The 137,482-nt window shown below is 48.4% G+C and overlaps 7 protein-coding genes and 1 long non-coding RNA gene across 22 annotated transcripts; 5 read left to right on the top strand and 3 right to left on the bottom strand.

Moving 5' to 3' along the window:
- The first annotated feature begins 9,208 nt into the window (after window positions 1-9,208).
- Window positions 9,209-54,160, top strand: SLF2 (SMC5-SMC6 complex localization factor 2). Of its 4 annotated transcripts, none has more exons than XM_027595843.2 (20): window positions 9,212-9,573; window positions 12,146-12,189; window positions 12,684-13,417; window positions 14,949-15,006; window positions 20,604-21,589; window positions 22,570-22,640; window positions 25,822-25,944; window positions 26,333-26,500; window positions 27,499-27,601; window positions 31,834-31,909; window positions 32,711-32,852; window positions 37,938-38,040; window positions 38,653-38,829; window positions 40,293-40,390; window positions 40,947-41,034; window positions 42,256-42,387; window positions 42,851-42,928; window positions 45,894-45,980; window positions 48,466-48,534; window positions 50,679-54,156. In XM_027595843.2, the coding sequence occupies exons 1-20, from the start codon at window positions 9,434-9,436 to the stop codon at window positions 50,712-50,714; spliced, it is 3,513 nt and encodes a 1,170-aa protein (XP_027451644.1). In that variant the 5' UTR covers window positions 9,212-9,433; the 3' UTR covers window positions 50,715-54,156. The 4 variants fall into 4 exon arrangements, with proteins under 4 accessions (XP_027451645.1, XP_027451644.1, XP_027451643.1 ...); XM_027595842.2 differs by having other exon boundaries at window positions 9,434-9,573; window positions 20,601-21,589; window positions 50,679-54,160; XM_027595844.2 differs by lacking the exon at window positions 25,822-25,944 and having other exon boundaries at window positions 9,209-9,573; window positions 20,601-21,589; window positions 50,679-54,157.
- LOC113923243 lies at window positions 32,715-54,556 on the bottom strand. Of its 2 annotated transcripts, XR_003520248.1 has the most exons (5): window positions 54,313-54,556; window positions 47,619-47,695; window positions 35,824-35,934; window positions 35,407-35,465; window positions 32,715-32,831 (listed from the first exon to the last, which is right to left on the bottom strand). It is a non-coding gene; the product is annotated as an uncharacterized LOC113923243 (long non-coding RNA). The 2 variants fall into 2 exon arrangements; XR_003520252.1 differs by lacking the exon at window positions 47,619-47,695.
- Window positions 54,557-54,683: 127 nt separating this feature from the next.
- SEMA4G (semaphorin 4G) lies at window positions 54,684-72,885 on the top strand. Of its 5 annotated transcripts, none has more exons than XM_027595969.1 (17): window positions 54,684-54,708; window positions 55,488-55,867; window positions 61,615-62,094; window positions 62,193-62,341; window positions 62,574-62,636; window positions 65,366-65,464; window positions 65,612-65,705; window positions 65,857-65,970; window positions 66,166-66,335; window positions 66,412-66,581; window positions 66,881-67,025; window positions 67,161-67,383; window positions 67,765-67,880; window positions 68,016-68,179; window positions 68,350-68,411; window positions 69,828-70,887; window positions 71,022-72,885. In XM_027595969.1, exons 3-16 carry the CDS (start codon window positions 61,971-61,973, stop codon window positions 70,655-70,657), a joined length of 2,523 nt encoding a protein of 840 aa, XP_027451770.1. In that variant the 5' UTR covers window positions 54,684-54,708; window positions 55,488-55,867; window positions 61,615-61,970; the 3' UTR covers window positions 70,658-70,887; window positions 71,022-72,885. The 5 variants fall into 5 exon arrangements, with proteins under 5 accessions (XP_027451770.1, XP_027451772.1, XP_027451773.1 ...); XM_027595971.1 differs by having other exon boundaries at window positions 71,026-72,885; XM_027595972.1 differs by having other exon boundaries at window positions 66,253-66,335.
- MRPL43 (mitochondrial ribosomal protein L43) lies at window positions 72,881-74,206 on the bottom strand. The gene is made up of 3 exons (XM_027595975.2): window positions 73,999-74,206; window positions 73,803-73,909; window positions 72,881-73,689 (listed from the first exon to the last, which is right to left on the bottom strand). The coding sequence occupies exons 1-3, from the start codon at window positions 74,127-74,129 to the stop codon at window positions 73,448-73,450; spliced, it is 480 nt and encodes a 159-aa protein (XP_027451776.1). The 5' UTR covers window positions 74,130-74,206; the 3' UTR covers window positions 72,881-73,447.
- A 49-nt stretch (window positions 74,207-74,255) lies between these two features.
- On the top strand, window positions 74,256-79,397 carry TWNK (twinkle mtDNA helicase). Its single transcript, XM_027595974.2, has 5 exons — window positions 74,256-76,135; window positions 76,323-76,563; window positions 76,715-76,822; window positions 77,132-77,273; window positions 78,139-79,397. The coding sequence occupies exons 1-5, from the start codon at window positions 74,893-74,895 to the stop codon at window positions 78,457-78,459; spliced, it is 2,055 nt and encodes a 684-aa protein (XP_027451775.1). The 5' UTR covers window positions 74,256-74,892; the 3' UTR covers window positions 78,460-79,397.
- A 2,234-nt stretch (window positions 79,398-81,631) lies between these two features.
- LZTS2 (leucine zipper tumor suppressor 2) lies at window positions 81,632-91,767 on the top strand. Of its 5 annotated transcripts, XM_027596695.1 has the most exons (6): window positions 81,637-81,781; window positions 82,226-82,532; window positions 87,200-87,649; window positions 88,271-88,933; window positions 89,450-89,707; window positions 90,420-91,767. In XM_027596695.1, exons 3-6 carry the CDS (start codon window positions 87,242-87,244, stop codon window positions 91,101-91,103), a joined length of 2,013 nt encoding a protein of 670 aa, XP_027452496.1. In that variant the 5' UTR covers window positions 81,637-81,781; window positions 82,226-82,532; window positions 87,200-87,241; the 3' UTR covers window positions 91,104-91,767. The 5 variants fall into 5 exon arrangements, with proteins under 5 accessions (XP_027452494.1, XP_027452496.1, XP_027452495.1 ...); XM_027596693.1 differs by lacking the exon at window positions 82,226-82,532 and having other exon boundaries at window positions 81,632-81,781; XM_027596694.1 differs by lacking the exons at window positions 81,637-81,781; window positions 82,226-82,532 and adding an exon at window positions 82,598-82,620.
- An 8,931-nt stretch (window positions 91,768-100,698) lies between these two features.
- PDZD7 (PDZ domain containing 7) lies at window positions 100,699-111,357 on the bottom strand. Its single transcript, XM_027596506.1, has 9 exons — window positions 111,338-111,357; window positions 110,306-110,692; window positions 105,326-105,466; window positions 104,819-104,993; window positions 104,089-104,265; window positions 103,709-103,856; window positions 102,464-102,524; window positions 101,650-102,051; window positions 100,699-101,143 (listed from the first exon to the last, which is right to left on the bottom strand). The coding sequence occupies exons 2-9, from the start codon at window positions 110,526-110,528 to the stop codon at window positions 100,806-100,808; spliced, it is 1,665 nt and encodes a 554-aa protein (XP_027452307.1). The 5' UTR covers window positions 110,529-110,692; window positions 111,338-111,357; the 3' UTR covers window positions 100,699-100,805.
- Window positions 111,358-111,557: 200 nt separating this feature from the next.
- Window positions 111,558-119,847, top strand: SFXN3 (sideroflexin 3). Of its 3 annotated transcripts, none has more exons than XM_027597089.1 (11): window positions 111,558-111,838; window positions 114,091-114,254; window positions 114,923-115,093; window positions 115,445-115,543; window positions 115,855-115,930; window positions 116,077-116,162; window positions 116,379-116,506; window positions 116,698-116,747; window positions 117,591-117,640; window positions 118,099-118,146; window positions 118,872-119,847. In XM_027597089.1, exons 2-11 carry the CDS (start codon window positions 114,094-114,096, stop codon window positions 119,080-119,082), a joined length of 1,080 nt encoding a protein of 359 aa, XP_027452890.1. In that variant the 5' UTR covers window positions 111,558-111,838; window positions 114,091-114,093; the 3' UTR covers window positions 119,083-119,847. The 3 variants fall into 3 exon arrangements, with proteins under 3 accessions (XP_027452890.1, XP_027452889.1, XP_027452891.1); XM_027597088.1 differs by lacking the exon at window positions 111,558-111,838 and adding an exon at window positions 112,759-112,866; XM_027597090.1 differs by lacking the exon at window positions 111,558-111,838 and adding an exon at window positions 112,759-112,866 and having other exon boundaries at window positions 118,419-119,014.
- Window positions 119,848-137,482: the final 17,635 nt, after the last annotated feature.

Raw genomic sequence — 137,482 nt, forward strand, 5'->3', positions numbered from 1 at the left:
AAATAATGGTTATTAATAATAGGTAAACAAACACAGATCATCAGAAGTAACCTTTATTGGGCACCTATTATATGCTACATACTATTATAAGCACTTTACGTATATTAAATGATTCAATACAAGCCAATTAGAGATAGGTACTATTATCATTATCCCTGCTTTACAAAGGAGGAATCTGAGTCACAGAGAAGTTAAGCAACTTCCCAAATAATAACAGAGCTGAGGTTCAAACCCAGGCCATCTGGGGCTTCAGAGCTCATACTCCTAGCCACTATACTATTCTACCTCTTGTGACAAACAGACAGAACCCTGGCCAAATGAAGCTTTCAACCCATAGGGAAGACAGATACAATAAATCATTTCAATGCAAGGTCATAAATATTATAGTGGGGTCATAGCGTATGTGGGTTGAGAAAGGAGCAGCCAGGTCTCTTTAGGGATGTCAGGTAAAATTTTACTAGGACGAAAAGATAGCAGTAGAAATGAGGTACTCAAAAGCCCAGAAGTATGAGTGAGGCCGATGTGTTCAAAGAACGGCCAATACCACTGTTCAGAATGGCTAGAAGTAAGATGCTCAGTGGGGGAGCAATGTGATGGCCTCACACAGGTAGAAAGGGATCAAATCGTGGAGTACCTGGTATGGCCTGCCAAAGAATTCAGTTGTTGATTCAGTGCCTTGAAATTTGTTTGCTGAGGATTTGGTTGTTGTTGATGATGATGATTTTGTTTCTCTGTCAATAATGAATTTGGGAGTGGCATACTCAGATTTGCTTGCTAGAAAGATAGCTCAGGCTGCAGTGGGGAGATGAAGAAGGACAAAGGGACCAGTTTGAAAGCTGTTGCAAAAGACTTTGCAGGGGGTAATTAGGACTCGTATTGGGGTACAGCAGGAGGGATAGAAAAGATTTTTGAGTATACAAAATATGTAGTTTTAAATTCTACAAGCCAATAAGAAAAACACAAACAGCTTAGGAATAAGTGAAATATGGAAATGGACAATTAACACAAGAAGAATCCAAATAGGCACCCCCCAAAATGTATGAAGAGATAGTCGACCTAATAATTAAGGTAATGCAAAAGAAAACAATGAGAAGCCATTTTCACCCTCCAAATAGGCAAAAATAAAAAAGGAGCACAGTATCAAAGATTAGAGCAGACATGAGGAAAACAGAACATTGCTAGTAGGGCCATAAATTAATTTGGCCGTTTATGGAAAGCAATTTGGCAGCATACAATAAACTTGATAATGCAAATACCCTATGACCCAGCAATTTCCCTTCTGATTATATAACCCACAGAAATTCTTACACATGGGCACAAAGAAGCATGTACAGAAATATTTGTGACAGCGTTGTTTGTAATGGATAAAATGTGGCATATGAACTGCATACATAAATAAGATGTGTAAGTACGCAAATCTTTTCAAAAACATATACAAAATGATCCTATATATTCCTTATGACTACATATAGGTGTATGTAAAAAATAAGGAACCTGAGGCACAGAGAACTTATGTACTTGAAAACCACAATACTGGGGGGAGGGGAATTAAACTGGGGTGTTGGTTAAAAAGGACAGCTACTTCTGTGATGTTTTGTTATAAAAACAAAAAGACCAGAGGGGTTCCTGGGTGGCTCAGTTAGTTAAGCTTAAGCGTCTCATTTCAGCTTAGGTCATGATCTCAGGGTCCTAGGATTGAGCCCCCCCTCCGTGAACCCCCCATCAGGATCCCTGCTCAGCAGGGAGTCTGCTTGTCCCTCTCCTTCTCTCTCTGCCCCTCCCCCTACTCATGCTCTCTCTGTCTCTCTCTCAAATAAATAAATGAAATCTTAAAAAAAAAAAAAAAGACCAGAAAAGAGGAGAGGAGAGTAACTGGGCAAACTGTTAACAGTCTGTGAGTCTGGAGTGGTGAATATGTGTTTGTAATATTCTTCTTTGTATTTGTATCTTTCACATTTCTAAAAACAACCAAATATATGTTTGTGTGTGCATGTATTTTTAAGAGAAAGAAAGGATACAAATGATGACTGATGACAGATGGGGGCTGAGGGTGATAGAGAGCAGGGGTTAGTAGGATTCCCAGGCTTCTGGGTGACAGGGGAGGAGAGATGATGTCCCGATTCACTAAGATAAGAAATACAGGAGGCGAGAACATTACATTGGGAGGTTAGGGAGCGGAGATAATGAGTTACGTTTAAGACACGCAGAGTTTGAGAACTCAGCATCAAATGTTTGTCCTACCAAATCCCTCCTCAGGCAACATAAGCAGACGGCCTCCACATTGGCCACAACAAGCAGATAGGCGCAGGGGTGTCAGTATCAAGGTCCCAGGGAGAGATGAGGGAGAAATGGGCAGAGGCTAACAGAAATAGTGGCAGATGTCTGGCAAGTCTTCACTGAAACCAGTTAATATAACAGCATAACTTTTAATCTGAAACTATTGGTCCTTTTATTTTCTTATGTGTAGGTGAGAGAGAGATCTGTTCTTTGGAAATGTAATATATATAACTGGTAAAATACAAATTTCACAAGTAGGGGAAAAACTCTCTCTAGAGGCAGCCATTGTTAGGAGCTTCTTTACCTGTGATCAAGGTGGCCACTTAAAAGGACCAGTGGCCTCCCATGCGGGGAGGTCAAGGCAGGCTGCAGGCAGGGAGAGCAGCAGGGCCTGGAGTACACGCCTTTATTCGGATCCATGGTAGCATCCTTTGTGGTTCCCAGGTTGAGGCCCCATTGGTCAATTCAAATTAAAAAGAGCTGGATTTTGGTAAGCTCCCCGGGGGGTCTCATTAAGGGGCACACAAGGAGGAGGCGGGGGAGACTGTTGTTCACAGGGACTGTTGGGGGGGGTCTTATCAGGAACTTACGTTTACTTGTTACTCTGCAGGCTGTTATCTAGGCACGTGCGTGGGAGGGCAGATGTCAGTTCAAGGCCCCTGCAGGCTGCTTGGCCGTGCAAACTAGATGCCAAGGTTGGCAGTATTACAGAGTAGTTTGGCAGAACTCTCTACACTTGTGAACAGTATAAACTGGTATGGAATAGTTTCGAAGATATATTAAGAAAAAATTAAGTTGCAGAACAGTGTAATGCTACCGTGTATACATAGACTATGTTATTGCTTGTATAAATAAAAGGGATGATTTGCATGTATATGCCAAGACTCTCTGGAAGGATGCTGCGCTTTCCAAGTGACTTCCTAAGTGAGGCACGGCGTTCTACTGTATGGATGTGCCATGATTTGTTTTGTCCCCGACTTCTGGGCTGGTTAGTTCCTTTGCAGTCTTATACTACGGCTAATGCTACAACAAATAACTTTATAGATCCATCTTTGGTAACGGAGAGGTATATTTCTAAGAGACGTTAGAAGGGGAATTGCTGAATCAAAGGACATGTGCATTTTATATCGTTGATAGATATCGGCCATTGGTTCTTTGAAATGCCCACAGGTATTGATTATAAGTAAAGTGTGGCAATTTCTTTAAGTAAGAACCCCTGAGTGAGAACCCTGCTAACTCCCTGTAACACTCCTCTGGGTACCGAAAGCACTATTTCTTCCTCTCTTGGTTCCAAGAGGAAATGCTTTAAGAGAGCATTCTCTCCTAGAACTTCAGAAACAAATATTAGGGCATATATTAAGACATCCAGGGCAGCTCAAAAAGGAGTTGCTGTGCAATGTCATGCCTCACCTCCCCACTGCCGGGTGCTTCTCTCTTTGCTGCTGAGAGAAGAGGAGGAAACACGGGACTTACGTTCCCACGTGGAAACTGCAGCCTAGAGAGGTTGTCTCCATTTAGCGGGGAATATGCCCCCCAGTTCCCCCAGAGCCTCGCCTCTCTACTCACTGAGGCTGAGTTCCACGTGCCATTTACCACCATGCTTGTGCAAACACTGAGCCAGTGCCACCATGTCCTAACTTGTAGGGACGTGGCAAAGATTAAAAGGGTCAGCAATCATAAAGTGCTTGAACAGTGCCTGACCAATAGTGAGGCCCAATAGGAGTTTGCCGCCATCGCCGTACTGACCTGCGAAGTATTTCTCTGATCCCAGCTCTCTATAAAAGTCAGGAAAATGAACCTGATTCACATATTTATTTACCCAGCCCCTGTAGGCGTAAGTATGAGACCCTTCGTTTGTACCTGTTAAAGCCAGAAATCTAGAGTTTTGTGTGAAATCTCTTGATTTTTAAATGTTGTCCTACGTCTTTAAGAATCACTTTGAGAGGGCGCCTGGGTGGCTCAGTCGGTTAAGCGACTGCCTTCGGCTCAGGTCATGATCCTGGAGTCTGGGGATCGAGTCCCGCATCCGGCTCCCCGCTCAGCGAGGAGCCTGCTTCTCCCTCTAACCCTCCCCCCTCTCATGTACTATCTCTCTCTCTCTCATTCTCACTCTCTCAAAATAAATAAATAAATCTTAAGAAAAAAAAGAATCACTTTGAGAGCTCAGGGAAGCACATTTTCAGGAAGGCTGGCACAGAAGGTTCAGTATTTTGGTGGTGTGGAAGCTTCCAGCTTCAGGATAGTGTTGGTAGGGAATGACTGTAGAGGCAAGTCAGAGCCTGATAAAGTAAGGGTCATGATGTGAGGAATTCTGGGAAGAGCACTGCAGAGGTGAGAGATCAAATGTATTCTCCCTCCCAGACCCTCTCCAGTTCCAGGTGGTGGGTTTTTATGTCAGGGGCAGGTGGAACAGGGGATCTCTGCCTCGTTTGCAACATTCTCCCTTCCCCCATTTCTCACCCACAGTCCCTAGATTACTGAGGACAAGGCTGGACCTAAGAGGGCCATCTTGGCCCTCCTCTCCATCTTGAAGCTATTACAGCGCAGGATGGGGAAAGGCCAGCTCCTCTGGAGAGACGGTCAGCCTCCCTCTACAAGGCTCCCCACTCCTGGAGGGAATGGCTTTAAAGGAACATAAGGGGAGCCTGAGCTGTGTCTCCCGACCCTCCTCACCAGCAGGAGTGACCAAAGGAAGCCCACCTTTTCTCCTCCAAGCAGCCTCTGCTGTTCAGAGCCCCCAGTACACAGAAGGGTGAAGTATGAATACAGATTACAGCAATGACTTTCAAACTTTTCCACCACTGCCCACAGTAGGAGCCACAGACCTACCTTTTATATCACTGCCTCTAAAAGAAAATACATACAACTGAAGTTTTGCAAAATAACACATAACTATAAACTATGTGCAATGCACTGATATTCCCTATTCCATTCCCTCACTCTTTTTTCAGTTATGGTCTGGGACCCCCTTACATCAATTTTAAAACCCTCTAATGGGTTGCTAACCATGTGTGAAAAACACCTGATTATAGACCGGAGTCCCTAAAACTAGTATTTTCCAAAGACTCTCTTGTATTTCACGTATATGAATAATATCTATGCCTACCACCACTAGTAAACAAAATGACCGTAGGAGAAATGTGGGGAGATATTTTTCTAGTTCTTATTGAGTTCTTTATTAGTTTTTACAGTTTGCTTCCATTTGGAAAGTTATCACTTTCCAAGTGATACTGATTTTTAATTTAGGGAAATGATTTTAAGTTTTCTTCCAAAATAAATGGGTTTAAGAGTGATTTAAGTGAAAATATTGAGTAAATAATAGTACAGGAAATATTCAGGTATGTCAAAAATCACAAATATGTTACTTTTGTAGGAAATATTATCTTGCAACATTCCATAGTGAAATAACCAGAAACGTACTTTCCCTAACATAGGATCTGCTTTCTCAGAGTGTTACTAATTATTCCCAGGGAATTTAGATTATATGACATTACATTATATTACATTTGGCGTGTCCCTAGCAGCCCCTTAAAACCAAGCCAGTGCTTCTTCCAAATGCTTGTTGGGCAGTTTTGAGTTTGGCATCCATTTGCAAAGTGAATCATGTGGCTCTCGAGAAGCAGGAGCTGGCCTGTCCTTCATCAGATCATCACGTGGTCTTTCTTTCTCTGTCAGGCGTTCAAGTTAATTATTTCCTGTTTCTCTGGGTCTGTTCCTTATCCCCCCCACCCCTTCCCAGGTCCCTCTACCTTCCCCTCCACACATACGGGCTTGGCCATTGGCAGGCAGCTCTACAGTAAACCCACCTTGGTCTCTCCACCGGCCCTGGAGGAATCTCCAACAAGAGCCTTGGAATTTACCAGAAGGTAGCAATCTCAGAGCAAAAGTGTGTCATTACTGTGGAACCAGAAGTTACTTTTACTTTAGTTCTCTTCTTTTTAGTATCATTTTTTGTAACTTACTGACCTTTTGTTCTTTTAGTCTCTGCCTGCTAAGGTACTGCGTGAGCCAGTCTGCCCACTGTTGTTTCCTTTGTGCCCGCTTGGAATCTCTGGCACCAGTTATCCTGTCACTCCTCTCAGAATTCCCACATTGGGCTTGACACTCCCAGCAAACTTGATCTGTTGTTCATGTAACACTGTTGCTGCTGCTGCCCCATCCCTTCCCATCAAGGCCAGAGTGTGCCCTCCTCCTAACGGCCTTTAACAGTTCAGGGTGCCAGACTGAGCTGAGCTGCACCCCATAGAAGCTTCATGCATAGAAGCCACTCCACTCCTATGGTCTTTGCTTCCTCATCCCCACCCGCATTCCCAGAAATCTTTTCAAACTAGCCTTTTATGATCATCTGGCCTTAATTTCTCCATATTCTTTATCCAATCCCGGCTGAAGTTTTGTCTTAAGTCTCTGAGTCTTGTCTACTTTATTCATCATCCTCTCCTCCCAGCCCCACCCCAGTTCTACTCTCCTCTTGTCTCCTCACATGCAAACACCTGAGTTCTTTACCATCTCTCACCCGGTGGACAGCTTCTGGCTATCTATTTCTGGCCCACTACATGAACCCTACATGAACCATGTGTACATGTGGCATATGTACACATTCAATGTGGGGAGAAGGGGTATAAACACAAAATAGACTGCCCAACGCTATGGGGGGCGGGGGGAGCCTGAGAGGCTCCCAGCAGTTCCGGTTAGTATGTTGAGCATATTTCACCCTGTGACCAAATCTGTATCATTTTCAAACACAGCTTAAACAAAGAAGAGCCTTGATGCTCATTGAGGATTTAGATAACTACTTCCCTGTTAAGAAGAGATTTTTAAAATTGTGTTTTCATTATGACTCCATCTCCATTTATTGATCAAGGGATTTCTTGCCTCACTTAACTCTATAATCTGTTGCTCAGATTAAGAAAATGTGAAAACTATTGTTTGGTAGCATGAGTACAGACTTTAAAGTGATACCTTGGAGGCCAGATGATTCAAATACTATAATCCAAGAAAAGCAACTGATTGATCATGCAGAATGTTGTTTTTTATGCATCGCTCTTTCTTATGGACCAAGCATGCAGTAAAATGAATCAGATTAAATGTTTTGTAGGTATGCCATTATAGAAGCAAGAATTTACTAGTACAAAAACACCCAAGAGAAAGCACTAATACAAGATAGGAAATAATACATGTAAAAAGCCCCAAATAAACAAATGTGTAAATCATTATTCATTCAACACATTTCAAGCATCTATTGTATTCTTTGTTAGAGAATGATGCTACGTACAACTTCTCACTTATTAGCAGAAAAAATGCCCCTGATTTTAGTGTTTCCTTTCTTGCATCACCGCTACCTAGTATATTAGCAGCATATATATGCTTTTTGGGTTGTATGACAGATCGTACATTCACTGTTTATCTTTTACCCTATGCTTTGGAACCTTGTGGGCCACTTTTATTCCTCATTAATTCTTCCTCCTAAGGGCTAACCAGGAGGGAAAAGAAGTGAACTTCAGGTCAGTCAGCCTTGCTTAGCTACAGAAGCAGTCAAATCTCAGTACAATAAACTTTTTTTTAAAAGATTTTATTTATTTGTTTGACAGAGAGAGCACAATCTGGGGGAGCAGCAGGCAGAGGGAGAGGGAGAAGCAGGCTCCCTGCTGAGCAAGGAGCCCTATGGGGGGGCTTGATCCTAGGACGCTGTGATCATGACCTGAGCAGAAGGCAGGCGCTTAACGACTGAGCCACCCAGGCGCCCCTCAGCACAATAGACTTTAAATACCTGTCTAAATTCTTTTGTGTTTTAAGATTTTGTTCCACCCAAATGATTGAACAGGCCTGACAATTAAAGCTTGGACATCCTGAAGATATCACATATAACGTATGTGTTAACTATTAATATATTATATACAATATATGTCTACATATATTAATTACATTAATATATTACATACATATATGTCAGACAGTATCTGAGGTATCTCTGGAAGATTTTGTAGTAAATTAGAGTGTAAGAGTATGTCTAAAGAGCAAAGGAAAGGGAACACTAATTTGCTCAGTACTTATTACACGAGAGACTCCGAACTGTTAAGTTTACACTGCTTATCACTTTTATAGTTTACAGTTTCCCAGAAAAATAGAATAGCATTTTATAGATGTGGAAACTGAGGCTCAGAGATATTCTGACCAGTCTGTGAGGAAAATCCTGGCTAACAGCCTCCAACCCACAAGCCCCTTACAAAGGACTGGAGAGTGCTGGCAGCTTTCACTAATCTATGCTGTCCACACTTAACATGGGTAATTGAAAGCTGACCCTGTGTTCCTTTCAAAAATCTCCAAGGAATCTGGCTGCAGAGACTTCATGGGTAACTCATTTCAACAGCTGAGAAACAAAATGCTTCTGTAGAATAAAAACAGCCTTTATTTCAGTGGGGTTTTTTTTTTTCTTTCTTAAAAAAAGAGAAAAGGCATCCACCACATACTTAAGAACTCTCACAGAACGGACAAGTCTTCAGATTGGGTTGTGCAGATTACCAAGGAAATGGTGACAGCATTAGGGCACTTTGGCCTAAGATGTTAAAGAGACGATGTAATGAACAGCTGGGGATTTCTGAGGCACAATTGTATGACACAGGAAGCCCAACCGTTGGCCATCCTCACCGAGGGCAGCTGCCGGGCTCGGGTTTGCTTCTGCAAACCTCGTCCCTCGCCCTCGAGCAGGCGGCTGCCGCCAGCTGCCGCAGCACCCGCAGCGGCCCGCGCCTCTCCGCCCCCGCGTGCCTGCCAAGGCCGACGCGGCCCGGATGCGACGGTGCGCTCCCCCCCAAACCGCGCACGTGACGGGGGGGGCAGTTTTCTTGTCCCCTCCCCCTTCTCGAAACCCCGCCTTCTCCTGAGAGGCTGCGGCTTTCTATTGCGCCACTACTGGAATGACCGCCGTGCCAGCCAGTCAGAGGGCGACCCTTCAAGTAAGATCCGCCCCCTGTTGGTCCTCAGGTTCCTTCCCGCTCATACAGGAGTCACTTCCGAAGAGAGAGAACCGCCATGAAGAGGGAAGGGGGTGCCGCCCAACTCTGCTCCGACAGCCTCCCCGAGTCCCAGCAGCAAGACGGCAACCACGCACCCAACTTCTCCAGCCACAGCTCATGCCGCCGTCGCCAGCGGCGCCGACATGACAAGGCGCTGCATGCCCGCTAGGCCAGGTTTCCCCTCATCCCCAGCCCCGGGGTCGTCGCCCCCGCGCTGCCATCTGAGACCCGGTAGTACCGCCCCTGCTGCAGCGGGAAAGAGAACAAAGAGTCCTGGGGACAGGTACCGTGGAGAGGGCTGGAGAAGGGGCCGGGTCGCGGGGGCAAGGGTATGAGGGAGGACTGCGGACGCCCGCTCTTTCAGTTCCCGCCATCCTCCGCGAGCTCAGGCCTCGGCGTTCCGGGGCCTGGCAAACCCCTGCCCCGCCTCCGCGCGGGGGCTTGTGGGACTTCGAGTTTCCTTTTCTGTAGTTGGGACGCAGGTCTCGGTCTAGTGACCACAGCTTGGGTGGCTACGGAGAACCCGCCTTAGGTAGACCGTGATTTTTGTCTTTTACGTTAGCTGGACCCGGGGCCCTACCTGCTTAGTGCATATTTAGGTGGCTTTTTGTACGTTGCAGTTCTACTGATCATAGTAGCTTAACAGTATAAATCTTTTCTAAATTGTGGGTGAAATTGTGTACGACGTGACGAGGAAAACCTTTCCACGAATTACTTTATAGTCCAGTATGCACGATAATTGATACTTGGCATGCAGATTTGGAATGTGATATGTTTTTTCCTTCAGTAACTTTCCGCCTCTCCAGGAGGCTAGGTTTTTTGTGAAGATTTTGTGGGAGCTATGTAATAAGATGGGGAGTTTTGACATCCTCTGACAATAAAACATGTTTAAATTCTCTACGCACTTGGTACTGTCTTTTTTATTTTAAGTTTTAAAAAGCTTGTAACAAGTTTAACTGTAAGTTCATCTTCTAGTGTGGTACAGGTCCACAATCCCTTATCTTAATTGTGAAAGCCAGAATGCTACGAAAATCAAAAGTTTTCAGTAAGTTTGGCACCACCTCTGACTTGGCAGCCAAACCTGACTAGAACTAATGGAAGCCTGTTTATGGGCTTTATGGCATTAAGTGTGAGTATTTGTAAGCTTTGCTGGAGAAATATTGGTGTGTTTGCTTCTGGGGTGCAGTGTCAGACCCTACTGGGGGGCTTTATGTAATGCATCCAAATTACCCCCTTTCTAAAGTCCAGTAAATTCAAAAGTCAAAAACACATTTGACCCCAAAAGTTTCAGATAAGGGGTTGTGAGCTGTTAATAATTTTTAAAAACTAGTTATAAATAACCAATGAACATTTCTATGCATATGAAATTAGAGAACTGTTCCTACTTGAAAGTTGCATTCATGGTTACTTTACAGATTTCTTGTATGTTTTACCCAAAACCATTTTTCCCTCTGGTGTATTACTCGAAAAGGAGCCTGGAATCTAATGTTTTAGGAAAGGTATAATGTTACTTTTAGTAACTAATGTAAAGGCATATTTAGTATTGTTTTGAATTAGCTGCTGCTTAATCCTTTCCCCTCTCTCCTCAACCAGTAACAGAGGGCATCATCCTTTCCCGATTTGCAGAACCTCTGACATTTTTTCGTTTATTCTCCTGTGGAATTAATTTTGTATGTTTTATGAAAACAAACGCATAAATGATTCCTTAGTCTGTCACTCATATTCATTTCATAACCAGTTAGCTTTTCTACCGACATTTTATAAACATTGTAGACTCTCAGTAAACCATTAAAGACGGGTGTTGCTCTTTGAACGTGACCTGTGAAGCGTACGAGGGACTTGGATTGTTCAAGTTTTCTCTGAGCATTCCAACCTCATAATGAATAAATGTTTAGGGAAACTGAGTGTACTGCTTCTCTTTCAGTAAAATGAATATGTCTTAGCAGAATTTTGCCAGGAAGTTAATTTTTTGCTCTACATATGATGACATTTCTCTTTATGCAGCTGACAGATAACTCTAAATACATCAATCCAAATACAAATTCTGGTAATATGGTTCACTTTGTGTTACTGTGCAGAAAGGTGCAGAAATCCTTAAAAATTAAAACAATTTGGTTTTTGTGATTGTTCACTTTCTTCCTTTTCTCTTGTTTCGTGTTTTCCCCAGGCAATGTGTTATTTTTGTAAATATCTTAAAGAGTTTTTAGGTAAAAATTAAGATTTTGAAACACTAGTTGTGAAGACTCATTCTAATTTCTGTTGTTACTTAGATTAACATCTTACTGTAGTATATAAAGAAGGTAGTATAAGCTTGGCACTTGATCCTTTCTGCCTTTTGGCCAGCGTGCCCTTCAACTCAGCTGCCTCCCCAGCTGGGCCCAATCACTGATATTGCCATTCTACCATCTACTCTTGTTATGAGTCTGTTAGGTTTTACTGAGTTTTCATAATCTCCATTATTCATTCAGCAAACATCTACTGAGCATTATTTTGTACCAGTCACTGGAGATACCAAGCAATAGGATCAGATCCCTTCATGTAGCAGTCAGCTTTTCCTAGGAAGCACACTGTCAATTCCCTGGATCTGTACTCCTGTCTTATCATTTTAGTACTGTAGATTATATAAACCTCAGTTGTGCTTTTATAAATTTGCTCGTACAGGAAATGGTAAATTATATTTTCAGTTTTTTATAATCAGCTTAGCAAAGCATTATTGCCATTGTCAGAACGTGATTAAACCAGGTAGTGAAATCCAATCTATATCCTATAAATCTAGTATTCTCCCCTTAATCTGAATTATTGAGGTTTTAACGTTTGCTTATGTGATACCATATTAGTTATGCTTTTATTTTCAGGAAGCAGTCAATTATAGATTTCTTCAAACCAGCTTCAAAACAAGGTATGTATACTATTAATGCATTTTTTTGCAGGATCTTTTGAAGAGCGAGATGGATTCAATAAATTTCTCTAAGCTCTTCCTTGATTAAGCATAATGTTCAAACTGAAAATATAATGAAAATGCAGTGTTTTTTACAAAGATAAGTTCTAAACATCATGAAACTTTTTGCTGTTATTCTTTCTTACATTTAAAATACTCAGTCAATAATGTTCATATTGCATACTATTTTGATTCTCTAATACAGTAACATTTTATAAATGGAGCCATATGAGCTTACAAGATGTAGCAAAAGGGAGCTTTATGGAAGTAAGGCTATTAAATAAATCATGTCTTAATTCCCCCCCATGAAATGTGTATCATCATCTAAATACTGATTTGAAAATTCTTGTGATAGCTTAGTATTTTAAGTATTATTAATTTAAGCAAATATACAAAATGTAATAGTTTGTGTTATTTTTAATAACATGCAATTTGTGTTTTAATTGGCTATTTAGACAGACATATGTTGGATTCTCCACGAAAATCAGACATCAAATATGGAGGAGGTGGATTGTCCATCACTGGGACAGAGCAGTTTGAAAGGAAACTATCCTCACCAAAAAAATCTAAACCCAAAAGGATGCCATCAGAAAAGAGCACTATTTTAGAGGCTTTCATGAAAGGTGTAAAGGAGCACCATAAAGATCGTGGTATGCATGAGTCATGTCGGCCTTGTGTGTCAATAGCCACCAAATATCCAAAGGCAGTTACAAAAGTCTATGTTCCTCCATATTGCTTGTCAAAGGAGATGAAGGCACTGAAGAAAAAACATCGATCTCCAGAGAGAAGGAAGTCACTGTTCATTCATGAAAATAGCAGGGAGAAGAATGATAGAGATCGAGACAAGACCAGTGCAGATTCCAAAAAGCAGGCCACAGTGACAGAAACTGACATCTTCAAGAACAGCTCTAGAAGTCTTAGCAGCAGGAGCAGCCTATCCAGGCACCACCCAGGAGAAAGTCCATTGGGGGCTAAATTCCAGTTGTCATTAGCTTCTTACTGCAGAGAAAGAGAACTAAAGAAGTTGAGAAGGGAGCAGATGGAGCAGAGAATCAACTCGGAAAATTCTTTCTCAGAAGCAAGCAATCTTTCCTTAAAATCCTCTAGTATAGAAAGAAAATGTAAACCAAGGCAGGAACAAAGTAAACAGAATGACGTCACACCTGGAAAGAGTAATCTTTCAAACCTGGTATGTGTAATAATTACTGGATTAGCCTGGCTACTGCTTTGTTTAGCATGCTAAATCTAAAAATATTTAATAACCATTAGCATAATATTGGTATCTTTTGTTAAGGAAATACTGATACACAGTTTGTTTAAAACCTAATTTCATTACGTTTCTTCTGACTGTCCGTAGGATTCAGTTAAGTAGTGTTTCTTGCCCTTAATTTTTTCAGACCACGAACAAAGACCTTTCTTAAGAAAGTAAGCATTCTTTTTTTAGGCAAGTATAGTCATTTTTAAATTAGGCTGTGCTGAAGGGAGATACTTAGGGAATGGAAAAATCTAAAACAGGAAGAAATGTTTTAGAACAGCGATTCTTAAAATGTGGTCCCTAGACTAACAACATCAGCATCACCTGGGAACTTAGAAATGCAAATTCTCAGGCCCCGCCCCAGACTCACTGAACCAGAAAGTAGAGGTAAGATCAGCAATCTGCAATTAACAAGCCTTCCAGATGATTCTGATATACTTTAAAGTTTTGAGACTCACTGGTTTAGATAGATTATATGAGTCCTAAATAATTTTGAGAATGGGTCTTACACAACTTAGATAATACTTAGAAAGCTATCCAGATACATATAACTTCACATTCTCCCTTGAGAATAGACCAAACCCAGATTAGCATAAAAACTTGTCTCCCCTAGAAAGACAAGTGCCTCTGTTTCAAAGAACTTCTCTACATCCAGAGCAAATAAAGGAAGATCAGATATCAAGAAAGGGCTATGTTGATAAGATGCTATGAGATTTTAAAACCAGATAGACCAAAAAAGTAAACCAAACTATGACATTTTAGGAGGGAATGGAGAGTGTTGCCTTGTATATTGCTAGAAAATGTATTTGTAAACTCCAGAGTTTGTTTGCAAGGAGTTTGGTGTCTTTACCAATGAGATTTGCTAACAGTCAATAGAAGTTAGTAACATTTGGTCCATTCTTACAAGATTTTAGAGTTTGGTTGTATATCATTACTTGAACTGAAGTATTGAAAAGTCTGTTATGTCCTTTTTTTTTTAGAGATTTTATTTATTTGAGAAAGAGCACAAGTGGTGGGGGGGCAGTGATAGGCAGACTCCCCACTGAGTGGGGAGCCCGACACAGGGCTCAATCCCAGGACCCTGAGATCATGACCTGAACCAAAGTCAGGCATTTAGAACTGACTGAGCCACCTGGGCACCCCTGAGTTACGTCCATTCAATTGGCAAATATTAGGCTTACTGTTTCTTTTTCAAAATAATGATACAGTGCTTAATCTTGAGTTAATATAAAGCTCTAAATTTGCATTATGAAAACTGGCTTTTATTTTTATGACATACAAATGCCCTTCATTTTTATAAAACTTCAAGAGTTTAAAATGTTTTATTATAGAAGTTTGAATTTATTTCCAAATATAAGTGCTTGCTTTAATTGGTCTAGAAATCTGTGTTTAAATGTTATAAAGAAAAGTTTACATTCTTTACTGGCCCCAATTCCTAATTAACTTTTTCTCATTTTGCTAATAGGAAAATGGACATTTCTCAAGGAAAAGATCCTCTTCTGATTCATGGGAACCTGCTTCAGGTAGAATCAAAATTAATTTATTAATTTTTAAATAAAATTGTACCTCAGTGGCACTTTTTTTTTTTAAGATTTTATTTATTTGACAGAGAGACACAGTGAGAGAGGGAACACACGCAGGGGGAGTGGGAGAGGGAGAAACAGGCTTCCCACTAAGCAGGGAGCCCAATGCAGGGCTCAATCCCAGGACCCTGGAATCATGACCTAAGCCAAAGGCAGATGCTTAACGACTGAGCCACCCAGGTGCCCCATCAGGTGGCACTTTTTTAAAACAAATTGGTTTAAATACTCAATTTCCTTCCTAGAGGGAAATTGAATGTCTCAGATCAGTTAAGAGTTTGGTTAAATTATATTTTAAAAGAATAGTACTTGAATTAGTATGCATAACCTGTCGTTTGTCTTGACTTTTTTGTCTCTTTCAAGAGTTCCTAGCAACACGTTTCTCATTTTGGTATTCAGTGTTCTACTGCTGAATCTTGGCTACAATAAGAAGCATAATCTTATATTACTGGAATTGTGGACTATGTGAGATCTTGGTATTATAGATGCTTTGTATAAGGTTGAAACTGTTATCATGATCCAAAACAGTGTTTCCTAATATTTCAAGTACAAAGATAACCTTTTTAATATCAAATTTCCAAGGACACCTACATGATATTAATTTGTATTTTTAGTATCTGTTGGTTGAGGAAATACATAATAACAAATAGCTACTGTTAATTCAGTAATTCCTAAAGTATCTTTATCTTTTCTTAACTAGAAAATAGAACAGTGTAAAAGTCAAACATTGCAGAAATTCATAACACAGAAAATGAAAGGCTCCCAGAAATAACAACTGTTAATAGTCTGGTGTATCAGATTTTTTTCTGCCATGATTGCAAACTTTGAAAAATGGATTTTACAGATTTCCACACTCAGTAAGATACAGTGGACACAACAGTAATAGCCAACATTTATTGAACAGTGACTGTGTGCCATGCCCTGTTCTTTGTGCTTTTAATTCATTTGATCTTCACATCCTCATAAGATGATTTTAAAGATGAAAAAACAGTGGTACAGAGAGACAGATGTGACTCCTTGTTCTTCAGGTTTCATGTAAGACTTTATTTTTTATATATTCTAGAGGTACAGTACATTTTGACCAGGTGATCTCAAAAATCAATGTTTGGCCAAGGCTGAAACCATAATCACCATCATAGAGGGAGCTTCTAGATACAGGAATAAATTTGAAGTTTTATGTGGTTTTTAAAATTTTTATTTAATTTCTGCAATGTTGTTGATTTTAACGATCTAATTTCATTGAATTTTGACATTACGAAATACAACGACAATAATTTCTCAGCCACCAAGTTGTTCCTGTACTCAACTGTATTACACATTTGTAGTAATAAGTGATTTGCAGTGAGGTGAATGGAGGAACAAAGTATTTTTAGTATAAAATATTTTGCTCTGCCAGTATAAAGGGCTGCTAATGGTGGTGTTGCCACCAAGCTCTTCAGCTTTTTTTTTTTCCTCTAGTAATGACTAATATAAAAATTCTCTTCAGCTCATAGATTGGCAGATTTCATCAGTGGTGACTTGTAATGTAGTTTCATTTATATAGTTCCACATATTGCAGTTTTTGAACAGTGTTTGAAAAAGATGCTTTCTGGGTGCCTGGGTGGCTCAGTCAGTTAAGCATCTACCTTTGGCTCAGGTCATGATCTGGAGTCCCAGGATTGAATCCGAATCGGGCTCCCTGCTTAGCGGGGAGTCTGCTTCTCCCCCTGACCCTCCCCTCTCTCGTGCTTTTTCTCTCTCTCAAATAAATAAACAAAATCTTTAAAAGAAAAACGCTTCCTGTCCCGGGAGCTCTTAGGTATCAAAGTGTTGTCCTTTCCCCCTGCCTTTCTGGTTGAGATCATGTCATTGATGAACTCCCAAAATCAAGGGAAGAGGGCAGACACCTCGTGTTTACATCAGAGTTTCTACACGTTTTAGACCAGAGACTCTTTAAGGCCTGCGCTCTTATTTCACTAAAGACAAACTAATGGCAGCACACGTTGCTAATGACAGTGGATTTTTTTTTAATAAAAAGTTTACAGATCAAATGTGAAATAAATATGAAAAAAATAAAAAAGATGCTTTCTGCATATTTTCATAAGCAGATTTAAGATTCACTTATATTTTTATTTCTAATATTTTAGCATGTTTCATAATCATTTTTAGTTATGGTATTGTACTTTTTAATAAATGCACATTTGTGCTGCATTTCACTGTCAACAGGATATAAAGGACATAAGGGACTTTTTCACTAGATAACCTGAAGAATGCTTATCTTTATCAGATAGTGAATAGATCTTAATAATCCAAATATACTGTCTTGTTCATATTATTGCTATTATACTTCTCAGTTGTGATCATGATGTACATAATCACACACAAGTTAGAGGATTTCAGAAATGTTGATAAAGTCATTTAGCTCTTTAGTCTTCCAGAATCCTGTCCTTGGGCTGCATTCTGAGGTCCAAATTAATCCATCCCTTGTTTATTCTATAATTAGTAAACAATCTCCTATTTTTTTTCTTTTTTTTAAGATTTTATTTATTTATTTGATATGGGGGAGAGGGAGAGGGCAAGCACAAGCACAAGCACAAGCAGGGGGAGCAGCAGGCAGGGGAGAAGCAGGCTCCCCGAAGAGCAGGGAGCCCGATGCGGAACTCGATCCCAGGACTCTGGGATCATTAACTTAGCCGAAGGCAGCCACTTAACCAGCTGAGCCACCCAGACGCCCCTAACCAGTCTCCTATTAATGGACAGTTGGATTTTTACTTTTTTTCTATTTACAAATTCAGTCTCTTGTCTTACCTTTATATATATTAACAGCTGTTTGAAATGTTCTTAAACAGTCTACAGCTTGTACAAGCAGTGCAAAAAAGAATTCTGCAGTTAACCCACTGCTTTAGAGAGCTTGCAAAAGGGGAACTTCCCCACAGTACCATTTCAACCTCCTCTAATTCTAGATGTCAAAAGCTCTTAATAAGCTGATTTTTCCTAAACTTTGCCCATAAACAGGTTTTCTCTCCTGTTCCGAAATTGAAGACCTGAACAAATCAGAAATTTCTCCTCATGTCTAGCTGTATATAAATTAACTTCTCTAGGAAATGGAACAGAACTCAAACTGGCAGCTCTCTAGCTGTCTTTTTTGAAATCCTAAACTTAAAATAATCAGTGTAAGTCCGCCCCAAGTCTTTTTCTTAGTTACTTGATTTCTCATCTTATACTGTAAAGGACCCCTGTCCTTTTTTACAAGACATTTAACCCCAGCAAAGTGAGTGGGCATGGAATGATTTCTTCAGGTAATAGGAGCTGTCTGTAGAAAAATGGCGATAGAGGCATTTGTTTATTGATTTTACATGTTTATAAATGGAATTTTTCAGATTATGTTCTGATCAAGCTATCCAAAAAGTTGCTTACCTCTTGAGTTATTTTGTTGTTGTTTTAATCAAATTGTTGAGGATTTGAGGACATCTGCCCATGTGCAGAGAAAAACTTGATTTTGGGGAATACTGATTATATAAATAGTAATATTTAATGATTAGTGGGTTTTAATTAATGATACGTCACATTTTTAAACACAATAGGAAATTTTTTAAACCTGGTTAACTCAAGTATATGTGGTTTATTAAAGTTCTCCTGGATGGAGCTCCTAAACTTAGGTGGCTTAAAACAATAGTAATTTATTTTCTCATGGTTCTAGAAGCTAGAAATCCAAAATTAAGGTTATCAGCAGAGGCATGCTCTCTCTCAACAATTCTTAAGATTTTATTTATTTATTTGAGAGAGAGCACACGCACACAAGCGGGGGGAGGGGCAAAGAGAGAGAGAGGGAGAAGCAGACTCCCCACTGAGCAGGGAGCCCAACTCGGGGCTCAGTTCCAGGACCCTGAGATCATGACCTGGGCCAAAGGCAGATGCTTAGCCAACTGAGCCACCCAGGCACCTCTTCCTTGTGTGTTTTCACGTCATCTTCCCTCTTCAAATCTGTCTCCATGTCCAAATTTCCCCTTTTGAAGGAAGCCAAAGAGAAGGGTATTTAGGTTCAACTAAAATGCCAGCCTGCTCCGCCCAGAAAAGTACATTTTGTGAGAACCAATGGAAAGGAGCCAGAGTTGCTGTAGTACATTCTCTGTGAATTCATGACATGATAGTGTAAGTGGCTCAGTCAGTTAAGCGGCTGCCTTCGGCTCGGGTCATGATCCCAGGGTCCTGGGATCGAGTCCCGCATGGGGCTCCCTGCTCAGCCGGGAGCCTGCTTCTCCCTCTGCCTGCCTCTCTGCCTACTAGTGTTTCTCTCTGTCAAATAAATAAATAATCTTAAAAATATATATATAAAAGAGCTCAAGACTGCAGATTGCCCCTTTTTCTGAGGACACCAGTCATAACTGGATTAGGACCCACCTTAATGACTTTATTTTAACTTGACTACCCCTGTAAAGACCCTATTTCTTATTAAAATCGCATTCTGAGATTCTGGGAGTTAGGACTTAAGTGTATCATTTTGGGAGCCACAATTCAACCACAACTCAACACAGCTAAAGACTAGAAGGATACACAGGAAGGAATAAACAATTAAACACTGGGGAGAAAGACTTGGGTGGATTTTCTTAATTGGGAAATTAAAATAATGTCTGCCTTCAACTAGTGATCGTATATGTATTTTAAGGTGCTATAAATTTAAATGTAGAAGTATTACATTTCCAGGGGCTCCTGGGTGGCTCAGTTGGTTAAGCATCTGCCTTTGGCTCGGGTCATGATCTCAGGGTCCTGGGATCGAGCCCCACATCGGGCTCCTTGCTCAGCAAGGAGTCTGCTTCTCCCTCTCATACTCCCTCTGTTTGTGTTCCCTCTCTCGCTGTGTCTCTCTCTGTCAAATAAATAAATAAAAATCTTTAAAAAAAATATTACATTTCTGGAATCAGATAGTCCTTGGTCTAAGAAAAAATATATGAACTTTGAGGGAATTGCCTTCCATGATAACAGATATGCAGCTTTTGTGTTTTGGGGAGCAATACCTTGAATTTTGTTTAGGTAGTAAACTTTTAACAGCTTTAGAATGAAAATGAGCATTGTCATTAGCTTTAAATTTGGACACCAATATTTTATTAGTTAATAAATAAATGGTAGTATTACCTCTTTTTCCTTATCCCACATATATTGAATGATCTCAGCCTAAACTTTTACAATTTTTTTCTTTTTTTAAATTTTATTTTATTATGTTAATCACCATACATTACATCATTAGTTTTTGATGTAGTGTTCCATGACTCATTGTTTGCATATAACACCCAGTGCTCCATTCAATACACGCCCTCTTTAATACCCATCACCAGGCTAACCCATTACCCCACCTCCCTCCCCTCTAGAACCCTCAGTTTGTTTCTCAGAGTCCATCGTCTCTCATGGTTCGTCTCCCCCTCCGAATCCCCCCCTTCATTTTTCCCTTTAAACTTTTACAATTTAAACATTTTGTCATAGTGTTCTAGACACTCACTGAATAAACTTTATTAAGATAGGAAAATATATTTTTCACTAATCTGGCAAAAATTAAATTTTAGCAGGGTCTAAGCAGAATAAGTTCCCTGACAAAAGAAAAAGGAACTCTGTGGACTCAGATCTGAAAAGCACAAGAGAATCTATAATGCCAAAAGTAAAAGAGTCCTTCCTTGAGAAGCGTCCTGACGGACCACATCAGAGAGAGAAATTTATAAAACATATTGCACTGAAGACACCTGGGGATGTATTGCGCTTGGAAGATATATCCAAGGAACCCAGTGAAGAAATTGATCGCTCCTCTGGAGGCTTGGCACCTTCAAATTCTGGCCACCATTCTTCCAGGAATAGTGACCAAATCCGTGTGGCAAGTACCAAAGAGACTAAGATGCAGAAACCCCACTTATCTTTACCTCAGGAAAAGTCTGCAGTTAAAAAAGCTAGCAACTTTCAGAAAAATAAAACTGCTAGCTCTGTGGCATCAAAGGAGACAAAACTTCTACCTTTACTTTCCCATGTTCCAAGTGCTGGTTCCTCCCGGGTACCATTAAATGCTAAAAATTGCACTCTTCCAGTTCCTAAAAAAGAAAAAGAGCGTTCCTCATCTAAAGAATGTTCTGGGCATTCTACAGAGTCCTCCAAACACAAGGAACACAAAGCAAAGACTGATAAAGCTGATTCTAATGTATCTTCAGGGAAAATTTCTGGGGGATGTTTGCATTCGGAATATGGCACTCCTACAAAGTCTCCCCCAGCTGCTTTGGAAGTTGTGCCATGTATCCCAAGCCCTACAGCACCTTCAGATAAAGCCCCTTCAGATAAAGAGAGTTCAGGAAATTCCAATGCAGGTAGCAATGCACTGAAAAGAAAACTAAGGGGTGATTTTGATAGTGATGAAGAAAGTTTAGGTTACAACCTAGACAGTGATGAGGAAGAGGAAACATTAAAATCACTGGAAGAAATAATGGCTTTGAACTTCAATCAGACTCCTGCAACTACAGGAAAGCCTCCTGCTCTTTCCAAGGGGCTTAGATCTCAGTCATCAGACTATACAGTAAGTAGTGCTGTGACATTTATTTTTACTTGAAGAGGGAAAGATGGATGGATTAGTGAAAGAGGGATGAATTGCTAGAACTTATTTGAAAACTTAGTATTTGTTATGATTCATAATTGGACTGAAACTGGTATAGTTCTTGTTTGGTTAATGGATTTCCCATATCTTTAGCTTTATTACTGTAAATCAGTGGTCTCCAAACTTTTTTGATCACACACACTTCTATTAGTAAAAAATTTTTAAGCATGTACTCCAATATATATGTATACTTATAGATTATATACATGTACCACTATACTACTGTGTACTTTCTAAAGCATATGCAAAAACAGAATTTAAAAGGAAGAAGAAAAAAGTATTTTCCTATAGAAGTTATATAGAAGTTACTATAGACTAAGTTCTACTGGAGTTTCTATAGAAGTTCCATATAAATAGAAGTTCTATTATTTTCTTCCTGCACCCCAATGGATCACCTTGCACACCCCCTGCTTTGGAGACCACTGCTGTAAATGAAGGTAGAGTGTAGAAATGTTGTTAATTGTGGTGTGCAATTTTATTTATAAAGTGCTTCATTCTATCTTGGGAATAAGCTGCATTAAATTCTAATATGTCTGTAAAATTTGGTGGGGAAGGTATTAATGTTCCATGGTAACACCGAAAAATTAGTTTGATTCCATTAAAATAGAATTTAAAAATAAAGACAGGGTAGCCATGGAGCCCTTGGGTGTTCGCAGTCAGTTCCTAAGGCTGGCAGGGTTTTATAAGTAGTGCCTTTCCTAATAAATGGTAAAATCAAATTGCCTGCAGTACAAAATACTAGATTTAAAGCATGATGGTAAAAATTCTCTAAGAAAGGTATCCTCCTGGCCTAGGTTATTGACATAGACAATATTCTTTAGTACTCTGAATAACTTATATAAGAAATCCCAATTCTTCTAAGATGTGTTATAAAGTATTCCTAAATTTTCTTCTTGTTTTAGGAACATGTTCATAGTGGAACATACACAAATACTTTAGAACGTCTAGTGAAGGAGATGGAAGACACTCAAAGGTTAGTTAGCATCATGACTACCTTGCTAACTTTAACATACTGCTTGTTTGTGTGGCTGGCTTTTAATTTTCCTTTAAAAGTTATGAGAAATTAGCATGCATTTTGTGCTAGTTTTATTGTCAACTTTGTTAGAAATAAAGTATTCTCGTTCACAGGTGGGGTCAGAACATCAGGTTTTTATGGTTTACTGCATTACCGTAATAATACAAATTCCTTTCTGCTTACCACAACCAGAATCTAACTGGTAGCTGAGATTCTTGATCAGAAAGTGTGGGCAGAGTTTTTTGTGTGTATTTTTTAATTGTGATAAAATATATAGAATTTAATTTACCATTCTAATCATTTTTAAGTTTGCAGTTCAGTGGCATTAAGTACGTTCACCTTGTTGTGCAACCACCACCACCATCCATCTTCAGAACTTCTTTTCAGCTTCCCTAACTGAAATTCCATACTCAATAAATAATAACTTCCCATCCTCCTCTTCCCCCAGCCCTTGGCAACTACCTTTCTACTTTCTGTCTCTATGAAATTAACTATTCTAGGTACCTCATATAAATGAAATAGTACAGTATTTTTCCATTTGTACTGGCTTATTTTAGTTAGCATAGTGTCTTCAAGGTTTGTCCGTGTTGTAGCATGTGTCAGAATTTCCTTCCCTTTTAAGGCTGAATAATACTCCATTGTATGTATATATAGCACATTTTATTTATCCATTCATCCTTTGATGGACACTTGTGTTGCTTCTATTTTTGGCTATTGGAAGTATTGCTGCTGTGAACAAGGGTGTACAAATATCTCTTCAAGTCCCCACTCAATTCTTTTGGGTTGGTATATTCCCAGAAGTGGAATCCTGGACCATACAGTGATTCTATACATAATATTTTGAGGAACTGCTGTACTGTTTTCCATAGTGGCTGCACCATTTTACATGCCCATCAGCAGTGCACAAGGATTCTAGTTTTTCCACATCCTCACCAACACTTGATATTTTCTGGTTTTTTTGATCATAGTCATCCTAATGAATATGAAGTGGAGTGGTACCTCATTATGGTTTTGATTTTCACTTTCCTAATAACAAATGATGTTGATCATCTTTTCATGTCCTTATTGGCCATTTGTATAGCTTCTTTGGAGAAATGTCTATTCAGATCTTTGCCCATGTTTTTTTTAAGATTTTATTGATTTATTTGAGAGAGAGCACAAGAGGGGGAAGGGGCAGAGGGAGAAGGAGAAGCAGACTCCCTGCTGAGCATGGAGCCCCATGTGAGGCTCAGTCCCAGGACCCCAGGATCATGACCTGAGCCAAAGACGGACACTTAAATCAACTGAGCCATCCAGGTGCCCCTTGCCCGTTTTTTAATTGAGTTGTGTGGGGGTTTTTTGTTTGCATAGAATTTTTTTTTTAACATTCTTATGTTCATGTAGTCCAAATTTTGAAACCAGCATAGCCACACACGGTATTTCTACATCAAGTTACTCTTGAAGAAGTTTAGAATTAATGTTTCTCTCTCTTTCTGTCTCTGGCTCCCTCCCTCTCTCTCTCTCTCTCTCTCTCTCTCTCTCTCTCTCTCACACACACACACACACACACACACACACACACACACACACAGAAATCAAAAAGTTTGAGGATCATAATGGACCTGATAAAATTTGTCACTAGTTGTAAACTACTTTTGCTAATGAGGGGGAAAATACCTTCCTTATTTAAGAAATATCCTCAAAACTAGTCCACAGAACTTCACTAAAAGCTCAACTGACTTGGGGCGCCTGGGTGGCTTAGTTGGTTAAGCTTCTGACTTTGGCTTAGGTCATGATCTCGGGGTCTTGGGATTGGATCAGGCCCCACTTGGGGCTCCCCGCTCAGCAGGGAGTCTCCTTGTCCCTCTCCCTCTGCTAGTCCCCCTGCTTGTGCTCTCTCTCTACCTCAAATAAATAATAAAATCTTAAAAAAAAAAAAAAAAGCTCCGGCACCTGGGTGGCTCAGTTGGTTAAGCGACTGCCTTCAGCTCAGGTCATGATCCTGGAGTCCCGGGATCAAGTCCCGCATTGGGCTCCCTGCTCAGCGTGGAGTCTGCTTCTCCCTCTGACCCTCCCCCCTCTCATGTGCTCTTTCTCTCTCTCTCTCATTCTCGCTCTCTCAAATAAATAAATAAATAATAAAATCTTTAAAAAAAAAGCTCAACTGACTTGAAGTTGGTATATATGTGTCTCAAACTTGATAGATCAGTTAGCTAACCATAGGAAATACAATTAGAAGTGTTCCCCTTTCTGAATTTAGAGAAATTGTCTCTACTGTAAAATTCTTTAAACATTTCATGAATTCATGTGATTTGTAATGTCAGATCTGAAGTTGTTTATTTAAAATGAACACTGCACAGACCAGAGGCAGAGATGCTAGTTTGATCTGATGATTGACTCTTTTCTGTATTGGTAGAGCAGTACATTTACCAGTCACGTAGTGGGGCTGGAGTTAGGAATAAAGACCTTGATTAAAATAACTTAATCTTGGCAAGCAGTATAAGCAAAGACTCCAGAGCTAGACTCTCTGGCTTTGAATCCCAGCTCCTTGCATTGTGAGCTTGAGCAAGTTAGCATTCCTAATGTTTGTTTCCTCATGTATGAAATCGGTAATAATAAACTACATGGGGTCCTTGTGAGGGTTGAAAGATTTAATACATAAAGTTCTCAGTACAGTGCCTGTCCCATGGTAAGGGCTCAGTGTTAGGTATTGTGATGATAATGATGATAACAATGATAATGACTACTGGTGCTAGAAAGACTAATTAACATCAGTTTGTTGGTCTACTAGAAGTCAAATGAGCATTAAAGATTCAAGGGGATAATCAAATTATTCTTTGCCATTTTTCCTTCCCCTTTCTCTAAATGATTTGGATATCATTCTTGAAGTCCTAGCTGTAAAGAAATATTCAAGTCTTCTATGTGAAGGAACACTATTCTAATACCATACCAGTAGCTGGGTAAAAGTCTGTTATACATCATGATGTTTGGGAAGACATAATTTGTCTGTAGTGCATCAAAGTTTGTCATATAACAAGGTACTTATTAATAAGAGGTTGGGTTTGGGGGGTTGTTTTGTTTTTTGGTGCTGCTTTTAGACATAAACTAAAGATTATTTTTAGAGTAAACCATTTTCTGTAACATTTCTTTCAATTCTCAGGCTAGATGAACTGCAGAAGCAGCTACAGGAAGACATAAGGCAGGGCCGAGGTATTAAATCCCCCATCAGAATTGGAGATCAAGACAGTACAGATGATGAGGATGGCCTCTTAGAAGAGCACAGGTCTAGCATTTTTCATAATGTATACCCTATTAAGTTTATATTTTTTTAATTTTGTTCTTGTGAAATAAATGAACCATTGATGGTTATATACTTTATGAGTAATCTGTGATGGTTTTCTAATCCATCTCTGATGGATTTGAAGGACAAATGTTAAGGCCAAGTTACATCTTTTTCCTCCTGGTTATTGTTTCTTTTCACACAGACCCATTTAATGGCTTTGGGCTAACTACTAGCAAAAAGTGGGAGGAACAACACACATGTTCTCATGCTGGTCTTCTTATCTGGGGTTAACATTGGTCCTAAGAAAAGTTTTCTTTGCACCCAACCTTTAAACACAAAACCATATGCAATATAACTATTTGATATTCAATAACTTTTTTTATTCCAGGGAATTTCTAAAGAAATTTTCAGTTACAATTGATGCTATTCCTGATCATCACCCAGGTGAAGAAATATTTAATTTCCTCAATTCCGGAAAAATTTTCAATCAGTATACCTTGGATTTAAGAGACTCTGGTTTTATAGGACAGAGCGCTGTAGAAAAGCTTATTCTTAAGTAAGTAGAAAAATAGAAAAACATTTTGCTTTTTCTTATATAAAAATTACCCTAAAAGATTTCTAACTGACATAATCTTCTAAAAGGTTAATTTCTATTATGACCTATCCAGTTTTCTAATCCTTCTTATTAACTATTGCTTTTTGTGTTTATTATTTAATTATAGGAAACAGTGTAAGATAGTTCCTTGGCGTATTACATGCCTTTATTAGGATTAAGATCAGCATATAATAACAGCAACTGTCAAAATAATAGGGGCTTAAAGTAAGAAGTATATTTCTTTCTTATGTGAAAGAAGTTCACAGGTAGGAAGTCCAGGGCTGGTGTTTCACCATATAATCTTTCTTCTCCACCATCTTAAGCACCTGGTTGCTTCAGGTGCTGCTGGTACTCCAGCCCTTTACCTTAAAATTCCCAGAAATCCCACACATTTCTACTTAATGGTTAGTTGGATAGAGCTTAGTCAACATGATCACGCCTAGTTACAAGGAAGGCTGGGAAATAGTTTTTATTTCAGGCAGAGCCAGCGTACCCAGCTAAAAGTCAGGGTTCAGTTGCCAAGAGGAAAGGCAAGAATAGATGTTGGGATGGGCAACTAGCAGTCTATACCACAGTGCCCAAATTGGTCTAATTTCTCTCAGGGCATGATTATCTCAGATGCAGAGAAATCCCATTAATTCTGGTGCTGAGTTTTATGGAAGTACAAACCCAAGCTGACAAAAGCAGACAATGCCCTGAGACTTAATAGGGGCTTTCTCAACACTGCCAGCTAATGTAAATTTATCCACCAGATATATCCGGAAACAGGCCAACAGACTGGATCAGCTTTAGGCCATCACTTGAATTTCCTTTATGAGTAACCGATCCATATTGGAGTAGAGTCTACCTCTAAGGACTGAGGATGGTGTGCTTGCTCATTTCCCTGATTATGTCACATGTGGTGGTAGCAGTTTCTTACTATGAAAGTAACAGTCATTGATTTCATTTTATTTTTTCAGATCAGGAAAAACAGATCAGATTTTTTTGACAACACAAGGCTTTCTTACCTCTGCTTATCACTATGTCCAGTGTCCTGTACCTGTGTTAAAGTGGCTGTTTCGGGTAAGAGAAATGTTTGGGGAATATAGTTGTCTCCTACTGCATTTCCTAGTCAAAAACAAAGTTAAAATATCATATTTGCACATTACTAGAGGAAAAAAAACAGCACATCAAACCTATGATTTCAGTGGGTTAAAATGAGGCAAAAAGAGTCCATGTGAAGAGATTATAAAGGAAATGCTAATGCAGATCGTGTGCGCGATAGTAATGTTAATTGTGCCTAAGACATTTCATCCCACTGGTAAATCATTATCATGGTTAGTTTTATTTTTTTTATTTTTTTTTTTAAAGATTTTATTTATTTATTTGAGAGAGAGAGAATGAGAGATAGAGAGCACAAGAGGGAAGAGGGTCAGAGGGAGAAGCAGACTTCCTGCTGAGCAGGGAGCCCGATGTGGGACTCGATCCCAGGACTCCAGGATCATGACCTGAGCTGAAGGCAGTCGCTTAACCAACTGAGCCACCCAGGCGCCCTATCATGGTTAGTTTTAGAAGAGTTCTTCTCATTCTTACGTTACCTGTTTTTTTTTGGGAGGGGAGGGGAGCGGGTTTAGTGGGGGGTTTTCTAAAATATTTTTTTGTCCCATTTTTATGGAGATTCTTGCATATGTATTTTTAGGATTTGACTTGTATACCAAAATTTTCCCATTTGTGTGTGCATGTGTGTGTGCAGATATATATATATCTGCAACCAAATGTTTCTTTTCCCCAATAATGTTTAATTCTTAAATCCACTTAATTATCTAAGTTTTTATATTATCTGCATGGTAGCTTTAGAAATATCAGTGGCATCAAAAAATATGACTATTAAAAAATATGAGTATTGTATGAAGTGAGAAGTGGGAAAAACATGAGTTTCTATTCTGGGCTTTAAGATAGCATTTCAAACAATCTCATATTTGGCAAGAACTAGATATTCCAGTTTAGCCATTTATTCATTTTTTTCATAAGAGTGCCACCTGTGGCCAGGTACTGAAGAGAACAGCAATGAAAAAATCTACATTTCTGATCTCATGAAAGCCACAGTCTAGTACTATAGAGATAGTAAATGGGTATGTGTGTAAATGCATATTTAGAGATCTATTATGTCAGATGGTAAGTGCTAGGAGGAAATAGTAGGCTATGGTAGACACAGAGAAGTATCAGGGTGGGGAAAAAAGCTTGCTTTTTTGAATATGTATATAAGATAATTAATGATGAGGGCCTTATTGGTAAGGTGAGGTCTGAGTAAAGAGAAGAGAAGAAAGTAATGGAGTGAGCCGTGCCACTGTGTGGTAAAAGACCATTCTAGGCAGAGAAAATAGCAGACTATTTTTTCTTTTTTAAGAAAGCATGTCAGGGGCGCCTGGGTGGCTCAGTTGGTTGAGTGACTGCCTTCGGCTCAGGTCATGATCCTGGAGTCCCGGGACCGAGTCCCACATCGGGCTCCCTGCTCAGCAGGGAGTCTGCGTCTCCCTCTGACCCTCCTCCCTCTCATGCTCTCTCTCTCTCATTCTCTCTCTCAAATAAATAAATAAAATCTTTAAAAAAAAAATAAAGTATGTCAGAATTTATTTTAATGCTGTGGTTCTAATTTTTTTTAACCCTTCTTACCCAAAGAATATAAAAACACTAATTCAGAAGGATATATACACACCCCAGTGTTAATTGCAGCATTATTTACAATAACCAGATTATGGAAGCAAGCAGCCCAAGTGTCCATCAATAGATGAGTGGATAAAAGAGATGTACATGTACACATGCGCACTTGTACAATGGAATATTATTCAACCATAAAAATGGAATGAAATCTATGGTCCTAAATTTTTGTAGGTTAATTGTTAAAATGTAATTAAAATGTTTGCATTTTTCTGATTTTTATGAGTGTAAAACTAGAAAGACACTTTACTACTTTTTAAAAACTTTTGCAAAGGCAATTTGCATTTGATTGTGAAAAGTTCAAGTAAAATGGAAAGATTTTTTAAAAAGGCTTAATGCCATCCCAGTTTCCAGGGGCTATCAAATTTTAGTGTTTTCTAGATTGTTCTCTGCATGTACATAGATTGCTGTATGACAATATAAACAGAATATGTGCTGTTTTATGTTTTGTTTATTTCAGATAACAAATTATTGAGTGTTTTCATGTCAGTATAGATACGTTGTCATCCTTTTTAATGGCTTTATATAATTCTTTTGTAGTGTTAGACTATGATTTATTTAACCCAGTCTCAGTTGATAGACATCAGATTGTTATATGCACCTCTTTACACATTTATTTAATTATCTCCCAAGTACTGGGTTACCCACCTTAGAATTATTATTACCCAAAAAAGATTGTTACCAAAACTTGTCCTGTTTCCAGCATGCCTTTGGATGGTGCTTCCCCCTAGTGGCAAAATACAATAACAGACTTTTTTGACACAGGTTGATTTTGAAAATGGCACAAACATACAAATGATGCAAATACAAACATACAATGACACAGATATGCCTGATTGAAACCAGAGTTTGGGTTAATCTCCCTTACATTTTAGATTTAAATTTACTGTAATCATAATCTACAGCTCCAAAGCAAAAAGGAAAGAGAAATGTTTTCCCCTACTAAACCACTTTAAAATTACCTTCGATACATCATATGATTCTTTTTTTTTAAAGATTTATTTATTAGAGTGTGCATGCAAATGCAAGCAGGGGGAGAGAGAATCTCCAGGAGACTCCCTGCTGAGCGGGAACCTGACACAGGGCTTGATCTCAGAGCCCTGAGATCATGACCTGAGCCAAAATCAAGAGTTGGATGCTTAACCAGCTGAGCCACCACCCAGGTGCCCATCATATGATTCTTTAAAATGTTTTTTTTAACTTGAGAATTTTTTCCCAAAAAATGGTTTTGTAAAATTACATTAATTGTATGCCTCTGCATATAAATTTCTGTATGTAAAAAGGCTAACTAGATGAAAATATAAGGACAATAACTTTGCATAAATATTACCAAATTACTTTTTAAATTTTACCAAATTATACTTAACACTGGGCATGCTGCCTCTTTCCTAGTACTCTTATGAACACTGGCGTTATGTTCTTGATCATTAACAATCTTAAAGTCAAGCTTCTCTTTTTTTTTTTCTTTTTTTAAGATTTATTTCAGAGAACAAGCACAAGTGGGGTGGTGGGGAGGAGAGGGAGAAGCAGGCTCCCAGCTGAGCAGGGAGCTCCATGCAGGGCTCCATCCCAGGACGGATCAGGGCCTGAGCCGAAGGCAGATGCTTAACCAACTGAGCCACCCAGCTGCCCAAAGTCAAGCTTCTTTTGAAAAGCTAATGACAGTTTATCACTTCTCTTTGCATTTCTTTGATTACTAGTGATATTAAACATCTTTTAAAAAGTATATTGATAGGGACACCTGGGTGCCTCAGTCCATTGGACCTTCTGCCTTTGGCTTAGGTCATGATCCCACAGTCCTGGGATCGAGTTCTGCATTGGGCTCCCTGCTCAGCTGGGAGCCTGCTTCTGTCTCTGCCTGCCACTCCCTGTGCTTGTGCTTGCTCTCTCTGGTGCCTGGGTGGCTCAGTTGTTAAGCGTCTGCCTTCAGCTCGGGTCATGATCCCAGGGTCCTGGGATCGAGTCCCACATCGGGCTCCCTGCTCAGCGGGAAGCCTGCTTCTCCCTCTCCCACTCCCCCTGCTTGTGTTCCTGCTTTCACTGTCTCTCTCTGTCAAATAAATAAATAAAATCTTTAAAAAATTAAAATAAAATAAAATCTTAAAAAATAAATAAAAAGTAAATAAATAGTATATTGATATATTATTTTGCTTATTTGTATCTTTTCAAATATTTTTATTAGTTTGTGGTTTGATTTTTGCCTGTCATCAACTAGTAGCCTTTTCCTTTATGGTTTTTGGATTTCATCGCACAAATGAACTAGAAAGGCATTTTTTGATAGTTTTCATGTTACATTTGTCTAATATAAACAAAAGTTGTAAAAACAGCATGTTAGAATGGAAAGGGCCCTGATTTTAGAATTAGACCTGAATTATAAGTTCCAACTCCTCATGTATTACATTAGGTATTTTAATCTCTCTGAGCCTGTCTGCTCATGTGTAATGTATGACCACTTCATAAGGTTATTGTAAGTATTAAAATGAAATGCATATAAAATACATTTTAAAGAAAATACACATAAAATACCTTTATATATGCCTGGCAAGTAGTAAATGCTCATTTTCTTTCTTTTTTAATACTCTTACCTACTTTGGCAGATGATGTCGGTTCATACAGACTGTATTGTGTCCGTGCAGATTTTAAGTACATTGATGGAAATAACAATTAGGAATGGTGAGTATATGAATTTACTCTGATTAGCTGTGTGAATTATTGGTTGCTATGTACACAGTCTCTTTCGTATTGCTAAACATTTAGGATATTCAGAAATACAGAATAAAAGATTATTTTTTGTGATCTAAAAATCTTTAATGACATGAAACTCCAATCAAAAATGAGTATCTGTATTTTTCTAGTTGCATAGAGAAAAAGGGTATAAGACCTTACAAGTGACAGCCCTAAACTAGTATTTACCAACTCATGGGTTACTGTTCTGGGTAAATGGAAATAATTGCAAGTTTGGTATTTATTTAGCCAATTAACTTTAACTGACTTATTGGTGAACAAGTATTGTACTGATTGTGCACTGAGGAGACTGAAAGTACTACAAAAATGTAACAGTTGTTTTCTCACCTTTGAGATCCCTTATAATGAAACAAGCATTGTGATTTACACCTTTCACTTGTTTTGGGGATTGAGACTATATGGGCCCTGAAGATGGTAAAGTCTTTCTGTGTTAGGAGTAGTTGGTATATTACCGTTGTTATTTTCAGTCTTTTCAAAGTGTGTTACTTCTTGAGTTATACTTTTATTCATCATCACTCTCAGATACTTTAATAAATGTCATTTCCTTCATTTACTTGAAAATCTAAAATTCCTATATGATCATTCTAAATAACTATATCGTTAACATATCATTACCAGATGTCGTTTCTCTAAAATCATCATAATCCATATTTCACATGCAGACTGTCACCCTGCAACTGTGTTTGTGAACCTGGGATTTGGGATAAAATATTTTCTTCTATTAACTAGATACCTTCAGTGATTCGCCAGTTTGGCCCTGGATCCCATCATTATCTGATATAGCAGCTGTGTTTTTCAATATGGGAATTGATTTCAGATCTTTATTTCCTCTGGAGAATCTTCAGCCAGACTTTAATGAAGATAATCTAGTGTAAGTTTTATTTTCATAATTAACTCCCAAAAACATTCTTTTAAATATTTTGTAATATGATAAGAGTTAATACTCGTTTGATAATTTCAGTACCCATTCTTGGTTTTTTTAAATCTCTCAAAGTTGAAATGGATCTTGAATTAGATACATTCCTAACATCTCTTTTAATCTGAAAGTCATCATCAAGTTTAACAGGGAGGATATAGGGGCACCTGGGTGGTCAGTCATTGGGCATCTGCCTTTGGCTCAGGTCATGATCCCAGAGTCCTGGGATCGAGCCCTGCATCGGGCTCCCTGCTCCAAGAGGGGCCTGCTTCTCCCTCTCCCACTCCCCCTGCTTGTGTTCCCTCTCTCGCTGTGTCTCAGTCTCTGTCAAATAAATAAATAAAGTCTTTAAAAAAGGGGGGGAATATAGAAACATTTAAAATTTTTAAATGTTTTTTAAATGAAACTGACATTATTTGACATTATTTGTTATTTGACATTATTTGTTGGTGATACTGGCCAAAGCAATTAGATAAGTATTTGACATTATTTGACATTATTCTGTTGGCAATACTGGCCAAAGCAATTAGATAAGAGAAAAAAATAAGAGATATAAAAACTGGAAATGAGTTGGTAAAAGTTTCATTATTTGCAGAAGTGTGTTAATGTATGCAAAGAAGCCTAAGAGTCCACTGAAAAGCTGTAACAAATAAAAGAAACAAGTAAGAGAAACTGGTATGGGGCACCTGGCTGTCTCATTGAGTAGAGCATGTGACTCTTGATCTCAGGGTTGTGAGTTCAAGCCCCACATTAGGCATGGAGCCTACTTAAAAGGGGGGGTGGGGCACCTGGGTGACTCAGTCGGTTGGGTGGCCAACTCTTGGTTTTGCCTCAGGCCATGATCTCAGGGTGCTGAGATCAAGTTCCGCATCAGGCTCTGCACTCAGCAGGGAGTCTGCTTAAGATTCTCTCTCTCTCTCCTCCCTCTGACCCTCCTCCCACTCACCTGCTTGCTCGCTGTCTCTCTCTCTCTCTCTCTCAAATAAATCAAATAAATTTTTAAAAAAAGAGAGAAGTTGGTATGGATTCCAGGGTACAAAGTTTAAAAAGAGAAATTAGTAACCTTTGGGTATATGAGCTGTAGCTAGTTTAAAAGATAAGCTGGTGGGTGCCTGGCTGGCTCAGTTGATAGAGCATGTGCTTCTTGATCTCAGAGTCTTGAATTCGAGCCCCACCTTGGGGGTAGAGATTACATTAAAAATTTTTTAAAAAGGGGCGCCTGGGTGGCTCAGTCATTAGGCGTCTGCCTTCGGCTCAGGTTGTGATCCCAGGGTCCTGGGTTCGAGCCCCGCGTCGGGCTCCCTGCTCAGCGGGAAGCCTGCTTCTCCCTCTCCCTCTCACCCTGCTTGTGTTCCCTTTCCACCTGTCTCTCTCTATCAATAAAATCTTTAAAAAAATTTTTTTAAATAAAATCTTAAAAAAAAGATAAACTGGAAGAAAAGACTTCATTTACAGCAGCAAGAAAATTATAGGAAATACCTAGGAATAAACTTGAAGAGAGAGAGAGAGAGAGAGAGAGAGAGTGTGTGTGTGTGTGTGTGTGTGTGTGTGTGTGTGTGTGTGTGTGTATAGAGACAAAATAGAAGACCCAAATAAATGGAAGAGCATACCATGCTTTCAGATGGGAAAATTCAACATTATAATATAAATAGATTAGAGCTCCTGAAATTAAACCATAAACATAATGACATTTGAATAAGAAATGCCAATGGGATATTTTGTGGGGAAAGGGAGAGTTGATACTATACAAGTGATTCTACAAAGTCATGTGGAAAAAAATAGTATCTAGAAAAGTTTTGAGAAAGAAGAGTTAGGAGGCAGGACTGGCCTTAGCAGATAATAGTATGGGACAAGTGCAACATGCAAAGTTCTGTCAGTGGAACAAAAGAAGTCCAAAATCGAACCAAATACATATAGATACTTCGTAAACGCTAAAGAAGCTATTTCCATAAATGAAAGAGTAGGCTATTAAGTATCTGGTATTACCCACTATCTGGAAAACTGGATAGCCATATGAAAAAAAATTTTGTATCCATACCTCAAACTGATAGAGCAAAGATTTAAATGTATACAATAAAACCATAAAATAGAAGAAACCAGCAGGTTTTTATAATCCTAGAAAAGGGGAAAATGGTTTTGTGTATGAACTAACACTCAAAAGCCATATAAAGGAAAATTAATTTATTTGACCACATTAAAAACACTTTGCCGTGGGACAGTAATCACTATACACAAAGTCAAAAAAGCTTCAAAAGGGAATGGGAGGGAGATATATATTTATATGAATTTTTCATATTCATGCATGTATGTATGAATGAAACAACTGTGGTTACAGGTAAAGATTTAGTTTCAAATTAATAAAAAGATAATAACCTATTAGAAAAATGGACAAAGGAATAAACTGATCACAGAAATAAAACTGGTTCTTAAATATGAGAATATACTCATCTTCACTTCTGAGAAAAAAGGTAAATTCTTGTTATTGCTATATCCAAAGCCAAACTCTTACCTCTCTAGTTCTCTTTCCACTCCATACAGGATCCCTTGTTGCTCAGATATAATCTGTATCTAAAAAATATGTTGGATAGCAAATTTTCAGATAAAGACTATGTTCTATCACTTTAAATAGGGAAAATAATGCTTTCCCAGCCCATCCAAAAAACCCAACCATTTCCCCCAAACATTGTTAAAATACTCAAACCACCTATATTTAAAACGTTAAAATACCAGTTATTTTATTATTTAACATTTCATGAATTCAGTAACATGTGGTCACGTATGTTGTATGCAACAGATTTGAATTTTTCTTCACTGTTGCAAGCCGGTACTGGTGGAAATAGTGAAATAAAGATATATAATGAATGCATTAAGGCATAATACATGCAGATAATATTCAGCAAAGTAGTTTTTTTTATTGGTTACTTACCAGTTGAAGAGTTGGCATCAGTTAGGCTTGGTGACTACAGCAGGGAGGTGGTGGCTGTAGTCACTGTTGCTGTGTAGTGGTAGGCATCGACGAGCACAGAGCAGGAAGGAGCTGGTGAAGGAATGAGTGAGCCATGATGAGATGCCTGTTTAAGCAACATGAGTACAAGACTGAATCCTATTGAGATATGACCACAACTCACTCTTCTCACTGAGACTCATGTGCAACTTAACCATTTTTGTTGGTGTGTATGAAATGTTTGAAGGCTCTTAAATATTCAGATAGGGAGAGTAGGATACTAAAGGGTAGTCGAACAGTTCTTTTCTTGACCATTGTTCTGTTAGATATACAGACTTAAAATCTGAATCACAACTAACCTCTTTTCTGCATTCCATCAATTCTCACATCCCTGTGTTCTAGTTCCTCTGCTCATGTCATAGCTGTTCTTTCCTTTTTTGTTACCAGTGTTCGTCTAATTCAGTTCCTCTTTTCATACCTACCCTGGCAAAAAAAAAAAAATCTCCTTTTCCCCAGGGGCTTTCTACCTCCAAGGTATTTATTCCTTTCACTGTTGGAGGATTCCTTTTATGAAACAGAGCCTTGAACTTCTTTCTCCTCTGTTCTCAAGCCTATTTACACCTTGTATTGAAGACTCTACAATTTGACCTATTTTCTGTTTTGCTGTCTCTTTTGTTTTAACCAAATTGATCTACTTGCTGTTCCTCCATATTAGTCATCATTGCATTGGCTCTTCCTCATACTGATCCCTCACCTCCATCCTCAGTGTCAGCTCACTAAAATATTACCTGTCTCTCTCGTTGAAGCGCTGTTTCTAAGAGCAAGACGGGGCTTGGGTGGCTCAGTCTGTTAAGCATCCACCTTCAGCTCAGGTCATGATCTTGGGGTCCTGGGATCGAACCCCACATGGGGCTCCCTGCTCAGCAGGGAATCTGCTTTTCCCTCTACCCCCCACCCCCACTTATGCTCTCTCTCACTCTTGCTCTCCCTAATGAATAAAATCTTTAAAAAAAAAAATAAGATCAAGACAGTCTTATCTGTATGGAACAGATTACTAAATCATGGTACGTTAATAATCATCATCACAACTACTAATAATTACATGCTGCTTACTATATGCTAGGCACAGTTCTAAGGGCTTAACATACAGCACTTCATTTAATGGTCACTACAACTATTAGATAGTATTCTCATTCCATTTTACAGGTGAGTCAGGCACAGAAAGGTTAAGTAGTTTGCCTGAGGTTTATAGCTAGGAAGGCACATAGGGCTACTAAGCAGAGACTTTAAAAGCTAAGAAAGCTTTTCATATATAGGTATGGAAGTATAAGATATATTAAGTGAAAAAGAGGTACATAACAGTATATAGTGTGCTGCCATTTACATTAAGGGGGGCAAATAAATAAATACATATGTATTTGTATATATATAAAATGCCTGTGGAAGGAAGGACTAAAACGAGTAGTGATTGGAGGGGAAATGGATGGCAAAAGGCCTAGACTGAGGACAGTTCTTCACAGCAGTACTGTGCCTTGATACCTTTTGGGTTTTTTAACCATATGAAGGTATTACTATTCAAAAAATTAAATAAGAAAGTACGTTTTGAAGGCCAAATTCATGTGTCTCCTCCTCTACGAACCTTCACTGATTACCTCAACCAAAACTGCGGTGCTTAGAATTGTTTATTTATATTGCTGTCTATTCATGAGACCTTTATTATGAGTTCTTTTGTAGTCAGAGCCACCTTCTACATAGTTCTCTGACACCAAGAACAATGAGGATAGTGCGTTATAAAAAGTAGCTATTCAATGGAAAACTAATGCATAGAGATAGGTATCAGATTAGTGTTCACCTGGAGTGGGAGATAGCAAAGTGACTTGGATCTGGCATGAAGGGACTTTTGTGGGTAATGGAAATGTTCTACTACTTCTTTATTCTGTTGGTGGCTACACTACTATATATATTTATCAAAACATAAAATGGGTATATTCCTTTTATTATATGTAAATTATGCCTCAACAAAACTTTTTTGTTGTTCAATCTTAAAATAATTATTTTGTGCCTAATTTCACATTGCTTTATTCACTTTTCAATAGTTCTGAAACACAGATGACATTGGGGGGGGAAAGAAGTGAAGATTCATCTTGTAAGCCAATTTTTTCAACTCTTCCTGAAACCAACATTTTAAATGTGGTTAAGGTAGGGAAAAACTCTTTTATGTCTTTAGCACAGTACTGAAACCATTTAGTTTTGTGGTTAGTGGTTTTAAAATAAAATCACTAGTGTTTTACCAGGTGATTTCCAATCTTTGAAATTTGTTAGCAGTATTCTTTGTATTAAACAGCGCTGTTTTTATTTTTTGTTTTAATATTAGGAGTAAAAGGGAACTTTAGATTTATAGAATTAATATAGTTCTAGGATACCTTTACCAAGAAGCTTTTAGAAACCAGTATTTTTAGAACCAATAATTTTTTTAGAATTAGGACGTATGAAGAGAAAAAAGTTATTACTTAGTGATTAAGAATTCATAACAGTGTTAAAACCTTTTAGTGGCTGAATCAAGTCAGTGATACTGAACCATTAAAAAAATCTCAAAAATGGAAATTGGAGAAGAAAATACTTACCGTGTCACCTAATTCAGCTATTACATTGCTATTAACATGAGTATTTCTTGCCTTTTTTCTAGACATCTGATGTTTTGTTTTCTATAAGTTCTCTTTTGCATTTTTTTGTCAGAAAGTTTTTATAATTTAAACTCTCCAAGTAAACTATATCTCCTTAAGTTGTTTTGTCTCTGTACTTCTGTCACAGTTTCTAGGCTTGTGTACATCTATACATCCAGAAGGTTACCAGGATCGTGAAATAATGTTGCTGATTTTAATGTTGTTTAAAATGAGTTTGGAGAAACAGCTGAAACAGATTCCTCTAGTGGACTTTCAAAGCCTCCTGATAAATCTGATGAAAAACATTAGAGATTGGAACACAAAGGTAACCATACTTAAAGCTTTTGTATTGGTTTTAGTATTGTTTTTTTGTATACCATCACAAATTGACTTTCATAGTGCATATGGAATTAATAGTTTCTAAGCTCAGTTAAGATCTCTGGCAGATGAAAAATAAACAGGAAGCGACTGTCTTTGTTGGAACTGTATTAAATTTATGATAACTGAATCTTCTCTAAAACTGCAGCTATTCATTCCAAAAAAAAAAAAATGTTTATTGGGGATTTATTGGGGGTCAAGCATTAATGGAAGTGCTGGAGATACAGCACTGGAAAAGATAAATCCATTGTCTTTATGGCAGTTTTATGCTAGTTAGAGGGTTAAATAATAAATGTATATTATATTATGTCAAGTTGTAATAAGGGCTACGAATTAAAATAAAGCAGGACATGGGTATAAAGAATAGCAAGACAGGAATCTTCTGCTGTTTCAGATAAAGCAGTCAGGGAATGCCCTTCTGAAGTGACCTTTGAGGAGAGACCTACATGAAATGATGAAGCAAAGTCACACATACAACAAAAATTAAGAGTTGAACGTTTATAGCCATATGAAGAGCAAACATGGATAATTTTTGTTAGGTTTTTAAGAATTACATTTTTTAACCTTTTTTGATGTAAAATTTCAAACACGTGCAAAAGTAGAAAGACAGGTACGATGAACCCATAAGTACTTAATCACCCAGCTTCAACAATTAACAAGAAATAATCAACCTTGTCTCATATGTTACCTCATCCCACTTTCTTCCCCTACTCAGAGATTATTTTGAAGCAATTGTGTTAGACCTTAAATACTGAAATAGTTGAGGATCCCTAAAATGCAAGAAATCCCAGGTCAGGAACATCTATGATCTTCTGCAGCTCTCATTATACACCTTTAGAAGCTGGTATTTGTATTTAGCTCATTTAGGGGTACCTGGGTGGCTCAGTCAGTTAAGCGTCCAACTCTTGATTTCGGCTCAGGTTATAATCTCAGGGTCCTGGGTTGGAGCCTCCAGTCGGGCTCCACACTCATCAGGGAGTCTGCTTGAGGATTCTCTCTCCCTCTGCCCCTCCCCCCTGCTTGCACACACACACACACACACACACACACACTCAAATTAAATTAGATCTCTTTAGATTTAGATTTGTATTCTTCTAGGGAGTACTGTTTAGAATATAGGTATAGGTATGACATAGAAAAAAACACTAAAGTGAAATTCTGATAAATATATTTGTTCAATACGTTCCAAAGTTTAAGATAAAACTGAATCTATGTACTTTGTATGTTTTAGCAGGTTCTAGGCTCCATGCTGTTTCTAAAAATGAGTGCTCTTTTTTTTTTTTTTTTTTTTTAAATGAGTGCTCTTTTTGTCATAATGCTCACATAGGGCAAGAAGGTGTGGATGAAGAAGATGTGGATGATTTGGTTTCACTGACCTATTGAAAAATCTTGCTCATTCTTTGTTTTCAGGTGCCTGAACTCTGTCTGGCCATAAATGAACTGTCTAATCATCCACACAACCTTCTGTGGTTGGTACAGCTGGTTCCTAACTGGACATCACGTGGAAGGTATTGAAAATTGAGAATTAAACATTAAGAAAAATTTATATTTACATTAATGAAATACTTTTGGGTCCTTTATTTCCTTTCATCATTCCTTGAATGTTAGATCAGTCTTTTATTTCATAGTCAGCTGTGGGAAAAAGCATTGAGAGCTTGATTCTAATACTTAACTCAGATCATTTTGTGATATTCTTGATTTTTTAATTTTAGCTTATCTTACAACTTAATACAGATGACACATATCATGAAAATGAATGAATTAGCTTTTTTTTACTTTAGTAAATATAAATATGAGCAATAAAATAAATTTTCTATCAGTATATCAGCAGGGCCAAAGATAAAGACTCTTAATGATTTGCAGGCAATTCTAACTTTATACACAAATACTTTACATGAAAATTTTACTGTTCTATTAAAGTTTATATGTTCTTATACTGTCTTCTCTTGAAATACTAGCTATGTTTCCACTGTTTCCAATTAGAAGAACTTTGGGCTTATTCATTTGCTTCTCAAACAATATTGATTAAAATGCATTCTAAATACTTCTAAATTCTAATTCCAGGCAACTAAGACAGTGCCTCAGCCTAGTGATTATTTCAAAGCTTTTGGATGAGAAACGTGAAGATATCCCTAATGCCAGTAATCTACAGGTATAAATAATATTTTTGTTTTCCTTTCATAAATGGGAAAGGTAGTGAAGTGTAAGGAAAATTGATGGTTCTTAAGTCAGAAGTTCTGGGGTTAGATCTCAACTCTCAAGCATAATACTATTCATATAATCTTTAGAATGGTACTTAACTAATGAGATCCATTACACTGACATGATATCATATTCAGTAACATATAGGTTGGTTGTGGATAATTAGATGAATTAATGTATAAATACTGGGAAAATCAAAATGTGCTATATAAATATGACTATATGATTATCAAGGTTAGCAATTTTATCACAAGATTAGAACTTGCAGAACTATTGTACATTAATTGCATCTTGTACCTGTTTTAATATTATATTGTCCTTAAATTGTAGAGCTCAAACATGGGTTGTCCTCTAGTAATTGTTTAGTAGTAAATATATCATGTATAGATGAGTGGGTTTAAATATGTCCAGCGGAAGCTCCACTGAAAGGTACTGAAAGCTTTCTACAAACATTAATAACACTAAGGGAGCTACATGGGCTACACATAGTTGGAATTTTAAAACTCAACATCTAACCTGGTCTAGATATGTTCTTCTGTGAACTGCAATTCAATACAAGATGATTTATTCTCTACTAGGTCCTAGGGATAAAAAAATGAATTAGAGACTCTGCTCTTGAAAACATAATCTAGGTTGAAACAAAATAAACCCTTGTAGTACAGTGTAGTAAGAACAATGATAGAGGTATGCACATGGTGCTGTGAGACAGAGATTGAAAGGGACAGCTGATTTCTTCATTAGTAGAGCTCAGGTAGATTTGATTCCGGATATGGGGACTGTCAGTCCTTTCAGTGATAACTTACTTTCATCAAAAGAGAATTCTTTTTAGAATTCAGTGACTTCTACTCATAGGGAGATTCAGCTTTGCTGACTTTCAAATAATTTCACAGAGAAAGCGTTCTGTTTGGCCTCAAATGGCTATTGTAATGCCATTTGGTCTCCTCCTCAAGCTTTTATCCTCAATTATAAGTATTGAACCTTTTAATTTAAAGTCTGTTTTAAGCAAATGAGGACTTTTAAATAAAGGAGAATTGGATATCACTGGACTATAAAGAAAGCTAAAGGGGCAAAATTAGAGAAGGCAAAATGAACAGAGGACCACTGAAAAAAAGTAGACTAAGAACAACTGTATTGCTTAATATTGTTCAGTTTCTCCTCTTTCTGTTGATAGATATCAGTCCTACATCGCTATCTTGTGCAAATGAAGCCTTCTGATTTGTTGAAGAAAATGGTCTTGAAGAAAAGGGCTGAACAGCCAAATGGCACTATTGATGATAGTCTTCATTTGGAACTCGAAAAGCAGGTATCCGGGGTAGATCATCTCAGAAGAGTACATATGAGTATAACTGATGCCAGTTTCCTAACAGCAGGCTGATAGCATAGGCATTTCTGGATTTAGAGACTTAGATACATTCTAGCAAACACAATTACAAAGTGAATGATATTTTTTACTTACTGCTGTCGTGAAATTTTTAAGTAACCTTGAGAGTTGAGAACCGAGGTAAAAGGATGGTTGTTGGTAATTTAATACTGGGAGTATTTTTTATACTCCTTTACTAGGGCACTTGTGAGATAGTAAAAGGAATGCACTTGAGTTAGAAGTCAGGAAGCCTAGATTAAATGCTTGGATTTTCCTACTTACCAGCTCAGTTAACTTTATTAGCAAATTCTTTAGTCCTTCCTGGGCAACTCTCCTAATAATGTAAGCTGGAATGATACTATGCTAGCTAATTCATGGGTGTTTGTTTTATTTATTTCTCTAACAGGCATATTACCTGACCTACATTCTTCTTCATTTAGTTGGTGAAGTTAGTTGTTCTCATTCTTTTTCTTCTGGACAACGGGTAGGTAGATTTAGTGTTTTTTGTTTTTAATAAGTGTCACTATTGATGGAATGAATGAATGTTCTTTATTTAGAAGAAAACTTCATAAAAGTTAACTTTGGGTTTGCTGTAGAAATCCCAGTGTACACTGGAAAGAGGAAAGTAATAGTAACTTTGCAACCATATCATTGGCAAGAATTACTTGTTTGCACATGTTAGTTCTGTTTATTGGAGTGTAATTTAACCATCATAACTTGACAACAATATAATACATTAATAAGATACCAAGGTCACCACATGGGCCAGCTATTAGCTGGTTTTTTCCTGTCTTTTCTCCCACTCACTTTTTTTCCCTTTAGAACTAATATTTGCCTTCAAAATTAAATTGATGGTAAGTCAGGCTACTTTACATATGCATTTCTTAACTATCTCCCCATGTTAAGATACTCATTTTGAATTATTCTGTCCTTTCCATACTATCATAATCCATACTTCTGGGGAAAGTTCTTGTTTAAAGTCATCATGTTTCACACTGTAGGTATTCCAACCTGTTTTAAAACTTAGTATTATTTCCTTAGTCATTGTGAAAAGGACACAACACTGGGGGTTCATGTGGGGTTTTCTTGGTTCTGTTGTTTGTTTTGGGTTTGTTTTTTGGTTTTTGTTTGTTTTTTAGACACATAATGTTACATTAATGTCAGGTGTACAACATAGTAATTCAACAGGTTTATATGTTATGCTGTGCTCACCACAAATGTAGCTACCGTCTGTCACCATACAATGCTATTACAACACCATTGACTATATTCCCTATGCTGTACCCTTTATACCCATGACTTACTCATTCCATATCTGGAAATTTGTATCTTCTACTCCCCTTCAGCCATTTTGCCCATCCCCTACCACCCCCTACCTTCTGGCAACCATCAGTTTGTTCTCTGTATTTATAGGTCTGTTTCTGCTTTTTGTTTGTTTATTCATTTGTTTTTTAGGTTTCACATATCAGTGAAATCATGTAGTATTTATCTTCTGTCTGACTTATTTCACTTAGCATCATACTCTGTAGGTTCATCCATTTTCTCACATGGCAAGATCTCATTCTTTTTATGCCTGGGTAGTATTCTAGTGTGTGTGTGTGTAGCACATTACACACACACACACACACACACACACACACACACACCACATCCTCTTAATCCATTCATCTGTCACTGGACACTTGGGTTGTTTCCATTCTTGGCTTGTAAATACTGCTGCAGTAAACATAGGGATGCATATATTTTCTCAAATTAATGTTTTTGTTTTCTTTGGGTAAATACCCAGTAATGGAATGACTTAAGTCATTTGGTATTTCTATTTAACTTTTTGAAGAACCTCCATATCGCTTTCCACAGTGACCACACCAATTCACATTCCCACCAACAGTACATGAGGGTTCCTTTTTCTCCACATCCTCGCCAACACTTGTTATTTCTTGTCTTTTGATTCTAGCCATTCTGATACGTGTAAGGTGATAGCTCATTGTGATTTTGATTTGTATTTCCTTGATGATTAATGATATTGAGCATCTTTTCATATATCTATTTGCCATCTGTAGGTCTTCTGTAGAAAACTGTCTAAGTCTTCTGCCCATTTTTTAATTGGATGTGTGTGTGTGTGTGGTGTTGAGTTCTTTATATATTTTGGATATTAACCAAATCGGATATCAACGTTAATTGGATATATCATTTGCAAATATCTTCTCCCATTCAGTAGGTTGCCTTTTCATTTTGTTGATGCTTTCCTTCTCTGTGTGGTGGTTCATGTATTTTTATAAACACTCTTGTACATAGCACTATATTTGCTCTCTTTTTTTTTTTAAGTTTATTTAACTAATCTCTATACCCCCAAAATGGGGCTCGAGATCAAGAGTCACATGCTCCCCTGACTGAGCCGGCCACCTGCCTGCCCCTAAAACTGTTTGCTCTCCTGATTGGAATCTAATGTAGTCATCTATCTGTATTGTTCTTATATGGTCCTCACATTTTTTTAAATAATTTTTTCTGATTAAAAGCAATGAGTATTGTTTAACAATTCAATTATTATAAAACTATATAAGGTAGAAAGTGAAAGACTCCTATTATCCAGTGCCCTCCTATAAATTTCTCCATAATCTGTGCATATACTAACTTAATTACTTTAACAAAAATGGAGTCATACTATTCATATTATTTGCAACTCATCTTTTTTTTGCCTTAAGATATTAGCACTTATATCTAATAACTATAGTATTTCAAAATCTTTGTTGATGAGCATTGTATTATGCTCCTTGTGATTACCCACAGTACTAACATGAACATGCTTATTTGTGTATGTCTACCAACCTATACAAGCATTTCTTTAGGATAAATTACTAGAATTAGAATTGCTAAATCAAAGCTTGTAAATTTTTCAAATTTTAATTATTGTAAAATAATGGTTATCACATTTCCCTTCCAAAGAGTGTCCATTTACATTCTCACCTTATATATTCAACCTTACCTGTATGTATACCAGTGACTGTTTTGGACTATACACTTCTAAAACTTAAGACACTTAATTTGTCAAGACACTACTTTTAAACCTTCTTTTGTTCATAGAGAAAAAGTAAGTTGGCTGTTTATTTGAATATTCCATTAGAGAATATGTTAAAAAAGAGGGACTCTTTAAATTTCTGAGCATTACATCACAGAACTCTAGCATTAATTTTCATTAATGTAGCTTAATATACAGCAAAACAACTTTCATTTTTGTGTATATTTTTATGTTAGCAGTAAACCTTAACAGTCTTATTGTCGTGGCAGTTACTGTTTTCAGTGGTATGACTGCTATTATGTTATGGTTAACATCAGAAATCGGTAATTGGAGAATGAGATTTTTTTAAATGATTGTTAGTTCTAAGCATCATCTCTTTGTTAATTTGCAATGCTTCAGAGTTGTTTTCATCCCTCATGTTTGTTTTGCACAGAAACACTTCGTGCACCTCTGTGGGGCTTTGGAAAAGCATGTTAAGTGTGATATTAGGGAAGATGCAAGACTGTTTTATAGAACTAAGGTAAGTGTTTGTTTTTCATAAGAATTGTTAGGGTTTTCTGTTGTTGTCTAGCTTTGATTACATTAATATTTGAGGAAGAGAAGTGAATAAGCCTCTCTTTAAAAAGGGGGGGTTACCTGGGTGTCTCAGTCAGTTAAGTGTCTGTCTTCAGCTCAGGTCATGATGCTGGAGTCCTGGGATTGAGCCCCACATGGTGGGGGTGGGGAGAAGCGGGGGCTCCTTTCCCTCTGCCCTTCACCCTGCTCATGCTCTCTCAACCTTCTTGTGCTCTCTGGCTCTCACTCTCTCAAATAAATAAAATCTTAAAAAAAAAAAACATATAAGGTGAGAAATATGACTTTCTCCTTTAATAACAGAAATCAGTTTCTACTAAATACTTCTAGCTAAATTAAAAGTGAAAGGAGAGGCACCTAGCTGGCTCAGTCAGTAGAACATGTAACTCTTCATCTGGGGTTGTGAGTTTGAGCCCCACATTGGGCAAAGAGATTACTTTTTTTAAAAAAGTGAAAGGGAAAAATCTCAAGACAAATATATTTTTCATTTTACTGTGCTCTCTATTCTAAGACTTCTGACACCTGAAGAGAAAGTTCTTCCAGTACTAATAAAACTTATTGGAACGCCTGGGTAGCTTAGTTGGTTAAGCATCTGCCTTTGGTTCAGGTCATGATCTCAGGGTCCCATGATCGAATCCCGCATTGGGCTCCTTGCTCAGCGGGGAGCATGCCACTCCCCCTGCTTATGCTCTCTCTCTGACAAATAAAATCTTAAAAAAGAGAGAGAGAGAATTAGTTTCTTTTCTGATTACAAATTAAGACTTTTATGCCTAAGTTAGTTTCAGGGATTAAAAGCAATTTTGTGATAGTTGAAAACTTGTTTTGTTCAGAGAGAAGAAATAGGTTAGCTGTTATTCTTTGAATGTCCCATTAGAGAATGTGTTTAAGAAGGATTCTTCAGGTTTCTGAGTTCTACATCATCCAGTCTGAGCTCTAGGATGGAAATGATTCAGCAGTAAGCTTGCTAAGCTTTTTTCTTAAAAGTTTAGTATATTCCAAGACAGTAGACAGTAGAAAAGCTGACAATGAGTATGGAGTTAGGAAAACAACTTGAGTTATTAATAAAATAATTTAAGTTTTTCCTAAAACATTAAACGCTTTTTTAAAAAACTTTTTTCTTTTAAGGGATTTTTTAATTCCAAACCATCTTTTAGCATTTGTAATGTAAAGCTGATTCTTTTTTGCCATTGTGTTTGGATAAATCAGTAAATGTGAAGTTTCAGCTTCGTAACTTTATATCTTACATTAATTAGCTGTAAAGGTTAGTCATTTCAACAATGCCCATTTGGATTCAGTATGTGTATTTATTTTAGTAGATTTAAGTTAAATACAGAGGTGAGCAACTAATGAAGTTGTATCGGATTGCAGATTTTCAGAAATATGTAGGGGATAGCTCTTTGACTTAGAGGGGAAACCATAGTTTCAAAGAAGCACATTCTTTTGAACATTGACTAGAGTTACTGGCCCATAGAACTTAGTGGTAGTGGCTACTGCTGACAGATGTGCTAAAAGGGGACCACCCAAGGTTTTTGTTTCTTAAAGCCAAGGGCCTGCATAGATTGCTGCCAGGGCTTGCTTCTCTTACTTAGAGTGGAGAGAGACACAGGGGTCTATGGAAATTGTGTCGGGGGATGGTCTGCTGAGGAGTTACCTCTTCACAACCTGTAATAGAAAAGGTGGTGATTATTTAGGAGAAACCAAATCTGCTGAACTCTGGAGAAAAAAGTAGACCTTTTAATTTACTTTATAAACTTAAAGCAGCTATAAAATTCTTGACTTGTTTAAAACATTTTTCTGAAGCAGTTATGTTTAAGAACTAATTGAGAATCTCTTAGAGTTGTAGGGAAGCTTGAGTTTCAGGCAGAGACTCACTAAACCTACAAACGTGGAATATACTTTGTATTTAAAGAGGATTCATAGTACTTGCAGAAACCTAGAGAGACAGTACAGTGAATCTTGGATCTTCTGATAATGTGGAAAGGAACAAATGACAGCCATTTTTGTGGCCTTGAGTCTTTCAAATAGAAGTTGGAAAGACAAAGACAGCCAAAGCCTTGGGCCCTATAACAAAGCCCACAATTCAGCTACTCTCTGTGGGTGTTCAAAAGCCAGCAAATTGAAAATATAAGTGTCTTGCAGGCAGGGAAGGAATATGTTTTTTCTGGATGATCTTTAGTAACTGATGGGAAAATAGAGTCCTAAGCGTTCAGGAATTTAGATTATGGTGACTGAGAAAAGTCTTACATTAATCACTATGATTTGAAAGCCCCTTCAGAAGATGAGTAGTTTATTTTCTCTTTCTTGACAAAATTAAATTGAATTGTTGGGTATGGGCCTGTCACAACTATCATATCTTTCATATCAAGCATTAAATTGATTTTAGTTAAGGATGTTTTGATCTGATCCCTTTTCCCCTTTTTGATATTTTTAAGGTAAAAGACCTGGTTGCCAGGATACATGGAAAATGGCAGGAAATAATCCAGAACTGTCGGCCTACTCAGGTGTCATTTTATAAAACAGTTTTATTTATTCTTAGTAGTTTTGCTAAATGGTATTTCTTTATACTGTTTAAAAAAAAAAAAAATGACAGAGCACTTGCTTCTAGGTATCTTAAGATAAACTGAAAACTCCAGTATAATAATCTGTGTATGTTTTTTAGTATTTGTTTGCTTTATATTTATTAATTTATTTCCAGAGATGGTTGAGCCCATTTTAAAATGTCACATTGCATCAAATGGAGGTTGATATTTTCATGGGGAGCATTTTTCTTAACAGCTTTATTGAAATAAAATTCACGTATCATATTTCACTCATTTAAAGTGGTTTTTAGTGTATGCACTGAGTTGTGTAACCATCACCACCAAATATTTTAATGTACTTTAAAACATTTTTGTTACTCCAGAAAGAAATCTCAGAACCCATTAGCAGCCACCGCCCATTCCCCAACCATGTGCATTTCTATTCCCAACTCCCCCCAAGCCTTTAGGTAACCACTCTTCTTTTGTCTATATAGATTTGCCTATTCTTCACATTTCATATAAGTGAAATGATATACTATGTGGTCTTTTATGACTGGCTTCTTTCACATAATGTTAGGTGAATCCATGTTATAGCATGTATGTCATTTCTATTGCCAAATAATATTCCGTTGTATGAATATATCTTATTTATCCACTTATTAGATGGGACATTTAGGTATGCTTCTACTTCCTGGCTGTTGTAAATAACGCTTCCATGAACAACACTACACAGGTTTTAGTGTGAACATATGTTTTCAAATTAAAATATTTGGGGTGTATACCTGGGAATGGAATTGCTGAGTCGTGTGGTAATTCTATGTTAAATGTTTTGAGGAATTGCCAGACTGTTTTCCATAGTGTGTGTACTGTTTTACATTCCCACCAGAATGTATAAGGTTTCTAAATTCTCCACATTCTTGCTAACACTTGTTATTATCTGTGTTTTTGATTATAGCCATAGTAGGGTGTTGGTAGTAGAATCTCATTGTGGTTTTAATTCATATTTCCCTAATGACTAATGATGTGCATCTTTTCATATGCTTACTGTCCATTCATGTAACTTCTTTGGAGAAATGTCTATTGAAATCCTTTGCCCATTTTTTAATTGGGTTTTTTATCTTTTTATTACTGAATTGTAGAAATTCTCCATTTGTTCCAAATACAAGTCCCTTGTTAGGTATATAATTTGCAAATAACTCTCTAATTCTGTCTGTTGTCTTTTCATTGCCTTGATGGTATCATTTGGAGAACAAAAGGTTTTAACTGTGATGAAGTCCAGTTTTATTTATTATTTTTCCTTTTGTTAGGCTTTTGGTATCATATCTAAGGGGACTTTGCTTAAGAGGGGCATTGTTTAAGCACCTGGTATTACATTTGCCATACTATAAATTTGCCTTTTACAAACTAACTGATATGTTATTGTCTAAAATTATGCTTCTCAAATTTTAATGTGCATATAGGCATCAATTTATTGAAATGCAGATTTTGATTCAGTAGGTCTGGAGTGAGACCTGAGAGATGCTGCATTTCTAACAGGTTCTCAGATTGATGGCAATGCTGCTGGTCCAGGAACCATAATTTCAGTAGAAGGGACTTAGAAGTGGCTTATAGTTTATGTCAAAGCAACAGGAACACTGAAGATTAATTAGGAAAAGTAATCTCAACTCTTCTGCATTTTGACTCTCTTGCTGTTATTGCCGCTCATAAGATATGCCTGCTCTTTGAGACATCTTAATGTTTTGTTGTTATTTCAGTTTCTAATCTCAGTAGATCTTGTTTTAGCCTGGCCATCTTTGCTGATGTGGTATTAAAATAAATGAATGTAATACCAAAACTTTTCTACTAGTCAGCTTAACATTTTACATAATCTTCTTAAATATGATCCTCTACTTGTGTGTATTGGTGAGGAAAACATCTTGGACTTATTTTGTGCTTTTTTTAATAACTGTTAGACCACAAAATGTGAAAACTGATTCTGATTACCATAAATTTTCAGAGAAATGTACAATATAAAGATTTTATTACTTCCTTTATCAAAACCCTGTTTGATGATTAGTAGTTTTATAAGGATTAATGCATAATCTGACTTTCCTTTATCCTGTTTTTTTCCCCATTCCCTTTTCTAGGGGCAGCTTCATGACTTCTGGGTACCAGATTCTTAACAGGAGTTGAAGCAGCAAAAATATGAACCAAGAGAAATTCAGTAAGACCTTTTTCTAGAGGAGTAGAAAGAATGCTACAAACCAGTGGAATCCATGCTAAGAAAATGTGCTGCAAATGTGCCACTTGAATATCTAGTATGAAGCTGGTAATGAAGAAATTGCCATTTCTGAAGCAGATATGAAACACGATCTGCTTAATTTTAAGGCAACTGACATTTTAAAAAGAGCAGAGTCCTATAACAAGAGGGGAGGGGTAGAAGCAGCTGATAGTTGCATGTCTAACCTGCCCCTATTAACTCCTCTTGTTAATTTGTAAGCCAGTTATCCTTTTGTTTTGTTTTGTTTTGTTTTGGATTGTATTTATGGCACTTGGATAATCACAGGAAGTATGTAGGAAAGGGTTTGGACCAAGTTGAGTAGTTTGACATGGAAATCAAGACCAAGTTCCAGTTGGGTTTAATCTTCCCCTTGGTTATTTTAGGACTCAAAAAGAAAACTTAGAACTGAGATTAATAACAAAAAGAATAAATCTCTTCTGTAACTCCTATAAACCACAGGGAGGTTTCAATCCATACATTTTCCTTCACTATTCAAGATTAGAAATCTGTTAGGTTTTTAAAATACATTTATAAACAGTTAAGAAACAGAAATTTGGTATATTGTCAGATCCCCCTTAAGGGGAAGAGGTTAAGCTATAAAATAGTGTCTCTGTTTTTATGCCAAAACATTTATTGCAGTTTGTTTTGGGTTCCTTTTAAGTGTATATATAATTTTTAAATACTGGTTAAAATCTTAGAATTTGGCTAAATCTTAGAATCCTGGCCCTTGGTTAGCCATATTATAGAAGTCTATAGTATAAAAGCTTAAAGATCTGGACAAGTTTCCAAAACCCTTACTTTCATGAGTATATAAGCTTGGCAGAGACCTGGATGGTGTTTATTCTTTGGGACATTGCACACGCGTGTGTGTGTGTGTGTGTGTGCTTGCACGCGCGTGTGTGTGTGCTTGTATTTTAAATTTGTTGCACTTGAAAACCACAGCTGCTCTAAGTATTCTTAAACACTGGAAAGCCATCCTTGGGTTTAAATGGTGAAGGGTTAGTAGAAGTGCACATGCTGGTCTTATTAGCCCAAGGGCCCTTTGAAGCCTTTGGTAGTAATAGACTCTTACTAGCTAACTGAAAAATTCTTTTGTTGACTGAGTGTCCCTTTGTGGAGAGGGTTGTTTCTTGAATGAGAATGTCAGCTTTTTTTTCCTTTCAATATTGACTTGGATGACACTGCTTTCCTGAGCATTCTGATGTCTCCAATTGTGGGGGGAAAGATGATGGAGAGGAAGGGAATTGGACTTGGGGTTTATGGTTTGAGAGGGGAGAAAATAATTTTTGAAAAATAGTTTTCTACCTCTAAATTGAGGCTTAGGAGTAAAAAGCATTTTATCTTAAACTTATCATTTACAATAGTATAAGTAACTTTTGAGCCCATGTCAAGCATTGAGCAGTTAGAGATTTTATAGGGAAGACTAAGTAAATCCAATTCCTTAGAACCCCGACTGAATGAGGCTCCAGGAGTCAGACCAACAAAAGTTTTATTCTGTGTTGAGTTTACTGGTAAGAATATTATTATCTCGATACTACCTCTCAAGGGTATTATTAGAAAATGCCACTTATGGTTAATGAGATAGATACAAAGAGTTCTATTTGACAGAAGCTTGAAACTCTGGCATCTATCTGCCCAACAATGGGGGCTTTCACTCTTTGTAATTTAATACTTTGTAGATACATTATTTGTGTGTAATTTTATAAGTGTTCATATTTTTCTCATTTTGCATTGTGTAAAGTGTACAAAATCTCAAAGTATAAAATACTGCTTATATTGCTTGTAATTACAGTGTGTAAATATTTTCTAATCGTGTACATTGATGGGGGGACAAGTGGGTTATTCAGGTTTTTTTTTTAAGTGACCCTTTTGTATTGCAGTTTCAACTGATAACTGCTCATCAAATTTAAAACCACTTTGATACATTTTTATTTAGCAGTTCCAATAAGAAAAGTCTCTATTTTTAATTGTCTTTCTTCATTAGAGAAAAATACTTCATCTGTCCCTTTAAAAATGGCCAGACATCAGTTTGAGCCCTTGTATTTTTGACTCTGGTAGATGTCTCCGTCTCCAGGTCATACTCCAGTCAGTATTTGCATTGGGTTCTCATACAAATTCTGTGATGATTCTCTTTTAGCACAAGTAGCCCATGACTTTTCTCCCAAATCAAGTATTACCCTTCTCCCTCTTGAGTCCCCAAGTTCTGTCTCCCTCCTGCTGTTGTTGCCCAGCGAATGGGATGGTAGTGGGGGGAGAAAATGTTCATTGCACAGAAAATGTCAGGCCACTTTTGGGACTTGGCAAACAAAGCTTGCACTGAGTGGTGGTGTGTTTGGCAATATTACTGTGCCAAAAATAACCTTGTCTAATTTTCTGGATATGTATGTCAAACTTATTACCCTTGTTGCAAGCTGAAAATTAAGGTACTTGTAAGTGTTTATGCTTTTGTGTGTAACTGTTTGCCTTTTCTAAACTGCTTTTCTTGTTATCGGAAAATATAATTCTATTAGTTATATCATGTTAAGTGAAGAGGCTCTCCATGCACAAAATGCATCTATCTAGCAGTAAAGTTAACAGCATTTGTACATTTCCTGTCTGTCTTTTGATGGCAATGGTGCCTTTGTCACCTTTTGGAAGGTTGGCATTTTGGTTTTGTTTTGAAGTACAAATAATAGCTTGCTTTTGACTTCACAGAACCTCCCCAGATGTAAAAGAGAGAAAATGGCGCATTGTCATCCAGGCTCAGTCAGGAGCATTTGCATTTTTATTTCTGTCCAAACAAGTATAGTTGGTGGGGACTAGCCAGTAATAATGCGTGGAGTCTTTAAACCAAGGGTAATTTTTAAATTTAAAAATAAAAAATTTAAGAGGTGACCCAATAACAAGTGACTGAGTTGGAAAATTAGGGAAGAGACTGTCCTGGTTTGTCTCCAAGGAGGCAATATTAGGGTACCGGTGGCTGGGCATGTAGAGCACGATCTGTGGTGGTTATTTCTTACTCGTTTACAGTGTTGGTGCACCTCGTTATCTGTGCATCTGTTTTCCCTGGGCAGTCCTGTCAGCCAGTTGCTCCATCAGCTCTTAGGCAGTTTACAAGTAAATGCAGATTTCTTTTCTCTTCCCTTCTTTTTTTTTTTTTTAAGATTTTTTACTACATCTTGTTTAAAGTCCCATGAATGTATGTGTGTGTTATTAAAAATGCTTTTTCTCAGTTTGAACGTGTTTGGTAATATTTGTTTGGGAGTGGGGGATAGTTAAATATCTGGGAATCCTGTTTCTTCCTTGCCCCATCCCCCTAGTTTTTAAACTGATTCTTTTTTCCTCTTGCTTTGGATTCTTCCATCTGTTTTTTTGGTTTGATGTCTCCTGTTTCTGGAATACATAAAGCTATAGTTGTGCACAGTTCACTTTTACAGAACCCACTTAATAATTTGCTGCATAATTTGTGGTCAGCAATTCAGTACCCCCTTCACTCGGTTGATTCAACAACTATTGCATACCTACTACATGCTAGGCACTCTTGAGGATTCAGTGGTGAACAACACAAACAGCTCTCATGAATTGTACCTTCTGGTATCCAGGTGAAAATACTTTGTTACTGGCCAAAGAGGACTGGAAAGGAATCCTTTGGCCTGGCTCCCTTGTTCTAGAGCCCAGGTCAAGGAAAGGGGAAGCCATATGATGCAGAAGCAGGGCTCAGGACTACCTCCAACCTGCCAGGCAGATAAAGCTGTGCATATGCCAGCTGAGGGGAGACATAGGTTGACAACTCCTCACAGAAGAAACTATTATGAGCTCATAGAAGGGCTAGGCATGGTTGCCAGAGGCCTCAGGTTCCAGAACCATGCCAGTATTTCTTTCTTCCTTCTGACAGGCTGGTTTGGAGAAGAACACTTGTGAGCATTTTTCTGACTGGGGTAGAAGGGTGAGGGAGTAACAGCCAGACGAAAACAAAGACATTGCCTTAAGTACTGGGATCCTGGCAACATAGCCTTTTGCAAGTTAAGGGTCTTGACCTTGACCTTAGTCCTGACCTCAGATCCCAGATTGACCATACCAACCATTTGATCTTTGGCAAGTTACTTAACCTGTCCGAACCTTAGTTTCTTCCTCTGTTGAAAGCAATAATAATGGTGTCTATCTCGGAGCTTATAAGGATCAAGTGAGCTAATGCATGAAAAGTACTTAGCAAGGTGCCTGGCATATATGCTAGGTATTATTATTTAGCTCTAATTTGAAGCTCTTCTCAGATGACAGTTAAAATTGAACTTAAGGAGGGGCACCTGGCTGGCTTGGTCAGTGGAGCATGCTACTCGTGTTGTGAGTTTGAGCCCCATGTTGGATGTAGAGATTACTTAAAAAAAAAAGTTGAATGTAAGGCACTTGGGGGTTCACTGACATCTAAGCAAACCATACCTTAAAATGGTAGTGTGGGTGTGCTCTATTCCTTCTGACAGGCAGCTCCAGAGGCTTCTCTGTCAGCTCTGTCTCTCGTGGTAAAAAAATATATATATATGTATATATATGTATACACATATATATGTATCTGTATATATAAGTTTGTGGCTTTTTTAGGACTCAGCATGCTAAAGCTGAGAAGGGGTGGTGGGTGGTGATTTTCCATCATTTGTCGACATGTCCTGACACTCCCTTTTCCTTGCTAACCGTTCACCAGGCTGGAGTCAAGAGAGGGCAAACCAGAAGGCCCAGCTTTGGGTCTGACTCCAAGACGACTGGCTGGGAGGAAAACTTAACAGGCAAAACAGGCTTCTGAGGCACAGTGGAACAGTGAGACTACAGCATTGGTGCCCTGGTGACAGTCCCTACTGAAGAAGCACCTCAGCTATATATTTGGCCCAAATAAAGATCACGCCACCTAAAGGGAGAGTGCTGGGCAAACCAGAGGTGGAGATGGCAAAGCAGGAACAGAAATGCTGCCACAGTGAACAGGAAGCAGGACAACTTGACTAGGCCAGAGTTCTTTGCCTCAGGGAACCTCTGCTCAAGTTTCAGGAGTTCATACCTACCCCCTTCACCTAGGATCCCTGCTATACAGTGAGTAACTGCTCTGTGCGAAGCCTGGAACCAAACACTGGTGTGTAGGTGGCTGAGAACAACAGCCATTTTCTTACAGCGGAGTTGGGGAGAATAGCCTAGCAAAAACAAAACTACGTTTTATGTTCTGTGCTTGTGAAGTACACCAGAAGGTTTTCAAATGGGATCGTCTCCCAGCCGCCCTGTGAAGCAGCCAGGATAGTGACGTTAAGGATTAGTAACAACCTGCTCAAGGAATGCCCTGCCTGTATCCCAGGACACAAACTCATGGCTAGGTTAGGATTCATTTCTTCCTTTGATTTGGAGTCTCTTCCACTGTCAGTATTCCCCTCATTCATATTTTATGAGCTTGATTTGCAGAGAAGAGCATTGTCAGAGGGTCTTCCTAGAGAAAGTTCCATTAATTGCTGTCCCATCTGATCATTAGGTTCTCAAGTGGAAGGACAGCAGAAAGAAATGGATTGTGATGTAAATCTATATTATCGGAGATACTTAGGTAACTGCTCAGCTACAGTTATGCAAGTGCCATACTGGAACTCTGCATTGTAATTTACACATTTTGTTCATGTGAAACGTGTGAGGTTATAAGTTGGCTGTCAGGGCACCTTTGAGGAGGAAGGCTTGCCTCACAGAGTGTAGGCGCGAGTGTGATGCTAAACCTGCCTCCAGATCACTACAGCTGCACAGGTACCTGAAGTCGGCACTGTGAGTTCTGTGAGAACCTGAGGAGCTGTATCCCTTAGCCCACTGGGGCCCTGCAGGCTAATCTCTCTCCTGTCTGGTACTGTGGAGCTAGCAGTCTTCCTGCCCTCCCTCCACTGTCACCGCCACCCCCAATCCACTTTCCCACAGGACTGCAGATTTATTTTTCTTAGCCATGTCTTTCCTGGGCTTCCCAGCTTGGACTTCCTTCATCTATTGGGATTTTCTTCTGTGGTGTCTCCCAACTATTTGCTGACTTCTCCCTTCTGTTTCCCACTAGGAACCCTCCCATCTCATCACATTAAACTCACTTTTCTCTTTCACACCCCTTCCTTTCTGCCTACTCCCCCAATACACATCTGTGCACAAAACTGCACATTTATGCCTTTGATAATTCCCCTTCAGGTTTACCCTGTTTCCCTCTTCTCAGGCTTTTCCAGTACTGATTATCTGTAAACACAAGAATGAATTTCAAGGCCAGTTACTTAACCTCTTAAAGCCTGTTTTCTCATCTATAAAATGGCACTGTTAATCCCTCAGGGTAGAATGAGGGTACAGTTTTTAAAATGAAGCTGGGTAGTCTTTGTAAGAGTGTGTGTACACTTCAACACAAGCATTTCTCCCCAGCTACCTCCCCCTTCACATACACACATCCTATTTACAGAGTGCTGGGGGAGGTGGGAGTGTAGCGTGGGCCCTGCTGTCTAGCAATCTGCAGTCACACACAGCAGCCCAAGCTATGAGATTGTATATGATGAAGTGCCAAACGGAGCTTTGGGTAATTCAGGAAAGAGAGGTGACATGTCTTTCCCAGGGTCCTTTTAGTTAAATAATGACAGAGCCATTTGAATCTTGTGCACCCTCCTTCAGGCCAATGTGCATCTGCCTCTTCTCCTACCCCCTGCCTCTCCAGAGCTCAGACTCTCAGGCACATGCAAGAGTCTGTTACCTATGTCCCTGTAGCCTTCAGCATTTTAGTCCTGCTCTTCGGCCCATTACAATAATGTCATGGATGAGGGAGGGGGAGGATCAGGCCAGGTCACGGCTAGAGCCCCGGTTTGATTAAAACCCTAGAGGGGTCTTTAACAGGCCATGAGGCAAAGGTATAGCCCGAGTTGCCAGGAAACTGCAGCACCAAAGGTTGCATGGGAGGACCATCCTGGACCCCTGGTTGGGAAGTTGATTCTGAGGGGGGCTTCCTAGATTGCTTCTAGGTGAGGTGACTGAGCCTAGGAGGGACAGGATATCTGATTGCCTATGAGGAGAGTTAACTGGAAGACCTGGAGTAAGAATGATGTTCATGAGCTGGAAGGGAAGGCAGTTATCTGAGTGACCCAGTCCCTGAGGAGGTAAATCCCAGTTACCATAAGGTTTGGTTGAGTGGACAAGGGCAAACCCTTGTGGCTTATTTATCCAGAAAAACCGCATTGTCTTTGTGAACTTCTGCTCAGGCCGTTACTTCATCCCACCAAGCCTGACCCACTCAGACTTCAAGCTGAAGGACCAAGCAGCTGGAGGCTCTTGAGCTGGGAATCCAGGCCCTGTTCTGTGTTCAGAGCTGCCCCAACGCTCGGCCTCCACCTACTGTGGCCCACTGCACCCTAGGCAGAGAGCAGAAGAGAGTGGCAGGCGCGCAAGAAGTGAGGTCCAGATTAGAAGACAGGTTAGAGGGCCCTCGGAAAGTTAAGCCCCCAGAGAACAGTTTTGTCAGTCCCCAACAGTAAAGTCGGAGGGGTCCTAGGGCTAGAGGGGAGAGAAGGTGGGTTTTAAGCCTGTCGAGGGCGCACGGCGTGATGAGGCCACCACCAGGGGGCGATACGGAGGCCACGGCCCTTGGGGGCGGAGGACGCCAGAAGCCCGGAGGCCGTGGGAGTCTGGCCTCAAACCTTCTCTATTGTGTAGGGTGGGGGGCATAAAAGAAGAGAGCGGCGCCCTTCCCTGCCTGCCACCCAGTCGGCCCCGCCTCCCTGGCCCCGCCTTCCAGCCCCCGCCCCACCCCCGGCTCCGCCTCCACCCCCGCCCTGCCTCCGGCCGCGGCCCCTTCCTCCCGCAGCTGGTGCTGTGGGGCCGCGGAGCAGCGCCTCGCCGTCTCTATGGCCAGGGATCGGAGCGCGAAGGTGAGAGAGGCAGGGAGTGCGGGCGGCGGCGGGGCCTGGGCCGGGGGGCGGAGGCCAGGCCAGGCCTTCCCCACGTCCATTCCACCCTCCACGCTGGGCCAGGCCTTTCTCAGAGCCAAGTCTCCGGGTCCTGCATAAAGGCTCTGGGGGCGGGGAGGGGGGGCGCGGGCCAGGCCTCGGGCCGTACTGGGCGCAGACCCGCCACCGCGGAGTCGGGGACCGGCGCGGGGCGGGGACCCGCGTGGCGAACAGTGTTCCCTGGGATCTGGGTCACGTCTCCTGGCGTCCGGCGGGATCGAAGGAGAGCTTGTCCTCGAGCTGCAGCAGTAGAGACTGAGATTAGATCTGAGGAGAGGGAAGACGCGCGGACCGTCCAGGATGGTGGAAGAGAGGGTAGCGGGGGAGGGGCTCTCAGGCCAGAAAGACGGCCATCCTACTGGGCAGAGGGGGATGCCGCCTACACTAAGCAGGTGGACATCTGGGATGAAGGTCGAGAGCCTGCTGATCCAACATCGATCCTGTTTTGGGGGGAGGGGGTGTCTCCCCTCCTCAGTTTCTTCAGCCCTAGGATCTAATAGTCGGAAGGTGACCAGAGTTCAGGGGGCTGGCCCTGGGTAGGAACCCAAACTGTGGAACTGGGGGTGGAGTGTGGGGTGTGGACTGGAGACCTTGAAGCCTTGTGGCCACTGGGGGAGGGAGGGCAGCAGCTCCGCCCCCCCGTTTAGCCCCGCCCTCCCTCCCAACAGGTTAAATGGGGGTTGAGAGCCCCTGTCCAACTCCCACATCTAGAACAGCAGTATATACATCGGAGTAGACCAGCGCTAAGTTAAACGTCCCATTCCATCCTTCCTTTGCTAAAGCTAGGGGCCTCCTTTCACCTGGGTTCGGTACCCCCTCCGTCCTTTGCAGAGAGGCCCATCCCATCCGAGCATCTGAGGTCAGATGCCTCCCCACATCACTACACACACACTTAGAATCTGGCCTTAAAATTGGGACTTTCGGGAAGGGAGGGAGGGTCTGCTCTGCACCTCAGTGGATACTGGCAGCCTCCAAGCCTGCAGTGAGAACTGGACCCCTGTTTGTACATACGCTTGTCTCTGCATACATGTAATTGTGTGTTTGAGTACTGTGTGAACACACATTTACTTGACCCTTCTATGAACATGAACATGCCTGACCTACTGTATTGGGTTTGTGTGCATGTCCCTACACATATGTGTGTATGTGCTGGACCTTTCTGTGAATAGGTGTACAATCCTTCATATGCACATGTGTAGGTTTATAACCTTCCTTGTCAATCTCTGAGGCTGTGTAACCTGCTGAATGAATGGATATGAATATGTGAATACAACCTGATTTGTCAATGTGTATGAACACATCTGGCAGGCCCTTTATATGAACATATACATGCACAAACCTCCCTGTGAATGTATGTTTGCATGACTCTCCTGTGAGTACATGTGCTCACAGTCCTTCTGTGAACATGTGTGTATGTGAACCTATTGCATGCACATCACCCCTCTCTGGATTATGTGTGACTTTTGCCATGAACCACACTCTGAGTGGTTCCTCTGACCTGGGGTGTGTTCCTCTTGCCCAATCCTAGGGACTGATACCTCATAGCCATAGGGCTCCCCCCGCTTCTGCACTAAGCAAATAGGAGGCCCCAAAGGTAAACAGGTGTGCCTCCACAATGAGAGGCGGGGCATGGGCAGTTTGCCTGGGACTTCCTGCTGCCCAGCCCCCACACGAGGGGTGGATGCCCTTTCTGTGGTCCAAGGACCCTCTTCTCTCCACTCATACTACATTCTCCCCTTCTGGGCTCTGACCACTACAGTGCTGACCTTTACCTCATAAATAAATGCTCCAAATTTCTGTTCTCCCTCTGGCCAGTTCCTGGTCCTTCCCTTCTCTTCAAGGCCACATAGTTAATATTTGACCTGGAAAAGAGGGGAGAGGCCAGTGGCCCCTGTGGCCCTGTCTGTGGGTGTCTGATGAGATTGGGTGGGTCAGGCTTCCTTCATACCCAGCCCAGTCAAGGAAGCTTTCAAGAGCCACCTCAGAGATCAGGCCTATTACAGGGGTCACAGAAGGCCTGCCACCTACTTCCACCCCATCCGCAACTGGTTGGCTTGAGTGTCCCGGTGTGGGAATAGTCTCCAAGATGTGCCAGGGGAGGTGGCCAAGAACTCAGGGATCTTATCATTCACCTTTTCCACGTTGCTTATGTCTCAACTGGTCTTGCACACTAGAGCCTCTGGCACAGACTTTACACCTGTGCAACCAGGGGGGCCCAGATGCCAACCCCCCAATGTCTATGAGTGACTGTTTGCAGGTAGGGGCATGTGTGGATGCCTAGGCCAGAGGGTGCAGTACAGACTCGCATGGGCAGAGTAGAGATGTGCACCCCCTCGGAGAGGAATGCTGAGGAGGAGAAGTGTCTAATTAAAGAGAAATTCCAGAGGGAGCTCTCAGGCCAGGGAGAAGAAGAAACAAAGGGAAAACAGGATAAAATAAACAAAGGCCCATTAAATGTCTCTGCCCAGCCTTCTTGCATAAGGCACCCCCGCAGGCAGCAGGGGCAGCTGCGGTCCCAAGTTTGGTCTCTTTGTTGGTAGGAGAAGGCATTCTCCCTGAAACGGAGCTCTAGTCGAGATGGAGACCTAGCTTAGCTTCTGACTTGGTCAGAGGAGGGCCATTACTTTGGGTTTGGGCTGGGAGGAGTCTAGGGTCTTGTAAGGAGGGCAAATTCTGCCCAGCTTGCATCAGAGCAGAGAGGTAGACAGAATGACAGTGAGCTGATCCTGATGTGGGATTCTGTGGGCCTTCTCCCACCAGTGCCCCCTGAAGTCTGCGGGTAATGCCATCTACCTTCTACCCACACACAGATAAAAGAGCTTTTTTTTTTTTTCCTGTTTCTTTCTTCAGAAAACAGACCTCAGAGAACCAGGACTAGTCCTTCTGTCGGGGCAGGGTGACCCCATCAGTGACCTACAACCCCTGTATGACCCTACAACTCCCTTCCACCATGGAGTTTGTATCTGATGCAGAAAGGCAGTGTGTGATCCATCCCTCCCTCTGACCTCTAACCTGGGATTCCATGGCCACACAACCCTGTGATTCCATGTCCCCTCGATTCCAGGACCCTCCCTGGCCCCATGACCCCTGACCTTCCAAGTGACCTCTCTGGACCTTGACCCCCGTGACTGTTCTTCCCATCATCCCCTGTGACTCTGGCCCTGGCTCCCCTTGGGGGTCTTACTGGTCTGGGCCTCCCAAGGAAAATGTGGGGGAGGCTCTGGCCCCTCCTCCTGAGCTTCCTCACAGCAACTGCAGTCCCTGGACCCTCACTGCGGAGGCCATCCAGAGAACTAGATGCCACCCCGCGGATGACCATCCCCTATGAAGGTTAGACACCCCTCCCCCCAACTTTGAAAGGCAGCGGGAGCCAGGTCTGGGAGTAGAGAGGCAGCCCCAGGGCCGGGCTCACTGCTCCCACTCTCCAGAGCTCTCCAGGACCCGGCACTTCAAGGGTCAAGCCCAGAACTACTCAACACTGCTACTGGAGGAATCCTCCGCAAGACTGCTGGTTGGAGCCCGAGGTGCCCTGTTCTCTCTCAATGCCCGTGACATAGGAGATGGGGCTCACAAAGAGGTTAGCCCCCAGAGCCTGGAGTACCTGGAAGGTCTCCAGCTTTATAGCCCTCTGGTCAGATAGCACTGCCCTTCCCAAGCCAGGTCTCCTTTACCATCCAATGGCACTCCTGACACTTCTGTACCCCAGTTTCCCCTGTTTCCTGCAGTCCTGTCACCTGGTCCCACAGACAATGGTGAAAGACAAGGGAACTGGGGTTAGCAAATCAGCCCATTCCTTTCCCCGTCTCCAGATCCGCTGGGAGGCCTCCCCAGAGATGCAAAGCAGATGTCATCAGAAGGGGAAAAACAACCAGGTATGTGGTCTGCCCTGTCCCCAGCTCCTTTCCTTCTCTTCATTTGGTAATGTCAGGGTTGGTGGGGACACAGATGGAGAGGTATGGATCAGCCAGTCAGTTGCAGCAACCACAACAAACACGTGAGTGTAGATGGAGTGGCAGGCCCTAGGTGCAGCACTTCTAAGCCAAGCATCTGGCGACCTACTGGCTTGGCCCATAGTGGCCTCTTAACCTCTTCTGGGCTCCTGAATAATAATCATGAGAGCAATAAGTAATCTCTAGTAAATGCTGACTTAGCTGTTATCTCTCCTAATTCTAAAATAACCCTATGAAGTAGTTTTGTCCTCCATTTTACAGATGTAAAAAATGAGGTTTGGTCAAGGAATCGCTCAGGTACCCGGTATACCATGGAGGGGTGGTAGTGAATTACTACTCTTTCTGGCTAAAGAACAGGGTGTCTGCAGGGGTCCCAGGTCGGGCTATGGAATAGATGCCTCTGGAGAGCTTTTTAAGAATACACATCCCCAGGGGCGCCCGAGTGGCTCAGTCAGGTTGAGTGTCTGACTCTTAGTTTCAGCTCAGGTCATGATCTCAGGGCCGTGGGATGAAGCCCTGCTTCGGACTCCCCACTCACCCCACTCGGCTCCTCTGGTTCCTGGGGCTCCCGCTCAGCAGGGAGTCTGCTTCCCCTCTCCCTCTCCCTCTGCCCCTCCACCTGCTCATGCTCTCTCCCTCGAAAATAAAACAAATAAAACTTTAAAGAGGCACCTCTAAGAGACTCCATCAAAGATGCCTGCTGGTACAGCCTGCGGCATGGGCAGAAGGGGGGGGCTGGTGAGGCAAGTGGAACCCAGGTCACAGAGCACTGTAAGTGCCCAGCTCGGGGGATGGCTTTTACCCTGTGACAACGGACACCCTCACTACTTGGTACTTTATAGACTCTCCAACTTTAGTGTGCACATGAAGCCCCAGGGTATGTTATAAATGCAGATGCTAACTCAGTAAGCCTGGGGAAGGTCCCAAGATTTGGCAGTTCTAACAAGCTTCCAGAGGAAACTGATGCTGCCGGTTCCCAAGCCACACTTGAGGTAGCAAAGCCTTAGGAGAACACTTCCCAAAGCATGTTCTGAGGAACGCTGATTTTCAAAAGAAGGGCTTAATGCTCACATGAGTCTGGGAAGTGCTGTATGCTCAATCCCACAATGCACAGCAACATCTTTAAGGCTCTGAAAAATCCCCTGGAAAGGCAAGTTTTAGCCATGGCTTCCAACTTATTTGACCACAGAGTTCCTCCCTCACCCCCCTTTTCTTATGTAAACATCTTGGGGAAACACTACTACAGGAATATTAATCCTGCCCCAGGCACCAGAAGGATTAAAATAGAGTGAGTCTGGAGGCAGGAAAGACAATGGGGGTTGGGAGCATCATGGGGGTCGGAGGAGGGAGACCTGAGCAGGCTAGTGGAGAGAAGGGACAGATACACCGAGGGAGGGAATGGGATGAGACAAAGAGGTCTGCGTGGATTCAAACCCTGGGTAACAGGCAGGAGGAAGAATCATTAACAAGGCAGTGTTAGTCAAGGTCTCAGCTTACGGCATTTAATGGGCAGAGAAGAGCAGTGTGGCTGGAGGGGGTGAGGAAGGGGCAGAGCCCTATCATGCAGGGGCAGAAGTGGTGCAACCCCATGTTCAGGACTCTGGTGAGCCACCAAAGTTTTTTTTAAATACAGCAGTGACATGATTTGGTTTACATTTTTAAAATACACCTTGGAAAGTGGGTTGCCAGAGGGTGCTGATGGGTAGAATATCTCTGGAAGGAGACTGCAGACAACAGTAACAGCAGTCCCCTTTGAAGGCAACAGGGATAAAAGGAGATGCTCTGTTTACAACATATCCCTTTGTACCTTTTGAATTTTACACTGCATACATGTATTCCTCATTCACTGGATAAATAGGTAGCTTTTATAGAGTGGCGGAGGCTTGGGAGAACAGTCAGGCAGTCCCTACATTTGTTCAGGGAAGAGGTGACAGTGGTAACGTGGACTAGGGTGGTGGAGGGGAAGGGGAAGTGGACCACATCAGGAGACACTTAACGACAAAGACTCCTGGAGAAGGACTGAATGTGGGGTGAGGGAGTGGGAGGCAGCAAGGCTGACTCCTGGTATCTCGACTGAGTAATAGGATGGATGGATGGAGTGAAGTGGGAAAGACTGGATGAACAGGTTTAGGAGGGAAGATGTGGGTTAGGGAGGACGGAATGAGCTTGGTTTGTGATGAGGTGAGTTTGATGTGAGTTTGATGTGTCCGTGGGCCATCAGAGGGAGAGAGGGCCAGAGCCTGGGGATAGATTTGGTAGTGTCACCCCAGAGGGCATGTGGGGGCTCCAGGACGGGGGCACTGCTGAGAAGGAGATGTGAGAGAAGCATCTCAGGGCGGCGGGAGCCCTTGGGGGCCCCAGAACTGGGGATGCAGGGGCCTGCGGGAAATGCAGGAGAAGCTGGCTAAGTGTTTCAGGTAATCCTGACAGTGAGAGAGAAGCAAGAAGAGGGCTCATGCCACTGGGAAGCCAAAGGACAGTGAGTGCCAGGGAGTAGTCTGTGTTCCGGACAGTGAGCAGGCCCACTGGGATTTCAGAAAGAACCATGACCTGTGGTGGGGGCAAGAGCTGGACGACAAAGCTGGATTGATTAATGGAAAAGGCCTCTAAGCAGGCTGGGGGCTCACAGCCCTCCCCCACCCACCCCACAGACGGAGTGCTTCAACCACGTGCGATTCTTTCAGCGGCTCAACGCCACCCACTTCTACGCATGTGGGACTCATGCCTTCCAGCCCCTCTGTGCAGCCATTGTGAGTATGCCTGCCCCAGCCCTGATTGCTGGTCCCAGGCCCCTGGCCCCTGGTCTGTGGCCCTCCGTGGCCCCATACTGGTCTGACCTTGGGCCACACCCCTGCCTGTCCTGGAGACCACTGACTTCTGGCCCCATATTCCCCCAGGATGCTGAGGCCTTCACCTTGCCAACAAGCTTTGAAGAGGGGAAGGAGAAGTGTCCTTACGACCCAGCCCGTGGCTTCACAGGCCTCATCATTGGTGAACATGCTGTCTCCTCCCCACCCCGGCCCCTCACCCACCAGCATGCTATTTGTGGGACATGGATCCCGTTGCTAGGACTTGCCACCCGTGTATGTTATGTGCCTTGTTGTATGTGACATGTCTCACGCTTGGCATGTCTCTGCTCCAGATGGAGGCCTCTACACAGCCACACGGTATGAATTCCGGAGCATCCCTGACATCCGCCGGAGCCGCCACCCGCACGCCCTGAGGACTGAGGAGGCACCGATGCACTGGCTCAATGGTCAGGAGATTGAGGCACAGGATGCTGGGGGAGGGGGGCAGGGGACTATTTATTTTTACTCCCTTGGGCAGTTGACCGTCCCCTCCCTAAATTCCCAGGTGAACCTGTCTATTCCTTTGTGGTGCTGACTGAGGGGTAGTGGTGGAGGGGATCCCCAGCCTGTCTCAGAGGCCACTTGAACTGTCCAACCCACAGATGCTGAGTTTGTCTTCTCTGTCCTGGTGCGAGAGAGCGAGGCCAGCACAGTGGGTGATGACGACAAGGTTTACTACTTCTTCACAGAGCGTGCCACTGACGAGGTCCCCAACAGCTTTGCTCAGAGCCGCAACAGCCACCGTGTGGCCCGTGTGGCCCGTGTGTGCAAGGTGAGTAGGACCAAGTCCAGGGCAAGAGTGTAGAAGCTGAACCTTTGACCCTGACCCCGTGCCCCTGCCTCCCCAGGGAGACCTGGGAGGAAAGAAGATCTTGCAGAAGAAGTGGACCTCCTTCCTAAAGGCGCGTCTCATTTGCCACATACCCCAGTATGAGACGCTACGTGCTGTCTGCAGCCTGGACGCTGACACCTCAGCCCGCACGCACTTTTATGCGGCCTTCACGCTGACCACACAGTGGTCAGTGCAGGGACAGTGGGGAGAGGGAGAGGAGGAACTGGGGACAGCATGGGGGCTGAGCAGAGGTCAGTGAGGATACGATAGGATCCCTCGTGGGGAGGCTGGCTGCAGAGAGAGACTTTCAGGTACACCCAGTTAGCCTGGGGCCAGAGGCCACAGTGGCCTACTGACCTTTGGAGAGGTCCTGAGGCCTAGAGCTGGGGTCGGCCAGGGTAACAGCAGGCTCCAGGCTGGGCAGGTGGCAGGGGGGCAGGTTCCACTCAGTGTGGCTCAGCCCCTTCCCCTATGTCCCTTCCTAGGAAGACCCTAGAGGCCTCAGCCATCTGCCGCTATGACCTGGCCGAGGTGCAGGCTGTCTTCGCAGGTCCCTACATGGAATACCAGGATGGTGCCCGGCGCTGGGGCCGCTATGAGGGTGGGGTGCCGGAGCCCCGGCCTGGCTCAGTGAGTGCCCAAGCCTAGGGTCGGCGCTGGGTGGACAGAACCCCTGGGAGGGGCAGAAGGATCTAGCCTTGGGGGTGGCGGGGGACAGGCAGGCAGTAGATTCCTGAGGTTCACCACCTCCGTCCCCCACCCCAGTGCATCACAGATTCATTGCGCACCCGAGGCTACAACTCATCCCAGGATTTGCCATCCCTGGTCCTGGACTTTGTGAAGTTGCACCCACTGATGGCCCGGCCCGTGCTGCCCACACGCGGACGGCCCCTGCTGCTTAAGCGCAATGTGCGCTATACACACCTCACAGGGACGCCTGTCACCACGCCTGCCGGGCCCACCTATGACCTGCTCTTTCTAGGCACAGGTACTTCTGACCCCTGGTCTGAGCCCTTTGGTAACTGAGTCCTTGATCCCCGTTGACCGCTAATCCCCTGGATGACTTTTGATCACAAAACCCTGGTGGCCATTGATGTTGATTCTTCATTGAACACTCACTACTGGTCCCCGATGACCACTGGCTCTGGGTAACTGCTGACTCCTGTCACCAAACACAGTGATATTTGACCCTGATCACTAATCATTTCTGCCATGACTAGCCCAGAGTTCCCAGTGTCCTGAGGAACTGCTACCGGCTGAATCCTTGTCCCTGATCTCATGACTCCCGAGCTGCTCCCCTTAGGCTATTGCAGGGGACCAAAACCAGATTCCACTGTTGGGTTCTGACCCTCTGCCCACTCCGTACCAGTCGATGGCTGGATCCACAAGGCCGTGGTGCTGGGCTCTGGGATGCACATTATCGAAGAGACGCAAGTGTTCAAGGAGCCCCAGTCTGTGGAAAATCTGGTCATCTCTCCAATGCAGGTAGCCTCTGACTCATGACCCTCAATATGGCTTTGCCAGAATAGGGGGAGGGAGTGGGTGGCTGGGCAGTGGCCATGTGTGTCTGTAGGTGGGAGTTGGCGGTGTTGCCAACCAGCTTTGCTCTCTGGCTCCCAGCATAGCCTCTATGTGGGGGCCCCTAGTGGAGTCATCCAGCTACCACTGTCTAGCTGCTCCCGCTACCGCTCCTGCTATGACTGCATCCTGGCCCGGGACCCCTACTGTGGCTGGGACCCCAGCACCCATGCCTGCACCATATTCAGCAGGTCCCAGGGGAGCAGGTGAGAGGTGGTGGGGGGCGTGGTGAGGGTCCCATGTGAGCAGGGAATCAGGGCCTGAGGGGAGGAGGAAGGCCTGCCAGCTGTGGGGGACGTGGGGGCAGTTGGCGACAGCCTCATGGATGCTGCTGCTGGGGAAAACTAAAGCTCAGTTCCCCTGTTCCTGAATCCAGGACAGCCCTGATACAGGACATGGAGAGAGGCAACCGAGGCTGTGAAGGCAACAGGGACACAGGTAAGTGACCTTCACAGGCTGCACAGCCTGTCCTCTCTACATCGATTGTCATTTACCTGTGCATGTGTGTCTCCGAACGGCTGCGTCTGTGGGCTTTCATCCAGGACGTCCCAGCAGAGTTTGGCAGAGTAAGCGCTTCACAGACGGTTGTTGCCCAAAAGAACCATAAATGAGGAGACAGGCTCAAGATGGGAAGTCTTTGTCACTTCTGGAGCTTAGAGCCAAGTTGGGTGGTGGGGGGGGGCAGACAATTAAATGATCACCCAAATAATTATTTCATTGGTTTTTGTTACAAAAGGAATACTAACAACTATGACAAGGGTTTGAAAGATAATGGGTACTTCCCTGAGGAAAATCAGATGACTGAGCTGATGCCTGAAGAGCAGAAGTTAATCGCCACAGTGAACATGTACTGAGTACTTGTGACATGTGTTGACTGAACACTTACACACACGGTCTCACTTACTCTCCCAGCATCCCTGGGGGACAGGTGCCACGATCCCCATCCCCATGAGGGGCAATCTCTCTGAGGTCCAGGGAGAATAAGTAAACCACCCAAAATTAATAAGCTATTAAGTGGCAGGGTCAGAATTCAAACCTGACCCCGGGCGGCCTGACTCGAGTTTGTGCTTTTCATCACTGCTGTGCTCTTTCCTCCAAGTGAACCAGTGGAGGGCGTGGGGGGGGGGGGGCGGGGGGCCGCACCCGAGCAGAAGGAACAGCAGGCAGATGAGCTTGGTGTGTTTGAGGAGGGGCTGGAGAAGTGGGCAAGGGCCACGTTGAGGGAGGGGAGCGGCATAATCAATATGGTGTTTTTTAAAAGGATACCCCCACTGCTGCATGGAGAATGGATTAGATGGGGGCCAGAGTGGGCCGGCTTCCCCAGTTGGGGAAGGAGAGAAGTGAACAGGTCTGAGATGGATTCTGGAAGCAGAATCTTGGTGAGGGTTAGATACAATGGTGAGGGGGAGAGAGAGGCAAGGGAGACTCCCAGGTTTCTTTCTAACTTAAACAGCTGAGTAGCTAGTGGTGCCATTCACTGTGATGACAATTCAAGGAAAAGACCTGATATAGTTTGGGAGGGAGGCTTTGGCCTTAGTTCCTGTGCCGTTATGTCCAAGAGGCCTCACACGGAGATGCCCTGCAGGTGGAAGATGTTAGAGTCTGATAGTCAGGAGAGAACCCTGGGCTGGAGGTCAAGATTACAAATCACCAGGAATTGAAACCACTGGGAAGGGCCAGTGCGAACCTTACATGGGAGCATGAGCACAGGAGACCTTGGTCAGTTGTCACCGTGATTCCGGAGTCTGTGCTTGGTGCTAGGGATGCTAACAGTGAACCATCTGGCCTGCCATCTCTAATGCCCTCCCTGAGATAGACAAGCATTGACCACTCCTGTTTCTCACCCCCCTCCAGGGCCACCACCACCACTGAAAACCCGCTCTGTGCTCCGAGGGGATGATGTCCTCCTGCCCTGTGACCAGCCATCCAACCTGGCCCGGGCCTTGTGGTTGCTCAATGGGAGCATGGGCCTAAGTGATGGGCAGCATGGCTACCGCGTGGGCGTGGATGGGCTGCTGGTGACAGACATACAGCCTGAGCACAGTGGCAACTATGGCTGCTATGCTGAGGAGAATGGCCTCCGCACCCTGCTGGCCTCCTACAGCCTCACAGTCCGGCCAGCCACTCCTGCCCCAGCTCCACAAGCCCCTGCCATGCCTGGGGCACAGCTGGCCCCTGACGTGAGGCTGCTCTATGTGCTAGCCATCGCTACACTTGGCGGCCTCTGCCTCATCCTAGCTTCCTCCCTCCTCTATGTGGCCTGTCTTCAGGGAGGCAGACGAGGGCATCGAAGGAAATACTCTCTGGGTCGGGCTGGCCGGGCAGGGGGCTCTGCTGTGCAGTTGCAGACTGTTTCAGGCCAGTGTCCTGGAGAGGAAGATGAGGGTGATGATGGGGAGGGGCCTGGGGGACTGGAAGGTGGCTGCCTCCAGATCATCCCTGGGGAGGCAGCCCCAGCCCCACCGCCTCCACCACCCCCACCCCCACCGGCTGAGCTGACCAATGGGCTGGTGGCTCTGCCCAGCCGGCTGCGCAGGATGAATGGCAACAGCTACGTGCTCCTGAGACAGAGCAACAATGGAGCGCCAGCAGGGCCCTGCTCATTTGCCGAGGAGCTCAGCCGCATCCTGGAGAAGAGGAAACACACGCAGCTCGTAGAGCACCTGGATGAGAGCTCTGTCTGAGCGCAGCCTCCTAGGACAAATGCTCTTCCAAGCCAGCCTGTCTGCCCCAGGCTGGGCTGCTGCTTCCCCAACACAGCCACTCTACCTTCAGTCCCCCCTCAACTCCAGGCCCTTCTCCCAACTTTTTGATGTCCCTGTAGGGCTGGCCGAGTCAGGCCCAGCCAAAGCCCCCTCCTCAGTCTCCACAGACCCATCTGTGAGCAGCCCAGGCCAACCGGTGCTCCTCAGAGGTGGGTACTCCCTCAGGACCTGGTGTTCTGTAGACCCAGTCCCAATTCCTATTCCCTTAACCCAAGCACTTGGGAGGAGAGGATGCCATCCTCCTGCCCCATTTGTCTGCTCAGACCCTTCCTCTTTCTCCCAGGCAGGGCTCTGCAGGTCCAGATGACCTCAATGTCACCACCCTCTGCATGGCCCTATGTGCTGGACGGTCCCGAAACCAGACGAGACCTCTGCCAGCCACCAGAGCCACCTGAGCCCTGCGTACATTCACACATGCACATGGATGAATGTCTGTCAGCTGGGCTGCAGGGCCCCCACCCCCATCTCCCGGTGCATTCTTGTGTTTCATTTCTCCTGGACTTTGGGTACCCTTCCAATTGCCACATCCCATCCTATCTAGTCCTCTCCCCTAGTTCCAGCCCCATGTGGTGACCTCTTTGGCAAGAGCTTGGGAACAGGCCAGCCTGGGGAGGTAAGACTGTGAGACTGTGTCATTCCCCTCTTCTTCCTTAATGTGCAGCCCTCGTGAGTCAGACCCCCCACCCCCTTGGTCACTCTCAAGAGTGACAGACAGAGCCCCAGGCATGTCCCTTCACGCACATGTGCTTACATTTCCACATGCATTTCTGAGCCTCCCTTTGCTGCCCCGGACCTGTGTCTGTTGGGTTTGGTCCATGGACGTTTCAGAGGGAGAGCCCTCTCCTGTTCGGCTGTCCTCTCAGACATTTCCCTAGGATGGGTGACCAACACTGCAATGAGCCAGCCTCCCTTTTGGGGACCAAGCATTTGCTACCCCTAGACCAGAGCAGGGGGAGGAGATCTGATGTCTCACCTGGCACATGAAGCCCGTTCTTGGAACTATGCAAAGGGCAGAGGCTGGGAGTTTGGATGCTTGGCTCCCATCCCTGTCCTACCTCACCGGGGCACTTTCAGGGTCCAGGGGCCTCTAAAGTCTCCAGGCCCATATGGGACAATCAAATCCTGAATGAGCTCCCCCGTTCCCCTTGGGTGAGGATGACTGTTATTTTTGTAGCTGAGAACGTGGAATCCCCACGGATTTTTACTGCCCTTCACCCAATCTCTCCCACCTCCACCCCACAATGAATGTATTTATTGTGAGAACGGCTATACTTATTTAGAGATGCCCCCACTCACCACCCAGGTGGGCAGAACAGGCATGTGACAGAGTGGGGAGCCTGGGCTCAGCTCCTCCCCCTCCTGTTGGTTAATAAATACCCTCTCTCCCCACAGCTATGTGTGTTCCGCTTGGTCTAGATTGGCCTTCCCTGATCACCAGGGGGCAGGCTTCTGAGCCTATGGAAACAGTGCTGCAGGGTTGGCTCTGCTCCCCATAAAACCATTTGCAGAGAAAACTGGGATCCTCAGCTTCCATCTGGCTGCCCTGGGCAGGTACACAGGCCTTTATAGGGCTCTCACCACTCACTGAGCACGGTGATAAGGGCATGACAAACAAAATTACAACTGTTCAAGAATTCATACAAAGGTTTCTAGGTTTTTACCTCCTGACTCTCTTCCTCACCATTCCTCCCCCTTGTTTTAGCTGAGCCTAGAAGATGCTCCCTGTTTATCATTTCTCTTGTTCGTCCACAAGCTTTTCAGTACCTCCCCTCCCCCAACAAAGGACAACATGAATTCCTTTCTGCAGAGGAGCCTGTCTTGGGGAATAGTTAGGACAAAGGCAAGCTTGTTACCACAGATCTAACCTGAGAATCACTCTCCAAGGGTCAGGACTAGATTAATCACGTGGCCTTTGGTACTAACCATCCTGAAGGGTTATATGGTCCGCTTCTGGTTTTGGGATAAGGAAAAGTGAGGTTATATTTAAAATCTACACATATTTTGAAGACCTCAAGTGTAACCGCGAACAAGTTTATTATTTTTTTTTAAAGATTTTATTTATTTATTTGACAGAGAGAGACACAGCGAGAGAGGGAACATAAGCAGGGGGAGAGGCAGGGGGAGAAGCAGGCTCCCCGCTGAGCAGGGAGCCCGATGTGGGACTCGATCCAAGGACCCTGGGATCATGACCTGAGCCGAAGGCAGACACTTAACGACTGAGCCACCCAGGTGCCCTCGAACAAGTTTATTAACCTCAGTTTTCTAATCTAAACATTCACACGGATATAAAGTGGTTATCCTAATGCCAGGTTCACAGCAGGGTATAAGATGCTAGCTCTCTAGCTCAATGGTTACAGAAACAGGACACGGGGGGTTCTTCAGATCCCAATCTTGAAAGCACTCGCTGGGATTTAAGATCACTGTTATCAATCTGGATTTCAGAAATAAATGCCTGTAATATCCTTGAAGAGTCAGGTTTCAGAGATATCAAATGGGGAAGAATTAGGAGACTAACAGTCAGTGCCCTGCCTCATGAGCAACAAAAAGACAGCTCTTCTTTATCCCAAGCAAAAGCTTTGGCGTCAGTTTCCCTTTTGGTGGGCTCTATCTGCCTGTGTGGACTTGGAATCCCCTGAACCCAAAGAGGAAGAACCACCTCCACTGGGGTAAGAGTCCAAAGCCTGGGTATTGGAGTTGGTGGGCAACTCTTCATGGCACTTGCGCCTGGGCTAGGGCAGCATCTTGGACCTCTCGCGGGCGCAGCCCACCCAACGTTGTCGGTTTGTTGGTGAAGGGGTGCCACTGGCCCTGGATGCTAGGGCTGTCCGTGTGGAAGGGCTTGCGGATGCGGATCACGTCCAAGCCCGACTGGTCCGCCAGCTTCTGCACCAGCGTCGCAATCTCCTCGACTGACTTGCAGTGGATGCTCTCCTCACGCACTGCCCCGTTAACTGGCGGAAGGAAGGGGGTCGGGGGAGAGGAAGCGGATGAAGCAGGGGTCAGACCAGAGGAAGGCGAGCGGGCCCAGTCTCCACCCCTCCAGCCCTCGCCCCGCCCCACTCACGGTATTCGGCCACTACTCTGGGCACACAGCACGGCCGCGAGTTTACGTATATTACGACCCCCGGGTTCCGTCGGGCGAAGTCGGCCACCTCTCGTTCCACGAACTCCCTGAGGAAGCCGAGAAGAGTAAGCACAGCGACCCCTGACCCGGGGCGACCTCAGCCCGGAGAGCACCCCGCGCCCTTTGCCCAGTTCACCTGGCGCCACGAGACGACGGCGCATCGCGGCTGAGGCTAAAGCTGAGACGCTGCAGCTGCTGCACGTAGCGCCCCAGCCCGTTGTGGAGGACACTGGCCAGGAAGCGGCTCGGGGTCCCGCGCGCCGTCATGGGTGCAGCGCCCAGGTAGCCCAGACCGGCCTGGAGGGGCTGGGGGGCGGGCGGGGAGGCGAGACGAACGCCGAGGCTTCCGGTTCCGGGAACACCCGCGGCCGGGAGTTTTGCTTCCGCGGTCATGGCGCGAGGCGTGCCAGTGACCCGGGTTGCGGGCGAGAGGGGCGAGGGGAGGGTAGTGACGCGTGGTCAGGGTCGCGAGCAGCGCAGCTTCTGTCAGTAGAGCCGAGGGAGGACGCGGTCGCGGGGGCGAGGTGAGCGCGGGGACTGGCGGGAGCCGCCCGGTGGCGCTCTGGTCGTGGCGAGTCCCCTTTGAGGGAAGGAGCGGCGAAGAGGGCCTCCCCTTGGGGGCTGCGCGTTGGGGTCAGGAACAACGCAGGCGGCGGTAGAGATGGGAACGACGGGGAGATCCCCTGACCCGGCGGGAGTGGTGAAGAGATGATCTAGGGAAAGTAGAGCGGTGAGGGGCAGTGTGGAGGATCGAAGAGGTGAGGCGGTGGCGGTACGGGACCCTAGAGGTAGAGAGCCGGATAGAGGCACACGGACGTGAAAGATGGGCATAGATGTGAAGTAGCAATGCAGAGGGGCTGAAGAGGATTCAGAGAGATGTTTATGAGGGACAAGTTGTTAGAAAGAAGCCACCTCGAGTGGGCTCTGTAGAGTGTGCTGTGCAGAGGATCCCTAGGGTCTGACCTAGTGAAGGCACCGAAACCAGGGACGGAAAGCATTTCAATTAGTGACTTCCTCGATTTGACTAGGAATGTGGGTACTCCTTCGAGGTGGGTACCCCCTCCGTATCCTGCTACTCCTGCGTGGGGAGTGGATGGGTCGGAGGGGCCTGCCCAGAAGCTTGGTCCCAGGCTCTCCTCGAAGACGGTACAGGAAGGACGCTCTCCCAGCCTTGGAGGTACCAGTGTTGCCTGTAACTGCAACTGAAATCCGCCAGTATTTGCGGGCACATGCGATCCCCTTCCAGGATGGCCACAGCTGCCTGCGGGCACCGAGCCCGTTTGTGAAGGCCTTGCAGCTCAAGGACCAAACTGGTGCTACTGCTTCCTTCAGCCTTTTCATTGACAAGACCACAGGCCGCTTTCTCTGCATGACCAGCCTAGCAGAGGGGAGCTGGGAAGACTTCCAGGCCAGCGTGGAGGGGCGAGGGGATGGGGCCAGAGAGGGGGTCCTGCTTGGTGAGGCCCCAGAAGCTGAGGACAGTGAGGAGGTCCGGAGGATCTGGGACCGAGCCATACCTCTCTGGGAGCTGCCCGAACCAGAGGAGGCCCAGCTGGCTCGTGTGATGTTTGGCCTTACCAAAGTGACAGATGACGCACTCAGGCGTTTCAGTGTGCGGTATTTGCGGCCTGCTCGAAGCCTTGTCTTCCCTTGGCTCTCCCCTGGAGGTTTGGGATTAAGAGGCCTGAAGCTACTAAGTGCTGAAGGCCAGGGAGATGAAGTGCACTATAAGGAAACCACCATTCCCCGGCCTGGTGTCTACCACAATCTGTTTGGATTACCACTGATCAGTCGGCGAGATGTTGAGGTGGTACTGACAGGTCGAGAGCTGGACAGCCTGGCCTTGAACCAATCCACAGGACTGCCCACCCTGGCCCTACCCCGAGGAACTGCCTGCTTACCCCCTGCCTTGCTCCCTTACCTTGAACAGTTTCGACGTATTGTGCTCTGGCTGGGAGATGACCTTCGGTCCTGGGAAGCTGCCAAGTTGTTTGCCCGAAAACTGAATCCCAAGCGATGCTCGTTGGTGCGGCCTGGGGACCAGCAGCCCCGTGCCCTGGAGGCCCTGAACCGAGGCTTAAATCTTTCTCGTATTCTGCGTACTGCCCTGCCTGCCTGGCACAAGTCTATCGTGTCTTTCCGGCAGCTTCGGGAGGAGGTGCTAGGAGAACTGTCAAATGTGGAGCAGGCAGCTGGCATCCGCTGGAACCGCTTCCCAGACCTCAATCGTCTCTTGAAGGGACATCGGAAGGGTGAGCTGACAGTCTTCACAGGTGAGCCCTTGGGAAATCACTACTTGGGGTAAGAGGCAAAGGATCAGGTGACAAAAGCATGTGGGTTTGGGCCATGGCAAATGTTAAAGAGGAGGCTTCTCCCAACTTTGAAGCCCTTGCTCCAGGTCTTGGTTTTAAGGGTAGAACTTTCCTCCCTCACCCAGGTCTGTGTTCAACCCCCCTGCAGGGCCAACTGGCAGTGGAAAGACGACATTCATCAGTGAGTATGCCCTGGATTTGTGTACCCAGGGGGTAAACACACTCTGGGGTAGCTTTGAGATCAGCAACGTGAGACTAGCCCGGGTCATGCTGACACAGTTCGCTGTGGGGCGGCTAGAAGAGCAACTGGACAAATACGACGAGTGGGCAGACCGCTTTGAGGACTTGCCTCTCTATTTCATGACTTTTCATGGGCAGCAGAGCATCAGGTAAGATTCCAAGGCCTAGGGTTTTCAAAGAATGGAAGGGCAGGAGAAGAGATCCCAACAGAATTTTCAGGAATGTTGGCTTTTTGCTGGGATGGTTTAAAGAGACTACTTATAATTGACTTTTGAATTCGTTGCCTTTTCCTCTTCCCAGGACTGTAATAGACACAATGCAACATGCAGTATACGTCTATGACATTTGTCATGTGGTCATCGACAATCTGCAGTTCATGATGGGGCATGAGCAGCTGTCCACAGACAGGTGACATCCTCTTGTCTCTCTGGAACCCACTTGAACACGCAGTTCTTCTCACGCAGTTGGCCCCTAGGCACGCACACTGTACTCTTTTGTTTTCTGACGTGTGTTTGCACACACCACCCCATATGTATTTCTGTCTCATAGAGGTGTGGGTTGTGGTAGTAGGAAGTATGGATAGGGACCTAAGTGTGAGTCCTTGGGTAGAGTGGGTTGGGGCGGTCTGTGGGGAGATGTGAATGAATCAAGAGTATGGGTATGTTCTTGTTCTTCTCTCTGTCTGATGATGTCTTTACTTTGATGGGGTTGAGGTAGGATTGCCGCTCAAGACTACATCGTTGGGGCCTTTCGAAAGTTTGCAACAGACAATAGCTGCCATGTGACACTGGTCATTCATCCCCGGAAGGAGGATGATGATAAGGAACTGCAGACAGCATCAATTTTTGGTTCAGCCAAAGTAAGTGGCCTTTAGAGGAGCCCAAGCTTTGGTCACAGGTGTGACCAGGGATGGCCTTCATTCAGCCTTAAATCATCTTGACTGTCCACCTGCAAGAGGCAGGAGACAGCTGCCTCTGGGGCCATGACATGAGGAACACATGTGCTAGGAATATAAAGGCTGATAATAGTTGGTCCTTTGCCTTCACATCGGAGCTCACATCGTCCAGTGGGGAAAATAGTGAGACAGTGATTATAACTCAGTATAAGAGCTACAATAGGCAACACAGGTATTTGCGGAACAACGAAACATCTGAGTCAGCCTGGCACATCTGGAGAGACTTCCTTGCCCATGAGGGGAGAGGAGGTATCAAAAGAGGTCGGGTTGAGTTCTGGCAGCCAGTAAGTGTTAAATAATCGAATAAATGGGAGGGCTTTCTGGGCAGCAGGACCAACCCGATCCTGGAGCTTCCAGGGTTATGCTGAGTGCCTGTTACATGCTAGGCCTGGGCTGGGCACAGGGAATCCAGGGTGAGGAGCACAAACTATGCCACAAGGGAACAAACATGGAGCTAGGGAAGAGAGTGACACACAAGTGCAAAGATGGTGGTTCTTTCTTTATGGGGATCAAGAATGGTCTCTGATGAAGTGTGACATTTAGACCGAGACCTGAACGATAAGAAGCTGGGGTTGAGTGGGGTGGTGAGCTGTGGAGGAGAAGTGTCACAACAGAGGAATCCGGGGCAGTGAGGTAGTCAAGGAACTGAGAGACAAGTGGCCCCAGGATCATGGTCAGTAGTTCAGGGAGCTTTGCCATTCTTCCCTGGACCTTCAGCCTTCCTTTCTGCTTCTCAATGCTCCTTCCTCCTTCTGCCCCCATCCCCCAGGCAAGCCAGGAAGCGGACAACGTTCTGATTCTACAGGACAGGAAGCTGGTAACTGGTCCAGGGAAACGGTATCTGCAGGTGTCCAAGAACCGCTTTGATGGAGACGTAGGTGTCTTCCCACTGGAATTCAACAAGAGCTCTCTTACCTTCTCCATACCACCAAAGAGCAAGGCTCGGCTCAAGAAGGTCAAGGATGACAATGGGCTAGTGACCAAAAAGCCTTCTTCTGGCAAAAAGGGGGCTGTGCCCCAGAACTCCGAGACTTGCTTGGGTCAGGCCCACCACCCCTACCAGCCAGACCCCTCCAAGCCCTCAAGGTGAAGGCACTGCAGAGCTGGACACTGAAATGAGCCTGACAGAACAGGCTGGGACACAGACTTTCTTAGCCCTCTGCTAAGGCTACCTCTGTCCTGTGGTCCTAAGCTAGGGACCCACCTCAGTCAGAGGGGCCTAACCTGGGGCAGAATTCCATACTGAGAGAATTCAATTTAACAGATATTTGAGAACCTCCAGTGTGCCATATACAGCACTGACAAGACAGGTGAGGTCCCTGCTTCTCTAGAACCCGCAGTCTGGTAAGAGAGACAAGAAAAATAATGCAAAACATAGTTTCAAACAGCAAGATATACTATGAAGAAAAAACAGTAATGCAATAATGGTTACAGGCTAGTTTAAGGTATCTGAATAGGTATCTCTAAGCAGAGGACCCTGGAGATGGGGCCTAAAGACCTAGAATTGAGCCACGTGAACATCTGGAGAAAGAGGGACCCAAGCAGAGGGAAAATTAGACACAGAGGCCTGTGGTGGGAATGAGCAGATTGAGTACAAAGCCCTGGGTTCAGGCCCCCTGAACCTGGAAGGGAATAGAGGACTTCTTGCCAAAACTCCAGCTTAGGTTTCTGGAGCCCCAGGGTGATACGGTGGGTATCAGACTCTGCTGCCCACTCTGGACCCTGCCATGTGGTGGCACTCACTACCACTGGATCCTAGGTGCTTGGCCATGTAATATCAGGGCCCCAAAGACGGAAGCTGGCTGGAGAAGAAAGCTGTGAACCCAGAGTGCCTGCCACCTGGACACTGATTCCATGTTATGCTGCCTCAGACCACTGGAGTGGACAGAGTCATGACTTTTTGTAGAGCCTTTTCTAGTTTTACTGAAAAAAATTTTCCATTGCCTTTGTTTCTGTGTTTTTTCTTACTTGTCCACCAGATGTCTCCCCAGTCTATAACTGGATTTTCCTCTTGATTTGAACAGGGAGTCTTTGAGCTTTGCACTCCCAAGGAAGCAGGGGCATTAAAGGGCCTTGACCCACACATCCCTTTACGCCTCTTCTTGGCTTAGGGATGACAGGATGGTGCCTCTTTATCCCTGTCTCCCCTGAGGGTCTCCATGTGATCCCTGGCAGAGGTGTAGGTCACTGGGCCACATGCCTAGGCCCTGCCTGACCAGCTGTCCCTAGGTGATACGAGCCACTCACTGACCTCTCAGTGTGGACTCATGCTCAGTGTCTTCTTATCTGGCTCCCCATCCATTTCCCTCGTCCTTGTACACTCAGTATTTCTCTTACGTTCATATGTGCCAGAACTCCTGGGACTCTTTAAAAATGCAGAACCTAGGGCCTACTCTCTCCCCAGTAAACACGCACACAGATGTTTTTAATTCTGAAGGTCTGAGGAAAGGTACAGGATTCCTCATTTTTAACAAGTACTGAAGGAGATTGTAAAGTTAGAGGCCTTGTCAGAAATAGTCCTAAATGAGGGCACTTTCCCATCTCACTTCCTCTGATAGCCTAAAGTCCCATTTTCCCTTTAGATTTGCATGCAAGGATAGTCAGAATGCAAGATGTTCTGAGGGGGCTGGGGAGAAGGCTTTTGTAAGGGTGAGCAGAGGTTTCCTGCTCCCTTGAAGCAGGTCTGCCTTACTAAGTTCTCCCAGACCACCTAAGGGGGCTGCTTCTGGGGCCCTGTGGAAGGCTCTGGGGTCTCTGGTCTGTTGTGTGTGAGAACTGTGGCTACAACTGTCTCCTGAAACAGACCCTGGAACAAAGCTGTTCTCTGGGGAAGAACCTGCGGGGGAGGGAAGGGTAGCTCCTCCAGGGCCTCCCTTCTTGGGGGTCTCTCCCAGACTGGCTGGAGCCAGGCCTCCTAATCCTGCAGTAATCATTCCCAGCCGCTGGTTGGTCTATGCCTCATCCAGGATCTGTAACACTGAACGTCAGCCATACCTTCCAGATGCACACCACCAGGTCATTCCTACCTCTAAGGATTCTGGTCTACTGGGAATGCCTGGTGTGTTCTCAGGAAATCCTTAAGGGATTTCCATTAGGGGGCCTTTGTGAGGTCTCTGCCAACTGGGGACAGAGGAATAGATACACACTTGCCTGTCTTCCCCTACACTCCTAGCAGACTGCCCACACAGCATAAACCGCAATGATGGGAGGTGAAGTTGATGCTCCCCCAGCCCCACCCCCTACACACATTCCTTTGCACACCTGTCTTAAACTCCTCACATCAAGATTAGTTAAAGTATGTTCAGGAGTCTCGAGCCTAGAAGGCAGTGGGGGATCCCTGGGTCCTATGTAAGGTCCCTGGGAGCCACTGTCCCTATACCCAACCAGAGTGGATTGAGGCAAATTACCTAGGCTCTGCCTATATCCAATTGGATATTAAGAATCTCCCTGAGAGTTCAGGAAGGGCCTGCCAAGCAGGGTCCAGCTGGGTCTGCAGCCCTATCCTCAGATTTAGTGTCATTTTTATCTGTGAGGGGGCATCTTGGGTCCTCTAGTAGCTTCTTTACTACAGGTGGGTTTGAGAAGAGACCGAAATTCACTGTACTCCTGCTGCCCAAGTACTCAGGCTGCAAGTATGGACCAGATACCCGTAGATACCACAATCTGTGCCTTCCCACAGACTGCCTTGGGTGCCACCGGGGGAGCCCTAGGTGCCCCCGTGCAATACAGGGCAACTTCCTGTTTGTGCCTGTGGGTGGAACTTTATGAGTCGAAGGGGAAGCCTGGCCATGCTTTGTGGGGGGGGGCCAGAGCTGGCAAGCATGCTCACCTGGGCAGACACCTACTCCGGGGGAGGGGGAGGTGCTGGTTCTGCTGGGGCAGTTCCGACCGACCGCAGGGTGGGGCGGGGTCTGTTTTGGTGAAACCCGAGCCGTCTTTGTCTGCTTCCTAGGGGTTTTCCTTGTTCCTGGGGAATGAGCTGAGAGTGGACCCGGTTTGGCTCCCTACAGGGCAGGGCAGGGGTAGTAAAGCCCTATCGTCAACTTGGTTAGGGCGGCCAGGTAGTTTAGTTCTCGGTCACGTGCTGCTCGTCCCTTTCCCTAGTCGAAAACCAAATCCAGAAAGCTGTGAAGTCGGAGGCCAGAGGGGCAGCCTCAGGCCACCGTCGAGCTACCGCTGGGCTGGGTACCGGGTCAGCTGTTGTGGGGGTGCTGGGCAGACCACTCCCCTCCCTGGGTCGGGGGCGCGGCCTCAACCGCCCCGCCCCGCCCCGCTCCACCAGGCCGGGCCAGGCGGGCGCCCGGAGTCCGGAGCCCGGAGCTGGCTGGGAGCCGGCAGATCCGCGGCGAGGAGGTGCCCGTGCTGGAGCAGGAGCCGGGCGGGAGCTGGAGCCGCGGCGCAGGTGGCGCTGGGTGAGTGGTGGGGCCGTGGAGGTGTCGGAACTCCAGCCTCCGGCACATCCCGGCTCCGGAGCGAACTTTCCCGGTCTGGGGAAGCCGGGGGTTGGAGTGAGGAAGGGGTCCCATTCTGGGGTGGGGGCGGGGGGGTGCACGCGGGGAGCCTGAACAGGGAACCGACACGGAAACTCACACCGAGGGGTCCACACACGCGCGCACACAGACCCACGCACTTGGGACACACGAACCCACGTGCACTCAGGAAAGGACGCGCCCAGTGGGTTACCCTTGCAGTCCCTGGAGCAGCGCCACCGGCCCACACGGACCACCAGCGAACAGGGTGCTCTGCTGTCGCGTACTTGACGGGGGTGGGAGAAAAGGGCTGCCCGGCGACCGCCGACGGGGGCGGGCCGGGGGGGGGGACACCTCCGGAGGTTCCTGCTTCCTGGCCGCCCACAGGTGAAGACTAAGACGTAAACAGGCGCCGACCACGTGATCGCTTCGGAGACAAGTGGGCTGTGCTTCCCCACCCCCGCATCAGGGCGAGGACCTGCCTCCCCAGTCCTGGGCGAGTCTGCGAGGTCTCCTGTCGGGCCGTATTCCATTCTCCGCCTCAAGAAATGTTAAGCCTTCCCCCAGAAATGGGAGCACAACGCCCCCTGGAGTCCGGGTAGCGCAGGACTGAAGACTGTAGGGCTCGGTGGGGTTACCTGGGCTCCGCTCCTTCCTTCACCCGAACACGTTCATGGTGCCCTCATCCCTGAAGGTATCGGAGGAGGGCACTATTTTTGATGGCAGTGTACGGCAACCCCCGCCCCATACCTCCAGTCTGGGGAGCAGCTGCCTGAGCGCCGGTGGGTCCCCTTCCTGCCACCACCCCTCCTTGCCGAACTGGGACCTCCTCCCCTCACTGTAGGAACAGAAAGCCCACTCATGCAAGAGTGGGAGTCCTCCTTTCCCAGAGAATGCATGAGGGTAAATGTGCCCTAAGTACGGGAGTGGGCCCATCTCCCTGCCCTACGAGGGAGGATGAGCCCCCTCCCCCAGGGAATGAGGGAGTGGGCAGCGGCCCTCTGCCTCCCTCTCTGCCCCACCCTCCACCCCTCCACACATGCTGAGCCCAGCTGCTGCCTGAGCTTCTGGGCTGGCTGCCAGAAAGGGGAGGAGGCTCCTGGTGCCCCAAGAGGCTGGGATCAGGGCAAGGCCAGAGGAGGGGGTCTCTACTGGGGGGCGGGGGGGGGGGGGCTCAGTCTGTTCTTGTGAGGATCAGGGTCTGGGGTGAGCCTGAGGGTGGTTGGGCTATGTCTCCCTTTCCAGGGAAAAAGAAAGAAAAACAACCCCTTTCCATAGAGCTAAAAATAGAGCTGAGAGCCGGCCAGGGCTGTGGCCTGGAAGGGGGGGATGCTCCTTCCTGGGGCGGAGGAGCTCTGGCAGGCCTTGGCGTTGGGGGTGGGGTTGCAAGTAGGGGGTGGGAGGCGGTCCTTGCCCAGGGCGGTGGGCATCCGCTGACCTGACTGGGGCACAGAGACCCCTCGGGGAAAGTCTGTGTGGTAGAATGTTTGTGAAACACCACGTGTATGTGTAAGTTGTCTGAATGAGACCACCAGTGTGTGAAAGATGCTTAGGAGAGGAAGCCCATTTGAGATTGTGTCTCGGTAGGAAGGACTTTGAGTCGATGTGAAAGACTGTGCACAACAAGTGTATGACAGTTTGTCTGTGTGAGTTGGCCTGAAAGATTATGGAAAGAAGGAACATGGAACCACGTGATGGATGAGACTGTGTGATTGTGGCTGCAGGGGACTGAATGTGGGAAAGGTCGTGTGGGTGTTATGAAGACTGTGTTGTTTGCGAGAGGGTGAGAATATCTGTGACCCTGAGAAGACAGGGAGTGTTGTCAGCTGTGAGGCTGGTGTAGGTTCGGACTGTAGGTTTGGACCGCCTCAACCCAGTGACTGCTGGGGAGGGGGGGGCAGGGGCTGCCTCTCTCCCAGCAATGACCTCTCTCTTAACACATGATTCCGAAGGAAGGTTGGGGAGCAGACAGCCGCGCCCGGGACAGGCCTGGGCTCGCGGGGTCGAGAGGGTACAGTGCTGGGGAGCCGGGTAGGGGCCCCCAGGGTTGGGGGGATGACGGTGTATTCTCCGAAGTGTCGCCAGGTGGCGCCACCTCCGCAAATCCGAATATGCCTCTATCAACCGCTGGGGGGGGGGCAGGCACGGCCCGAGCCTGGGTCCCCGACCGGTCCTGGGGAGCAAGGGCCCGGCAGCCGGGGAGGGTTGGGGGGGCAGCTGACCCTCGGCGCCCCGCTCCGGACTACGAAACCGGAGAGTGTGTCTTGCGGGGCAGGCTTCGACCGGAGGAGCGGAGGGGGAAGGGCGGCCGCTGTGGCGCCCGGCCCTTTGTGCTCGAACAATGACCAGCTGCCGCTGGCCCCGGGGCCCGAGTAGGGGTAGAGGGTGACCCGCCGCCGCCACCGAGTCCTGAGCCGACCGGGCTTCGGGGGGGGCGGGAGCGGAATCCTGAGACCCGTGGCGCGGTCCCCGCGTGCGCCCGGCCAGCCTCGCGTGACGCGGGGTGCCTGCGCGTGTCCGCGCCCGGGGCGGGGACGCCCCTCGGACCCCTCCCCCGCGCTGCGCCGCCCACTCGGGCCGGACGGGGGCCGGCCGGGCCGGGGGCGCCGCGGAGGCGGGGCCGGGCCGGGCCGGGCGGCTCCGAGTGGCCGCGCGCGCGGGCTGGAGCCGGGCGGCGCGCCTGTGGAGCGCTGGGGGCGGCCCGGGGCTGAGCATGGAGCGGCGCGGCGGAGGTGAGGGGGGCCGGGGCTGGGAGGCGACCTGGGGGCGCCCCCAACTTCTGCGCGGCGGAGGGCCGGTGGGGAGGCGGCATCCCCCAGCCGCCCCCACTTAATGGAAGCGGAGAAAGGGGGGGTTGCTCTGGAGGGTGGGTTGGGGGCTCCGGCTTCCTGTCGCCGAATGGGAAGTCGTGATCCCAGACTTGATCCCGTTTGGCTGGTCTTTGGAGTTTGGTTGGGGGGGGACTTTCCCCAACTCTTCAGCCCCCAAAACAGGTCTGTGGGAGTTCAGCTTAGCCAGACCTGCCTGGGGCCCTGGCTGAACCCAGCGCTCGGCTGCCCCCAGCCCACTAAAGGGGTGTGTGTGTGTGTGTGTGTGTGTGTGTGTGTGTGTGTGTGCGCGCGCGCGCGCGCTCGCGCGTGCTGGGCCAGAGTGATTACTCAGGGAGTGCTGGGGAGAGCCAGGGGTTCCCTTTCCCACAGCCACAACGCATTTCTCAAAATGGAGCCTCCACTTGCCCCTCCTTCTCTCTCCGGCTCCCGCTCTTGGAGCCCGGCTGGCTGGGCCTGGCTTTCCAGACGCCTGGCTCTGGCTCCCCGAGTGTCTGGCTCTCAGGGCCCAGTTTTTATGTCTCTTTTGGGTTTAGGGGCCCCTGGCTCCGTGGGATTCAGGGGCCCAGACTCACTGGGTCAGCCTGTCTCCTTGTCTGCCTGACCCTAGGGCCTCTCTGAGTCTTTGTCTCTTGTCTTTTGGGTCCCTGTCTTTCTCTGAGTCTGTCTCTCTCCTCCCCTTACTTCTCACTTTCTCAGTGCTCACTGAAGTGGGCAAATGCAGACAGAGGTGCCAGCCTCCATTGCCCCCTAAGAAGCCCCTTCCCCACAGCTTTCTCCGTGCCCTGGAGTGGTGTGGGAGAGGGCAGGAGATGGGGTGTGCCATCTGCTTAGCCCAGGGCTGGCACTTGGTGGGTGGGCTCTGCTCTCCCCCAGGTCCCAGTCCCTAGCTCCTCCACCCTCAGTCTGGATACCTTCCTGGTTCTCAGGGCCCTCTGACTTGAGCGGGGAAGTGGAGTGTGGGCCTAGTGGAATACAAGCAAGAAAGAAGGGGGACAGACCAAAGGAGTCAGATAATGTGTCTCTCCTTTCCCCACACTCCAGTGAGTGACAAGAACCAGGCTCCTGCTCACCCAGTTGGCTCTGCTTGCCACCCAGGCTCCCACCCACTCTTACACATGCTCTATCCACATACACACACTCCTCTGTACACACTTGTGCACACTCACTTTCCTGTTCATATGCTCATGTAAGATACAGGGGGGTTAACATATAAACTCACGTGTATCTGAAGGGACATCTATCCAAAGACACTCAGGTAGTTGCACTCATACACCACGAATTCACTTATCCTATATGCAGTTATTACTTTTGCGTATTTTCTGAGGGATTCTGAAGCACACGCATACCCTTTTATGACATATTAATCCACACATATGAATAATAGGAATGTACTGTTAAAACTATTCAAACATACATATACTCACACACACTCATCCATGATGTTTCCACACATTTTCACAGACGCACATAGTAAGTACTCATTTCCATGCGCCTGTGCACAGTCTCACACACACAAATAAGTACAAACACAAACTCCTGTTCCTACGCGATTCTCTGTCCACTTCTTGGCCCCCACTCTGCATGATGACTTCAGCAGATGCCTGAGTCCTGCTCTTCGGCCTCAGGCCTGGGGAGGGAGTTCCGGGTGGAGACTTGCTGTCCCCTTCCAGGAAGGAGCAGAGCCTGGGGAGGTGGAGCCCTCTTCCCTGGGTTCCAGGGAAGTGAGATTTGAGAGCAGCTGCCAGAGGTGATGGTGGGGCTTCCACCTTCATCCCCTCGGGGCTACTCTGGGGACTTGTCTAAAGCCAGATGGTTTCACAGAACCGGAGGTTGGCCGCAGGCCTGTGTAGGCTCCTTTAGGCCAGACTGATTGGGTGTGGTAAGGCTCGGAGTTGTCATGGAAGCAAGCAGGAGCCTGCATCCACCTCTAGAAGGCAGGAGACCCCAGAGGGCACCTGTGGGCTCCCTAAAAGCTCTGGGTTTCTTGTTTGGCCGGCTCCACCCTTGCCGCCTCTCCGTCTGGGAGAAACTGAGGCCCAGCTGGGGGAGGCTGGGCGCTGCCTGGCCTTGGCTCTTTACTCACTAATTACCATCTGAGTTGCTGACTGTGTCCCTGAGGTTGCCTCTGCCCCAAGTGCCCTCTAATGAGGCCACCTGTCCCAGGGGACCAGGAACCTGTGCGGGGAGCTGGTAGAGAACTCCCTCCTAAACTTGAGTCCCGAACTCTGTGAGGGATGCAGGTTTGGGCTGGGGCCCTGCGTCACCACCAGGCCTCCCTAACCCCTCATCATCCTTGCTTGGTAGGGTCAGCCCTTAGCCCTGCTCAGACCAGAGTTGGGCGGTGATCTGGATCTCAGGAAGATCCAAGTTTCATGCCAGTGCTTGGAGGAGGAGCCTTGGGGGATCAGGGCTTGTACTGATGCCAGGAGGCTGTTTGACTTGGGATAAGGGGTCAGGAGAGGGACTCGGGGACTTGTACAGGGAGGGGCCTCAAGGTGAAGGGACTCTGATGCCACTGCCCTGCTCACAGGTTCCCCTGGAGGCCCTTGGCCAGGCCTGAGCCTCTGTCGCCATGGCCATTGTGCAGACTCTGCCAGTGCCACTGGAGCCCGCTCCTGAGGCCACCACTGCCCCACAAGCTCCAGCCATGGGCAGCGTGAGCAGCCTCATCTCAGGCCGGCCCTGCCCTGGGGGGCCAGCTCCTCCCCGCCACCATGGCCCCCCTGGGCCCACCTTCTTCCGCCAGCAGGATGGCCTGCTCCGGGGTGGCTATGAGGCACAGGAGCCGCTGTGCCCAGCTGTGCCCCCTAGGAAGACCGTCCCTGGCACCAGCTTCACCTACATCAACGAGGACTTCCGGACAGAGTCACCCTCCAGCCCGAGCAGTGACATTGAGGATGCCCGAGAACAGCGGGCACGCAATGCCCATCTCCGCGGCCCCCCACCCAAGCTCATCCCTGTCTCTGGAAAGCTGGAGAAGGTAAGGACCCAGCCCTTCCTTTGGGGCCTGGGTGGAATCAGGAGTCCCCTGAAGAAGCTGGAATTTGGGGGCCGATTTAGAGGAGAGAATGTGGGCTGCAGATTCACCAGACCTGGGTTCTAATCCCAGCTCTGCCTCGTTCTAGCTGCATGATCTCAGGGAAGTCACTTAACCTTTCTGAGCCAGAGGTTCTGTTGTCTGTAATGTGGAGGCACCAGGTCAGCTCTCCTGTGATGGTCAGGAGCATCCCATCACATAGCGTATGTCACTGCTTAGCTTAGTGCCTGTCACACAACATGTGCTCAGTAAAGGTGAGCTGCTCAGACTCCTGTAACTGTGCAACAGCTACGCATCTGACTCTGAACGAGGCCTTCAACTTTGCTGAGCCTCCATTTGCTCATCTGTAAAACGGGCATAGTGATAATATTTTGCTCGTGTGGCTCTTGTAATGTCTAGCGATGAACCTTTTAAGTGGCTTGCCATAAAGGATATCAGGAGGCCCTCAGCGGTGGTAGCAATTAGTATTAATGTGTGGGGATTGGGGGCCCCAGATGGGAGTATGCTAAGGGCTTTGAGAGATTGGGCAGCTCATCCCCAGTGTTACGTGGCACCTCATTTCAGAACATGGAGAAAATCCTGATCCGCCCAACAGCCTTCAAGCCGGTGCTGCCCAAACCTCGAGGGGCACCATCCCTACCTAGCTTCCTGGGTCCTCGGACCGCCGGACTGTCTGGGAGCCAGGGCAGCCTAACACAGCTGTTCGGGGGCCCCGCCTCGTCTTCCTCCTCCTCCTCCTCCTCGGCTGCTGACAGACCCCTGGCACTGAGTGGCTGGGCCAGCGGCTGCCCATCGGGGACACTGTCTGACTCCGGCCGAAACTCGCTGTCCAGCCTGCCCACCTACAGCACCGGGGGTGCAGAGCCAGCCAGCCACTCCCCAGGCGGGCACCTGCCCTCCCACGGCCCTGCGCGGGGGGCACTGCCCGGGCCAGCCCGAGGGGCCCCTACTGGGCCCTCCCACTCGGACAGTGGCCGATCGTCCTCTAGCAAGAGCACGGGCTCCCTGGGAGGCCGTGTGGCTGGGGGGCTCTTGGGCGGTGGTGGCCGGGCCTCACCTGACAGCAGCTCCTGTGGGGAGCGCTCCCCACCCCCGCCCCCACCCCCTCCACCCCCTTCGGATGAGGCCCTGCTGCACTGTGTCCTGGAAGGAAAGCTCCACGACCGTGAGGCAGAGCTGCAGCAGCTGCGGGACAGTCTGGACGAGAGTGAGGTGACCATGTGCCAGGTGTGGTCAGCAGTGATGATGGGGGTGGTGCGGCAGGACAGCCGCAGGAGCCGGGAGTCCAGGGAGCACTCCCGTGTGTGCCCGGGGGCGGGGGGAGGGGCGGGGTGCGGCGGGTGAGGCCCAGCTGTCAGGCTTCACCTGCGGAATGGTGAGGGGTCCTGGCCAGCACCGCCCTTGACTGTCTCCAGACTTGAGCGAGACACTTCACGGGGCTGAGCCTCGCTCTCCTCAGCGAGAGATGGGCACATTTCTGGCCTCCTAGGGTTCTGATGAGGATTAAGTAAGGCAGAGGCTGTGGAGCGCTTAGAATGACGCCTGGCACCTAGGAATTCCTGCAGAAGCGTTTGCTATCGTGGACATTGTTCCTAGAACCCTAGAAGTGGTCGTGACTAGAGTTACCGTAATTATCCTTGAGTGGTTGGCTGGAGTCTCCGGTCCCCGAGCGCAGCCATAAAGCAGCCGGTGACCTGGGAGCGGTGGGCGGGGGGGGGACCCAGGTCTGCCTTCTGTCCCCAGGCGTATGAGGAGCGGCAGCGGCCCTGGCCGCGGGAGCGCGAGGCGCCGCGGGACGACAGTGCCGCCCAGGCCCAGCGGGCGCAGCGGACCCAACAGCTGCTCCAGCTGCAGGTGTTCCAGCTGCAGCACGAAAAGCGGCAGCTGCAGGACGACTTCGCGCAGCTGCTGCAGGAGCGGGAGCAGCTGGAACGGCGCTGTGCCACCTTCGAGCGGGAGCAGCGGGAGCTCGGGCCGCGGCTCGAGGAGACCAAGTGGGAGGTGGGCCAGGCCGGGAGGGGCGGGGAGCAGGGCCCTACTGGGACGAGCCCTGGGCCCAGGGGTCCAGCCATTAACACCCCCCGCCCAGGTCCCCCAACCGTTTTAGGTCTCCTCATTGCTCAGGTCGAGTGCTCACGTAGCCAGTGGCCTTCCCATCCTCTGCCTCCCGACCAATAAGAATGTAGAGCCTGGTATGCGCCCAGAACTTTCTAGCTGTTACATAGAGTGGATCTTCCGATCCTCAGAACAGCCCTGCGAGGCGGCTATTGTTAACATCCCCGTTTTTGAGATGAGAAAGGCTGGAGGCCAGAATTACAGCTAATCAGTGGCAGAGCTGAGATTTGAACCCAGGCCTGTGGCTCCATCTTCTGTGCTTTTCACCAAAACGCTGTGGCGCCTCTCACTGGAAATGCGGGCACTGCCTTCAGTGGCTCCCAGTACTGCAAAACCTGCCACCAGCCAGTCCCAGGCCTTTGTGATGTTTTAAAGTCACCTGCTTTGAAGGAAAAAGATCTGTGTCTGTATTTTACTTCGGCCACTTACTAGCTGTATATATGGCCTTGGACGTGTCACCAGGCTCGCCTCAGTGTCTCCATCCGTGTCGTGCGTGTCATGATCAAACAAGCTCTCCCCAAACACCCCGCGTGATCTCAGGGCCTGACCCTCTGGGAGAAGCCTTCTCACTGCCCTCCCCGGCCCCTCCCACCCCTAGGTGTGCCAGAAGTCAGGGGAGATCTCCCTGCTGAAGCAGCAGCTGAAGGAGTCCCAGGCAGAGCTGGTGCAGAAGGGCAGCGAGCTGGTGGCCCTGCGGGTGGCGCTGCGAGAAGCCCGAGCCGCGCTCCGAGTCAGCGAGGGCCGGGCGCGGGGCCTGCAGGAGGCAGCCCGGGCCCGGGAGCTGGAGCTGGAGGCCTGTTCCCAGGAGCTGCAGCGGCACCGCCAGGAGGCCGAGCGGCTCCGAGAGAAAGCTGGCCAGTTGGACAGTGAGGCGGCTGGACTCCGGGAAGCCCCCGGGCCACCTGCCACCGCCGACCCATTCCTCCTGGCAGAGAGCGATGAGGCCAAGGTGCAGCGGGCGGCCGCCGGGGTCGGGGGCAGCCTGCGCGCCCAGGTGGAGCGGCTGCGGGCAGAGCTGCAGCGGGAGCGGCGGCGGGGTGAGGAGCAGCAGGACAGCTTCGAGGGGGAGCGGCTGGCCTGGCAGGCGGAGAAGGAGCAGGTGATCCGCTACCAGAAGCAGCTGCAGCACAACTACATCCAGATGTACCGGCGCAACCGGCAGCTGGAGCAGGAGCTGCGGCAGCTCAGCCTGGAGCTGGAGGCCCGGGAGCTCGCCGAGCTGGGCCTGGCCGAGCCGGCCCCCTGCATCTGCCTGGAGGAGATCACCGCCACTGAAATCTAGGGCCCTTGGCATCCCAGATCTGCAGGGAGCTCTGCTGAAGGGGAGGGGGTGGCGGGAGCCTCAGGGCCACGGAGGTCCCCAAAGTCTGAGGGCCCCAGAACCACTCGTCCCCCGGGATCCAGGCCTCTGGGCCTCTGCCAAGACCTTGGGGCGGCCCTGCGACTCGGATGAGCAAGATCAGACTCCTTGAAGGTCCCCGTTTCACGGTCATGCAGAGGCTCCTGCTCACTTGACCCATTTCACCCCCCTTCTGCTGCCATTGTCACTCTGCCAACCACATTCATCCCAGACGCCAGGGGGCTGGGAGGAGGAGGAGAGGGCTCCATCGTTTCCACACTCTCCCCTACCCCAAAGCCAGAGAGAGCCAGACAGCGCCAGCTGCCCCAGATGTGCCTGCCCCCACCCTGCCCGTGTCGGGGGCCAGGGCTGGGACTGGGGTCTGACCCCCAGGCTCCAGCCCTGGCAGCCTCTCTCCTGGGGCAAGGGGGCTATAGTCAGACCAAAGGAAGAACTCAGCATTGTCTTGTTTATTTGTGTTTGTGACCAAGTGGCCCCTCCCCACACCCAGGTTTATGGCCTCGTTTTCACTTGTATATTTTTCCACACTGTAAATTTCTTGTACAAACCCAAAGAAAAAAATTAAAAAATCTTTTGTTTTTAAAAAAAAGATGAGTGTGCTAGGTAGAGATTATGGGAACTTCTTTGACCCCTACCCCCAGGCCCCCTCAATTTGCTAGCTAATCCTCTACCCCTGGTAGGGATCTTGGGGAGAGAGAGAGTGATGGGGGAAGGACAAATCCAGTAGAAAGTGTGAGGTCCTAGTGGACCACGACATCCTGTCCCTTGCACAGAACACTGCCTGGGGCTGGGGGATGGGTGCAGTGATCCTTCAGGGCCCTATTGAGAGCCCATGTCCCTCAGTGCTTGGGGCATTAAAGGGGACATCATGAGAAAGTGCCCACCAATCCCAAGCTCTAGACCTTGGCTTTCTCCCAACCTCTCCCTGCCCTGGGAGGTTGGGGGCAGTGAGCGGGTGACACAGGCTACCCAGGAGCACCTTGTCCTTGACACCAAGTTTATCTGGAAAGGGCAGAGCCTTAGTGATAGCTGGAGAGGGAAGAAAGTGGTGACCTTTGGGAGGAGGCAAGTCAAGCAAGAGGGGGAGGTTCCTAAGTCCTGAGGAGGTTAGTAGCTGAGGTCTGGGAGATAGCAGGAGAGTCCTGGGAGTCAGTGGGAGGATCTGAAGTCAGTGGGAAGAGTCATAGCATAGGTGAGGAGAGTCTGGGGTTAGTATCAGGGGTCTGGAGGGCTAGAGAAGGGACTGGGCTGTCGGTCTGATGGAGGAGCCTGGCGTGGGTGGGAGGAGTCTGGATATAGGTGGGCAGAACATTAATGGGAGGTTCTGGGAGGCAGTGGGAGGGAAGGAGTACCATCAAGGGGTCAGCGGGCAGAGGAGTGGTCAGCAGGAAGGCGCTGATTGGTGAGGGCTGACAAGTCAGGGGGTAAGGGTAGTGGACTGGTCCCGGGGACCCTGACCACAAGCTCCATGGGCTCCCGAGCCTTGTTTCGATAGGCTCGGCGGATGGTATCTACTGCTCGCTGGTGGGTCACCTGCTCCAGGCTCTCTCCATCCACTGCCACGAGCTCGAAGCCAGCCTGGGATGGGGGTGGGAAAATCACAGCCCTCCCTTCTCAGGTCCTCCCACCACCCAACCTCTCACCTCCACCACCTAGGACGCTCCTCCTCATCTGGGTGGAGGGGATGGACAATGGGACTTTTGTGCCTGGAGCTGTGGGGGGCAGGGTGAGGCACAGACAATGGCCCTTTGTCCCTTGGGGCTAGGGGGTGGAACATGATGGGCCACCCTCAGGCCCAGGCTGCATGAGGGGCAAATTTCTCCCTAGCCTTGTTCATCTTGCAGGCCTGACCCCCCAGCACCCAAGCCTCCTCCCAGGACCTGGTCTAAACCTGTCTGGCTGGAAGATGAGCATGTTCCGGCCCCACCCCCACCAGAATTCAGCTCTGGACCTCGGGAGTGGGCTTGGGTACTCTTCACCCACCTGCAGGGCCCCACTGAGGAAGGCAGCCCCCCCAGGAAAGATCTTTTCTATCTTCACCATGGGCTGCACCTTGGACTCAATGCCCCCAGAAATGCTGATGCCTAGTGAGAGAAAAGCACTGGATGAGCATGCAGCCACACCCCTCGACCCAGAGCTCCCAGAAGAAACCCAGCACCCCAACACCAAGTCCAGGCCCCGACTTCTCCCAAAACCCCAGATTCTGTTCCTACTCGGTCCTCGACTCCAAAAATCCTCTAGTTCCCACCCCCTCCAATCTAGAACCTCCCAAACAGACCCCCATATCCAAATCTTTTCCTAAGCCCAAGCCCCCTAGTTGTACCCCAAAACCAAGCCCAGAAACCTCACCCACACCCAAGAGCCCCACCTGCCAGGCCTAGTCCCACCTGCACTCACCCAAGGACTGCTTCATCTTGGACAGCGTGACTGTCCTCAGCTCCCCGCCAGGGGCCTTCTTGGCTGCCTCCCTGGCTGTCCCGCCAGTTCCATTCTCGGAGGGGCCTTCACGGCCCCCCGCCTTGGCTGCCTGCTCATCCACAGGTCGTGGCAGAGGGGGCCTGGCCTTCCGAGGCTTGTGGTAGCGCCCATTGGCCATGCTGGGGGTGGGGACAGGCGCCGGGGATGGGGAGCGCCTGCGTCCGGGGGACTTGCCTCGACCCCGGCTGTAGCTGTGGCTCTGGGCAGGGCCCTGGCTCTGGCTGTGGCTCTGGCTCTGGCTCTGACCCTGCCGAGGGTCCTCTGGGGTCAGGGGTTCTGTCAGCAGCCAGTTAGGCCTTGGGGGCCGGGGAGTGACAGGGGGTGGCTGGGGAGGGGGTGTGCAGGAGCTTCGGTGTGGGGCAAAGGCATCTACTGGCACGTCTTGGAGAGGGGGGATCCCTTTATGAGGGTGGAGGGGAGCAGAGGCACCCAGGGAGAGCTGGAGGCCCCCCAGCCGCTCCCTCAGCTCCCCATCGTCTTCCTCCTCTGAGAAGCCATTCACAGGCAGCAGGTAGAAACCTCCACGTCTGTCTGGGGAAGGGGGCCAAGGTCAGGCTGCCCCTCCTCACCAGTCGTTGCCTTTGTCGGTGCAGGGCCCATGAGACCCAAGCTTGGGTTTGCTCAGGCCCTCTGGCGGCTGTACCCGCCGTGAGCGACTCTACCTGGGTTCCAAGGTGACACAGAACTTTAAAGATTTCTATGGCAATACGTGTCTTAGTAAAAATATGACTCGCACACCAAACTGGTAATTTCTCAGAGATTATTGCATAGAATGAGAGTAGATTTAAAAAGTGAGTGGGTTTAAAAACCAATTATTAAGTAAATGATACTACGACTGGTGAGTGGATGTGATAAACGTGGCTCCGGTGGACAAGGATTTCCTTCAGGGAACCAGCCGGCCTTCTGAAGCCATGACACCCTGTGTGGGGGGCAGGGACGGAGGGCCCGTTCTCCCTTCCCCAGTGTGGCCCCTCCCCCGGCTCTGGGACTCTGACTGACCAGGCACAGGCGTGACGAGGTGACGCTTGGGTGGTGTGTTCTGCCGGGCTGGTCGCAAGGCAGGAGGCCGTACTACTGGGAGAGGAGATCCCATCAGAGGCGGGGCCCCTGCCGGGCTCCCTGATGGACCCAGCTGAAGGCCATCTCTGCCCCCTCTCCCCCGGGAGGCCCCATTCCCATCCCCACCTGGGGCTCAGGATCTACACAGTCCTACCCCCAGCTGCTGACCTGCCCGGCTCTTAAGGGCCTCAAAAGCCTCCAGCTCCACGGGCGTCACCATGCTGTCGAAGCGGCCGAGGTCGGTGGGGGCCACCACGCTCCTGGGGGAGGGCGAGAGATAGGGGGTGGGCAGAGGAACAGTTCTGGGGGTGACAGTGGGGGGGAGTTCTCAGAGGTCCCCTTTCTGCCCCCCAAGCCCTCCCCACAGCCCCCACCCCACCTGATGTCCCTCAGTAGCAGCAGCTTCGCGGGCCTGTCCAGAATGGCCAGCAGGGGCCTGACGAGGTCCTCCACGCCGCCCTCGTGCACGTACTGCGGAGAGAGGCGCCACGGGTCACACAGCGGCGAGGACATCCAGAGCTGGGGGCGGGGGGCTGCTTGGGCATGTGCGGTTGCCCGCAAACACCACGTTTAGGAAAGCTTCTCCACATCCCCAGGCTGTCCCCGGGATGGGTGGAAGTTAGTGACTAGGGGGAAGCCTGCAGTTTTCGTAACAGACCTGTAACAGCCCGGTAGCAGCGTCTGTAAGCCTTTTACGGATGGTCTCTCGTTTAGCAACCCTGAGCGATGACGTGCATTATTCTCGTTTTACAAATGAGGAAACTGAGGCTCAGAGAGAAGGACTTTGGCCAAGGCCACACAGATAAGGAAGTGTGAAGAGGGATTGGAACCTGAGAAGTCTGGCTCTTGCGTGCTCTGGTGCCGGAAAAGGGTGTGCAGGGAGCCGACTTTCCTCCCCGCCCCCACCTCCCAGGCAGAAGGAAGGAATTGGAGCCAAACGCTAGGCTGTGGGCCTGGCGGGCCCAGCATATGTCTGCACAGAGACCTACCAATTAGGCTTTGTTCAGCGCTGGAATGGGGGACTTTGGGGAAGGGGTGGCTCGACAGAAACCTCTCCAGTCAGTCCCCAGGGGCGTGGAGGCCCTTTGCCTGGCACTGCCCAGATGCCACCAGCCACACCCCACCCACGCCGACAAACTGGTAAACTGAACACTGGGAGCCACCCTATTTGGATAGCACACCGACCCCTGGTGGTGAAATGGAGATACATACAATCACATGGTGATTCAGGGATACACACACACACACACACACACACACACACACACACACACACACACCCCCCATCCTGGACAGGAATAGACACAGAGACACAGCAAGCTCTGGTGGCCAGAGTGAGACATTCGTAAATATCGGGAAATAAAATATAAACTATGAGGCCCTAAACCACACACAGTTACAGGGACGCACACACACACACACACGTGTCCAAAATACACCCCCTTCTGTCTGGAGCGAGAGATCTATAATTGCACAGAATTAGTCGCATATGTACACATTTCAAGGCTGCAAACCCGCATGTAGCACCTACTAAGTGCCACGCCCTGTACTGGGCAGTGGGGGCACAATGAAGAAGACCCTGTTCCAGATCCTTCAGAAGTCAGTCTAGTGGGAAACGAGGGGCAGAGAGAGCCACGTGCCCCAGGGAATGACAAACCCCCGGCAGCGGGACAGAGGGAGTCTCAGAGGAGCGCGCGAAGACCGGAATCAGCTTCTTGGAGGCGGCGACATTTACACTGACCCCTCTTGGTATGTTTGTTTCGTTTACATTTACTCTTAGGCATAAATGCAGTCAACAGCATGAATATTGGGAGGAAAGTGCTCCAGGGGTGGGGTGGGATAGTGGGTAGACAGAAGTTCAGCTTGACCGTGGGGTACAAGAAGGGCCTCCATGTAGGCTGCATAAGTGGGGACTCCAGTGTGAGTGGTGCCCCAGAGTTGTGCGGCTCATCGCCTGTATAACCCTGGGCAGTGACCAGCAGAAAATGACCATGTGGTGATGTGGCGACTACGGGAGAGCTGAGGTTAGTGGCTGGGGGAGTCGAAGCAGGGAAGGCCTTGAATGTGAGCATAAGAAACTTGTACTCTGTTCCGCCAAAGGTAAGAGATTGCACGAGGGCTTGAGGAGTGTAAAGTGATCCAAGGGGGGCTTTCTAAAGCCTGGTCTCGTGGCGGTGGAGAGATGGCTCAGAGGAGAGGGAAGGGAGGCCTGGGATTTGAGGCCACACATCTGAGTCACTAGGGGAGATTTACCAATCATCCCGGCCAGAGCTCCACCACAGAGGGTGTGATCTCTTGGTGCGGGTGAGGTGGGGGTCAGGATTGGCCGGTATGCAGGTTTTGTGGGGGTGCCGTCCCAGGTGGTCCCGGCTTGGACAGGGTGGGAGGAACAGAGGGCTGATGGAAAAGGAGCCGACCCAAGAAACGGGCCCAGCGCGCCACCTAATGGCCAGAGCCTAGAGTTGCAAGCTCACGGGGACCCCACTTAGCACTCAGAGTTGAGCATGATGACACAGAGTTTAGCCCAAAGGCCCTTAGCTGCCCCCCAACATGCACCCCATCTGCAGCTCTGCTGTCAACCAGGCCTTGGTAAAGGGATGCATGAATCACTGTGCCTCAGTCTCCAGGTGATACACACATGCCTTATGTAGACACACACAGGTCGATCACACAGATGACACAAACCTATGCACCCCACAGACACACAAATGTACACATCACACAAACAACACAGCCCCACCCCGACCAGGCTGAGGGCATGGGGGGATCACAAACGACTTCCTGGAGCCCCTCAGCTTGTCCTTGCATGCGAGCTCACATGTGCAGTGACGCCAGCACCCCACGGGGACCCCAGCACAGGAACCCTGGGGGCTCTGAGGCGGGAGGAGAGCAGAGGGCCTTCTGACCCCCCTGGAGGATCAGACCCCAGACCTGTGCCTCCCACAACCTCCCCAACATCCAGGCCACAAGGACTCCCTCACATCTAACTTGTGCCCCACCCTGGAGCCCTACTTCCTGTTTGAAGTAGAAGGAAACAGAACAACAGTGCAGACATTGGGGGAGGCTTGGGGGGTGTGGGGGCTGACAAAGGATTACTTACTCAGGTAACAGGGGAAGGGGCCTGGCATGAGGCCGGGCCTGGGGGCTGACTCAGGGGGTCAGGGGAGAAGGCTGGGGTTTAGAGGAGAGCTCAGGCAGTGACCGCAGAGACTCATGTGGCCCCACTCATCACCTGTCCGGCTCCTTCTCTCCTTAGCTGAAACATCATCTCCTCAAGGAGGCCCTCCTAGACCACACCACCTAATTTGTACCTCTTGGCTTATTTTCTCCTATTCTTTTCTTTCACAGCATTTCACACAATTTGCCGCTATGGGTGTTTAGGTTCTAGTTATTGTATGTCCCTCTCCTGTCTGTGAGCTCAGTGTGTGTGTGTGTGTGTGTGTGTGTGTGTGTGTGTGTGTGTGTGTGTGTGTGTGTGACAGGAACAGGAGTGACTTCCGCTTTTCCCAACCTCTGGCCTCAGGGCCTCAAGCCCAGATACTGACCAGAGACAGTGGCCTGAATGAATGAGGGGCTGGGTGACTGGGTGACAATGTGCTGGAGTTGGGGCAGGCTGGAAGCTCACCCGGGAGCAGTGACGGGTGACTGCCAGCACCTCGTCGTCAGTCAGCAGCCGTCGGGCCAAGTCCTGAATAAGGGGCCGTTGGCTCTCCCAGGCTTGCACCTGCTCATCCATGTTGGGCAGCTGGCTGGAGGGGCTCCTGGACCTAGCAGAGAGCAGGGTCGGGCCCCTCTCCCGCTCTGCAGGGAAGGAGCAAAGGCATATGATGAAGGAGCCAGGAGCCATCAGGGGAGGAGGCAGGGGCTTCTCTCAATGGGGTCAGACCCCAGAACAGGTCAGCTGAGAGGCCTAGGTGCCACTGACAGAATCCCAGCCTAACCCAGAATCTCCCCACCAACATCTCCCATAGCAATCTGCCCAACAAGGAAACTCCAATCCAGACCCTTTGGCCCCCAACACAGACCCCCTATACTGGGCTGTTCCTTAATGGTGTCCTAGCCCAGGGCCCCCTGGGCCCCCCAAACATTCACTGTCATAGTACTCAATGGGGTCCTGGCACAGGCTCCCTCACCTCCCCAAAATCTGTCTTTGGGAGCCCCATTGAGTACCCAGTCCTCAAAAATGCGCCCCAGTATCTGTCTGCAGCCCTGTCTCTCCTGGTAAGCTTAGTCCAATTCTTTTCCCTGCCCCCAATTTGCACCCAATCCCCCATGCATGACCCCAACTGAGTTTAGCCCAAAGACCCTTAGCTGCCCCTCAACATGCACCCCATCTGCAGCTCTGCTGTCAACCAGGCCTTGCTAAAGAGATGCATGAATTACCGCGTCTCAGTCTCCAGGTGACAAACTTCTGCACAGGCCCCACTGCCCCTGCTATGAAGAAGAAAGGCTCAGCTGCAGGCCCTGGCTCCCAGTCTGAACATGGGGCTTGGGAGGGCTCAGGGATGGCTGGATCACTAGCTGGAATGAAGAGTTTAGGCTGGAAGGAGGTGGAATGGAGAGGCAAGAGGCCAGGCCACGAAGGTCTTGTAAGGCCATGCCCAACTAGGGACTTCATTCATAGGCAGTGGGGAGCCAGTGAAGGTTTTGGATCAAGAGAGGGTGCAGTGTGAGTTCTGCTTGTGGAGATTCATTTAGAAGCAAACATATGGAGGGAGGAACCCCAAGAACGAAGCTTGGGGGAACACCTACCTTCAGGGGACAGAGAAAAAAAGAGGAGCCTTTGGAGGAGAGAGAGGAGTGGCCAGAGGGATAGAATGAGCATCAGGTGAGAGCAGGGCCCTGGGGCCTGTGGAAAAAAGAGGTGGGTTGAGGAAATGGGGCTGACCTGGCCTAAGCTGAAGAGATTGTCTCTCCCATGGGACTCTCACCTTGGCCCCCCAGAAGGGGCAGGGTCAAGCTCCTCATCCTCTGGTCATTTTTGCCTACCCAACATCCCCTCTCCCCCTGCAAACAGCACCCCAATTTCACCTGGGGCTCTCCATTCTCAGTCCATGGGCTCCAGAGTGGGCCCATGACCCAGGCTGGCCCAGGAAGGCACCACTGGCCTTTCCCGGGCACAGCCATCTGTTGGGCATGTGACCCAGCTGGGCCAGTGAGAGCCTGGAACTTCAGCTGGAACTCTTGAAGAAGCTCTCCTGTCCCTGGGTTGCTAAGCGAGAGGGGCCATCTTCCCTCTGGGTGGGCAAAGCCTGCATGATAATGAAGCCAACCCAGGGGAAAGGGAAACTAAAGACGAAGGGGGCAGGTGTCTGATGAGATTGTTCAAACCTTTAGACACACTCAAATCAGTAGCTGAGCCAAGGAGTGTTTTTTAAAGCTAATTTGAGTTGGGTTTCTGTTACGTGCAACCCTGAGAGTCTTAACTCATCCACTCTTGGTCCAGTCTTGGAGCCTCACCTGAGAGACGAGAGGCCTCTCTGAGGGTCCATAGGAAACCCCTGACATAAGTGAAGCCTGCCCAGGCCTTTCTGCTTGGGCCCTGATCTAGAACTGGCCTTACTCAGGGATGGTGCTAGAACTGCGTAGGGCCTGTGGAGCTCTGGCCAGGGGAGGTGAAGCCAAATGTTCCAGGAGAGGAGTGCCCTACCCACCTCAGCACCAGCACAGAGATCTGACCCAAGCCCTTCAACTTCCTTGCTAGGCTGTGGCTCTATCAGTTTTCCTTTCTGTAAAGTGGGGTATGAGACACTTTAACGATGACCACTACATTTTCTGAGTACCTTCTGTATGCCAATGTCCTTAAGTGATTTACATACATCCATTCACTTATTCCTCACCATTCCTTTTTTTTTTAAAGATTTTATTCATTTATTTGAGAGAGAGAATGAGATAGAGAGAGCACGAGAGGGGGGAGTCAGAGGGAGGAGCAGACTCCCCGCTGAGCAGGGAGCCCGATGCGGGACTCGATCCCGGGACTCCAGGATCATGACCTGAGCCGAAGGCAGTCGCTTAACCAACTGAGCCACCCACCCAGGCTCCTTATTCCTCACCATTCCTAAAGAAACAGGTATCATTACTCTCACTTTACTCACGAGGAAACAGGCTTATGGGGGCAAGTGGTTCCTCCCAGCCAGTAAAAGGCAGTGTGGGATTTAAACCCAGAGCCGCTGGATGCCAAAGTGGGCTGTACCTCCTTCCTCCCTGTCTCATTGGCCGGTGCTTACCTTTCTCCACGTCTAGGCGAGGGCAGGGCTTGGCTGGGCTCCCTCCGTCCAGCGTCCAGGCCTCTCTGTGCCCGTGCCCTGCCAGCCACCCCTGCCGCCCGCCCTTGAAGAAGAGGTTCATCAGTGTCTTGGAGCGCTGCAGGGCCCCCTTTTCCCTGGAGGACCCCAACTTCTCCTTCTTCCGCTGCTTCTTCTCCTCTGCAGACATGAGGGAGCACCCGGGGGGTTAGAGCAGTTGGCAAAGGGAAGGCCGAGGGGGAGAGGGGTGTCAGGAGGGCCAGAGAGGAGGGCCAGTAAGGGGCAGATAGGACCTCTAGCCTTGTGGGGAGGTGGGGGTGGAGATAGGTGGGCTTCTTCCTTTGACTTTCCACCTCTCCCCCGCCCACAGCGCCAGCTCGGTGAGGACCCTCCAAGAGGGCCGGGGTGTGTGTGTCTGTGTGTGTGTGTGTAGGGTGGTGGGGATGGATTAGGGCTGGTGTGGGGCCCAAAGCCGACAGGAGCTGGGACTGGATCTGAGGGTAGGTTTGGGGCCCAGGGCCAGTTTAAAATGGGGCCCAGAGCAGCGTCTGAGTGCATTATGGGGCTGGAACGGAGGCCGAGTCAAGGCCTAGAGCCAAGGGAGGTTTGGGGCCCAGGACTGGGCGTGAGGCAGGTGTTGGACCCGGAGCTTTGGAGAGAACATCGGCCGCCCCTTCCCTACATACCCCACAAGGTCAGGTGGCTCTGGGACCTCGTGATGGGGGGCCGGGGTCGGCTCAGGGCCAGCAGCAGAGCAGTCTTAGGGGACTCGGAGAGCACAGAATCCAGGCGGCGGGCAGGCCGGGGGCCGTCGGAGCGGATGGCTGTGTCCCTGAGGATGACGGTGGGCCTCACGCTGCACCAGGTCTCCACGCGGCCGCCCACGTCCGGCTCCGTCTGCATGGCTGTGTCCGCCCGCCCCCAGCCTGGGCCCTGACTGCACGGCTCCTCAGGCCCCAGGCCGACGTCTAGGCGCTGGGAGGGCAGGGAGCCCTCGGCCGAGCTGCAGGGGGCGCTGGAGGCATAGGAGGAGCCGCTCGAGCTGCTCTCCAAGGCGGGGGACAGCTGCCGCAGTGCCCCGTTGCTCACTGCAGGCAGTGGGGAAGGCAGGGGCATCTCAGGGGAAGGCCACTGGCTTCAGGGCCCTGCCAGGGTCGCACACCACCTTGGGTGTGGGGGTGGGTGAGTGTCAGCTAGCAGCCAAGGCTGGAAGCGGGGGGCTCTGGGGAACCAGCTGCTCAGCAGTCCTGCCACTGACTTGTTGAGAGACCTTAGGCAAGTCACTTCTCCTCCACTCACCGCCCCGCCTCCCGACCCCGGGACTCCAGAGCCAAGGGGAGCTGGGAACTGAACCTGCAGCTTCTCAGAGGGGAAATTGCTCTGGGCGGTGGGGAAGTCCCAAGCAGGTGTTGCTCCTCCTGCCCCATTATTCCTCAGAGGCTCCCACGCACCCTCGGGCCTCAGCTCTTTCCCTCCAATGCAGGGGCCTGAGCCACTTACATCGGTCCAGCCAGCAGTACTCAGAAACCATCTCTTTGTAGGCAGGGTACCGGCCAGTCTCCTGGGAAGAGTGTGGCGGGCACAGGAGGGTGGGGGGGGGAGTAGGTGAGAAGGGGGAGGGACGGGACAAGAGTAAACTTTTCAACCCCATCTCTCTCCTCCAAGTTCATCACGCTCGAGACAAATGGGCCGCTTTATGTCGGAACTTGCCAAATTCCTCTACACCTCAGGGCCTTGCACTTGCTGCTCCTTCTGTCTGGATTCTCTTCCTTCCACTCACCTCCTGGCTAGCTCCTTCTCCCTCTTCAGGTGTCACCTCCCCAGGGAGACCTGCCCCGACCCCCGGGGCTAAAAGGGCCTTCCTAAATTACCCCTCCCAACTCTCTGTTAATTTCCTTACGGCGTTTGTCAGTCAGCGTGCACCCTGTTTGTCTGTCTCCCCCCCACCCCCACCCCGGAGCAGACACCTCATCTGTCTTGTAGCCCCAGCACCCGGCATAGGCACTGTCACGTAGGACATACTCAAAAATGTTGAATGAATGAATGAGGGGCAGAGTGGGAGAGAGGAGGGGTGTTCGGGGTCATGCGAGAGGAAGGAAAGGGAGAAACGGGATGGGGGGATTATGGGATGGGAAATCAAGGGGGCAGAAGCAGGGGAATGGTGGAGGAGGCCCTGAAGGACGAGGGGGGGTGAAGGGTTGGGAAGGGAGGAGAGCGGAGCCGGGGCCGGGAGTGGGTCCTAGCGGAGAGCGAGCCGTCACCTCCCCTGCAGCCAGAGTGAGAAGGACCTGATCCTCAGGCAAGTGTGAGACCCACATGAATCATGAATGCAGGTGCCTCCCCTGAAATCCGATCTCTGGCCTCAGCCTAGCCGCCCTTGCCCTGTGCCCAGGTCCTGCCCAAAGCCGCAGCTACCGCCCCACCCTCGGGGCGGGACGTTTTCTCCTTTCAACCCTGGACCTCTGTCACTCATCCGAAGGGGCACTGCCCTGGGTGTCTGGGCAGCAGGACTGGAAGCAGGCCCTACTACTAGCCAGCCGAGGAAGGGACCGTGGTTCCTGAGTGACTCTGCCTCTCTCAGCCTCAGTTTTTTCTTCTGTGAACTAGGGATGAGCACAATGCCTGCCCTCTCAAATGGCTGTGGAAAAGTCATAAGTTGTAGGGCAATGGGCATTAAACTCTAGAGAGGTCTGGGAAGTTTCTCCTATAGTCTGGCCTCTCCCTGACACCCACAGTCCTGCCCACCTTGATAGTCAACATGATGTGCGTTTGGCCCTTCAGCACCTCCACGGCCTGGCTGTGGCTGATGTCGTCGAACCTGACACCGTTGGCCGCCAGGACCTGGTCCCCCACCTTGATGCCATTCTCTTCAGCCAGCCCACCATGATCCACTCTGGGGTCAGACAGGAGGCAGTCTGAGAGGCCACCTGGCCTGCCCTCCCTCACCCTAGACCAGACTCTTCCCTTGGATACAGGGATGCCCCAGCCAAACTCCTTGACCCTCCTCCTGGAGCCCCCACCCCTCTCCAGACCCCACCCCTGACCTAGGCCCTCCTTTGGACATGTAGTTGGCTGAGGCTCACTTGCTGACCCGTCCCCATCGCACGCCCGGCCCCAGCCCTCACTTGGACACATAGATGCCCAGGCCAAACTCCTTGCCCCCGCGGATGTTGAAGCCCAGACAGAAGTCATCTGACGTGGTGTACAGGTGGACGATGCGCCGCACCCCGTCCTCCGAGCCGCTGTCGGATGGCGTCGAGCTACACTTCTCCACTACCAGCCGCCGATTCACCACATCCACCCTGGGACAACAGCAAGGGGCCGTCAGTCTGGGCCCCGCCGCCCCGTCCACTACCACCCACCCCCTTTCCTCCCAGCATCTCGGACAACTGCACAGGTAAGGGGAGGTTGCCTTGGGGGACTCCCCAGTCCTGAGACCTTCTGTGGGATGTAGACTTCATCAAATTTGGGAAACCACCCCAATCTCCTCTTTTTATGGAGCGGCTCCATTGGGCCAGGACCCATTTCGAATCCCCACAGGAACCCTGAGGGAGAGGTGCTGTTACTATGCCCAGGCTCCCAGGAGCAGCATCTTTGGGGACAGGGCCGCCGGCGTCTGGGATAGAGTTGGGAGGAGAGCTGGGAGAGAGACATGGCCTTCTCTCATTTCAATGTCAGGTCTTAGGATTGCTGTGCTTCCAGCGCCAAGGGGACAGAGAGAGCAGAAGCCATACATAGCTGAGTCTCATGCAGAGCCCTGTGCCCTCAGCGTCTCCTGCCGTGGGCTAGAAGGGGTAGATGGGGGGGGGGTAGACGGGGTGGGGCAAGGTCAGGGCTGGGACCAGGCGTTCTCACCACGTGGTCTTCTCCTTGGAGAATTTGATGCCCGGCACGCGGCCCATGCGCCTCACCATCATGTGCAGGCGGCTGCTGCCCGTCAGCACTTTCACGGCACTGCCCATGGTGGTGCTCTCCAGGCTCAGCCCATTCGCCTCCGTGATCTTGTCCCCCACGCACAGGCCAGCCCGCTCTGCGCCAGGGGAGGGGGCCGGCTGCCATGGGCCCCTTGGGACAAGGCCCCCCGGGGCAAAGCTAAGCCTTCCCCACTACACAAGGCCCCCTGGGGTAAAACTTCTTCCACGAGACTGGGGATCCCCAGGTGAGGTCTGGGTATTCCTTATTAGACTAGGGACTTGTCCATGAGCCCACTCCACCCTGGGAGGGGGCCTCATTTCCCCATTGGATCAGGCCCTCCAAAGCTGAGGACCCTTGCCTGCCATCGTTGATAATAGGCCCCCAGAGCCCCAGCAAGGTGGGGGCTCCTCTCCTAAGCCAGCACCCACTCCTGGGGGCCCTGCTCACCTGCACTGCTCCCCTCCTCCACCTTGCTGACGAAGATGCCCAGGCCATGCTCAGAGCCACCCCGCACACTGAAACCCAGTCTCCCGGCTGGGCTCTTCTCCACCCGGACAGCATGGATGATGTCGCTTTCATCACTGTTGGCTGTGTGGGGGTGGGGGTGGGGAGGGACACAGGCATGACTCCCATGTCCATTCTGGGCACAGAAGGCCCCTGGGTTTCCCAGTTTGGGTTAGGTTGCTCGGCACATATACCTGAGGCCCTATGGCCTAAGGGCAGCCGATTTCTGAGTTCCCTGTTGGGGATTTTGAGAGTATGGGTCAGCAAGAGAGTATGGGAACAGGCAGGGCAGCACTCCACATTACAAGATGTTGTTCTCCTTCCCTTATTATATAGGGGTGTGTGTGTGTGTGTGTGTGTGTGTGTGTGTGTGTGTGTGTGTGTGTGTGTGTTTCTAATACTTACTAAGCTTCTCATGCCCACAGGCCTGGGACAGGACAAATTCCTAAAAACCCTGCCACTCTGAGGGTCAGATGGATAGAAAATAGTTTCAAGATTCCATTCTATAGGGCAGAGTTGAGCAAGTTTGGGCTCTTCAGCTTGAGCAGAAAGGAGTATGCTTGCTCTATCTTCAAACAGTCAAAGAGCTATTCTGTGAAAGGCATTAGATGTTCTTGTCTGTGTAACCCAGAGGGCAGAACCAAGCCCACATAGTGGAGTTAGATGGAGGCCAATTTAGTAAGGAAAAACTTTCTAAAACCTTCAGCCGTCGGACAATGGAATGAGGTTTCCGGGAGACATAGTGAGTTCCCCATCTTTGGTGGCATACAAGCCGGCACTTGATAAATCCCTGTCTGGGATATTGTGGAAGGATCTCTGAGGCCCCTTCTATCTCTTAGACTCTGTGATTCTGGAGGTAAGGGCTCTAGGAGCTACTTGACTATATGAGGAGAGAAAACCCAAAACACCACTCTGCTACAGTATATGCCCAGAGCCCAGAGTGGTCCTCTCCATCAGTGCTGGGGAAAGTCAGAGAAGCAGGGTCCCTAGGAGCTGCAGCTGATAGGGAAGGTGTTTGGGAGGACAAGATGGGTAGAATTTCAATGGGTTGGAGCAGATAGGAAGGGCACTGATGAGGAAGGGGAGAGAGTGAGCAAGGCTCTGAGATGGGTCCTTGAGAAGGCCTTTGGTTAGAAAAGTTAAGAAGACTGGAGAGAGAAGCTGGGTCCCAGGTGAGAAGGTGAGATTTCTTCTTGGACAAGGCTTACTCCAGAGATATTTGAGAAGGAGAAATCTCTCTCTCTCTCTCTCTCTCTCTCTCTCTCTCTCACACACACACACACACACACACACACTTCTGTTTGATCTAAGAGCAATCAGGTTACAGTGCATGACCAGAGCAGCTCAGGAAGAAATCTCCAAGGGCAGCCTGTGAGTAGGGATGGAGCAGGACAGAGTTGTGGGACATCCTGAGGCTTCCTGGCTGATTCTGTCTGTACACATCTCAACCCAGCCAACAAGTCTGCTGCTCTCCTGTCCCCCAAGCCTCTTTCTTCTCAGTCCTTCCCTGGGGCCTTCCTAGGGCCCTGGGCCAGGGAGATGCCGATCTGGGGTTTTGAGCATAGGAGCGTGGGGCCTCTGAGGATGGAAACTTTTCTACCTCTACTGCCCTACCCCGGGCCACCAACCTCCCCCTCCAGAAGCTCACAGCCTCCTCACTGTCTCTCCACTTCCATTCTTGCCTCCTTTAGGCCATTCTTTACACAGTGGCCAGAGTCAGCTTTTATAGTAGATCATGCCTGCTTATTAAAAACTTCAGTGCCTGCTCCTTCTTCTAGAAGGAACTCCACAGTCCCCTATGCCCAGTAAGACCCTCTGTGGGCTTTCCTCTGCCCATCTCTCTCCCTTCGCCTCTCACCGCCATCCCAGCCTCACTGAGCTTTGGCCACACTGACCTCTCTCCTTTTCCTCTCACGGGCTAATCATTTCAGTGTTCCCTCAATCTGTGATACTCTTGCCCAGACCTTCATAAAGCCAGCTCCCAATCTGCAGTCCCTCCTGGCTCAGACACCACTTTCTCTCAGAAGCCTTCCTGGACTACCCTCCCTGAAGTCCCTTCCCTCTTCCCAGGTGGCCTCTATTAGAGTGGTTCTCAAAGTGTGCCCCCCAGACCACCCGTGCAGCAACACTCAGGAACTTATTAAAAATGTGTATTCTTGGGGCGCCTGGGTGGCTCAGTTGGTTAAGCAACTGACTCTTGATTTCGGCTCAGGTCATGATCTTGGGGTCCTGGGTTGGAGTCCTGCAGCGGGCTCTGAGCTCAGCGTGGAGTCTGCTTGTCCCTCTCCCTCTGCCCCTCCCCCTGCTCTCTCTCAAATAAATAAATCTTTTTGGAAAAAAGTGTATTCTTGGGGCACCTGGCTGGCTCAGTCGGTAGAGCATATGACTCTTGATTTCAGGGTTGTGAGTTTGAGCCCCACATTGGGTGTAGAGATTACTCAAAAATAAAATCTTAAAAAAAAAAAGTCTATAAAAAAATGTTATTCTTGGGCGTCGCTGCAGATGTCCTGAATCAGAAGCTCTGGGTGTGGGACTCAGCAGCTTGTCTTTTTACAAGCCCCGCCGCCGCCAGGCAATTCTGATGTATTCCCACGTGTGCGAACCACTACTCTATTGTACCATCCAAATTAGTACCTCCAGGATTCTTACCATCCTTTCTCATTATTGGCTTACTCACATATTATTTATTGTCTGTCTCCTTTAGCTAGATTGTAAGTTCAGTCATGGTAGGGACTTTGTAATTCTTTTCTGCCAATATATCTCCAGTATGTCGCACAGCACGTGATATCTGGCAAGGATTTTTTGAATAAGTAAAAGAATAAATGGATGAAGGAGAGTGAGGAGGAAGGTCTGGTTTGGATAAGAGAAGACATTTTCTCTGGGACCAGCTGAGTTTCAGGAGCTGGTGGGAAGTCATGGGGGTGATGTGGGTCCCAGTTTCTCCCTCCCCACTGGGTCTCCCTTATCAGTTCCTTTAGGCCTCTGGAATGGTCTAAATAGTAACAAGGGGGAGAGGTTCCAGGATGTGGCAAGGGGGGAGATGTTTGTGCTCAGGCAGAGGGGAAGATTCTGGGCTCAGAGGCTCCCAGCCCAGACAGGGTAGAGGCCAGCTGGTGGAAGCCATGCCCTGGGCCTCCCCTTGCTAGGAGATGCTGCTCCCCTGGCTGCACTAGGGCTCTAGGGCGAAGCAGCGGGACAGAGCAATCCTGGAACTTCTTCTGCAAGAGGATCTTCAGAGGGAGAGTGTACAGAGCCGTCTCATCATAGCTGGGGCATGGTCTCTGTGGCTGCGTGAGGTAGTCCAGGAAGGCTTCTGAGAGAAAGTGGTGTCTGAAAGTCTGTTCTTTTAATACAATGGGACCCAAAAGGGCCATGCCCCAGTGCCTTCCCTATCCTCTACCGTGTCTCCTAGCTCCTCTGAGGACTTCTGCTTCATGACCTGAATGACAGTGGTGACTCTCAGCAGTGCCCTGCTGCTCACCCAGGGGGGAGACCCAGCATGGTAGATGATGGGAGTGAACATGCTGGGCCACTGGTTCAGGAAAGCCTGCTCCCTGAGCAACCCAGCGGCCTGGGGAGGGGACCTGAGATGCCCAGCTGGGTCAGAGGGGAGGAGCAAGGTCTGAAAAGTCCACTCTGGGATCCAGCCAGGGGAGTTCTGCTGGCTGAGAAACAGAATGGGAACTGGAGATATTTATGGCATCTGGCCCACAGAAAGCCCAGCCCCAGGGGGGGGGCGCCCACTCCCCCCGCCCCCCACTGGCACTCAAGGTCCTGCCTTGCTCACTGGCTCTTTGTCGCCTCACACCTGTCACTGCAGCCAAGCTGTCTCCTAATTGCACTCCGCCCCCCCACCCTGTGTTCTTGGTTTCCACTTCCAGCCTTGTCTGGGATACCTCCACCCCAGCACCAGCTGTTCTCATTGCTCTGTCTCGAAGCGCTACTACACTGTAAGTTTCAGGACGATGAAGATTGACCCTCCTTTTTCTCCAGGCCCCTGCAGGACCTAACCAGGACTGGTATAGAACAGGTGTGCAATGTAACAGCATTAAACAACTATATAAGATCAGGTAGCCCCCTCCTTCAGGGCCCAGGCCTGGGGCTCCCTTCCTGACCCTCAACCCTCCTTCTTTCCCCCCCTCTTTGGAACATTTGCTACTCTACCTCTTTCCTTTCTTCTGCATCTGAAACCTTTTTTTAAAAAATATTTATTTAGGGGCGCCTGGGTGGCTCAGTTGGTTGGGCAACTGCCTTCGGCTCAGGTCATGATCCTGGGGTCCCGGGATCGAGTCCCACATCGGGCTCCCTGCTTGGCGGGGAGTCTGCTTCTCCCTCTGACCCTCCCCCTCTCATGCTCTCTCTTTCACATAAATAAATAAAATCTTTAAAAAATATATTTATTTACTTATTGTAAGTAATCTCTACACCCAGTGTGGGGTTTGTCTCATGACCTGAGCCAGGCACCCCTGCACCTGAAGCCTTTAATTCTGTCTCCCCAACTGGGCACTGACTCTTCATAGCCCAGCACAGAGCTGGTCACACAACAGGTTGGTTGATGGAGTATATCCTTCTCCATCCTGCTCCCCCCAACCAGCAGGGCAGACACAAAGGGAATGGAGAAAGGCAGAGTCCATAGGATGGAGAAGCCAATTGGATACCCTGACTTGCTTGGCTTGGGGGCTAGCATATCACACACACCTGTCCCTGCCTCCATACTCCTATCTCCCACCTCCGAGCTCTCTACAGTCCTGCAACCCTAAAGCATTGGCCTGAACAGGAGGAAAGGGCTGATGAGGGGGAGCTATGGTAAAACAGGGGCCCTCCATGCCCCACAGCCCCAAGACTCCCATCTCTCGAGTTCCTCCTCCCAGCTGGCCCTACCCCCACCCTTAGCGCCAGGCCTAAGCTGGGCCCCGCCCCCACCTTCGATGGGGGAGTTGATGAGGATGACGCGGCCCATGGGTGAGGAGGCTCGGATTCCGCGGGGGGGCCCGTTCAGCAGCCGCTGCTGCTTCTTCAGCAGGTATCGCATTGCGGAGCCCGAGTCGCTGCCCAGGTGGCCGCGGGAGGAGAGGGAGCTCAGAGAGCCCGAGCTGAGTTGTCTGAGGCCCAGTGGGTCGAAGCCCACCGCAAAACCCTGCGCCATCGAGCTAGCCTGGGGCGGCGCCCTACAAGTCCAGAAGGAACCTGCTAGCCCTTGCGAAAAGGGCCCCGCGTGCTCCGGGCTCCATGAGCCTTCTGGGCGGAACTGGGGTCTCAGTGACTGGGAGCCCCCACCTCTGCAGATTCTCAGGAGTGTGCGCTCCGGGCCTGTGGATGGAGAGCAGGGGTTGGGACAAGGGTGTAAATGCTGCCCTGCTGCCCCCTAGGACTTCCACCCCCGCCCTGATTTGAAACCCTGTCCTCCCTTGCCTTAGGCCCCTCACCTCTCCCACCCCTGGCCCAGTCCAGGCACCATCGTGGACTTTCGGAATCATTTATACAAGGCCAGTGGGAGCCTCTCCTTCACCCTTCACTCCGGCTCTCAGCCGAGTCATCTACCCCAGTGTCCAGTCCTAGGTATAGTGGAGATGGATTCTTGCGGGCCATAGGGCTTCAAATGGTGTAAAAGAAATTGGGGCCGGGACAATTCCCTGCACGCCTCTCCTTGCGTACGTGGGTAGGCGGCTCGGATCTCTAGGGCAGGGCTTCAGAACCTGGGACAGCTGCAGCCAAGGGTCCCAGAGATCCCCTGGTCCCAGGCTGCTGTCCCCTCCGTCCCCCCTCCTCTCCCGTCTAAAGAGGTTGCCTGAACCTCTCCCAGGCTTTGGCGGAGGACCTGCTGGCTACAGTCCCACACAGCGCGCACAAAACCCGGAGCCAAGCCCCTCAGAGCAGCTCTTGGACTCCGCACGCAGCATCCCACCCTCGGGTCGGTCCTCTCGGCCCCCACCTCTCGAGCTTGGCTCCCCTCACCTGCTTGCTGGTGCGGCAGCAGCTCCGGCGGGCGCGAGCGCTCGCCGCGGGCGGGGGGAGCCTCGCCCACGCTCCGCCCCCGCTGCTGGAAGAGGGCCGGCCTGCGTAGCCGCGGGCTCCCATTGGCTGCGAGGTCCGCCAGTCACTGCCTCCGTCCCCTCCCTTGAGCGCGCCGGACTGCCGTTTGTCACCTGGGCTGAGGCCGCTAAGTGCTGCCCGCTGCAGTTCGAGTTCTGATGCCCCACCCCGCCCCCCACGAACTTAGGGTTTGGGTCACGCCTCGTCCCCTCCCGCTACCGGTTCAGCGCAGGGGAGCCCAGAACCGCGTCTTCTCCAGGCCGAGCCAGATACTAGGGCACTTGGAATTGCCACCCCTCCGCGTCACCCCCTGAGGCCTCAGTGAGGGAATGCTACCTGGGCAGAGGGGGCGTAAGCATTCGGTGGGCAGGAGCGTGGACCGGCGCCTGGGTGTGAGGCAGGCGTGCTCTCTAAGGTGACCGGGTGAGTTGTTAAGTGTGTGTGTGTGTGTGTGTGTGTGTGTGTGTGTGTGTGTGTGTGTGTGTTGCCTTCTTTAACATGCATCCTCCTTCTGTGTCACTAAGTGTCTCTTTGGCCACTCAGTTCTGGAAAGGGCACAGGGTGGAGCCGCTGGTTCCAGGACACTAGGGGGAGGAAGAATGTTTCTGATCCACTTGGCTTGATGCAGACAGGCACCTTGAGCCTTCTGCCCCTACACATCGTAGGGCAGGGACTAGGGCTAAGGTCTGTGGTGCAGGTGTAGGGATTGGGGCCAGAAGGAAACTGGGGACCCAATGGAGCTAGGGATTACAAGAGGCGGGTAAGGAGGGGGCTGGAGGAGGAAAGGGTGGGGACACAGAGGGGGCACAGGCAGGAGGGACACTGTAAAGGGCTGCGAACGCCGAAGAGCTGTGACAAGAGCTTGTGGGAACTGGGGTAGGAGCCCAGGGGGCCAAGGAGGCAGAGGCCACTAACAAGGCGGCCATCTAGTAAACAAGCCGGGCGGTAATCCGAGACCCTCCGGGCGCACCATCAGAGGACGGTCCCTCCACGCAGCCAGCCTTCGTCCTGCGCGCTGCGAGCCTTCGCCCTGGGCACCTAGACCCGTTGCTGCCGAGGCCGGGTGCCCCCGCGAGGCCAGCTAGGGGACTGCGAGCAAAGGGGGCCGCAGCACCCGCGGTTCCTCTGCTCTTTCTCTGGCTGGGGACTGGCCGGAACTGCTTCCCCGAGCCCCGATTGGCTCTGGGAGGCGGCGTTGGGCCAGGTCCCTGGAGCCCGGGCTGGGGGCGTCGCCCCAAATGGCACCCACCGCCCCCAGGCTCTGCCAATCCCTGGGCACGCCCGGCGAACGCGCGCGAGGGGGGTGGGGAGGAGCCCCCGCCCCTCCGGCGGGTCAGCGTCACGCGTGACGTTACGCGTGATGAGTGGGAGGGCAGGAGCCCGCGCGCCGCGCCTGGAGGAAGGCGGGTCTGGGAGCTGCAGAGGCCAGAAGCCCCGGAGCTTGGGAAAGCGTGAGTGCCCGCGGTCCAGGGCGGGGTTCAGCGGTCAGGGGAGTAGGGGATTGAGGGCCAAGAGGGAGGAAAGCCTGCCTTGAAGTGTGCTCTCTGTCCTCTCCGGATTCAGTATATTCGGTTCTAGGGAAGTTCTTGGGGCGCAAGGGGAGCTTGGTTGCGGGGAGGGATCTCAGGGTGGGGCCTTATGTGGTTACACATTCAGGTGTCTGCAGTTGATGGGTATGGGTTGTGTGTGTATGTGTGAGTGTGCAAGTAACGGTCTTTGTGGGCTAGTGTATGCAGGGCGTGTCCACTGTTTGTATGTCTGTGTAGGGCGTGTATGTATCCTTGTGTGTGGGTATGTTCCTGTGAGTGTGTGAGAGAGGGGAGGGTGTGTCTTCCAGGGAGGGAGGAAGTATGGTTGGAGAGGATTAGTCATATTGTAGGATTTTGCCTAACACAGCCAGATGGCTGCTTCGGGCTTTCCTCTCCGTACCGGGGTGGAGAGGGCGCTTACTGACTCCTCCTTTCTGGCCGTAGGTGGCCTGGGGAGAGGTGGATGGGTGTCTGTGCCAGCCCTGCCCAGCTGGGGAACAAGGAGGTCCTTGGGCCATTCAGAGTGGGTTGAGGAAAATGCCCCTGAAGAGATTTGTGCATGCCCCTTAGCACGCATGCCTGACAGGCATCAGAGTCCCTTACTTGAGATCTGGCATAGATAAGCCCTGGGGTGGCCAGTGAGCCCTTGCTCTCCTCCAATCAGGGGCTGGGGCATGGGATGGCTTATGCCATCTACCCAAACAGCCTTGGGGGTTTGCAGCTAGGTCTCAAGGCAGCTGGGGCCTACCGCTGACATGTACATACATAATGCATATGATATGCAATTTTGTGCATAGAGAGCACGAGAGTAGCTGCCCAGGATTAGTTGCTGCTCTTGCATCAACCACACACAGGTAAATCCTCACTGCTGAAAATCTGCACCAGGCCAGAGTGCAAAGGAGATCTGTTTTTCTGGTTCTGTTTTCCCCTGCCCCCTCCTCCCATGGCTCTAGGTCTCTGAGCCAGAACATTGTCTGGAAAACGGCTCCTCCCCCCAACCCTTGCTTACCTATCTGGAGTCACCTTGAGCTCTGGAAGGGATTGGTGAGAGGCCCAGAGACAAGGGCAGGGCCACCAGAGGTTCCCACAGGCAGAACTCTTGGACCCCCTCCTCAGAGTCCTCAGACTCTCATCTTTGCCCTGCAGAAAATGGGTGAGTTGCCCTTGGATATCAATATTCAGGAACCTCGCTGGGACCAAAGCACTTTCCTGGGCAGAGCCCGGCACTTCTTCACTGTTACTGACCCCCGAAATCTGCTGCTGTCCGGAGCACAGCTGGAAGCTTCCCGGAACATCGTGCAGAACTACAGGTAGGCCGCTACCCCATCTGACCCTGTACCCCAGGGCCTCATTCCCTGCCTTGAATACAGTACCCTTTGCATCTATCTCCCCAAACTTGAAAGTGACCCTGTCCCTCTCCTCAACCCCCTTATTCCCTGGCCTTACGTGCTGGAATCACAGGTAACTATGGCACAGAGTTTTAATCCAGAGAATTTTAGGGTGTTTGGGTTGAGGAGGTGGCATGGATATATGTGGGCAGGGGACTGCTGTCCACTTCACAAACTCTCTAAAGGGGGGTGTCCCACTGCTAGGCCACGCTCTGCAAGAACAGATGGTCTCAAAGTTGAGCCCAAGGAGAAGGAGAGCATCCCCCTTGTCTCCAGGAGGAAAAGCCCTTGTGATGCCCCTAGCCATTTCAGCCCATTGGGAACCATCATTACCCATGACCAAGCTTTGAGGCAGAAACAGAAGGGCGCCCCTCTTTGTGTGGCTACAAGGAAAATAGAAATAGGAACCCGCCTACTCTTCTGGGAAGATGTGGTTCTCCCCCCCCCGCCCCCCCGAGATAAGGAGCTCCTTTATTCTGAGATTGGGGGCCAAAGTTCCTGGTCCTCTGTCCGGACTTCCCCTGGTCAGGGCTTGCAGGGGCAGATCTGCCGCCTAGAATTACCTGTCTCTTCCCTGCCATTCTCTGCAGGGCTGGCGTGGTGACGCCTGGGCTCACCGAGGACCAGCTGTGGAGGGCCAAGTATGCATACGACTCTGCCTTCCATCCGGACACAGGGGAGAAGATGGTCCTGATTGGCCGTATGTCAGCGCAGGTGCCCATGAACATGACCATCACTGGCTGCATGCTCACCTTCTACAGGCAGGTCCTGTCCCATGTGCCCTCTCCCTGAGCACTCTAAGCTAGAGTGTAGCTCGATGACTAGGTGAGGCCCGCTGGGCAGAAAATAGTGGGTGGGTGAGAGCTTGTGTTAGAATCCCCTACACCTCTCAGAACTCAGCCCCGAGGTTCCTCCCAGGCCAGACACAGTGTGTATGGCTGCATAAACGGGGCAAGTGGGGAGGGTCATGCGGGGCTCACCAGGGCATGTTCTAGGGTCATCAGCTGGGTCCCTCCTGAGGGTTTGGGAATAACCTCTGGGGTTTCCTTATCAGGGTTGGAGGATGAGGGACACCGTAGAGGGGGCAGTGGTAAGCGTCTTTGTTCCCTCAGGAAGACCCCGACGGTGGTGTTCTGGCAGTGGGTGAATCAGTCCTTCAACGCTGTTGTTAACTACTCCAACCGCAGTGGCGATGCTCCCATCTCTGTGGGGTGAGAGCTTGTCCCCAGGGACACCCCTGGGGCCTACCATTGCTCCCTCTCGTTTGCTCCTGTTCCCGGAGTGCTGCTCTCAGCCTGCCCTTCTCCCTGCTTTCCTGGCCTGAGGGCACGGTGTCCTCTTGTGTGTGCTGTGGGGGCCCCCACTGCTCCTGAAAGGGAGGGATCGGAGCTTCCAGACAAATCTATGCTGTAGCAGGGAGGGAATTTCTCTGCCTTCCACGCCTCATGTGTTGAGGATTTGGCATGTCCCTGAAAGTGAGAGCCATTCACCTCCCACGTGTGTCCCGACTCTTCCACCACAGGCAGCTGGGAACAGCTTACGTGAGTGCCACCACCGGTGCTGTGGCCACAGCCCTGGGGCTCAAATCCCTCACCAAGGTAAATGGCCTCCATTTACCCTTTATTCAGCTCCCCTTTCCCCATCACTCGTCCACATCGTCCTACAGGCTCCCCACATCCCTCCCCAGAGTTCCTTACCACCCCACGGCCCTTAGGGCCGCTAAGTGACATCTTCCCTCCCCCAGCACCTGCCCGCCCTGGTCGGCAGATTTGTGCCCTTTGCAGCTGTGGCAGCCGCCAACTGCATCAACACCCCCCTGATGAGGCAGAGGTGAGTGGCTCCAGCCCCTGGCACGCGTGCCTGCTGTGCCACTGTGCGCACTAGCCCGGTCCTCTCCTTCCGCAAATGGAAGTTTCTGGGCACAGTCTCAGTCTGACTCGGGGATCCTCTGACACCCGAGGGGACCCCAGGGAACAGCTGCCCAAGAGGGCATTACAGGTGGGATTTAGGGCCTGTGGTCTGACCCCCACCCCCTTTCCTTTTCAGGGAACTGCAGGTGGGCATCCCAGTGACTGATGAGGAAAGTCAGAGACTTGGCCACTCGGTGGCTGCGGCCAAGCGGGGAATCTTCCAGGTGGTGATATCGAGAATCTGCATGGCCATTCCTGCCATGGGTGAGGCAGAGGTGCCTGGGTGGGGCACGGGAGGCTCTCAGAGAATGGGGGGCCATTCTCTGGGGGTTTTGAGCACTCTGGGGGCTGTGACTCTGGGGGGAGTGGAAGAGCTGTGAAGGGGGATCCACCCTCCTTAGGACCCCGTCTTCCACTTCACTGACTCCCTCCTTTTCTGCCCTGCTCTCCCGCAGCCATTCCCCCCGTGATCATGGACACTCTGGAGAAGAAAGACTTCCTAAAGGTAGGTCATTCTCACCTTTCCCATCATGGAAGCGGTGGTGGCCGGAAGCAGAGGTGACCAGCCCCTGAGCCCGTTTCCAGCGTGGCCTGAGTCTGAGATGTGCCCCCTGTTTGCCCCACCCCTGTGCTGCCCCCACTCCCTTTATTCATTCAGCAAGAAGGAATTGGGCTGGGGTGAAGGAACCCTGAGGGAGCAGGAGGAAAAGATAAGGGAAGGAAGGACATGGTTTCTGTTCTGTAGAGAACTGGTGTCACTCCAGAGGCCTCTGACACACGCAGGGGTGGACTACCGCAGTCACACCTAACATCATATTCATGCTGTCGCCTACCGACAACAGTGAGACACACAGGCTCACACATGCACAAACAGAACAGAGAAGCAAGGCACAGGAATACAAGCTCATTCGCTGAGTCATTTATTCACGAGTATTTATTGAGCACCAACTGTGCCAGTTGGAGGAACAGAATGGTGGTCCCTGTGGCTAGAGTGAATCGAGAAGGGACAGGTTCATGCATGCCACTGGGCCGTTTATGCATGCCACCCCAGTGGAGGGTTAGAGGAGGCTTCCTGAAGAAAGCAGCTCCCAGAGGAAGGGTGGAACCAACTCTGAGAGGGGGGAATGGGTCATGGGACTCTAGGGAGGGTGTCAGCCAGCAGGCCTGGCCGACTGGAGGGTGGTGATCTGGAAATTCCATCCCTCTTATGGGCTTGGGAGAAAGAAATGGGGCACATACCAGAGGTTCAGAGGCAGGGTCGGAGGGATGGAGCTGTGGTAGGGGGAATGGGGTGGGGGGGAGAGGACGAGGGGACACAAGCCATTCCATTGTCTCTGTTTCCCCACAGCGTCGCCCCTGGCTGGGGGCTCCCCTGCAGGTCGGACTGGTGGGCTTCTGGTAAGTGTGCAGAGACTCAGCAAGGGTGTGTGAGAGTGTCCTTTCCATGGTGGATGTGCTGGGTATTTATTGATTTTAAGATGTTTATGTACATCATTCATTCATACATTCGGCTGGTAGGGGTCTTGGACACTTGTAGGGCATGCTGTGTGTTCGGGGGTGATCTCCATCCTTGAAGGCCAAGAGTCCAGTTGAAGAGATTCTAGTCTTCGTCTGTGAGAGGAAAGCATGGAAATATACCTTTTGGTACATCCAGGAGTTTCATGCACATTTGATTGCTGAATGTGGCACGCCCTGTCGCTGCTCTGGAGGCTCTTTCCTCAGCCAGAGCCTAATGTCAGCGTTGGCTTTAATCAATTTCTACCCGTAGGGGCTGTCTCCAGAGATGGGGTGGGGTGCAGGAAGGGAACAACCCTGGGTCAAAATTTTACAAACCTTTCCAACGCTCTTCTCCCCAGCCTGGTATTTGCCACCCCGTTGTGCTGTGCCCTGTTCCCCCAGAGAAGGTAAGTGCTGCCCCCGGGCTGGCCTGGAGGCTCTGGATGGGTCTCCACATCTCTGGAACCAGCTGACCTTAGGGTCCTTCAGTGTGTTCCAGGAGGAGGCCTGGCCTGCCAGGCACTAAGCTTATTCTGGCGCAGGGAAATGATAGTGAGCTGGGCCTTCTGGCCATCGAAGGAGATTTCTTCAGCCTGGGAGGAGGAAGGGCGGTGATCCCTTAGCCTGATGCAGGTTGGGTTCAGGGGATACTCAGCGCGCCTGTGCTGTTCTGTTGCAGCTCCTTACACGTGAGCAGGCTGGAGCCAGAGCTGAGAGCTCGGATCCATGAGCAAAACCCTGACATCGAAGTGGTTTACTACAATAAGGGGCTTTGAGGGAGGGTCAGCCCCTGGCCCCCTCCCTCACCTCCTTGGGCTGCTGCTTTAGTGGAGCCTTCCCTCCCCTTACCTTGCCCATCTGCCTGGTGCTGGGTGGGGGCGCAGCCAGTGAGACCAGCAATCCATTAGGCTGAGAGAGGTGCCCCCATTTAGCCTTTTTCTCTCCTCTCTGGTTTCAAAGAGCAGGGTCACATAATCCCTTTCTGCTGGGCTTCTCTGTCTACATGTATACATAACAATACGTGTGCGTAAGTGTGTGTGCGTACGTGCTGCTGTCCTGGAAACTAGGAACAGACACGCTGTCCTAGGGTGTCCTGATATCTGGCTTCTCTCGGCATCTTGCCACCTGTCAGCCAGCCAGGCTACAGGACTTCCCTGCTCAACAGTTCTACCAGCCAAGTCATTTCTAGCAGCACCTCGCCCCTTCTGGACGCACCGGGATCTCAGCACAGAGACGGAGGGACACTAGCAGGCCAAACTGGGCCGACTCCTTCAGATTTCTGGTTCCTAGCTCCCAAAGCTGACCCGGGAGCTGGGCTGGCAGAGGAAGACATATCCGGATGAGGGAAACAGGGTGGTTTAGGCATCCCCCACATCCTGAAATAGAGAAGTTCGTCTTCTCTCCTTTATGAGAACAAAGGGGCACCAGGATCCTTAGCACTCCCGCCATCTTCCCGTCTCCCCATACTGCAGGGTGGGCACCCTTATGTACAATCTTCGGAGTTCTTGGTCTGCTCTGACATTATAACCTCACGTCTACACCTAGAGCCCCAACTCCCTCCCCACACCACAAAGCCATGAAGGCAGAGCAAGCACACCCCTTTAAGAGCTCCCACTGCCCCCTCTTACAGAGGGACACCGCTGTGGGAATGGTGCTTAAACCTCCACAGGTATCTGAGTGGATGTAACTAGGACACCCTCAAGGGCAACTAGGCCCTGAGTGTACAACCTTAAGACAGGACATTTTGCGTTCTCTTGGCTCTTGTTAGACATTCAGCAGAACCCCGACCTTAGGTCCCTCTTTTGTGAGGCTTAGTCCTGCTCCTACCCCTACTCCTACCCCCACCTCCCAAGAGGAAGAAGGGCCTGGGCATCCATAGGTGGTCCGAAGGGGAGGTAGGCTTGGGAATGGAATATATGGTGGTACACTCATAGGACAGGGCTGGACCTTGACTCCCAACTCCCATGAGCTCTGGCCGAAGCAGTGGGTGGTATAGATGAAGGCCCCGGTGGGATCCTCTAGGAGCACGTTCCTGCTTCCCCAGCTATCTGCCATCAGTGACTAAAACTATGATGCCATTGTTACTCAATAAACTGAAAACTTGTCTACTTCTTGATCTTCACTTGCTTCCATGTCCTGAGGGTCCAGGAAGAGCCAGCCTCCTGCCTGCCCTTTGCCTTCCCTCCCCACAAAATGTAGGTCTTAGTCTCTTCCCTCCCCTTCTGTAGGGAACGCCAGCTCCCCAGCAGAGGGCGCTGTGAGATTAGAAAATCAGTCCATCAGCATCCTGAGTACTAACTAACCTAGAGGGGATGTAGATGCCTTCTATTCCCTTTGCAGATAGAGTCTTGGCTTCATTTCCTTCTTTGCTAGGAAGGCTGATCACACACCTGCATACCAACGCAGGCTCTGGGCTCAGGCATTTGGCATGGGTTGGTAGCTTCTGGTTCCCAGGGCAGCCTCTGCAGAGAGGAAGGCTAGAGGGCTAAGGACTGTCCAGCTCCATCAGAGAGAATTTAGGGCACCAGCACACCCTCCATACCCCTCCACGCCCCCATCAATGCAACACAGGAACAAGCGTGGCACAGACCATTTGCTAGTTAACACCCCTTCCCCCCCATCCCCGGGCCCTCCACCCTCCACTCCCTCTTTACGTAAACCCCCCTTTTTTTCCTGGGAAAAATGAAGCCAAAAGTTCATGTCTATGAACAGATAATGAGAGCTACTATTTAGCAGCTTACAGCTGTGTCTCTTACCCTAAGCCTTGGCTTTGGAAGATTCAAAAAAATAACCATGAATGAATCTACAATAAAATCCATTGCCTACTCCTGGCAGGGCATACCCCTCATCTCCCCTTTTTCAGCTCAAAGCTCTCACACTAGGTGGTGGGGAGAAATCTTTAGGGCCGCATGCTCCCACAACAGCCGAAGTGAACCTGGTACCTTGGCCTGGGCTCGCTCACGCCTCTTGGGCAGTAGAAGTTTACTTGTATGGGCGGTGGGGGTGACACCAGCCACTGCTCATTGAGCCTTATGTGTGGTGCCAGGCTTAATAAAAAGCCAAGTGCTTTAAGCCCATTATCTCTTATGATCTTCACAACCCACTGTGGGGCCAGACATGTTATGTTCACTCTGAGCAAAAACACGGGCCTTGACCGTAGCTACACAACTAGGGAGTGGTGGAACCAGAATTCAAGCAGAGCTGTGTGACTCTGAAGCCACGATATTAAGCTTCTTTCCTGACCTGCCAGCCCCCAGCCAAACTTGAAGTAGTTCTCCCGGTCCTGTTGAGATTCTAGGGCATCTCCTCCCTGGGCCCAGTTTGTTGACAGGCCAGCAAAACTGAGGCCCACAAGTGTACTCGGACCTTTTACTAAAGCCACTGAGGAGTTTCCAAGCTTGAGCGTTTTAAAGCTGAAGGCGCATGAGCAAAGATTCCTATTCTTTATTTTAAGATTTTATTTATTTGAGAGAGTGAGAGAGAGAGAGCGAGAGAACGCATAGGCGTGATGGGGGGGAGTGGGCAGAGGGAGAAGCAGACTTCCCACTGAACAGGGGACTTGGAGCCGTATGCGGGGCTGGATCCCAGGACCCTGAGATCATGACCTGAGCTGAAGGCAGCTGATGCTTAACCGACTGAGCCACCCAGGCGCCCCATCCTATTCTTGATTAAATATGCGGCAACATTTAGAGGGGGCCCCTAGCTGGCTCAGTCAATACAGCATGCAACTCCTGGTCTTGGGGTCATGAATTCAAGACCCACGTTGGGCCTAGAGCTTACTTAAAAAAAATTTTTTTTTAAGTATGGGGTGACATTTAGAAAACACGTTTCAATTCCATCCCGTTCTGCCAGTCTTGAGTGGTGCCTCCCACCAAGCCCACGGGGCCCTGGGTCAGCTCTTCAAGCCTCTTTCTGCGGGTACAGCTTTCGTCTTTGATAATTCCCTTGAAAAGGGGCCTTGAACTTTTACTGGAAAATCCATATAAAATAAACCTACTTGGGGAGTGAGGTGCAGGAATCTCTGTTAAACAAAATCACTAAGAACATTTTATAACACATTTATTGGTGCTCTGCAGATAACACTAAACCATATCACAGAGACGACTGGCCCAGGCACCAACGGGGCCAGTTAGGAAGGAATGCTTTCCTGTCATCTTTCCTTCCTAGCTCTACCACAGCTTCTCAAAGCAAAAGTTAGCTTTAGGCTCACTTCACAGGCTCTCTAGGGGCAACTCCTAGCCAGGTACCTCTTCCAGACTGCCTCCACATACTTGGACTTTTTCCTCAGAAGTCAGCACTTGGGCAGAGGTAGCACTTTTCTCGCTGGAAGGTAATCTCCCCCATTCTTGGGCCTCCCTTCCTCCTCTTCCTCCTCAGACTCTGGGAACCTTCTTTGGGAGCCTACATCTGCATCCTTGGTCTTCCTCCCCAGTCTTCTTCCCTTGGCCCGGCCTCATCTGCTCCAGAGCTCCCACCTTGCCCGTTATGAAGACCACAACCCTCCCTCTCCCCCAGCCCATGTTCTAAGGAGAAAAAGGGCTCCTGTCAGGCAGGGCCTGGCCAGAGGAAGGAGGCCAAGTGAGTATATCCTGTTCTTCTCTAGGGTCCCCTGCTCTTTTCTAGGGTCACTGAGGCCGGCATCTTAGGGGCAGTGGTGAGGGCCAGTTTCAGCTCCGGCCCTGTGGGCGCATGCCAAAACTAGGCTAGTCCCCGGTCCCCTACGAGTCACAGACAAGCCCCATTTCCTCCGTCAAGCTCTCGTCTCAACCCAGCCCCGCCCTGGGGGGGGTGCCTGTCAGTCATAGGTAGCCACGCCCCGCTGGGGGGCAAAGCCAGTCTGGCACAGAGTCCCCCCCCCCCCCCCCCCCGCTCTGGCCCTTGTCAGTTAAAGTCAGGCTAGGCCCCACCTCCTTTCCGTTTCCCAGGCAACGGCTTTAATCGCCGCTGGCCCGGAATGCAATACGTCTTCCCTGTCTGAGCGAGGAGCTCAGATCCGCTTTCCGGGTGACCTCAGTCCCGGACCCTTAAATCCGCCAAATCGCCTCCCTCCTTTCCTGTTTCGAAGCCCACGGGCGCCTGAGCGCCCGCCCTTTGACTTCCTGCCCGGAAATCCGCGAGGTTTTCGAGGAATCGCGCGAGGCCTCTCCTTAGGTCCCAAGCCCGGGTTTTCCCGCGGTCTACGAGGCTATCGGCCCTGCCTCTTGCACTTGCCTCCCACAGTTGGGGAAACGTTTAATGAACTATGCTAAGAGTGGATCTGTGCCCGGCGCTGGGTCGAAATGTCTTGTTGGGTGAACCGAGGCCCTTCCCATCTGCAGGGACATAGCCTGTGTGCAGCAGTCATAAAAGGGCCTCTCCCTCCGTCCCCTCCACGTCGGTCTCCCTGCCTGTTACAGCGATCTCGGCCCAAAGCTGCTGCATTCTTTTGCTCGGAATTGTGGAGGGATCTTGACCCGGTTGCATCATTCCCTCCAAGGGAGCTTCCTGGGCAGCGCCCTCCCCTCTTCCTAAATATACACACCTTTTTCCTCCCGGGCAGTCGTCCCAACTCAGGCTGCCAGAGAGCCAACAGCAGGCCCCAGCTTTGCGTCCCAGCCTCCTCCAGCTTCTCCATCCTTTCTCCAATCTTAGACCAGCAAGGTTTTTGCAACTGAATAACGACCAGGAGAATAGGGGAGGGAGGAACCCCGCATAGCTTGGGCCACAAATACAACCCCTTCCTCCTCCCACCCCATACATCCAATAGGAGAGTAACCAGCTCCTGTTAACAAGCCACAAGCAGTTCCTCCAAGGTAGGGTGTTTGCTTATGGAACAAGAGGTTGCTGTGTAAATCCAAAAACTAACCAGTCAACCATCTATATTATTTCTGACTGAAGACCTCCCTTCTCCTATCACCAGCAAGTCCTCAATCAGTTGGAACTTTTATTTCCCAGAAGAAGCACTTCTGGTTTGGGTTTTAGTTCAACTTATTGTTTTTTTAAAATATTATTTATTTATTTATTTATTTGACAGAGAGAGACACAGCGAGAGAGGGAACACAAGCAGGGGGAGTGGGAGAGGGAGAAGCAGGCCTCCCGCCGAACCGGGAGCCCGATGCAGGGCTCGATCCCAGGACCCCGGGACCACGACCTGAGCCGAAGGCAGACACTTAATGACTGAGCCACCCAGGCGCCCCTCAAGTTATTTTTGTGGAAGGCAACAGAGAATGATTGTGGCTAGCTTCAGTCAACAGAGATGTATTGGAAGGACTCTGCAGTAGCTCTCAGGGGTGGGACTAACCAGCCTGGCTTTGGAACGAGCAGGAAGCTGGGCAGCTCTGGGGCCTCAGCAACTGGAGTTTATAGACACTGCCATTAAGGTAGCAGCTTCAACCAGCTCCAGTTTCTGATCTGCGCATTCAAGTTTCAGAAATTGGTACAGATTAGGTCAGTTGTCTCCCCCTAGGAGGTGGCCGGAGGTCAGGGTCAAGTTACAAGGACATTGGACATCATTACTTCAGGTCTACCTCTATGATTGGGGCTGTTCCCAAAGTAGGGCAATTACTGTGAGCTGGGAATCTCCATGATTGATATTTACTACAACATGTGTTATTATTGGTCCCATGCATCTGTAGTTCTCTCCAGTTTAAATGAAACCTCCCCTGAGGGCCAGCACCATATCTTCCCTTTTAAAAAAAATGTGAAAAAAAACCCACAAAATTTACCATCTTGACCATTTAGTAGTGTACAATTCACTAGTGTTAAGTATATTCACATTGTTGTGAAACAGATGTTCATAACTTTTTCATCTTGCACATCTGAAACTCTATACCCATTAAACAACAGCCCATATCTTCCCTTTTGTATGCCCGCAACACCTATAATACTGCCCGAATCACAGTAAGTACTCAATACACGTTTGCTGAATAAATGAATGTGGAATGCAAAGTGCCCTAAGCCCCACTCATACGTTGATCCTAGGTAAGGTCACTAACACAGTGGTTCTCAATCTGTTTTATTCCTCAGCAAACCTAAAGTATGTTACATATTCACAAAAGAAACAATGGCTCGGGACTTTCAGCCTGGAGGATGGGAAAGCATATCCTCCCAGGGAGGTTTATCAGAACCTTGCGGCTTGAAAAGTCCCTCAGGCAAAGTGAAGGTGTCCCTAGATATGTGCCTACATACGATGGCCAGTGAAAGGAGGAGCTCAGCCCCTTCTCTTCTGTGTCTCTCCAGGGGTCCCAAATGAAAGGGGCTGAGGGAGCGAGTGTCTCACGTGTTGTCTCACGTGTAATCAGAGCCACTGTCTGCAACTCTGTTGTCTGTTTCTCTGTGCCATGTCAATGCCTCTTTCCTGTGGCAGTTCGTGCCCCGTGATGCTGACCTACCCTCTACCTCTGCAGCTTCTTGGGGCTGGCACTGAGCTGCCATCATTTAAGGCATGCTGGAAAGGAGACACCTTCACCTCACTCTTGTCCAGTTCCCACTGAGTGGTCCCACAGCAGAATTGCTTGGGCCTCTGGTCATATGGTTTCATTTTCATGGCCTGTTTTCCAGGGCACCAAGGCACAATGGGGTGGGGAGGTGCTGGGTAGTAGTGATGTAAGATTAAGCATCACCCTACAATATGCCTAAAAGAATTCCCTTTTATGATACTCAGGCCTTCTGCTGAGTCTTGCTCTTCCTGGCTGGACTTGCTTGTCACTGCTAGTGATTTTCTTTCAAGGCTGCATTTCTGCAAGCTGGCTTCCAACACCTAAACCCTCAAGCTGTCAGACTCCCAGGCTTATATCTGACCCCTGAGTTGTGGATGAAATTCAGGTTCTTTTCCCTTGGCCAAATCAGATGACTTCCATTCAATTGTCCCAAACTTTCCAAGGCCACTAAAGAGGCTTGTTGTGTAAAGGAAACAGGCAGAAATCTGTGGTTTCCAAACTGTGTACTGAGGCATCCCCAGAGTGGCACAATGAATTCGCAGGACCACTGCACGACATTTTCTGTTTTCAAGAGGACCCCAAAAATACTCCATAATGGACATTGCACAAACTACTAACTCAAGTTCATGTTTTCAAAATTAGACTGTGCTGCATTATTTTCAATGTCTTTGCAAAACTGGATTTTTGATGGTTGCTGTGACAAAAAGAGTCAATGTGGCACAGGCAATGAGGGTGGCAGTAATCAAGCTGATTCTAAGTTTTGAGAAGTTATGCAGATCTCAACAGGTGCAACATCCCATTAGTATGTAACAAAGGTTAAGAATTACATAAAAATGGGGGGGCGCCTGGCTGGCTCAGTGGGTCATGCATGCAGCTGTTGATCTTGGGGTGGTGAGTTCAAGCCCCACACTGGGTGTGGAGCTTACTTAAAAGTAATAATAATAATAAAAGAATTACATAAAAATATTCTTGGGACACCTGGGTGGCTCAATCAGTTAAGCATCTGACTCTTGGTTCTGGCTCAGGTCATGATCTTGTGGGATTGAGCCCCATGTTGGGCTCTGCGCTCGGCAGGGAGTCTGCTTCAGAGTCTCTCTCTCTCCCTCTCCCTCCTGCCCTCTCTCTCTCTCTCAAATAAATAAAATCTTTAAAAAAGATCCCCCCCCCAGTGTATGTGTATTCGTTTTTCAAACAGGTACAAATGTATGTGTATTCGTTTTTCAAACAGGTACAAAGGAGTTAGGCCATAAATATGTACTAAATTGCTTGGACCTAACTACCTACAGGGAACTACTTGATATTTCTTTTGGCCTAGGGTACTGTGAAAAAATTACTAGAAAACTAAAGGTTCTGTAATTCTAGAAATTTGGGGACCCTTGTCCTAAATGCATGAGGGAAGAAACAAAGACATGAGGAAATATCACTGGGGTGTATTGGGTCTCAGATCTACCCTCTGTAAACTCCAGGTACTGTGCCTTGCCTTTGTAGGAAATTTTCTCTTATTGAATTCTTAATAATTCTTTGTGGGAAGTTCTAACCTTGTTTCAGTGATCCAGGTTGTTCACAATGTGATCAGAGGGTGGTAGAGAGTCCCTAGGGACTGGGGATGGTGGTGGGAACTTAGAAGCCAGAGCCGCGTTGGGCCGGCCAGCTGAGATCAGAAGCAGAGGAGAAAATGGAGGCTGAGGACACTGGGGCCCCTCCACGCGAGGCTCTGCTCTGCGTCAGGGGGCTGGGCTGCAATCGAGTAGCCAAGTCTTCTTAGTAAACTCCACCCGGAGACCAGCCCCACGCTGCGCCCCCTGGAGGCCACACTGGGTGTGTTGGATCGGACCGACAAGCTATCACCTGGCCACTGGAAATCTGCGGGCCTTTCAGCCCGAAGCCATCCCGTGGAAGGGAGGGGTGGCTGCCAGTGGGGCCCCACTTAGGTCTGCGCTTCTCCCTCCTTCCCGACCCGCATCCTCAGGTGACTAGCGGACGCCTTCCCGGAGCGAAGACGGCGGAATCGGCGGGTCCCTAGCTCCCCGGCTCATACATTAAAGATGCGGACGCTCCGGGACTGCGGTGCCACAAGCATGAAGACAAATTTTTAATCCTGAGCAAGAAGATGCCGGGAGATGGGGGGCGCGGGAGAAAAATGAATTAGGTTTTTATTATGTGTTTTATTATGCTGTAATTGAACAGGATTAGGTGAGAATACAATATGTTTCTGAGGCGGCTGGAGGGGGAAGGGGGCGGGAGAGAGGCTGCCAGCGAGGGAGAGACAGCGAAGCCCGCAGAGCCGCCGCGGCTCCGGCACGCAGCGGTTCCCAGGGGAGGGCAAGAGCGGCGCCGACCCGGCTGGGTGGGCCCAAGCGCTACCCCCACGGACCCCCCTGGCAGTTTGGGCTACATGGGGGTGGGTGAGGGGAACTGTAGTGGTGGGACTAGGTCCCACCAGGTCCTGCCAGGATATGCTGGTGGGGGGGCTGGGGGGACGGACAGGAGAGGTGAGGGCTGGGAGCTCACAGACCCGCTCTTAGAAGGCAAACCCGCCGAGGGGCAGGGGCGCGGCTACGAAAAGACAAGGCGCTCTGGAGTCATCACGGTCCCGGAAGCCTGCGAAAGTGCACTTGCTAACGTCTCCGCCCTGCACACATAGGGCACAGGCCTCGTGGGTCAGCAGCACTGCGGAGCGCCCTCTTTGTGCCCGGCCCTCGCTTATTGCAGGGCGACCCTCCCCCCCCCCATCCCGTCCAACTCCTGTCCCCTCTGCAAAGATCCGTATCTACTCAGGTCTAACCCAGCACACCCCCCACCCCAGCACTGCGCTCCCAGGAGGCCTCCTCAGGTAAAGGTGAGCCCCCGCGCGCGGCTGAGCTCTCCGCCCTCTCACCCCTGGAACCGCCTCCCTCCCGGGGGCTCGGGCCGCCAGGGGCCGGCGGCCTCATTAAGGGCCGCCGCCAGCTCCGCGTCTCACCTGCTGCGGCGCCCTCGCGCTCCGCCAGGGACCCGCTCCTGGCGGTGATGAAGAGGCCCATTAGCCGCTTCTACCTTTAGGGCGGACTGGGCCGCTCTCCCCACTTCCCAATTAGGACATTAGAAACCGTCAACCAAGATTAATAGTTGCCCGGCTCCGGGGCAGGGAGATGAGCCCAGATACCGCAGCAGCGCCGCACGCTCGGCTCGGGCCAACTTGGTGAGCGCCGGGCGTACCACCTGCCGCCGCCGCCATCCCTCCCTCCTCCCCCCTCCCTCCGCCTCTTCCCCAGGGCTCGCCCGAAACTCTAGCAGGTAAGCCCCACAATGGGGTCCGGGCTGGGCGCGCTCCAAGGCAAGGCAAGAGTTGGGGAGGAAGGTGCGCCCTCTCCGGGAGACTCCCCCAACTTTCCCAAAAGACTCGATAGAAGGACTTCTGATCTTAAACGATGGACTGACCATCGATTTCTCGGAGAGGCTTCCTTGACCCTCTCTTCCCCAAGTCAATTCCTCCTCTTATTCTCGCTCATTGCTCCGTCATATTTTTCAGTATATGTACCATATGTGTCTTTTGCCTTTATTTGTGATTATATCATTGATATCTGTCGACCTCACTGGACTGCGGACTCCAGAGAGAAGGGACCATCGTTTTGCTCACCATGGGCTCTGGAGCACCTTCAGGAAGTGAGTGTTGAATGAGTTAGTGGGCAACAGGCGTTCTCTATGTTTTTACTGAAACATCTGCTTCCTGCGCAATCTCCCACCGCTCCCTTCTTAAACAGCCTCATAGCACTTGCACTCTTCCTTCTCATTCATATCATAATTGTAACTTATTAATTATTTCCATGATTGTTCGATGTCTTCTTCCCCTTGAGGGCATAAGCTCCTGGGGGGCAGGCAGGGGCTGGGCATACAGCTGCACCCCTGAGGCCTGCCAGCCCGAGCTCAGCACTTTGTCGGACAGATTATTGTGTCTGAAGGCACAGAAGCTTTAGAGCTCTTCCAACCCCATTCTTTTGCGGACTCTGTGGCTTGAAGAGGCAAGTGACTTGCCTGAGGTTACACAGCTAGCCAAAAGCAAAACTAGGATGAAAACAACTTTTCTCTCTAACACGCTGTGATTTTTCTCCGAAGATCACATCATCTGGGACCCTGGGGAAGCCCCTTCTGAACTCTGAGGTTTCTAAGACTTGGGGGCCTTGGGGGCGATCCCAGGTATCTCCTCCTTTGGGGATGGTAGTGATCCAGAACTAAGCTGTTCCCACCTCCCTGCAGGGTAAGGGGTTTGGGGCCCAGGGACACCCTATATACTGTGTCGACAGGAGCAAATACTTGCGGTTTAGTTTCAACTTTAGTTTATCTTCCCCGATGTAAAACTAGGGGAGTCCCCTCTACCGCCCTAGAGAGATGTGAACTATCTCTAGTCTCGGCCCCCCACCCCCAGACCGGAGCATCGGGAAAAATAATGATTTAGAAGAAGAAAATGAAAGGAACCTCAGAGGAAGAGCTAAGACCCAGAGAGTGGGGGCCTGAGGTCTTCCTCCACTTCGTCACACCCCCGGTGTCACCTCTCTAGAACCTACACACTCTAGAGGGAGGGCTTGGGACTGGGTTTGGGGATAGGGGTAAGATCGATACTTCACTGGGTTTTGATGACCGCAGGCTTTCACCTTGTAGATAATGGGGTGAGCGGCGGTAAACTCTCACCGACCGAGCGGGCTCCCCCCCGGCCTTAATGAGATAATCAATACTTGTTCTCGGCTTAATTTCCATCTAATTGCTCTTTAACGACGCCGGATAATGGGCCGCCTCCTGTGAGGAGAGAGCTGGCTGGGAATCCGACCCGCCTCGGACTCCCGCCCCTCCTCCCCCGGGCGGGGTGCCCTCGCGCAGGTGGGCTGGGGGCGCACCCGGCTCCCGGGCGGGGCTGGAGCTCCCTCCGCCGGCCTCCTCACCCCGTGCCGCCACCTGCCTGCGGTGTTCTCGGCCCCCCGCAGGGGGCGCTCCAGGCCCGGGCTGCGGGATCGCAGGCAGGGCGCCGGGCTCTGGGCTCGCGCCATTCAGTTGACTGGGCCACGGAACGGCCTCACCCCTTGACCGCGCCTCATCCCCCCTGCTACCCACCCGGCCAGGCAAGTCGCGGCCGAGCCCCCGCGCCGAGGTGAAGGGCCTCGGAGCGAGTCCTTTCCTCCCTGTCCTTCTCACGTCCTTGCACTGCAGGGGCTTGGTGGCCCTGAGGCGTTAGGTAAGTTGCTGCACCTAAGAAAGGCCCCAGGCCTATTTTTCCCGGTGAGGTAGCTGGGCTGCCTCCTGCAAAGGAACCTGGTTGATTACCACAGACCACTGAGACAAGGCGGGGACAGGGGCAAGAAATAGGAAGGCATGGGTGGGACCTCTAAGCCCCATGGCTCAGAGGCTCACATTGCCCACCAGCTCAGACAGCCACCTGATTTCCACTCACCACAGCCCCCCACCCCAAGCATCCATCGCCAGGAGAGTTCTGCCAGCAGCAGCGGGCGTCAGCCCTAACTCTCTCACCTTCCAGCTGCCTGTCAGAGCACTAGAGCAGCCCAAGTTTCTCCCCAAGGCCTCTCAAGGGTCCCGACCTCCGAGGAGACTGACTTGCCTCCCCCGCAGCCCCAGCTCATCTCCCTTGTCTGCTCTAGACACTCACCACCAAGCACTTTGGCTTCAGGGGCCCAGATGCTATAACCAAGGACGTGCCCCATCACCTCCCACCTCCTGATTTTCTGCTTACTGGGTACACACTCACCTGTGTCTCTAGGACTTGGCTCGGAACATGGGGCATTAACACTCATAAACCGCCCGCTGCAGTTCTGGCTCTAGCTGCGCTGAAGTTAGGCTGACAAAGAGGACAGTGATAGCGGCGCTATCCGATAGTGTGATGGTTAGAATCATGCCTCAGACCTAGGCAGCCCCAGGTTCAAGTCTTGACTCTTGCTTACTGGTCAGTGTGACAGTGGGCAAACTTACCTACAGGTCTGAACTTCTGTGTCCTTGTTTAAACACTAAGGTTAATGATCCTACCTTACAAGGCGTCATAGGTCTGAAACAAGCTCATGTGTATAAATTGCCGGCCACAGACTGGAACCATGTGCTAAGTGGTAGCTCTTGCTGTTGTTGTTGTTGCCAATTCAAGTCAAAGAACCATCTGGTTCAAGGCTCATAACTGCAAAGGCTCCAGGGGTGGACAGGACTCTTAAATGAGGGAGGTTGGTCCCGTCATCAGGACTGGGGTGGGGGGCAGAAAGGGCCAGGCCCACTGAAAACAGCAACCAGTACTTATTTGAAATGGTTGCTGGATGGACCAAATTCCCCAGGTTTTCTTTTCTTTCTTTTTTTTTTCTTTTGGCAGCACCAGCAGCCTGATATTAGCTCTGACTTTTCTTACCTCCAATCTCATACTAAGAGCAGCTGGGAGTTCTCCCGCCTGCTTCTCTGAACATCCTGGCCTGATGACTCTGCCCCCAAATTCTGGATTTTTAGATACAACTTCTCACTACAGAAATATTGGCAATTAGATAAAAACTCAAAAACACTGTGCCAAATACAACATGTCTGAAGGCTGAATTCACCCTCGTTTCTCAGAAGAAACTGAGGTTCAGATGGGTCGCAGCTGCTGGCAAAGCTGACTGGAAGCCTGGATTCTAAGTTAAAGAAAGAGCTTCTGTGAGGCCCTTCCGACCCTGTGGGGCCTTTTCAGCTGCCACCCACTGCAGAGGTGGCCAGAGTTAGCCCTTGGCATCTCCTGAAGCACAAGACCTGGGTCACAGCCGTCTTCTCTCTTGTGATAAACCCAAATTCTTTAAAAAATGTTGTAGATGGCAGTGTGACATCAAGTCAAGTCTCAGGACCCTGGAGATCTCAACTTTGTTTAAAGAACCATTTTCTACACACCTCTTGAGCCCAACTTCAGTGTGATTGTACTTCAACAATTCCGCACTTGGGTGAACCTCAGTGGGGGGACAGAGCCAGCAGGAGGCTTGCTAGGCACAGTTCTCCTGGTTGCTGCCTCTTGGTACCTCTCTTCCTGTCCCTTACTGTTGGGGAAAAGGGTAGAATGCACAAAGGCATCTGGGGTTTCATGAGGCTGAGCATTTTGACAAGGAAGGCTTATGGGCTTCTGAACATGCTCAGAGGTTCATGCTGAGCCTCATGTTTGTTCTTTGTAGTCTACTCCTTCCTTCTTTCTTTCTTTTTCTTTCTTTCTTTCTGTAAGGGAGGGAAGGGAGGAAAAGCAAATAAAGAGTGCATCAGTGAGCGAGGTACCACTGAGGGTAACTGGGGCTCAGTCCCACTGGAGCCCCCTGGAAGACTAGACAGAACACACCTCAGAATTATGCCATGGAAAGGAAAGGAAGCAGAGGTATTTATCCTTCAACTCTTGGCCCTCACTGGACATGGCTTGCTTTTGAGTTGACTCTGGCATTTTTTTTTATTTTTTTTTAAAGATTTATTTATTTATTTATTTGAGAGATAGAGAGCATGAGAGGGAAGAGTGTCAGAAGGAGAAGCAGACTCCCTGCTGAGCGGGGAGCCCGATGTGAGACTTGATCCCGGGACTCCAGGATCATGACCTGAGCCGAAGGCAGTCGCTTAACCAACTGAGCCACCCAGGCGCCCTGACTCTGGCATTTTTAACCTGCCCTGCTACCCGAGCTCACTCTGGGGGCCAGAGGCCTCCCTCGGGCAGAGGGACCCATGAGATTGTACAGGAACTGCCTGCAGGTAAACTTTGGTGTGGCCAAGTGTAAATGGCTGGGGCACTGACTGCGTTTGCTACAGGGGTGGGGGTGGGGGGGACTTGTGCTCCTGGATGGCCAGGCGGTGGCCATGTCGTTAATTCTTGTGGAGCATATCACTCAAGCAGAGTCAATAAAATGTTGCCCTGGATTTGATATTTTGATGTGGTTTGTTTTTTCCTGGGAGCCATAAATGTATGCAGACGGAAGCTGTTTATGGCCTTCTTTCCTGGCTGCTTGGAAGAAAATATTAGAAGTGGACTCATCAGTTTGAATATACTGGTGTGACATTCAGTAGAGAAGTCTGGGCCAGAGATAGAAATCTGGGAATCATCTGGACACATACAATCATGGTCGAAGGAACGAGGAATCACTGGAGAGGGGCCAGCAGGAAGTTATCTCATTGACCTCGCTTACAGAAAATTGTCTTCAAGTAAAAAGTAAGGCTAGACTGGAGGGCCTGCCACTTTGGAGAACATCACTTGTCATCACGAAATCATTCCTTCTGAGTGTGCCATAATAAACAGTGGACTTCAACCAGTGACCCTGGGGCTCTAGCCTTGCCCACAGCTGCCCCAACAGGTAGATGTAGACTGTGAAAATGTGTATTTAGCTTTCCCGACAACTAGCCTCCTTTCCCTTCAATGACTTTTTTCTTAAAGATTTTAATTTTTAAGTAATCTCTACGTCCAGCGTGGGGCTCAAACAACCCCAAGATCAAGAGCTGCAAGCTCCATTGACTGAGCCAGCCGGGCGCCCCTCTCTTCAATGACTTTTGGGATAGTAATTTAAAAAGCAACTTATTGCCGCCTGGGTGGCTCAGGCAGTCAAGCGTCTGCCTTCAGCTCAGGTCATGATCCAGAGTCCTGGGATCCAACCCCTCATTGGGCTCCCTGCTCAGCAGGGAGCCTGCTTCTCCTTCTTCCTCAGCCCCTCCCCCCTGCTCGCTCTCTCTCAGTCTCTTTCTCAAATAAATAAATAAAATATTCAAAAAAATAAAAAGCAACATATATTAAATGACATTTGGTCTACTATTATAAATCTTTTTTAAAAAATATTTTACTTATTTGAGACAGGAGAGCACAAGATAGGGGAGAGGCAGATAGAGAGGGAAAGGCAGACTCCCTGCTGAGCAGGGAGCCGGATGTGGGGCTTGATCCCAGGACCCCGGGATCATGACCTGAGCCGAAGGCAGACGCTCAACAAACTGAGCCACCCAGGTGCCCCTGGTCTACTATTATAGATTCTACAAGCTTTTCCCTTGGTATGAGATTTAGTCCCTCATACCCCAAAAGAACCATTTATTTACCTTATGGTCATGCAAACCTATACATGTGATAAAATTTCAATTATAGGGGTGCCTGGATGGCTCAGATGGTTAAGCATCTGCCTTTGGCTCAGGTCATGATCCCAGGGGCGTGGGATCAAGCCCCACATCGGGCTCCCTGCTCAGAGGGGAGCCTGCTTCTCCCTCTCCCTCTGCCATTTCCCCCACTTGTGCTCTCTGGCTCTATCTCTGTCAAATAAATAAATAAAATCTTTAAAAAATTTTCAATTATAAACACACACACACAAACACCATACGAATATATGTAAAACCTGGTGAAATTTGAATAACGTCCATAATTTGGTTAGTAGTTAATAGCATATGTACCAATATATGGGGCACTGAGTGGCTCAGTTGGTTAAGCATCCAACTGCTGGTTTTGGCTCAGTTCATGATCTCAGGGTTGTTGGATTGAGCCCCGTGCTGGGCTTAGTGCTGAGTCTGCTTGAGGTTCTCTTTCTTCCTCTCCTTCTGCCCTTTCTTCCCACCCACCCCTCCTAAAAAAAATAATGTTTAAAAAATAGTATTGTAGCAATGTCAGTGTCTTGGTTCTGATAATCATACTATGGTTATATAAAATGTTATCTTTGGGGTAGAATGGGTAAGGGTACATGGGCACTTCCTGTGTTATTTTTGAAACTTCTAGGCAAATTTTAAATTATTTCAAAATAAAGTTTTTTGAAAATCCAGGGGAGGAATCCTTGTGGACTGGCCATCTTAGAATCTTAGGCTCTAAAATATTTACTTAATGGCTAAAATTTAAAAGACTGACAATACCAAGTGTTGCAAGGATGTGGCACAATGGGAGCTCTCATTAATTGCTCGGGGCTATAATTGATAGAGTCACTTTGGAAAAATGGTTTGGTAATAACTACTAATGTTGAATGCATGTATATCACAGGAAGGAGCAATTCCATTCCTAGGTGTATCGCAATTTACATAGAAGTCAAAACCAGGTAAAATTAAAATACAGAATTAGAAATGGTTATCTAGGGGGAAAGGGAGGGATTAATGGTTGTGATGGGACATGATAGGGGTTTCTAGGAGTTAACAATGTTCTATTTCTTGACCTGGGTGATGGTCACATGAGTATTCATTTTGTAATAATTAATTGAACTATATCTCTATTTTGTGCACTTTTCTCCTTGTCTGTTACACTTCAAAATGGAAAAAAAAAAGTTAAAACAAAAAGAGAACAAGAAATGTAGACAGAGTCTAAATGATTTAAACATCCTTTCCGGGGCACCCAGGTGGCTCAGTCAGTTAAGCGTCTGCCTTCGGCTCAGGTCATGATCCCAGGGTTCTGGGATCGAGCCCCTCATAGGGCTCCCTGCTCAGCCGTGAGTCTGTTTCTCCCTCTTGCTTTCCCCCTCTGCCTGCTTGTTCTCTCAAATACATAAATAAAATCTTTTAAAAAAATTAACATCCTTTCTAAGTTTATTAATACAAAAAATGGCCAAGTCATCAGGTCAGATGGAGCTACATTCTCCAACTCAAAGGTGGATGGGACACTGCGGGGTGGGGTGGGAGAGTTGACTTTTTGGATATAGGAAAAGTAAATTAAAGAAATTTTCACCTGATTTTTCTCTGCATGCCTTAAAGCTCAGTTAATCTGACTTAATGCCTATAGGTATTCCAGACAGCTAGTCTCCTGGGTATTCCAGGTTTCATTTGGTAACATTATTTGTAGCTAAATTATGTTTATCTTCCCACCTGGCTGGCCCATCTTTCTAAATTTATCTCAACATCCTAATTTACCTATAAAAATAGCCTCTACTTTTTTATTATGGAAAATAATTTTATAAAATAAAGGAATAGTGAGCATTATACACAACGATTTGCCTCATTTCAAATTGTCTTCGGGTGTTTTTTTTAAGATTTTATTTATTTATTTATTTATTTTGAGAGAGAGCATGAGCCTGGGGGAGAGGGGGGAGGGAGGGCAGAGGGAAAGGGAGAGGGACAAGCAAATTCCCCGCCAAGCCAGCTAGATCCCAGGGTTCTGAGATTATGACCTGAGCCAAAGTCAGACGCTTAACCGACTGAGCCACCCAGGCACCTCTGTCTTAGGGTGTTTATTGATGATATATATGATAAACAGTATCCATATACTTCTCCTTTTTACTTAACTTTATCTTTCTATACATATTTTTCACTTTGGCTAAGTTCACCTATAGTAGGTATCTACAAACTATTCCATCTCAATTATCTATGTTGAGCTTTTTTTGACTTAAGTGATTCTAATGTTTACAGGAAGCACAGTTTTTTTTTTAGATTTTTATTTTATTTATTTATTTATTTGAGAGAGAGAGAGAATGAGAGATAGAGAGCACGAGAGGGAAGAGGGTCAGAGGGAGAAGCAGACTCCCTGCCGAGCAGGGAGCCCGATGCGGGACTCGATCCCGGGACTCCAGGATCATGACCTGAGCCGAAGGCAGTCGCTTAACCAACTGAGCCACCCAGGCGCCCCGGAAGCACAGTTCTTCTGTGTCCATTTCTAATGGGTCGATATGGACCATTTGTTTCACTTCTGCTTCTTCATCAAAATTGCAACTCCACTATTTTCACCAGCTGTGTCAAAACAGGGTTCATGAAGTGAATGTGTGGCCCTCCCAAGTAATTTTTTTAAAGGTTTTATTTTATTTAAATATTTATTTGACACACACACACACAGAGCATAAGCAGGGGAAGCAGCAGGCAGAGTGGGAGGGAGAAGCAGGCTACCTGCTCTGCAGGGAGCCCAGTTCAGGGCTCTATCCCAGGACCCCAGGATCATGACCTGAGCCTGAGCCACCCAGGCGCCCCCTTCCCAAGTAATTTCTTACCAAGTTACTCACTGATCCTTTACACCTTTTTTCATCTTATGCTGTTCATCTGTGTAAGACCCATTTCATTCTGTCATTATATTTAACAATTATTTCATGGGTCAGCGGCTGAAAGGTAAAGATATGATAACCTGTGAACTCCAGCCTATGATTCACAGTGGAAAGCAAACTACATTCTATATTTCATTCTCTCTCCAGTACAAGCATCTACAGTCAAGGGTGGAGAGGAGAAAGAGGCAGGACTATCTGTTTTTCAAGAAATTTTAACTTCACTCTCCTCATCTGAATCTAGTCTCCCTTATCTAGATACAAAGGATTGCTGCCACCTGGCTTCTCTCCTTGCAGTACTCACATTATCTAGAGAATCCTTTTCTTGTGGCCCAACAGTCTTGCATGACCCAAACTGAGCCAACATTTTCAAAGTATGAATATGCAAAAATTTTATGGGA

This window comes from Zalophus californianus, chromosome 15 (genome assembly GCF_009762305.2).
Source record: "Zalophus californianus isolate mZalCal1 chromosome 15, mZalCal1.pri.v2, whole genome shotgun sequence".
NCBI lineage: Eukaryota > Metazoa > Chordata > Mammalia > Carnivora > Otariidae > Zalophus > Zalophus californianus.

What these genes read in the sequence shown, in the direction of transcription:
- SLF2 (XM_027595842.2), top strand. Translation starts at nt 9,434, where the DNA reads ATGACAAGGCGCTGCATGCCCGCTAGGCCAGGTTTCCCCTCATCCCCA. An exon ending in TTCATGGGAACCTGCTTCAG is followed by an intron (nt 15,007 to 20,600) that starts GTAGAATCAAAA and finishes ATTAAATTTTAG; the next exon opens with CAGGGTCTAAGCAGAATAAG. An exon ending in GGAAATAACAATTAGGAATG is followed by an intron (nt 31,910 to 32,710) that starts GTGAGTATATGA and finishes TCTATTAACTAG; the next exon opens with ATACCTTCAGTGATTCGCCA.
- LZTS2 (XM_027596693.1), top strand. Translation starts at nt 87,242, where the DNA reads ATGGCCATTGTGCAGACTCTGCCAGTGCCACTGGAGCCCGCTCCTGAG. An exon ending in GTGAGGTGACCATGTGCCAG is followed by an intron (nt 88,934 to 89,449) that starts GTGTGGTCAGCA and finishes TTCTGTCCCCAG; the next exon opens with GCGTATGAGGAGCGGCAGCG. An exon ending in TCGAGGAGACCAAGTGGGAG is followed by an intron (nt 89,708 to 90,419) that starts GTGGGCCAGGCC and finishes TCCCACCCCTAG; the next exon opens with GTGTGCCAGAAGTCAGGGGA.
- SFXN3 (XM_027597089.1), top strand. Translation starts at nt 114,094, where the DNA reads ATGGGTGAGTTGCCCTTGGATATCAATATTCAGGAACCTCGCTGGGAC. An exon ending in AGAAGAAAGACTTCCTAAAG is followed by an intron (nt 116,748 to 117,590) that starts GTAGGTCATTCT and finishes GTTTCCCCACAG; the next exon opens with CGTCGCCCCTGGCTGGGGGC. An exon ending in GTCGGACTGGTGGGCTTCTG is followed by an intron (nt 117,641 to 118,098) that starts GTAAGTGTGCAG and finishes TCTTCTCCCCAG; the next exon opens with CCTGGTATTTGCCACCCCGT.
- SEMA4G (XM_027595969.1), top strand. Translation starts at nt 61,971, where the DNA reads ATGTGGGGGAGGCTCTGGCCCCTCCTCCTGAGCTTCCTCACAGCAACT. An exon ending in AGCCCCTCTGTGCAGCCATT is followed by an intron (nt 65,465 to 65,611) that starts GTGAGTATGCCT and finishes ATATTCCCCCAG; the next exon opens with GATGCTGAGGCCTTCACCTT. An exon ending in AGCAGGTCCCAGGGGAGCAG is followed by an intron (nt 68,180 to 68,349) that starts GTGAGAGGTGGT and finishes TCCTGAATCCAG; the next exon opens with GACAGCCCTGATACAGGACA.
- MRPL43 (XM_027595975.2), bottom strand. Translation starts at nt 74,129, where the DNA reads ATGACGGCGCGCGGGACCCCGAGCCGCTTCCTGGCCAGTGTCCTCCAC. An exon ending in CCGTCGTCTCGTGGCGCCAG is followed by an intron (nt 73,910 to 73,998) that starts GTGAACTGGGCA and finishes CGGCTTCCTCAG; the next exon opens with GGAGTTCGTGGAACGAGAGG. An exon ending in CAGAGTAGTGGCCGAATACC is followed by an intron (nt 73,690 to 73,802) that starts GTGAGTGGGGCG and finishes TCCTTCCGCCAG; the next exon opens with TTAACGGGGCAGTGCGTGAG.
- PDZD7 (XM_027596506.1), bottom strand. Translation starts at nt 110,528, where the DNA reads ATGGCGCAGGGTTTTGCGGTGGGCTTCGACCCACTGGGCCTCAGACAA. An exon ending in TCCAAGGAGAAGACCACGTG is followed by an intron (nt 104,266 to 104,818) that starts GTGAGAACGCCT and finishes CTGTTGTCCCAG; the next exon opens with GGTGGATGTGGTGAATCGGC. An exon ending in GTACTGCTGGCTGGACCGAT is followed by an intron (nt 102,052 to 102,463) that starts GTAAGTGGCTCA and finishes CACTGCCTGCAG; the next exon opens with TGAGCAACGGGGCACTGCGG.
- TWNK (XM_027595974.2), top strand. Translation starts at nt 74,893, where the DNA reads ATGTGGGTACTCCTTCGAGGTGGGTACCCCCTCCGTATCCTGCTACTC. An exon ending in TGAGCTGACAGTCTTCACAG is followed by an intron (nt 76,136 to 76,322) that starts GTGAGCCCTTGG and finishes ACCCCCCTGCAG; the next exon opens with GGCCAACTGGCAGTGGAAAG. An exon ending in CAATTTTTGGTTCAGCCAAA is followed by an intron (nt 77,274 to 78,138) that starts GTAAGTGGCCTT and finishes CCCATCCCCCAG; the next exon opens with GCAAGCCAGGAAGCGGACAA.